Raw genomic sequence first — 121,896 nt, 5'->3', positions numbered from 1 at the left:
GGAACTGAGGGGTAATAAATGATACCTACTTCCCAGAACATTATAGAAGTCTCTCCCAAGTCTACCCAGGGCTGACCCTCAGCTTCTGCATCTTCTGAAGGCTGTCCTCATCCAGACAGGAGTGGGTCTCCCCTCCCCCGGCATGTCTTGTCCCTCTGCTTCTCAGCTACTTGCAGCTGTTTCCTCTACTAGGTAGCAAGCTGAGACCTCAGAAATCCTGACAGCTATGTCCTCCCCATCACTGCACCCCCCCCCACCTCCAATGGTAGTTTGGTGTAGAAGCCATACTTGATTTTACTGCAGACCTATTTATATATCCAATACCATAGGAGCTCCATACATGTTCTTTAGAGTGCGTTCAGCCTGGTCATGTAATGAATGCTCTCTTCAAAGAACCATTTTAAGTTAGTTTTATTTCCTAGTAATTTCATCTGAATTTTATTTTTCATGGTACTGGGGATTGAAGAGTTGAACTTGGGACCTTGAATGTGCTTAGTAAGTACTCTACCTCTGGGCTCTATGACCAATGTTTCAAAAAAGTTTTTGAGATGGTCTTAGTGTGTTGCTTAGGTTGTTCTTGAACTTGAGACCTCAGCCTCCTGAGCTGGGAGTACAGTTGTGTAATGCCCCTGACTGAAAATTATGAATTAGCAGCTAGACCACAGTTATTAATCCCTACCTGTGAGCTATACAGTGTTTCCTTTATTAATTAATTAATTTTGAGACAGGGTTTCACTATGTGGCTCTGGCTTTCTTAGAACTCACTCTGTAGATCAGGCTGGCCTTGAACTCACAGAGATCCACCTGCCCCTGCCTCTAGAGTGCTGGGATTAGAGGCGTGCGCCACTATGCCTGACTTTAGCGTTTCGTTTTGAGACAGGGTTTTATGTAGCCCAGGCTGGTTTTAAACTTATCTGCCTTGTCCTGCTGATCCTCCTGCCTTCACCTCTCGGTGCTAGGATTGTAGGTGTCTGCTGCCGTGCCACTATACTAGGTTCGCTGTGGATTCAAGGTTGCCCTTGAGGGAGCTTCTTTCTAATGGTGGATGTCATTAGCCTGATGCTTAGCTCCCTTCCCAGTCACAGCAAATGTGCCCAAACCCTTCCAGTGTCACTGGGGCTCTCAGGACTTTGGTGGGGTGAAATCTACCGTAAGCCGCACCCTGCAGACTTGCCATGAGTAACCACAAGGCCTTCCCGATTAGGCCAGGGCTGGGTTACCATAGCCAACTTTGAGCATGAAACAGTTTCCAGTATCCATCCCAGAGAGCTGCCCGTGTGTGCTGAATCCCTGTCCTCTGCTGGGCTGTCTGTCATGTCACTTGCCTGGGAGCTCAGCTCAGCACAGGCCACCCACAGCGGCTTTGCTCACCAGGTGATGTCCTGGATCAGAGTCCCAGGGACCATGGCCCTTGCCCCTTAGGTGAGGCTTTGTTCCCTCTACAGTGAAAGCACTGCCGTGGCCAGTCTTGGACATTTCTGTTTACGAATAAACGGATTCAGAAAGGTAGAATTAAGAAAAAGGAGAGAGTGTTAAGGGTGAAGGTTGAGGAGGTACAGGTGGGCCTGATTCATCTGCCTTTTGTCGATTAGTTGGTCTAGGGGTAGACAGGGGACATGATGGGATGGGAGCCCTGGGACTGTCTGCCTCAGTCCAGAGGTTGTGACTGGAGCAGTTAAACATCATAGCACAGGTGTCAGTTTCCAAAAACACACCTGCCTGCTGATGCCAGCTTCCCACGGCAGCACTCTGCTGAGATTTGCCAGTGTTGGAGAGGAGACCAGCTGAGTCCTCTTGTTTTTTGTTTGTTTGTTTGTTTTTCAACAGCCCTGGCAGTCCTGGAACTCACTTTATTCACTAGACTGGCCTCGAACTCACAGAGATCTGCCTGCCTCTGCCCCTTGAGTGCTGGGATTAAAGGTGTGCGCCATCACTCCTGTCTTGATAACATGTTTTTTTCTTTTTCTCTCTCTCTCTTTCTCTCTTTCTTTCTTTCTTTCTTTCTTTCTTTCTTTCTTTCTTTCTTTCTTTCGTTTTTCGAGACAGGGTTTCTCAGTAGCAATGGAATTAGTCCTGGAACTCGCTCTGTAGACCAGGCTGGCCTCGAACTCACAGAGATCCGCCTGCCTCTGCCTCCCGAGTGCTGGGATTAAAGGTGTGTGCTACCATTACCCAGTGATAACATGCTTTTGTGTGTGGGTTGGTCCATTCTCCTTTCTCCAGTGACCTCAATCATAAGGGCAGCTACTGATACTCTGTTAGAGGGAAATGAACTTCTAGGTTCGGGGGTTTAGTTTCACTGTTTGACCTTTGACCCCCAATTTAGCTCTTCTGGAGCTGGGGAGATGGCATTCCTGGATTGAGTCTTGATTTTGCTGTGGAGAATGGTGCTACCACCCTCTTCTGGCCTTCTTGGGCACCTATGTGCACATACACATAGACACACACATACACATGCATGCACGTTCACACACACGAAAGAATCTGAAGAAACATCCAAATACTTTGTAAGTTGTTAGTTGGGGCTGTGGAAAGGGAACGGCACGGGAATAGAGTTGGGATGCTTTGGGGAAGAGTTAACCTCTCTAGAAGAGAAGCCAGCGTGCGTGTGTGGGAGGGGTGACATTGAAGGCCCCGCCTGGAGAAACTGGCCAAAGATGGGGTGGGTGCTGCTGGTGAGGGGAGAGGGCCCCACTACCATAACACCTAGATGTTCTAGCGAGTGAGGCTAGGAAGTCCTTGGGAGAGAGGTGGCCACACAATGGAGAAGACTGTGCCCAACATTTAGATAGAAGTAGACACCCACCTCCCTTTCCTCTTTAAAGCAGAATTTGGCCTTGCTCTGTCACAAAATGGAATGTCTGTTGGTTGTTTTTAAACACCTTTTAGAAAATTTTCTTAAATATATTTCTGACAGTAAAGGTTGTACTGCACAGGGGAGCAGATGGCTTTGAGGTGTCCATTTCTGTCTCAACAAAAAGGGCTAAGGCATAAATTACTCTGCTGGGCACCTGGCATGCCCCTTGTCATCAGGGCTTGTTCATAGAGCTGGCAGGTGAGAGAGCTGTCTGCCTCTGAGGTTTAAGGTTCTGAGGGGCCTTGCATGGGCTTTGTTCAGTGCATGCCAAAGAGGGCCCCTCCACAGTGCCCCTCCAGGAGCCCTTCTCCCACACATTCGTGGGTGGGAGGTGTATGCACGTGCGCCTGTGTGTACGTGTGCATGCGTGTGTGTGTGTGTGCGCGTGCGCGCGTCTGTGTATGTGTGTGTGTCGGGGGCTGATGCAAGGAACAGAGGCTCCCCACCTCAGTGCATCTGCGCCAGGACAAGCTGCAGCTGTAAGACAAGTGGGTGTGGAGAGCCATGGACTGATATCCTCCACAGGCTCCCCGGGAGTTGCCTAGCAACCAAAGGAGCTGGCAGGAGCTTCAGGGAGGCAGGAGGGCAGGAGTGTGTGGGTGGTAGTCACTGCTGGAGAGCTCCGCTGCTGCCTTCTGATGTTTGGAAGGTACCCAGCATCCTGGCTCCCACCTACTCATCTGGCACAGTCCTCAAATGTCTGCTTTCACCACTGGCCTGCAGTTGCCACATCAAGCCACACAACTCTGGAGAACTTTGGGGTCTGGAGAAGGGATGGCAGTGGCTTGGGAACCACATGGTGAGAGGGAGGTTATGCTGCCAGGCTATGGAGTCCTGAAACTAGAGGTCCAGCTGGGGCGTGCACAGTGGGCTTGTATTTGCCGCTTTTCCCTTTGGGTTTCTTCAGAGGTGGGCATGATAACAGAGCCCTAGCACCTTAGTGTTTGGGGCAGCAGATTCCCTCCACAAAGCCCGGGTCTTGGAGCGGTCCCTTTAAGTCCTTAGGGATCAGTACTCAACCTCTTGGAGAGACGTTGCTGCGAACATGGGCTTGCGGTTCATCCCACAGGGATCAGGCACCATCTCTCCAGAGATGAGCTCAACACAAAGTCCACAGGCATCCTCTTTGCCCCAGCTCTGTGGGGCCACAGGCCTGGGCCTGCAGCTCCTGGACCGGTGCCTGGCCCCCATCAATGCGAAGCCTCCAATAGATCCTCACTCCAGCCCTTTGGGGACAGGGCCCAGTCCAGGCTCCCTCTTGCGCTTGGCACTTTTAAAGAAACCGAGCTGTGGGGAGGCAAAGGTGGAAAGTCTCAGGGGTGGACAGACTAGAGGACGTTTGTGTCACCTTCTGCTGGTCCTCCACTAGCCCCCTCATATTTGCTCCCTAAGAGGACACCTCTAAATACCCCAGCTCATTCTTGGTACCCCTACTCCCAAACTGAGTGTGTGGATTAAAGCCAGGTGGATGGAGCCCTGGGCAGGAGACTAGAAGTCATGCTGTGTCACGCAGCCCTAGTTAACATCCCTCTCTGGGCCCCCTCACTATCTGTAGCAGGAGCTTAAACTCCAAGTTCTCAACCAGAGCTTCTGAGATGGAGGGAATATGTAGTTTCATTGCCCGTTCTGTTTATTTGTTTTCTGCTAAGAGGAACCCCACAGACCTGGAACTATAGTTGAAGTCGCCTCTGTGGGCCCTGACCAGTCTTGCCTGCTGTGGAAGGGGCTTGGTGTCCTAGGAACAGGCAAGCAGTTGGGGGAGGCGGGGCAGCGCCAGCTTCCAGGGATAGGAACCTTACCTGCCACAGTGCCAGGACTAGCAGGGCCAGCAGCAAGAGGCCCCCCAGAGTGCTGCCCACGATGATCCAGATGGGGACCTGCCAATCTTCTTGCTTGGAAATCTCAAATGTGACCTGCAAGGGGAGGGAGCCAGGGCAATACTGTCACAACTGCAGGGCTTGGGCAGCCCAGGGGCAGAAGGTGGCACACTTGCAGAAAGGAGCTGCATCTGTTCTTTTGGGAGATGTAGGGAGGGACAGGTTCTGCAGCTGGCCATGGTCTCGGAACAGCCAGCTCTGCGCAGTATACGTGTAACTGGGAGAACGGTCTCAGTGAGCCATGCTCCGTGAGCCATCTGCTCCCGCTGGTTCTTTTACATACTCTTCATTAGTCCTCCTGGCGATTCCTCGTTTCCCAGTGATGGTCTGTTGCATGTGTGGTTTCTGAGCCCCCAGGGTCACGTGGGGAACTCAGGGTTGTGTACAGGCAGCCTGGGAAGCTGTTCCAATTATCTCTTCCTCCCTCCCTCCCTCCCTCCCTCCCTCCCTCCCTCCCTCCCTCCCTTCCCCCTCCCTCCCTCCCCCCCCCCCCCCCCCCCCCCCGACAAAAGGTGTCATCCTCAGTCTCTACACCTGAACAGTTTTGGAGACAGGTCTCTCACTGGCCTGCTTTGGCTAGACTGCAGGGCCAGCAAACCTCATGGAGTCTCCCTCCCTGACCTCCCAGCTGTGGATTTCCATTGCCCCGCCCTGAGTGCTGCTTGACATGGGAACTGAACTCTGGTCTCTGTGCTTGTGTGGCAAACACCTTACAAACCAAGGCATCTCCCTAGCCCCAGACCTTGAATTCTTGATCCTTCTGTCTCTACCTTCCAGGGGTTGGCATTACAGGTGTGTGCCATCACCACTCCTGGTTTGTGTGATCCTGAGGACTGAAGTCAAGGGTTTGTGTACACTAGGCAAGTATTCCACTAACTGAGCTACACAGCAAACCCTTAGTTGTTTCTAAACTTAGATGAAGGGGAAAAAAAAAAAGAATCTGGGTCTGGTGATGGTGCATGCCTTTACCCCAGCACTTGGGAGGCTTAGGCAGGTAGGTAGATCTCTGTGAGTTAAATGCCATTATGGTGCTTACATATTAAGTTCCAGGACAAGGACAACATAGAACCTGTCTCAAAAAAAAAAAAAAAAAAAAAAAAAAAAAAAAAAAAAAAAAAAAAAAAAAAAAAAAAAAAAAAAAAAAAAAAAGAAAAGAAAAAGAAAGAAAGAAAGAAAGAACCCAAATTTGGTTCCTAACACCCCACCTTGGGCAGGTCACAGCCACTTGTAACTCTAGATCCAGGATATCTGATGCTGCTTTCTAGCTTCTGCAAGCACTTTTACACATGAGTGCATACATGTATACACACACATAACACACGCGTGCGCCTTTTTTTTTTCTTTCTTTTTTCCCCCAAGACAGGGTTTCTCTGTGTAGCTCAGCTTTCCTGGAACTTTCTCTGTAGAACAGGTTGGCTTCAAACTTGCAGAGATCTTTCTACTTCTGCTTCTGGAGTTCTGGGATTAAGGAGGTGCACCACCATTGCCCAACACACAATATATTTTTAAACACTAAAATAGATGTTTAAAAAAATAAACAGTTTATCCTGGATTGTTTCCATCTGTTGTCAGACCAAAAGTTATAAAGAAATAATTACTTTTTTTCAAATGAAGAAGGACCTTCAAGGGTACCATTGGTGCCATGGGAACCACTATGAGCTGGTGAACTTGCCCAGCTGGGTGGCATTCACTATGCTTGTGACCTTGGTCTCCCTTCTGTCTTCCTCTGCACTCTGGACATATCTGGCTGCCTACCTGACTGCGACTCCCTCGCCTCCAGATCTGTTTCCATCACGTCTTTGTTAGCGGTCAGTGGTAGCACTCTTCCTACCCGCTTGTCATTGACACCCAATGGGCCATCAGCAAACCTTCTCACTCCAGCTCTGAAACACCCAGCATGTGGCGGCCCCTGCTGTCTCCCGGCTCTCCTCCTCTCCTCTTCTCCCGGAGTCTGCAGCAACCTCTCCACCTCAGTCTCACCCCTGCTGCCTTTCCTCAGCTGGCAGTGTAGTATGAGGGACACTTGCACTTGGGTGACAATGGCCTCTACTCAGCACCTCACAGCTTCTCATCTCATCTAGGGGAAGTGGTCCTTGTCCCATCTCGATGACCTCACTCTGTCCCAGCCCTCTACCCATGGCCTCCTCACGCCTGTCCATGCTGCTATGGCGCTGTTTCCTCTGGTCTTGAGTGACTGACCCCCAGATATCGACACACGCTTCCATGTCCCCGTGGTGCTGGGCTACCGTCTCTGCAGGGAGGAGCTTTCCCTAGCTTCCCATGTAAACCAGTCTGGATTTCACTCTGGCGTGTGGGTTTCTTTCTTTCTTTCTTTTCTGGGAAGGAAGCCAGAAAACAGGCGGCAGCACTGCCAAGGTGGCCTGGGTGGGACCTCCTCATCTTTGCCCTCTGACCTGTCCTCAGAGCCTGGAGTGAGGCAGAGACTTAGCCACAGCAGCTAACTGGGCGGTAGGGTGCTCGCCTCCTGTCACTGCTCATCCCCAGCCTCACACAGCCGCAGCGTTCGCATCTGAGACGGGAGGGGATGGGCCTTAAATGGGGGGTGGGTCTGCATGCACGTGCACACGGATTGACCCCTAAGTGCCTTTGTTTCATCCCTGAAGGATGCATGGGCCTTTGTGTGGCTTCCCTCGTTTTGTGGACCTGGCCACCCTGGGCACTACATGACCTGCTATGGGCTTGCTGGTTTTCTATGGGTGAGACACTCGGTGCAGTAGGATTTTTTTTGGGGGGGCGGGGGGAACATGCTGGGCTAGGAAGTCCACTAGCCAGGTAGTAGTGGTACACGTCTTTGATTCCAGGAGGAAGAGGCAGGCAGATTTCTGAGTTCGCGGCCAGACTGGTCTACAGATTGAGTTCCAGGACAGCCAGAGCTACACAAAGAAATTCTGTTTCAAAAACAAAAACAAAACAAAAAAAGAAAAAACAAAGAAGAAATACCTACTCACATTGGGGAGAGGCATGGGTAATGGGGGGGCTTGGAAAATTGACATGACGTTGAAGATTAACTTCACAGGACCATCTCTAGAAAGCTCTCCCTGGACACTCTGTTCCTCTCCTGCCCTCAGTGCTGTGGTGTTCCCTGGACTGTTGCCATGATTGGTATTACTGTGCTCAACTCCCTAAGCCGTATCTGAATCTGCTTGCCCAGTCTGTGAGGGAAGAGGGAGGGATGGGTCCCCATCAGATGCAGAGGGATGGGTCCCCATCAGATGCAGAGGGACGGGTCCCCATCAGATGCAGAATGAATGAACACATGGACCCAAAGGTCTGCTCCCTCAGAGAGGCAGAGGTGTCAGGGGACACAGGGCCTAGGTTGGAGCCCCAGGGTGGGTCAGACTACCAGGATGTGGCACTAACCTGACCCTGAAGGCCTCAGTTTCCACAGCTTCTCCCGTTCCTTAGGAGGGTCTTGAGCACAGCCTTCGGGCTTTGGCCCCTGCTGGCCTGTGTCTGGAAGGCTGCACCTTATTGAGACTGAGCCTGATGGTGTCCCTTTGCCAAGGCTGTTTCCCTCCCTCCCCCACCCCTGTAACCTTGCCGGTTTGTAAGCTAGCCTCTCCTGGGGTGTGTAGCTGAGGGGACGCTAGGCTACAGTTTAGAACAGCATTTCTGAGACATGGCCAGTGGGGGGCAGCAGAGGCCTATGCCTAGCTGCTCTGTTTCCAGAGACTGATTTTTCTCTTAAGACTCAACTTGTTTACAACAGTGGCTGTCTCCCAGAGTCTCACCTCTTTTTCTCTACCTTGAAATCGTGGTCATCCAGGCTTACGTGGTTTTTGTCTGGTTATAAAGGAGCACTAAAGCCTCTCAATCTCCACCCCACTCCCACCACACACCCATTGCTGCTTGCACTTCTTTAGAGCAGAGGCTCCAGGCTAGGTGGGATGCGAGAGGCTCCACCATGCCCCAGACAGCCTCACTGTGGCGCAGCCCATGAGAGAGCTACCCTTAGGTACATGTGTGTGGGCGTCTGGTCTCACTGTTCCCTCTTATCTTCCCCATGGCACAAAGCACAGAGCCTGGTGTGCCAAGGCAGTGTGTCTGTCCTCTGCCAGTCGGGCGTGTGTGGGCGCGCGTGCACGTGTGTGTGTGTGTGCATGCATGCATGCGTGCATGTGCGCGTGCGCTTTTTGAGGCAGTCTCTCACTGGTCTGGAGCTAAGCTGACTGGTGACCAAGCTCAAGGACCTGTCTCCATCTCTAGAATCTCTAGAATGCTGGGATTACACACAGCCGCCCCTGGATTGTTTCTGCAGGTTTTGAATGTGAAACTCAGGTCCTCAGGCTTGTATAGCAAGTACTTTACTGGCTGAGCCATTTCCCCAGCCCCTACCTTGGGTCCCCCTTCCCCTCTCAGAGTGAAGGACTCCCCGGGGCTCACCTGGCGGCTGGGGTCCTCCTCTCGGAAGATGAAGGGGCTGTGGAACTGCCGCTGCAAGGCTGCATTGACTGTGATCTTCAGAGATCTGTACTTGAGCTGCACAAACAGGGCTTCCTCAGAGGTGGCTCTGGGAGCCTTTGTTCCTGTCCCTCTCAGCTGGGAGATCCCCCACAACCACTTCTTCCTTTCCTTCCGGCCCTGCTGAAGGGGTCTAACTTACTGCTTTCAGAGACCTCAGCCACAGGTTCCCTATCAAGTAGAATCTGATTTCCTGGTTGGGGGTCAGCTTCACGTTGCAGGTGATGGAGACCACGTCGGAGTTGCTGTGGTTCTGGAAGAGAGTTGTTGGGGGTGAGCAGGGCGCTGTGGGGACAGGGCCCGTGGCCTGGAATGTGAGCAGGAGCATGGATCATCAGACAGACCCAAGGCTGGACCCACTGGGAGAGGGAAGCAGATGGCAGGGATGAGGATAGAGATGCGTGTGGGAACAGAAGGGACAACTGGGGACAAACCACAGCCTTGTATTTGGAGTTCCTTTTGAAGTTGTGCATAATGACCAGTGTCCCAGGAACAGAACCTCTGCTCAACATTAAGGAGTTGGCATAATCACCATATAAACAGCTTAAAAGAGAAATGAAACTGTAGCAGATAACCACAATAGATGGAGAAAAGTATTGCAGGGAGCTGAACTTCCTGATGCAAACCTCCAGAGAGTGTCTTAATCATCAATCAATCAGTCAGTCAATCTGTCCATATGTACACACCTGCACACACCCGGAGCATGTATCACACACAGGATCAAGACTCTCCCCACAACCCTGCCATCACTCCCGTTCCCACTGCTCTTGTGGTCGGAGCCGGAGCGATACGACAAGAAAAGTCTTTTGTAAGGATCACTTGGAAAAAGTAATGGATGGAAAATGCAAAGATCTTCATCTTGGAGCAATTGAACTTTGTTAGGGTAAAGCTATTTCTGAGGTGGCGCTGGACCCTCCCAACTCTGCCCAAGGTTAGATCATGGTGAAGTGCAGCAGGCTTCCAAAGGTTGCTCGGTGGGCAAAGGTATGCAGCCAGGATGCCACCAAATCCTGAGTCTGAACCCTGGGACCCATATGGTGGAAAGGGAGAAGTGACTCCTGCAAGTTGTCCTCTGACCTCCACATGGGTGCCATAGCACATATCCTCACACACACACACACACACACACACACACACACACACACACACACACACAGGTCTGTATTCTGTCAATTGTATTTTAAATAAATGCTGATTGGCCAGTGGCCAGGCAGGAAGTATAGGCGGATGACCAGGTAGGAAGTAGAGGCGGGGCAAGGAGAACATGAGAATTCTGGGAAACGGAAAGAGTCAATCTGCAGTCGTCCGTCACCCAGACACAGAGGAAGCCAGACACGGAGCAAGCAAGGTGTGATTGCCTCACTGAAAAAGGTACCAATCCACGTGGCTAACACAGACAAAAATTATGGGTTAATATAAGTTATAAGAGTTAATAAGAAGCCTGATCTGCTAGGCCAGTCTGTTTATGATTAATGTAGACCTCTGTGTGTTTATTTGGGACTAAACGGCTGTGGGACCTGGTGGGACAGAAACCCCTGTCAATTCTTGGCTCTCAGTGTGGAGACACTCACCCTGTGTGGGGCACGGCTCAAGTCTTCCTCAGTTGGGGCACTCTGGTACTCTGTGCTGTTCCCCCAGATGTTACAGGACGTGTTGACCTGCGTGGAGGGCACACACACATACACAATTCTGAACCTCACCCAGGCTCCCCCTTTTCTTCCTCCACCTGGAGAGGCTAAGTGCCCTGGGAGCACCCAGATGGTGGGGGAGTTGCTTAGGAGTGTGCCCGTTTCCTTTTCTCTCTCCCAAGTTGGCCCCTGAGGAACACAGCTACCTGGTCGGTGAAGAAGTCCCTCAGCATCAGCAGGCGGTTCCCACCCCTGGTGGCGATGGGCACAGTGATCTTCATCATCACCCCGTGGATAGGGAAAAAGCCCAGATTCTGCACCTGCAACCAGAGGAGAGTCAGCACATGCGCAGTTGAGGGATGGGGACAGAGATCCTATGGGGACCAGTCAGCCCTAAAGACAGGCCTCAGCAGGCCCTGGCTATTAGCACTATGGAAGCAAGATGGTACTGACAGGATGGGTTCCGGGATCTTAGAGTATGCTCAGTGGGCCGATCCTGGAGATCACCGACCTCCCCTACCACAGAGTCCTCTAGAGCAGGAGGGACTCCATGGAGACAAGAGTGGAGATATTGGGGTCACTCAATCAGGAGAGGATATCAAACTGAGTGTGTGTTGTTTCCCTGGCGGGAACACATTCAGGAGACTTCAAGCTGGGCTTTAGGGACTGAGAGGCTGATAGATGGCTCCGGACTTCCCCTGGATCGGCTGTGTGACCTTGAGCAACACAAGCCGTGTGGGTATTGGGTGCAGCCCAGTGTTCAGCCGTCAACCCACTCCAGCCCTCACACAACTTCAGAGGAGCTGACACTCATGTGCAGGGTGAGGGAACCCTGGGTCCTTTGTGGCAGAGGCTGCTCGGCTGCTCCCTGTTCTCCTTCCTCACTTAGTGACAAAATCAAAAGCCACCCTTCCCACTTCCCTCATAGCTAAACACCGTGTTATGGACATAAGCGGTAACTGCAGATATGGGATACAGCTGATTCTTCTGTTTTTGGTTTTTCGAGACACGGTTTCTCTGTGTAACCTTGGCTGTCCTGGAACTCACTCACTCTGTAGAAGGCTGGCCTCGAACTCACAGAAATCCCCCTGCCTCTGTCTCCTGAGTGCTGGGATTAAAGTCCACCGCCCAGCTTAAGGACACTTTTTACCAGGAAGGGACGTGCTTCTCTCCTTTCCCCTGCCGCCTGGGCCTGAACTGTGACAACAGATGAAGCCGATCATCTATCTCATGTCTAGGATGTTCTTAAATTCCTCAATGACTGCAAAGCCATCAACTCTAAACAGCAAGGTTTTTTTTTTTATTCCTTTTCTGCAGGAAAGTAAACCTTAGTGTGTTTAAACTGCTGTTCTGTATGTTTAAAATCTTTTCTGTACACCCTAATAACTCCCCCAGGCCAGCCTGGGGGTCTTTCAGATGAGGGTGAAGCCCAGAGAGGGGAAGTAACTGTTTCTACAAGCTGTACATTGAACCAGAGGCAGAGCTGAGAACGAGCCCCAGGGCCTGCAAGGATTCTTCCCCTCCAACTGGGCTGTGGGGTTTTCAGTTCAGCCCCTTCACTCCAAGGTGCCCTTCAGCCTTACCTTGAAAACACAGTTGAAGGGAGGCCCAATGCCATCATATTTCTCCAGAGAGCTGTTGGCCTTGACCTCATAGTGGCTCAGGCTGCTGCTCCTGCATAGATAAAGGGAAAACCGTGTGTGGGAAGAGTCAGATAAACAGGTAGCAGGAGAGAGGCAGGCACGTGCCCATTTCCTGGGACACCCCCCCCCCGTGTCTTATGTGGCCGCTAGGGGGCGCTGTGTTGAGACGGAGTCATAGGCTTGGTAGATGGGGTACCCTGAACGTCTGATCCTCCTGCCTCTACCTCTGGTATGCTGGGATTATGGTATGTCTGGTTTATATGGTGCTGTAGGTGGAATGGGGGCTCATGGGCATATCTGACTTACATGGTACCATAGTTGGAATGGGGATTTACACACACTTGGCCAGCCCTCTACTAGCTAAACTACAAGCCCAGACCGACTCTGTGTCTCTTGTTTCTGCTGCTGTACTGTATACTCCAGGCTAGCTAGCCCTGAGCTTTCTGGATGACTCTCTTGTCTCTGCCTCTAGGAACTGAGCTCGGGTTGAGCCGGGGTTGCTTGGCTTATGCAGTACCTTTACCCAACGAGCCATTTCACTGGCCCCACACAGACTGACTTTAAAAGATTTCTTTTGTTTGGAGTTATGTGTACCTAGGTGTCTGTGTGTAGGTCTGTGAATGCAGTGCCTACAGGATTCAGAAGAGGTGTCAGATATCCTGGGACCAGAGTGACCAATGTGGTTGAGAGCCATGTGATATGGGTGCTGGGAACCGAACCCAGGTCCTCTGGAAGTCATCTCACTGGCCCACCGCACTGACTTGGAAGAGTTCTGTCTTTCACTTCTCCTCCAGCCTTGTGTGCTGGGGGGATCTCCTCCCATACTTGTCCCTGCTAGCTCAGGCCCCCTTTCCCTCTTCCGGTTGAATATCCAACTCACCTGGTAAAGAGGACGTCTGCTTCGTATTTGAGGTGGAAGCGAAGGAGGGCCATGTTGTCATCGGTGGTGCTCTCCTGCTCGTGACTGTCACTACAAGGGGAGGGGGTGGGATCAGAGAGGACACTGGCACAAAAATTATAGAAGGTGGAAGGGAGGATGTGCTGGCTTTTCAGGCTGCTGGGTATGATCAGGCCATCAAGGAAAGCCGAGGTGTTTCCTGGAGGGTGGGCCGGGGGCAGGAATGGATGCCAGCCCTCTCTGTAGCCAGGCAGTCAGGGAGGACTTTGGGTAGCTCATGGCCACCCCCTGCCTGTGCCATCTTCTTGATGAACTTCCCCAGCTGCTGGGCTGAAGATGAGGAGGGACTTGGGACTGGGAGAAGGACGAGCCTTGAGCAAAGCCACCTAGTCTGCCCTGGGAAGAATAGTGGGGTTTACTGTGGAGGAGCTCACCGATTCCTGTTCCCACAGGGTGCAGCTCCCTAAGATAATAGGTGACTTTGCCAGGAGAAGCCAAAGGAACCCTTGGAGGGGGCATGGTCTAAGGTACTTTCACCTAACAGTCAGTACTCAAACACCAGGGCAGGTACCCACAAAGGTTAAACCCCCAGATTTCAGCTTGTACATAAGCTAAGTTCTACTCTTCAGGCTAGGGGGTGGGGCAAGGAAAGGGGTCCTCAGAGTACACTGCTGTCTCTGTCCCTTCTGTCCATTCCTGGTTGACAAACGCCCATGCATGTTGCTGTGCCAGTGTGCCCACTCTGTGAGAAGAGGACCTTTTGGCCCAGGGAGGAGCCAGGAGGCCCCAGCATACGAAGACACTTTGCAGACTCAGTCCTGAGTCCACTGAGGGTTCTGTGGACATGTGGGGGTTTGTTTACGCATAGCTGGTGACCAGCACAGACTGGTGATGGGTGTCCCCAGCCTGCCTGTGACCGGGTAAAGCTACTGATGTTTGGTTTGCTGGAGGCTTTCTTCTTAGCTAAGGATTTTGGCTGGGGACAGAAGCCAGCCTGTCCTCACTTCTTTCCTCCCTCCATCTCACACAGAGGTGACTCTATGAGAAAGGAAACAGTTTCTCACTGGCCTAGGGAGGTTCACTGGTCAGCCTGGAGCAAGCTACCTTCAGGAAGCCAGAAGGACAGACAGACAGACAGACAGACAAACCCTCACAGAAGAAGAAAAGTTCTCTTAAAAATGGATAAATGCAAAAAAATAAAAATAAATAAAAAAAAAAAGGATAAATGCCCAAGGAGGGCATGATGGTTTGTACTGAAAGTCAACCAGCCAGGGTGGAGAGTTACCCTGCTCCTGGCTGTGAGGGGTTGTCTAGGCTGGCTTAACTGAGGTAGAAAGAGCCGCCCTGCATGTGGGCAGCACCATTCCCTGGGCTGGACTTTCGGATTGAATCAAAAGGAGAATTTGATCTGAGCACAGCATTCACTTTTGCTCCCCGGATGCAGAAGCGCTGTGCACGGGCTGCCCCAAGTACCAGCCGCCATGCCTTCCCCACCATGATGGATTGTGTCCTCAAATTATGAACCCAAACAAACCCCTCTTCCCTTCGGTTCCTTGTGCCAAGCATTTTGTTACTGCAATGAGAAAAGTAACTAAAACCGAGAGAGGTAACCAGGACTGCAGGGGCACCAGATGAGCTGTGGATCCAAGTGTCCAGATCCCAGCTGTCCTGTTTACATGCGATATTGTTGGAAGTCCCCACAACCTCACTAATTATGAGGGGCTGCTGTGTGAACTGACTGATGGACCCGAAGAGGTTCTAATGGCCATTGTGACTTGTAGCTTAGTGGTGCAGGAGAATTGTCTGTATTCTGTCAATCATGTTTTAAATAAATGCTGATTGGCCAGGCAGGAAGTATAGGTGAGTCAACCAGACAGGAAGTAGAGGAGGGGCAAGGAGAACAGGAGAATTCTGGGAAGGAGGAAGCCCATTCCTCCCAGTCCGGCTCAGATCACCGAAGAAGCAGGATGTGACCTGCCCTGCTGAAAAAGGTACTGAGCCATGTGGCTAACATAGATAAGAATAACGGGTTGTTATAAGAGTTAGCAAGAAGCCTGAGCTAATGGGCCAATCAGTTTATCATTAATATAGACCTCTGTGTGATTTTCTTTGGGGCTTACTGGCTGTGGGAACTGGGCAGGTCAGAAACCCTCAACAAGCCCGGCCCTCATGTTACAGCTGAGCTGTAGGCTAGTAGGCGTGCAGCCCCCCACCCCTCCTCCCTGCACCTGCTCAGCTTGGGTCAGGGAACAGGTTTGACAATGGGGCACTGTGGGCATAGGAGAGCAGAGGGTGAGGGCAGAGCTGCTGGGGGTCAGGGAGGGGTGGGCCTGACCTGCCAGCACCCAGCTGGATCTGAAGATGGTGCAGGAACACAGACTTGCTGAACTCGAAGTCCAGACGGAAAGCCACCTGTGGAGAAGCGGGCCTGAGTGGGGGGCCCTGGAGGTGTGCTGGCTCATACCTACCTCTGACTACCCTCAGAACCCCACAGAGAATGGCTGGAGGAGGAGTGGGGCTGTGGAATAGTGAGCTGGGGCCACTATGGGTGCAAAGGCAGCAGCTCCCCATGGGGGAGCTCCCCTCTTTTTTGAGTGTCATGTAGCCCATGCTGGCCTCACACTTGCTGTGTAGCAGATGGACTTTAACCCCTAGCCTCTGTCTCCACCTCATGAGTGCTGGGGTGACAGGGTGCCCCAGGGCTTCATGCATGCTAGGCAAGCCCTCTACCAACTGAGCTACAGCCCCAGCAGGAAACTATATTTAGAACCCCGCCCCCCCAGAAGCAAATAGGTCTCTGTTTGCTCTCTGCTCTCTAGGTCCCAGTTTCTGTCCATCCCTGTTGGACCCCCACACTCTACCTTGGCCTTGGCTCTGAAGAAGGGGTAGCTGACATTGCAGACTTTCTTGTGCAGCCGCCTCTCCTCGTTGACACACTCAATGCTGTTGTCTGAGTCATCCTGGGATGGGAAGGGCAGTGATCAGGCCCCAGTCCTGAGTCTGGAGCTCATGCTTGCTACAGCAGCCCCTCAATCCACCCCGGAGATCACCCTGCCACTGGCCATGGGAATTGGACACCTGGAATGTAGTTCTGGCTACCTGAACTACAGAGGCCCCCCCCCCCCCAGACTGAGGCCAGGTATAGCTGGGTCAGACTAAAGGCATGAGGTGACACTGGGGTGGGTCTTAATGTCCAGGTTGGTAGACAGGCATTCAGGTGTATGCTGATTCTCCCCTTGTGTCTGGGAACTGGCTAGCTGCAGGTGGGACTCTGAAGTCTAGACCTCACTCAGGATGTGGACAGTGACTAGGCTGCTGCTGACACTTGGTTCACTTAAAGGTCGAAAGCCACTCCCCAGGCTCTGACCTCCCTGCCTGCTCAGGCGCTGAGGCCCTCTGAATAATCATGTAGCTCACCCTTCCTTCCTTCCTTCCTTCCTTCCTTCCTTCCTTCCTTCCTTCCTTCCTTCCTTCCTTCCTTCCTCCTTCCTTCCTTCCTCCTTCCTTCCTTCCTCCCTCCCTCCCTCCCTCCCTCCCTCCCTCCCTCCCTCCCTTCCTCCCTCCCTCCCTTCCTTCCTTTCCTAATGGAAGAGAGACCCTGGAGCCACACAGTTATATTGCCTGGTCTCCAGTGACTTTGTGTGGACAGCACTGTTCCATATCTGGAGTCCTGGACTGGATAAAAATGGAGAAAGCAAGCTGAAGCCTAGCATTCATTTTCCCTGCTTCCTTGTGCACACAAGAAGATGAGCTGCCCTGCCCTCCTGCCGTGATGGACTGTATTCTCCCCGACCATGCTATACTTCCTCCCAATGATTCTGTGTAGAACACATCTTTAGTGTCAACATGAAGCAGGGGATTGTGAGAGAGGCACACAAGCAGAGGTAATTCCAGGCAGGCCCACAAAGTAAGCAGAGGACCCAGGTGTCAACAAACAGGGCATACCGGGAGGCAGTGGTGATGGGTGCGGGGGCACATCAGGGTACCGGGGTTAGAGAAAAATCAGGTGGGGCCTTGAATGTGACAATAAGTTATTTGAGATCCTGCAGTCTCCCTGGTAACCATGGTCCCCAGCTCTGGCTGCTGAGGGAGCTCTCAAAGCTACCTGCATATAGACCCCCCCCCCCACTGAGGACCCCCAGAGGAGGGCAGAACACAGCTCTGTCAGCACCACCACCGTTACTCCTGTGCCCTTGGCCGTGGTCCGCTGGGCGAGCAGCGCGGTCCTACCTTCTGGATCAGGCTGGCAAACTGCAGGTTTTCTGACTGGGAGATGTTGAGGACGGTGCTGTAGGCATTCTCTCCTCTGTTCTCCAGCGTGGCCTCCACGGCCACCCGGCGACGCGTGCTCTCTATGATGAAGACAGTGGTGTCGAAGGACAGCGTGTAGGTGGAGCAGTCCTGTGCAGTCTTCCTCAGCACCCGTTGGCAGTACTCCCTGTGGGAAGAGGCTGCGTGTATCAGGCAGGCGAGCTCGGGGATGAGGGCTGGAGCGGAGTCTCAGGACTGACAGAGATTCAGGAATGGGGGCACCTGGCCAGCCTCTGCCTGTGGGAACAGCGCTGAGAGGAGGAGGTGGATGGTGGGCCTACCAAGAGCTCATGCTTCCAGCCGGCCACCTGCCCCAAAGCCCCCTCTTTTCCAGTCACAGGCCGAACCTGCCTCTGAACTCAGCTCTCTCATTTGACCTCCTAGTCACATATGACCTTTCTGCTTCCCTTTTGGCTTTGGCTACCAGGAAGCTCAGCACTAAATCTTGATTACTTTACCTAGACAGGTAGAGTATTCCTTTATCCTTTTAGCCTGTCCGGAGGTGCTATTTCTACTGGCTGTCTGTATCCTGGCATTTACATTTTATCTCAGTGCATAAAAGTTAAACAAAAATTATTGCTGGGCGGTGGTGGTGCACACCTTTAATCCCAGCACTCGGGAGGCAGAGGCAGGCGGATCGCTGTGAGTTCGAGACCAGCCTGGTCTACAAGAGCTAGTTCCAGGACAGGCCCCAAAGCCACAGAGAAACCCCGTCTCAAAAAACAACAACAACAACAACAAAAAAAAAAAAACCCAAACCCTAAGGTTTGTTCTGTCAGTTAAAAATGATCTCATGGGCTGGATGGTGGTGGCCCACACCTCATATCCCAGCACTTGGGAGGCAGAGACAGGTGGATCTCTGTGAGTTCAAGGCCAGCCTGGTCTACAGAGCAAGTTTTAGGACAGCCTTGGCTGCACAGAAAAATTCTGTTTTGAAAAGCATTCATGAGAGGCAGGTGGATCTCTGTGAGTTCGAGACCAGCCTGGTCTACAGAGCTAGTTCCAGGACAGGCTCCAAAGCCGCAGAGAAACCTGTCTCGAAAAACCAAAAAAAAAAAAAAAAAAAAAAAAGAGAAAAAGAAAAGCATTCATGAGCATTGCACCCTGGTTTACTTTGTGCGCTAGTCTGCTTCCTCCAGGGGATTGTGGGTACTGTGTTTGGCCATGTCATGTGGAGGGCAAAGGACAATTTGTGAGCGCCGGGTTTCTCCTTTTACCATGTAGGGCCAGGGATCAGACTCAAGCTATTGGAAAAAGCAGATTTACCCACTGAGCTACCTCACCAGTACCCCTTAGACTCTTAGAGAGACTGACAAGCCCTAGTGGTCAGCTAGAGGACCCTACGCATGACCCAGGGTCTGGGCTTAGAGGTCAAGGCCCAGAACTCTGGTTCATCTGTCATCACCTTCTTTATCTTTTTGTTGTTGCTCTTTGCTTGTTTGTTTGTAAATTTACTTATTTCATGTGCATGTGTATTTCTCCTGCACATCTATCTGTGTTCCATAGGCATGCCTAATGCCCATAGATACCAGAAGATGGCATCATAACCCTTGGAACTGGAGTCACAGATGTTTGAACTGAGTCCTCTGAAAGAACAGCCAGTTAGTTCTCTTAACCACTGAGCCATCTGTTCAGCCCTTTTTTTTTTTTTTTTTTTTTTTTTTTTTGACAAGGTCTCTTCTCATTCTGGCTGGCTTGGAACTCACAGATACCTGCCTGTCTCTGCCTCTCAAGTGCTGGAATTAAGGTGTGTGCTACCACACCTGAGCTCCCCTCCCCACTCTTTGAGGGGTCTCCTGTAGCCCAGACTGACCTGAGCTCACTAAGTAGCCAAGAGCGCCTTGAATTTCTGACCACTTCCCTGAGTGCTGTCACCTTGCATGGGCCACCACATGGACTTTATGCTGTGCTTGGGCTCGAACCTAGGGCTTTGTGCATGCTAGGCAAGCACTCTATTCACTGAGCTACATCCCTAGCTCCCTGGTTCCAGTCCTATCTGTTTAGCAGCTTGGGCACAAATGGAGGTATTCCATCCTCAAAGAAGCTGGAGAGGTTAAAGCAGCTGCAGGGGACAATCCAGCCCTGAGGAGCTCCAGGCCACCATCAGAGAGGGGTCAAAGAAGCAAGGAGCCACTCACGTGGCAGTGGGCAGATCACTCCGAGCATCCAGGACAAGGTCAGGGACACAGTGTTCATCCTCATTACAGCCATTCCAAAAGGGCACCTGTAGAGAGAACCAGTGTGACTGACCGGAGAGGGGACCATGGCCTCCAACCCTGGATTCTAGAGCCCCCAGCCTTTGTCTCTACACACCAGATGGGGCTCTGCCTGCCTCACAATCCCCCAACACATCCCCTTGCCTATTCCTCCACCCCTGCGCTAAGAGAAAGCGCTTAGCCAGGCAGGCAGCACAGGCTCCCTCACCCAGCAGCACAGTTCCAGGCAACAGGAACTGCCCATCTGTTGTGTATAAGATGCTTAATCCTGGAGATGGAGACTGAGAACGACGCAGCATCTGCTCTGGGATGGCAGGGATGACTGACATGTGAACAAACAGCTCAGTGTGAAATGTGTGGAAAAGCAGAAGCACGAGGACCAGAAGAGGCAGAGGGAGCACTGGCTTTTGGGCCTGTAGGTGTTCAGGGACATTTCCAAGGTGGGGACAGTGGGTCAGAGCTCTGAAGCACGGCCACATGAGCTGGATGCACCAGGGGAGCAGAAAGCCAGAGAACAAGCTAGACGTCCTGCAGAGATGTGAGTGCAGGAAATGACTCCATAGTTCAGCGCTGTGTAGAGCAAGGCCAGGCAGAGGAGAGGAAGAAACAAACAGCCATCATAAATAAACGTAGAAATAAATATAGCCTTCCTATAAGGCCTTGGGTCATCCCTTCTATATGACAGAGTCAGCAAGCACTCTGGCGTGGGAGGGCCCTGCTGGACAAGCATGCTGAGGGAGGTGGGAGGATGGGCTGGGAGGAGCCAGGCTAGAGGCCCAGAGGCCTGGGGAAGTAGCTGTAACACCCCGGAGGGATGGAGATAGCATAGGCTTGCCCAAGGTCTCAGAGGTGGGGTCACTAGGACCTAGAAGCTCTTGGGGCTGAGGGAGGGGCCCAGAGTGTTACCCTATTCTTTTTCACCTTCTGCGCGCCAGACAGCATCAACTCTTCAGAACCCTAAGATATATCCAGGAGATTGGCTTGGGGGGTGCCCCGTGGCTCATCCACAGCACAGTTCAGTAGAGGCTGGGTGCTGAAGCCTGGCTCAGTGACAGTCATGGCCATGGATGCAGTCTTGACTGGGGGTGGGGTAGAGGTGGGGGACAGGAGACCTGGTCTCATTAGCTCCTTTCAAAAGGTCTGGACTATTCCTTTACGCTGTGTGAATGGATGTTACTGTGATTGGTTTAATAAAGAAGTTGACTGACCTATAGCTAGACAGGGCGAAGTTCCAGACTAAGACAATGCTGGGAAGAAGGAGGAGTCTTTTGAGTCGTGAGCCTGACTCAGAAGACACAACATGGGAAGTTCATAGATGTTGTAAACGAGCCTTGGGGCAGCACCTAGATTAATAGGAGTGAGCTAATTTAAGTTGTGAGAGCTGACTCAGACATGCCTGAGCTTTCGGCTGAGCATTTGTAATTAGTATTAAGTCTCTGTGTGGTTATTTGGGGAGTGGCTGGCAGGACAGAAAAGCCTGCCTACAGACTGGGCCCCCGGTTTGGACACATTGTTAGAGGTACCCAGTCTACAAAGATACTGTACACACTTCACTAAACCTGGGCTAGGGTCTTGGTGGCTCAAGTCTTCAGCCAGCCATTCAAGAAGCTCGCAGAAGACAGCCAGTCCTTAGAAGTTCCAGCCAGGTGATGGAGAGAGATGGTTACTGAACTCAGTGTCACAAACTGGCTTAACCCAGGCTCTCCTGTAGTCTAGGCTGGCATTGAGTTTGCTGCATAGCTGACAATGACCTTGAACTCCTCTGATCGTTCACCTCCTGAATGCTGGGATTGCAGGCATGTGCTACTACAGCTGGTTTATGCCATGCTGGAGAGGAAGGCCAGGGTACCTACCGAGCATGCTAACCAAGCCCTCTATCAGCTAAGCCACATCCCCAGCCCCTCAGCGCCCCATAAACTGGTGGCGCACACACGTAACCCCAGAGCTCAGGTGGTGCAGACACAACAGGCGACTCTGGCTCTGTCTCTCATCTTCCCCCCACCTTCTCCCACTCACTCACTCGGGAGACATAGCCGGCTTTCTTGGCTAGAAAGCAGGTTCTCTCCTGCTCTGAGCTCCGAGTCCAAACTCCTTCAAAGCCAAGCCCCAAGCTGCCTCCTGCAGGAAGTTCCCTGTCCCCTATCTGGAGTGGCTCACGTCCTGCATCTCTACCTGGGATCAGGATCCTGGGGGCATCAGGGTCCTGGCATGGGTGACTGCGTGGGAAGGAGGGAATCTGCTTCCTCGCAGGCTTCATGAGTGAGCAGTGTGCGCTCATCCATTCCCTCGCTGTACGTACTGGCTTTGTAATGATGGTGTTAGGAAAGCCGGTGGCTAGAAGCAGCTAGCTGTCTTCCCCTGCCAGTCCAGTGACTCACAAGGGAGAGCAGACGGGCTGGGTGGGAGTCTGGGAGGGGCTGAGGGAAGATGCCTGCTGTGGGGAGGGTTGGAAGGGGATACTGTAGAGGATAGGGGGAGGCTGTGGGAGTGTGGACAGTGAGACACTGTGATCCCGGCCCAACAGTCCCATCACAGCGCTGGAGGAATCCGAGCAAGCACTCGGGTGACTTTGGGGCTGCAGGCTAGACTTTGCTTGAGTGCCTGAACCTCAGAAGCTCCAGGTTTCTCAGTGTTGTGACGTGATTAAGCCTTTGCCTATTGCTTAGAGTCCAATATCGCCTTCTGTAAATCCTGCCTGCTCTCCCAGCCCACATAGAATTGGGGAGAACTTCTTGAGAGGGACTTTCCAGGGAGCAAGCACCCTAAGCTATTAACAGAGGATCCAGGTGCCCTTAGTCTAGAAAATGCTGAGAGGCAGGGTCTCTGCCACTGGCAAGGAGAAAGCTTTCCTTTGGGATCCTTAGTAGCAGGTAGGGAGAGTCCATCACTGCGTTAGTCAATCAACAAACACAAGAGCAAAGTCAGGGTGACAGAGTCCTCTTCTGCAAACGCAGGAGTGAGAGCCAGAGGTCATGGATCTCCTCTGGGCCTCTGCACTTCCCAAGGGACAACTCAGTGTTCCCTGCACATGGGACACAGAGGAGGCTTGTCCTGCTGGTGCTAGCTGTGGGTCTCTGAGGACGGGAGGCTGGAGGGTGAGGGACGGGCGGGTGTGTGGCAGAGGGGCAGGACGCACCGACACTCTGAGTGTAGTGGGCCAGCCATTGTCTAGCATGGGGCCAAAGTCAGGGTCCTCGAGGGAGTACTCCACGGAGAACGTCACTGGCTTCACGTAGTCCGCAGTGTCCTGTGGGGAGAGGAGGGCGGAGTTCAGCGAGGAGAGGGTACCATTTCCTGGGCCACAACTCTAGACACAGAGCTCCCACCCCTCTAGGCTAAGAGGACAGTGGCCTTTGGCCCTCAGGAGAAGTCGCCAGGTGGACAATGGTTTCTGTCAAGGTCTACAGGTGAGAAGTGAGTGCCAGGTAGAAAAGTGATGCCAGTTTGGTGTCCCGAAGTTTTTACTACACTCCTGCTCTTCCTTCAAAGCCTCGGCTCTCATGGCTCAGATACCTTGGTCCTTCAGAAAGCCTGGCAGGCCCCTCCCTCCTACTCCAGATTTGTTTCATCAGCTTCTCCCACAGCATCGAAGCTGCTTCACTGTTCTGTCCTCCTCGTTTTTTTTTTGTTTTGCTATTTAGCCCAGGCTGGCCCCTGATAGTCTTCCTGCCCCATCTCCTGAGTACTGGGATTACAGGCATGTTGTACTATGCTCAGCTAAAAGATCTACCTGTGTGCCTGCTCTCTTCCCTGGCATGGAATAGTCTAGAAACCTCTGAGTGTGGCCCAAGCACTGTGTGATACGGCCTTGTGATGTTGAATGGGTGAGGGAAGGGACGCAGGTGAACATGTGAACAAGGAGGTTCAGTTTGTCCTGAGAGGGGTGACAGATGACCGGGGCACTCCAAGCTCCCTGAAAGCCCATGCCCTAGAGCTGTGCTCATCACACTTGGTGTTTCTGTATGGAAGCAAACCTCTTTCTCACTCAGTGATGAGCACCGGGCCACCGCCTTTCTTGGGATGCCACTGGTCAGCATGCCCATGCCTCTGCCTGCCTTACCCGATCTTCCTCTCCAGCCCACCCTGCTGTTCTGACTTTCTAGCCTCGGGTGGTGGCCACTCGTTCCCTCATCTTCTCAGATGAACTCACTGCCTCGATTTCATTCCTTCTAGGCGTGAACATCTGGGAAGGCGGGTATGGTGGGTGGTATAGCCATGAGGGCTCTTATCTGGGACCCGAGGAAGGGTATCAATCAGGGTTGGCCACACTGTTCTCTGGCTACCCACTGAGGGCTCGGAACTGGCCTGGCACCGTGGGACTTCCTATAGAAGTTCCTCTACTCTGGACCCTTCTTGTAGGGCTGAGGGCCTGTTTGTGGGTTGCTGGGCTCACCAGGACATGGAAGTTGATCTTTTGGCAGTGTTCCTGGCCTGAGGAGAGTACGACAGCCCTGTTGGTGAACTGGTCTGCACCCTCGTCCAGATGTGCCCGTGGCATGTACCGCCTCTCGTCCATGGTGGCATTGTACCTGATGCCTGGAAGAGAGAAGATCAAGACCAAGCTGGCGCTTCATCCCCATCCTAGACTGTTCACCTGCTTAGCCTCTGGCTCATCCCTCACGGGCAGCTGGAAGCTTCCATATTGGGAGCAAATATGGTGAGGAGGAAGGAGCTGAAGAGGAGGAGGAGGAAAAAACAAGAGAACAGCAGGAGGGAGGGAGGAAGGGAGGGAGGGAGGGAGGGAGGGAGGGAGGGAGAAGTGAGTCTTGCAAAAAGGAGAGGGACGGGCAGGCTAATGTTGCTCAGCACTGCTGACCGATGACCTCCTCAGCCCCTCCCTCTAACACCCTGTCTCACATCATGGCTCCGTGCCTTTAGGAGCTCCTCCTAGGGCTTTCTCATGCTAGGGGGGCTCCTTGGACCCATGTCTGTATTCTGTGGCTTGAGGCCCATAGACTTTCTCCTGTTAGCCTACAAAAATCTGAAAGCCAGGACTGACACAGTGTCTTCTGTCCCCTAGGCAGTTCTATAGTGGCTGTATCCTTTGTCTTATCATAGATGGAACTTGCAAGAAAAGTGCCCAGCCACCAGGCCTGGATGTGTCCTCATCTCCCCCTTTCTTCTTTGTCTGGTTTTGTCCTCATCACTGGAAGGGACACTACCTGTGGTCTCCATTGTATCTGTCACTTCCAGGGCTGCAGGGTCCAGGAAGCAGGTACCTGAATCTAATCTGAGGTAAAAGGAGAGGACCCTTCCCAGGCCCATGGCCCTGCTGGATGGCAGTTGTGGCTCACATGCCCAGCCCCTGGTCCCTAGCTCCCCAAGGATGGCTTCAGGTTGGCTTCCTGAGTCTGCCTGACTCCTGGCCTCCTCTCTATAGTATACTGCCTGCCTTTTACATCTGGTTCAAAATACAACCAAGGGACATTCTTCTGTCCCTGGTCTGTCCCATCAGTTCTGCCCATACCACTCTTGCCCTTCCAGGGGTCCCTTGAAAGGAGAGCCTTAGAGGAGAATCTAGCAGGCATTGAAGGTGCTCAGGGTGTGGCCTGGTACCTAGAACCCATTTCGGGAAAGGCCCAGGCTGGGAACCAGAACAATCACAAAGCCCACAGAGAAACCAGAGCTTGGCTGGTGGCCCAAGGAGGCTGGTTTACCGACGGTTGCTGTTTGGAAGTGGGGTGCCAGGAAGACAGGCACGAAGCAGAGGAAGGCAGCCAGACAGGTGGCATCCCTGCCGTTGCGCTTGCAGTCCTTGTGGAAAATGTTGATCTTGGGTGGCTCAAAGTGGAGACTGGCGTTGATCTGCACCACGGGGCGGGCCCTGGAGAAGACAGACAGGTCAGCTAGGATGGGGCTGGAGTTCTGCCTCGCTGGGACCCAGGGGCAGAGGTACAGACCCAGATGTGGAGTCTGTAAAACCCCCTAGAGGGTGTGGTGTGGTGGAAGGGGCAGAGAGACCTGAGGAGGCTATGGGATTGATTGGCCAAAGAGAGAGGGCGGGAGGCTCAGCGACTTTAGGGCTCCGGGACAGCCCATCCTCCTTTTCCTCCGGTTGCTCTTGTCAAGGACTACTGGTTTCCCCCCACCCGGCATATCCAGCCCGACACACATTTGAATTAACTGGGGAGAGAGGGCCTGGGGAGATGGCTCAGGGCTCAAGAGGACTGGCTGCACTTTCAGAGGACACATGTTTGATTCCCAGCACCAACACATGTGGCAGCTCACAACCACGTGCAACTACAGTCCCAGGGGAATCTGACTCCTGCTTCTGGCCTGTATGGGCAGCAGCGTGCACATGGTGCACAGACATAGAGACAAAACATTTATCAGATATAAATGAAAAAGGAGAAAGGATTGTGAGCTGAACCGATCCAAGGCTGTCTCAAAGGCCCTTACGAAATGACAAAAGGAATCTAGCTCCATGTACTGGCTCAGGAGCAGGCTTGGCAAGGACAGTCTGTGGCTGAGGCTGGAGATTTGCTGTTACTAGGAACTTGGCTTTTCCCCTAAGAGACTGGAGCTATCAGTTCCACTCTTGAGGTACCCTGTGCTCCCTTGGGGCCACACTGCTTGATTAGATTCCTGCTGACTGCATCCCATTGTATAGTAGTTTCCGCTGACAACGCCCCATTTCTCCCCTGGAAATAGTATATAAAATACCATGCTTCTAAATAAGCTTGCTTGGCATAAGACATAAGCCTGTGTAAGACCTCCTCATCCCAGACTTATCTGTCCCCTCACCTTCTGATTCCCTGGTCCTCTCTCTCAGGACCTGTCACTGAAGAACAACCTGTTGGCTCAGCTCAGGAAGGAACAGTGGAGCAAAGCAAAGAAAAAAGAAAGGGTGGGGGGAGGAGGAAAAGAAAACCCATGTCAGGAACAGAGGATGTGGCTCAGTTGGCAGTGCTCTGGCCCAGCATGCATGAAGCTCTGGGTTTGATTCCCAGCATCATAAACAAGGTGTGGTGAGACAGAGTCAGAAAGCTCAGAAATCCAAAGTCATCCCCGACTTCCCAGTGAGTCTACAACCCAACCAACCAACAAGAAATCCCACGCCAAGGCTGCACCCCGGGTCACACTAACTGGAGACATGAGCTTGTCTTAAGACTGTCTCTCAAGTTCTAATCTGCATGCACCACTGCCTCCTGCAGACTTCTTGCAGCCCAGATCAGCTGCTGTCCATTGGCACAGACTCTGCACGTCTAATAGGCTCAGGAGTGAGGCCGAGTGGCTGGTGTTTGGAGCACAAGTGAGGGAAAAGACTGGAAGTACAGTCAGATGCTGCAGATGTCAGTGTCAAGATGATGGAAAGTTGGCTGACTTTTTTTTTCTTCAAATTTTAAGTTAGTGCAGAAAATCCTAAATGATGAAATTTATCTCATCCATGTATATGTAAAAAGCTCCAATCAGCCAGGCATGATGATATAATACCTTTAACCTTAGCAGAGACAGGTGGATCTCTGTGAGCTTGAGACCAGCCTGGTCTACATAGAAAATTCCAGGCTAACCATGGATACATTTTAAAAGTATCAGTACACAAGACAATGCATGGGCTTTTCTAAAACATTGATGTGGAAACACACACACACACACACACACACACACACACAGGAAATAAAGTCAGGGGGGTTGGAAGAAAGAAACCCCTATATTTCACATCCACTCTGTGCTGGAGGGGAGGAAAATGCCTTCTAGAGGAGGCTCAGTGCTCCCTCTGTGTAACCTGGGGGAGCAGCAGAGGAAGAGATGCTGCAGGGGCCAGAGTGTGGGGAAAGTTTTGGGGGTGAGGGACAGATTTTGGACCTGATAGTGGCCAAAGGTTCTAGAATTCTGTTGGGAATACATATCAGGACTCCAAGATCACATGAGATGGGAGAGGTTCAGGATTCATTTGGATGACAGTAGCTAAAACCAAGAGGCGAGGACCCAGAAGCAGGTTTTTGAAGCACTCTAGTCTGGTAACCCTCAGGGAAGTCCTGTAGTTGGGGGAAACAGGAACAGACCACAAAATCACAGCGTTGCCCAGGGCGCCCACTGCTAGGTCCACAAGCCCATCCTCATTGAGGTCCAGTTGTCCGTGGATGCTGCAGCCGAAATGCTGTAGGCCAGGAGCCAGCTCTGAGGCTGCGATTCTCTGCAGGGAGAAGAGAGAAAGGGTGTGTGTACCGTGAGTCCCAGTTAGCTCTAGGGTGACGGACAATTCTGAGCTCTGAGACCTGGCAGCTGCCTTACCAGAGAAACCCCCGCCTTTAAAGTCACTGTTTACGTCTCAAAATATTCCCTAACAAGTTTGGTGGCTCACACTTACAATCTCAGCACTTGAGAGGTGGAAATAGGCTTAGAAATTCAAGACCAGCATGGGCTCTCTCTCTCTCTCTATATATATATATATATCAAGACCTTGCCTCAAAAACTCAAGGACTGAAGGTGTAATTCAGTGGTAGAGTGCTCACCTGGAAGGTACAAGGCCCTAAGTTTGATCCTGAGCACCACAAAATATAAAGTACTTGGTGAATGTCAGTGTAATTACCTGGAAGATAACAAATCCACTGGCATTTCTACTTTGCCGTATTTATTTGACTGTCTTACTAATAAATTATTTAGGCAGATTCTCTACACTCAATACAACTGTTTAGATCATTAACCCACAGCTGTAGTTATGTGCGCTGGGCTCAATCAACAGTCAGTCAGGGAAAGGGGAGGGGCTCACGGGGGACCCTACCCTTTACCCCTGATCCATTATTTATTGATAGATTCTGGGAAAGAAGGACTCATTATTTTTGTTGTTGTTGTTGTGTTCCTGCTATTGAACCACCAGGCTCCAGCATATAGCTCTCATGGTCACACAGATGGTGCTGGTAAGTCTTCACTGAGGTTCCCAAAACAAAATGAATAGATACGTATAAGTGAGATAAGTGTGTGTGTATGTGTGTGTGTGTGTCGGGGGGAGATGGATAGAGGTTATAGGGAGGTGAGAACGGTCAGTATACATGGTACACATATGTGAAATTATGAATAGAATGGGTGGGCCAGAGTAGTAGCACACGCCTTCAACACCAGCCTGAGAGGCAGAGGTAGGTGAATCTCTGTGAGTTTGAGGTCAGCCAGGGCCACATAGGTCAACCCTTAAAAAAAAAAAAAGAAAAAAGGAAAAAGAAAAAGAGAGAAAGAAAAGTAAAAATGGGGTTTGGAGAGATGACCTAGTGGTTAAGAGTACTTGTTGCTCTTACAAAGGACCTAGGTTGATTGCCAGCACCCACGTGTTGGTTCACTGCTATCTCTAACTCCAGTTCCAGGGAATCAAACATATTCTTCTGACCTCCATGGGTACCAGGCATGCATGTGGTATACATACATATCTGCAGGTACCACTCATACACAAAATAAATTAATATTAAAAAACCAACCCTGGCTACCCTTGCAGAGGACCTGGATTTTGTTCCTAGCACCCAAATGCCAGCTCATGATGGTCTGTAACTCTAGTTCCAGGGGATCCAATGCCTTCTTCTGGCCTCCTTGGGCACTGTAAACACATACATGCAGGCAAAACATCCATGCACATGAAATAAAAAAGAATTATTTTAAAAAAGAGAAAAAAAGAGTGGGCAAAATTCTGATGGCTTTGAGGCTGAAGAAGGTCAAATTTGAGCTGGGTTTGGTCTGTTTGTAGTGAAAATGGAACCCAGCCGGAAGTGTCCCAGTCACAGGGTTCCTGTTGGGGCAGTGATATTTGGTGCCTGAGATTTTCATTGGACTGATGTTGTTGAGAGGATAAAGGTGTATATGGGGATAGATGGGGGACATTCTGAACATCACTGTGCCCATGTCAATCCCTCCACTAGAGGTAGGCACAGCTAGAACAGACAGGATCCTTCCTGCAAGAGGGCATGCACGGAAACTGAGCCGCAGGAATACATGGGTGCAGCCCACACTGCCCACTCTCTGCTCTACCTAGTCTCCCCAAGCCCCACCTGTATGGGCTTCTTCAGGATGCTGCTTTGGAAGCCATGGAAGATGTAGATGGCCCCTCTGTGGCTGTCCTCTAGAGGGGCCCCCACCACTACATCATTGTAGGAGTCTTGGTTGAGGTCTTGAACTGAAGCAATGCAGGACCCAAACCGGGCGTTCTGGTAGCTGTGGGAATCCTTCAGAGTGCCATTATAAACAAACCGGTTCTGCAAAACCAAGGCCGGGAAGAGGCTCAGGGAACTGGGCAGAGGCTCTGGGATCTCGACTCCTTTTGCCAAGTGACTTCTCTTCATTCCATTCCCAGGACCCCTCCCAGTGACAGGAGCCCAGGGCAGAGAGGCTCCCGTCCTTCCCAGCTGGCTCTTGCAGGCAGTACCGGGCCTCCTGGGAACCTGGGTTCCCTCAAGGTTGACCAAGTCAGTGTAGGACTCTGATGCCCTGCAGAGCTGCCCGGCCCCTCCTGACCGCAGTACCTGTCTCAGATTGTAGACATACACCTTGCCTCGCTCTCGGCCCTCGCTGAAGTACATGGGGGCGCCCACCAGCAAGACATCGGTCACTCTGTCGTCATTGATGTCCACTGAGGTGATCTCACTCCCAAAGTAGGAGCCTATCTGCGGCACATGGATGGGAGAAAGATCAAGCTGGGTCCCCAGGTCTCACACTGACAGCCCTGGCCAAGAACCTGGGTCATCTTTTGACCTGGAATGTTTGGGGTCCTGGCAGACCCTCCCTTCTCATGCCTACCTTCCCCTCCTCTCCCCTGGGCAGACTTACCTGCTTTCAGGGTATCCTTCTTTCTTTCCCTATCTCAATTGGCAGCTCCTTCCCACCCTCCTGTATTTTCATTACTTAACTTTAACTATGGTTATTTATTCCTCGGGACTGTGATATATTATAATGACAAAAATCAAAATAATATAATGGCAAAAAAAGAAACTACATAAAATTTTTGAAGACAAAAACGAGTTACCCATAGTCTCAACACTGAGGCACAGCCAGCGTGAGTGTTGTTCTGTATTTCCCCCACTCTGTTCTATGGTCTTTACATTACCAGTTCTTATATATAAAGAAGCTTTTCTCATCACAACGAGACTGCTCTTCATCTCTCCTGATTATTAGATATAACAATGTATCCAGAACCTTTCTTCAGGACATTTTTTTCTTTCTCATAAAGGCCCCATTTAAAAACATTTATTCTTTGAGAATTTTCAGACATGTATATAATAAAGCCCAGTCCTGCCCACTCTCCAGTTTGCCCCTCCAACTTCCTCCAGGTCCCCCTTAGTCATCTTCTCTCAACATTATTTCTTCTCCCTTTAAAAAACAACGGACTAAAGCCACTTAGCATTGCCCGTGTGTGTACTAGTGGCCACACCCCTAAGGAAACGGACTCTCCTTCGTTCAGCAGCTATCAATTGCTAATAGGTCATCAGTTAGGGGTGGGGCCTCATGAGCTCCTCCCCATCTAGGCTTGTGCAGGTAACCTTAGCTGCTGTGAACTCATGAGTGCAATAGCCAACCGTGACGGGTTGGTTCTTTGTGACTTGATTGCTGCTGATTCAGAGTGAGCTATGTCCCCTAATGGTTTAATCAAGCCACAATAGTTCATTTCCAAGTGTCATGGAGCACACTGGCATTCCCACTGTCGATGGTGACTGACACGTGCCTGTCCGAGGGCTCACTCTCTCTTTATCTCTGTCCTTCATTGAGTGTAGCGATCCCCACGTGAGCCGGGGCACCGTTCACCTTCCATTAGAGACTGAGGAACCCCTGTCTCTACTTCCATCTCTATCACATGCAGCCTGGTATTGGCCAGCATCTCGTTGTTGCCTGACTGCTCCTCCTCTATGCTTGGCTCCCACCTCGTCCTTGTGATGGCCACCTGGCCTCTAACCCCCAGCCATATACAGCCTGGTGTTTGGGATAAAGCCTACGTTCTTTAGCATGACCCTGTAGGATCTGCCTCCCTTCCCAGTCTCTGCTCTGCTGCCCCTGGCTCCCAACACTGAGCCTCCTCCACCTGCCCCTTCCTGCCGTACATCAGTGATTTCTCTTTTCTAAGACCTGCTTCCCTCTCACAAGCTTTCCTCTTCCTTACATTGCCTCCCCGCTCCCCTGCCTCCTGCAGAAACTCAGCCTTCAGCTGATGCTTCGCTTCCTTTGAGAAGGTGTCTCTGACCTCTCAACCCCACTGTTCGTGACAAGGGTGCCTTCTCCCACCAGGGTCTGCTTTCTCTTTGGGAGCCTCTTGAGGGTAGGCCCTTGTAGGCTTGGGGGTCATGCCTGGCACACAGGATGGGCTCAGTAAATGCTTAGAAGAGGGAACAGATCCTGCCTGTGATGGGGCCCCATGTGAGACACTAAAACCTTGGGTTAGCTTGTGGTGCACCATGCTGTTAGGAGGCAGTGTTAAACCCAGGCCCTGGTACGTGCCAGGCAAGAGCTCTGCCGCTGAGCTTACACCTCAGCCTGCCCCCCCTTTTTTTTCTTCCCATTTTGCATGGGTTACTTGAAACCAAGAGGAGTCCAGTTGCCTGGCCAGGTCAGAAGCCTGATGATTGCTGGGCTAAGCCACTCTGACACAGGAAGCCTAATGTTCCTTCTGCCATGACCTCCAGGCATAAAACCATATGTCTTTGGCCGTCCTGGAACTTGCTATGTAGACCAGGCTGGTCTTGAACTCACAGAGATCTGCCTGCCTCAGCCTCCCAAGTGCTGGAACTAAAGGAGTGCACCATCACATCATGCTTGGCTCAGTAGCCTGTTCTAAAGACTTTGCACGGGCTAGGGATGTGGCTCAGTTGGCAGAGTGCTTGTCTAGGATGCTGCAGCCCTGGGGTTGAGCCTCAGCACCGCATAAACCAGATGTGGTGCTGCTTGCCTATAATCCTAACATGGGAGGTGGAGGCAGGAGGATTGGGAATTCAAGGCAATCCTACACAGTATAGTGAGTTTAAGGTCTTCCTGGGCTACATTAGACCCTGTCTCAAAACAAAACAAAAAAGCCTTTAAGAAGGAAGATAAATATACAGACAGAAGAAAAAGACAAGAGCCTGAGCCAGGTGGGGAAGGAAGAGAGGTGTCAACATAAAGCAATTATATATAAAGCAGACAGGAAAAGTCAACTAAATCTATGGTTTCAGCTCTGTGGGTCACAGTGATCTGTCTTCAGCTTTACAGTTTCTTATTTTGATGCTGGAGGTGGAGCTGATCAGGAAAGAGTCTTGAGTTATCAGCATATTACCTGTAGTTCCCAGGTCTAGCCTTTCCCTTCCTGAAGGTGCTAGCCTTGAGTGGGCTGAATCGTGGGGATAGGGGGCAGGTGGAGTGGGCTGGTACGGGCTGGAGCAGGTGGAGCTGGATGAAGCAGGGTGGAGCCGGTGGAGTGGGCTGGACCATGGTGGTGGTGGGGCGGGTGGAGTGGGCTGGTGCGGGCTGGATCATGGTGGAGCTGGTGGAGTGGGATGGACCATGGTGGGGCGGGGTGGAGAGAGGGCTGGTGTGGGGTGGAGTGGGATGGGGCAGAGTTTGCCAGTCTGAACATGAGGTGCATACCAGTGCGCCATTGGCCTAGAAGAGGAGTCAGAGAATTGTGACCCTCTGTAGCCTGTGCTCAGGTTGATAGGAGAGGCGTGTGTCCTGGTAACACAGGGCAGGAGAAGCTATAGAATGGGGCTCTTCTCAGGCTCCAAGTAATGAGAGAAGGCAGGTCGGGGGCCTGGGTGGGGCTTAGCTGGGGTCCAGGGTACCAGAGGATGCTGTCAGTCAGGAGATGTCAAGGCCTGGTCTAGGTAGGGGCTGTTGGGAGTCAAGAGGTGACGTCACGGAAGAGCCTGAGTTCTTAGCATGACCTGGTCAGGAACCTAGTGTACAATCCTGGAGAAGCTGTGTTGCTTCCTGGGCTGCTGCTGTGATGCATTTTGTTCCTGCCACCAGTGCTTGCTCACCAGAGCTTTCTAATCGGTGTCCTAACCGCCTGACACAGCCTGTCACACAGTCTGATTGTCAGCACATCCCAAGAGGGACAGTGGCATTAGCAGTGAGCTTTACTGCCAGGAAAAAGGAAGAAGCTGCTGTCCTTGTGGGTCTTGTTGTGTGTGTGTGGGGGGGGGCAGGGAATGATATAACTGGTCGGAAGCGTCACCTCAGCTCCCTGCACCCCTTTAAACAAAGAGTCTGGATTGTTTAGTTGGGGGCTTCACCCCAGCCCCCTGGCATCCATTTTTAGAATGTTGGGCAAAAATTTTCATTTCTGCTCCATCCCTTGGGAGTTGCCTCAGTCCAAACTCGACCTCTGAGAAAGCCCACCAGTGACCTCCTCCCCAGGAAGGGTCAAGATCACTCCCACAGGCTATTTAAACTGCCCCCCACCTCCGAGAATGAACACATGGTCTCCCCTTTTCCCTCTCCGGAGGTTATTCAGGTTCTCCTTCTCCCCCTCCATGTTTTCCCGGGGGGCCACCCAGGAGCACTGGCAGCCATTAAACCTGGTCATCTTCTAATTCGGACTGATTTGGTCTGATTGGGATTATTGTGTCGGCGGAGAGGTTTGTGGGTCGGAAAATACTTAAAAATAACAAGACAGCTCAAGGAGTGTGGCTGTCCTTTCAGAATACCCCAGGGCTAGGAGACGCCCAGGCCAGGTAGCTAGACACTGATGCTGCCTGGAGCGGCTACTCCTGAGCACACCAGGCAGGGTAGCAGCAGAGGTCACCCTGCACTCTAGAGGCAAGAGGCCCATAAGACGGAGGGAAGAAGCTGCCCCAGGCTCTCATTAGGAGCCAACTGGACTTTGAGGGGAGGGGACAGTGCAGGTTCTGTGGCTGTTTAGTGGGAAACTGTTTTTGCAGGCACCTTCAGTCAGAGAGAACTGGACCTGTGCCCCCAGCACAGGGGGATACTTGTGGGTGTGGGACCTTCTTGTTGAGAGGGAGGAGCCCTTTGGCTCACTCTGCCTAGGTCAGACCCTCACCCTTGCCCAGAGCCTGCCCCCTGTTCTCCGTTACCTGCTCGCCCCGAAGAGCCTGGTGGATGGTGAGGCTGCGGTTGTTGTGCATGGTGAACAGAATGACCTTGCCCGTGTGGTTGAACCTGGGGGCTCCGGCCACATACACCCGCCCCTGCTTGGAGGACACGACCGATGTCACTGTGTAGCCTGCCAGAGGAAGAAACAAGACTGGTCTCTGATGCTGTGTGCTCAGTACAGCTTGCCGGGTTTTGGTATGGGGAGCAACCAGGCCTGAGGAGGAAGAGTGAGCCCTGTTTCCCTTGAGTGCGAGGATTAACGGAAAGACCCTGGAGACGTAGCGCTTGATCCCCAGCCCCCAAACCAAACAGAATTATTTAATAAAAGGGAGAACGGCTGTTGACAAGACTTGCGCTTTGTTCTAGGGGAGGCAGGCCCAGGGTGACGTAGCTCCAGTCCAGACCTAAAGCTTTAAGGACCCTGGCAACTGACCGAAAGTTTAGAAGCTTCCATGGAAGCTTACGTATACTGTGGGGAACTTGCTGTCATTTATTCTATACGGTCAGACGCTGGCATGGGGTGTGGGATGTAGCTAGGGAGAAACCAGCCTTGTAGCTAGAATTGCCAACAGGTACAGATGGGCCTCTCAATCTGGGGCCCTCCTTACCCTCTGTCACCAGCCACCCTCCTAGGGCCTCACCTAGGTATGCGGCATGGTTCTTCAGCTCCTCCGGGAACTCCTTACGGTAGGACTCCCGGTAGGGAATCACCTTGCCCGCACTTGTCTCCTTCAGCACTGCCCCGTTCCAGTCGTAGGCTCCCACGGCTCCCAGCAGGATCCCGTCCTGGCACCAGGGGAGAATGTGGCATCAGACCCGGTTTCTAGGGACCTCTTGCTGAAAGCACCCAGGTCCTTGCCAACTCTAATGCACCATAGTCGTCTGGGGGGGGGGTACCTTTGCCGGGATGGTGACTTAGAAACTCAGCTTCCAACTGGGGCTCTTCACTTATAATCAAGCCTCAGAGACCAATGGTGCCCTGTCTCATCCTTAGCACCAAATGGGTCAAGCTGATCTCAAGGGTGCGACTTTAAAAACAGATAAAGGGACATTCTAGAAATACACTCTGAACCCAGGACAAGCCTTCCACATTTCCTTGGACTTTTAAAACCACTCAGCTTCCTTGTTACCTACCCAGCCCAACACCCCTTCAAGCCCCTTCAAGCCTGCCTTGGGAGCGACTGAGCAAAGGCCCCAGTCAGGGAGAAGGCAGCTTTGCTTTCTAGGAACTGCGAATTGTAGAGCGGAAGCAGAGTGGATGAGACAGGTTGGGCAGACAAGGCAGGGCCATGGAGCTCGTTTCTTCACTGACTTGGAGGGTGTCCCTTGCCCTGCCCACTACTGCAGAACAAGTGCATGCCACCGTGCCTGGGTATGAAGGCAGGAGGTGTCATTTCCTGAGAACTGGGTCCCTGGACCCTCCCCACCCCTAGAGTGAACAAACCACATGACTGGGCATAGGAAGGCAAACAGCAAGCCCTGAAGGAGGAGGAATGGTACCTGGACCGCAGTGCAGGAAGGAGGAGGTGAGACTAGTAGCCCCACCCCCCAGATTCAGGGGAGGGGCGGTTACCCTGTATCTTAGCTTTGGGCTTTAATTTTCTTTTGCAAATAGGGGCTGGGAAGATGTCTCAGTCAGTGAAGTGATTGCTTTGCAAGTACAGTGACCTGCGTTCAGTCCTTAGGACTCATGGGAAAAGCAGCTGAGCATGGTGGCATGTGCCATAGACTCAGTGCTGGACATGCATGTGGCCCCACTTGCTGACCAGCCAACCCAGCCTATTTGGTGAGCTTCAGGCTAGTGGTGGACTCCTCCTCAAAATAAACAAAGAAAAAAAACATAGAAACCTGAGGTTCTTCCTGGCTTCAATGTACCTGGGATGTGGCTCAGTGGTAGAGTGGTTGCCAGGCACAGGAAAAGCCATGGGTTCCATTCTCCACACCATATAAACTGGGCATGATGGGTGTATGCCTATAATCCCAGCACTGGGGTGGTGGAAGTAGAGGGATCAAAATCAAAGTTATCCTTGGCTACATAGTGACTTTGAGGCTAGACTAGGCTTTATGAGATCCTTACTCATTGTGTGTGTGTGTGTGTGTGTGTGTGTGTATGTGTGCACGCACGCGTGTGTGCTAAGATAGAACACAGGGTCTGTCCTGTGCTAGCCAAGCACTGTGCCAGCAGCAGCTTTGGCCTTTTACAGTTTCGGCAGGTAAGTCCCTCCCCTCCCCATAACCCCATGCTCCAGCCCTCCATGAGCCCAGCTGGCTGGTTCTGGCTGGGTTCAAAGATCTCCTGCCATTTTAAAGAGGCAAGTTGATCTTATCCAAGAGTTGAAAAGGCCAGTTCTCTGGAGGGAGAACTTCCCCTGTGGAATGTTTTTGCAACTATAAATAAGCTGTCTTGGGGAGTGCCTGGTGCTCTGTCATGTTCAAAGTCCAATGTTCTAATTAGCTCCCTGCTCCACTCAGCTGGGAAGCACTGACAGTGGGCTGGGCCAAGACTGAGGTCCGGAACCCAAATTCCTGTTGTCCATGGTCACTGCCAACATTCCTCGATTTTGGAGTATGCTCCTTCTTGGTGGGGCACTTTCTCATCCAATCCTCTCCCGTGGGAGCCCACAGGGGCCCTGGGAGGGGGCAGACTCCTTATCTGCACTTGGGGTTCGAAGAGAGGCAGAAGCGTTCCCAAAATCACACAGCAAGTCTGGGCGGGGCTGGGTCTTTGGCCAGAGGGTAGATGGGGCAGCAAGAAAAGCCCCCACTGGTTTTCCCAAGCCCCACATGGCTCCTGCTTCCGGTTTTCTACCTGAGCCCTTCCAGAAGGTGGGCCACCCTTTCTTCATGTCTGTTTGCTGAGTCCAAGTTTGTGACTGCATGCTAGACTTCTTGATGTCTGGAGAGGGTTTTGAAGAGGTGTTGTGGCCTTGCTGACAGCGGGGACCTCTGGTGTGCTGAGAAAGGCCTGCTCCACCCAGGTGCCTGGCCCTGCTGGGAGGGCCTTTTCCATCCTCCCTGTGTAGGGTTTGAGAACTGCCCTGGACCTCAGGAGCGAGGGGCAAGGCGAGTTCTCATTTCACCTATGCCATTGTATCTTGGCCACAGATAGACCTTGGGTCCCCAAAATGGATTTGTTGGGGACAGGCGTAGTAGGAAGTGTGTTCATGAAGGCCATCAAAACAAATCTCCCAAGTCACAGTCTTCCCAGCTGAGGGCCCCAGACATCCGAAATCTGGGGGAAAAAAAATCTAGAACATCCTGGGAAAAAGGCCAGAACTTTGGTGGGGGACGCCAGGCGTGTGGCCCAGCTGGGAAATGGCGTGAATCATCTGGGAAAGACTGGCATCTGGCATCCAGTGTTTCCTCATGGGCCTGTCTGGATTCCCTGACTTATGGCCTTCAGGCCACCCTAGATTTATGGGGCCACTGAGCTTCCATGACACAGCCCCAGGGTATAGCTACCTGGGTGGCCTTCACTGCAGGGACAGTCATGTGTTGCCCCCCCCCCCCCCCCCCCCCCCGCCATGACACCTGGCCATATCCTTGGCCATCTCAGTTCAGGGTGGTAGCAGAGTGTTCTTCCTCCCATGGAGGAGTTCTCTGGGGCCTCCCACAAGTGGGCGTCAACTGTTTATAATTTCCTCCTAGGCCTTGGAGCTCTAGACTTGGTTTCCTGGGAGGCAGCTACGGCTCCCCGCTCTCCGCCTCCTGCTCTCCATGCTGTTTTGGCAGTTTGTGAGCTGATGTTGGGTGGCAAGGCTCACTGCTGATTCCTTTTGGTACTTCAGTTGCATCTTAATCAATGCTCCCTGCTCTTCATGAAGTTGTATTTTCTTGCTGTGTTCGCCCTCCCTCCCTCCCCATTGCCCTTTCTGTGTGGCGGGTGCATGCGTGTGCGTATGCAGGAGGGCATGCCCATGCCCATGCCTGTGCCTTTGGAGGCCAGAGCGGAATATCAGATGTCTTCCTCTGTCACTGCTGACATTTCTGCCTTGAGACAGCGGTCTCTCACTGAACTGGAAGCCTATCAGGTGGCTAGGAACGCTGGCCAGTGAGCTCTTATGGTCTACCCATCTCTCTCTTCCAATGCTGGAATTATGGGTATAGGCAGCCATGCTGGGTATTTAAAATCAGATCCTCATTCTTGCCCTGTCCCCAGAGGGACAGTATTGATAGTACTGAGCGGGGATTGGCTGCCTGACCTCATGTAAATGTAAGCTCCTGTCTCCTGGTGGCCCAGCTCCACCTCTGCTCCTCCTGAATCCCAGCCATAAGAAGCACTTAGAAGACCAGTGGGCCCAGCCACCTAAATCAGGATGACTGTCCCCACTTGCAGACCTCACAGGGCTCTTTTGAGCATGAAATGAGGTGCAGGGACCCCTGGGGAAAGTTTACAGGGCTGTGCACCTGGCCAGGGGCTGCTGGGATGGTGGGAAATCTATGCTCGTATCTTGCTGTATCCACCTCAGTGGACTTGATACTCTACAGATGGAGCCTGGCAAAAATCTGTGCACAGGCCGCATATCCAAACATCTGCCTGCCGCTTGGCATGCATGAGCCGCTCTCTCCAGTCTGGGATCTCTTACTCAGAGCTCCTGGGAGCCCCTCTCGGAGCAGCTGCCGACTGCAGAGGGAAGAGCTCACGCAGTCCTTGCTCACGTCACTTTAGCCCCAGCTTGCCTGACCTCATGAATCCGTTCTTAACCTGCAGGATGGGAACCAGGAATCCTGCCCTGCCCACATCCCAGAAGGGTTCAGAGGATGTGTGGGGACGACGGAGGGATGTGTAATCATTGTGGGCCTGCAGACCTTTCCTGAACACGGAGAGTACACACACGCGCACAACCAAGACACCTGTTGTCTGAAGCACACATACCTGGAGGAGGAGCATGTACTGGTATACTCTCGGGGCTGACATGCTTCCCACATGGAGCCCCCAGGACGTGACAGTTTATAAAATGTTTCCCAAAACACTGACTTTGCTCCTCTGTGAGGGCCCAGGCTCCCTTAGGTTAAGCCTCAGGGGAACATGGCCCCTGACACCGTGTGTTGTTAGTGACACCTGCAGCCTGTCCTTCATGGGCAAGGCACACCTGGGGCTGTTGCAGTCCAATGCAGAGTCTGAACAGAGATGGGTTTTGCAGCCTCCTGGTTGTGTTGTTAGTGACACCTGCAGCCTGTCCTTCATGGGCAAGGCACACCTGGGGCTGTTGCAGTCCAATGCAGAGTCTGAACAGAGATGGGTTTTGCAGCCTCCTGGTGGAGCTGGGAGCTATAGACACCTTCCCGACATGAGTACATGCCCTGGCCGAGCTGGCACGGGTCACCTCAGACTCTGATGCTATCAGGTACTTGCTGTTTGGTTTTGTTATTTGACCTGATTGCGTGGGTTTCTATGGACTGAATGAGACGTTAGGCCCTGGGAGGTACCCACCCCCACACAGCCACTCTGCTTCTTGCCTCTCTCTCTCTCTCTCTCTCTCTCTCTCTCTCTCTCTCTCTCTCTCTCTCTCTCTCTCTGTGTGTGTAACATGTATAGTGAGCTGTCTTCTGAAGCAGGCAGAAGACACTAGAAATAAGTTGAAGACCTTAACTTCCCCATTCCAGGCTTTAGAAAATTCTAGGAGGCAGAGACACTGAAAAAACACGGGAGAGCCATAAAAGGTGGGGCAGCAGACAGACCTGGATGAGTAAGGAGAGAGGGAGGAGGAGGGTCCTGTACCTCTACCACATGCGAGGAAAAGCCAGTCTGTGACATCTCCAGTCCAAAAGAGGTTTCATTCTTGTTGGTGCCTAAAACAACAGCGAGAAGATGTTAGCTCTGTGCATCACTGGTTAGTCCAGGGTCCTGTGTCCTGGGGCATCATGGGAACTGGGGCTCTTTTCTGAGCGGGTCCTGAGGTGAGGCCTGTGCTGCCTCATCATCACCCTGTTTTGGGGTATTATAGTCCTTGGGCAGAGGTGTAAGACCATGAGTCGGTCACCTTCCAAGCTGAAGATCCTGTCCCCGAGGGCATCGACAATGTCCTTCAGGGCCGCCTCATCTGTGACGTTGAAGAAGTGCTTGTCATCAGGGTCGCTCGCGATGTATTTGATTTCGTTTAGAAAAGTTTCTGGATTGATCCCCCTGCGGTTGTAGTAGCCCAAGACCTGCCAGGGAATAGGGGCAGGGACGACAAACCAGGACATAGTACTGACTTCTCCACACACCCACAACCCCAGACCCCAAGGACCTGGAGGCGGGCTATAGCTTGAGCCTTTCTCAAGGTACCACTGGCATTTGAAAACAGGTACTCTTTGGGGGTACCAGCTAAGACCCTTGAGATTAGCTGGGGTTCTGGAATCTGGGAGGACTGGGGGTCCTTTTTTTTTTCTTTAGACTCCCTGTAAAAAGGAGAAAAATGGAATCCCATACACGTCTGTGGAAACCTACACATGTCTGCGTACACACATGCAATGTTAAGAGTCAACTTAGAAATAAAAGTAGTCCCAGCAGACTGGATGAAAACTTGTCCTACAGCCAAGGGTGACCTTGAATTTCTGCTCTTCCTGCCTTGCTTCTCTAGTGCTGGGATTGCAGGTGTGCACCACATCTGGTTTTAAACATTGCTGGGAATGGAACCCAGGGCCTCTCGCACACTCCACTTGTTCTTCAGAGGAGGATACAGCTTGTTGTGCCTTTGCTAGGGAGGCAGCTCCTGGGAATCCCTGAGGGTTTGAGGGCAGAGCCTCTGAGAGTAACCAACTGCTCCCCGCCCCCTCCTTGGGGTAGAACTTACGGCCACTGCATATCTGGTCACATTATCCTTCTCGCTCTGCCGGATCACCTTCTCCAGGTCTGGGCTGTCATGGGATTCCCCATCTGTGATGACAATCATCACCTTCTTGGCCCCTTTCCTTCCACCCTTCTGGAAAGCCTCTGAACTGGAACCAGATGCAGGGGATTGGTCAGAAGAGGGATATGGAAACAGGGCAGCCTGATGTCCTCTAGGGGGCAGCCGTGGAAGCTGCAACTGTGGGCACCCCAGCAGCTCAAGGTCTGCATCACAATGCTCTTGCACCAGTTGGTCAGCTGGGTCTTGGATATTCACATGTATGTGTGTGCATGTCCAGTGCTTGTGTGTGGACATTTGCGTGTAGAAACTAAAGGTTGACACTGGATATCTCTGTCATTCCCTATCATATCTTTTTGAGACAGGGTCTTTTGTTGAACACAGTAGCTTCTAGAATCCACCTGTCTCTGTTTCCCAAACACTGGGACTACAGGTGTGTGCAGCCAGTGCTGTGGGTGCTGACGAGCTCAGCGGAAGTCCTCATGCTCGGGTTGCAAACACTTTACCAACTGAGTCATTTCCCCAGCTCTGGATCCGTTGCTTTTAAAAAGTGCACAGCCCTCTTGGAGTCCCAATCCTGCTGTATGGTAGGCAGAGGGGTAGGGAGGAGGGGAGACCATGGGGCAGCAAACCTGACTGGGTTAAGTCAGCAACTCAGAGACCCAGCTGCGTGTCAGAATCTTTTGGTGGGAGGTTTAAACATTTTTTAATGCTTGGGTCCTATCCATACCCAGACACTTTAGGGGGTATGGCCTGGACATCAACGTCTTTCCTTCTTTATTCCTTCTTTCCTTCCTCCTCTTTTGTATTTTTTCTATGTGGGGTATGGAATCATATGTGTGTGTTCAACATGTGTGAGTGCATGTATGCGTGTACACCAGAGATTGACATCAGAGTCTTTCTCCATCACTCTCTACCTTAGATATGGAGGCCGGGTCTTTGACTTGTCTAGCTAGCCAGCTTGCATTAGGAACCCCTCATCTCTGCCTCCCATTGGGATTACAGGTAGGCCCCCAGGTCCACCCGGCATTTGTATGAGTTCTGGGGACCTGAATTCGAGTCCTCATACTTATACAGCAGGCCACTTTGCCTGCTGAGCATCTAGCTATTCTGTTGGTTTTGTGTGTCAACTTGACACAAGCTAGAGTCATTAGAGAGGAAGGGGCCTCAGTCGAGGAAAGGCCTCCATGTACTCCAGCTGTAAGAAAGCAGACTGAGCAAGCCAGGGGAAGCAAGCTCCCCTCCAAGGCCTCTGCAGCACCTCCTGCCTCCAGGTTCCTGCTCTGCTTGAGTTTCTGTTCTGACTTCCTCCAATGATCTATGATCTAGAAGTGTAAGTCAGACAAACTCTTTCCTCCTCAGCTTGAAATTGGTCATGGTGTTTAGTCACAGCCTAGAAACCCTAAGACTGACATTGGTACCAGCATAGTGGGGATATTGCTATGACAGACCCAATCATGTTTAGGGGAGGACTGGAAGGATTTGGAATTTTGGACTGAAGAGCTGTTGAGTGTTAAGAACTTTCGGGATGTTCTGTGGGAGCTTGGAAGGTAAGAATGTTGAGAGCAATGCAGAAGATGGAGGCCTGGCTTGTGACGTTTCAGAGGGGGTTTAAAGACTCTATCGGGGTCATTTGTTATTTTGAATTAAGCTTTTGTGGTTCTGGTTAGCAAGAATCAGCTGTGATTAATAAGATCCCAGAAACACAAACGTGAAACCTTTACATTACCGAGACAACTGATGCTGGCTAGCTGGAGCTAAGAAATTAGCAGTGATGAAGAAGAGACCAGCATCACTGAGGTGGCTATGGTTATACCTCGTGTTGGCGGCTGGACTTGGTCATGTGTAAGCGTCCCCTAGGTGGTACTGGTTTTGAAAGCATAAAGGGGTCATGGAGAGCAGCTGGGACTTGGCTCTGTGAGAGGCCACTGGTGACGGTGCAGCCTCAGTGGCAGCTGAAGACCCAGGACTGAAGGGGTCATGCAGAGAAGCTGAGGCTAGGCACTGTAAAGATAGCCCATGAGAGGCTATTGGTTAAGTGCAGCCCAGTTGTAGTTAGGGAGCCCAGCATTTTGAAGATGCCAGTACCATGGGAAGACAATCAAGAACAGTAGCAGTAGTAGAGTCGGGCCAGCTGGAGCCCAGAAGACAAACTGTGCTGCAGAGGGCAGAGCTGGAGAAGCGACCCAAGCCCTTTGCCGGAGTCCAGAAATAGTGGGTGAATCCCAGATAACTGGACATTGAGTTATTTACACTGTTGGAGTTGGGTTTTGCTTGGTTCAAATTGTGATTGTGTCCTGGTTCTTCTCTCTTAAAGAAGACATTTAATTTAATTTTGATATTTAAGGGAGCCTACAGATGAAAGAGTTGAACTTTTAAAAGAGATTGGATATTTTAAAGAGACAGGAATTTTACTGTGTTTGAATTTGTAAAGACCATGGGACTTTTAAAATTATAATTTTAATGTGAGATCTTGGGAATGAATAAGAAAGGGAGGCTTGTGGATTAATAGTACTGTATTTGTGTTGGCCCAGCCCTGGGCATGTGCTGAGCCTCAGAGCTGCCTACTCAACCCATGATGCCCTCTTGCACTCCCTTGGTGGGTCAGCACCCTCAGTTCCGCTCAAGGTCACTCTCTGGCGTCCACCCTGCCTCCTTATTGACAGGTCTCCCTGGTGGAGGTCATGCCTCTCGAACTTGAGTTAAGATTAGCGCTAACGCCTGTCAGAGCTCGGTGCTGGCTGGGAACCACCAAGTGCAGGAACCACAAATCTCTACCTTTGTGACCCCTTGACCCTGTGGCTTAGATCTTGGCCTGATAGTAGTTTCACAGAAAAAAAAAAGCAAACAGACATAAAACAAAACCAAAGGCACAACAGAATGAATTGGAGACAACTGAGTAAAGAGAGAAAAATGTTCACCTTAAAAAGCTTGTGAGTACCTGGTAGCACAAACCTTTAACTGTAGCTACTTGGGGGCTTGAGGCTAGCCTGGACTATGTAGCAAGACCTTTTATCAAGAATTACAATTAAGACTGTAAATACAACTCAGTTGCAGAACACTTGTATAGAAAAACAAGGTCATGGTTCCATCTTAAGATCTGCAAATCCATCCATCCATCCATCCATCCATCCATCCATCCATCCATCATCATGGCTATAATTTGGAACCTAAACATGGCAGGTCCCAAAGCTAGAATTCAAACTTTACTGGAGGTGGAGATTGCAACCTCAGTAGCAATCATGAGTTCTGAGTGGCTCAAATTGTCCCGTGAGTCACATGTATGTCATGGACTTGAGGCTGGTTGGCTGCAAGATGAACCCAAATCAGTGAGCTTTATTCCCACACTATTCATTTAGTTTCACAGTAAGGAAGTGACAGCCCCTCATGGTCACTGGCTTCTGTCATTGTCATCAGAAGGGCCTGTGGTCATAGTTGTCATTCCAGTGATGGCCAAAGAGCAAAGTGGCCAGTTCTTTGAGAGGAAGAATAGAGAGCCATCTTTGAGTGGAGAACTGCTTGCTTAGGCAGAGCCTGGGCAAGTGTTCACAAACAGAAGCACAGGAACTGACTGATGACGTCACCAGAGGAGTCATGGGGTTGGAAAAATCGTGATCTTCTGACCACGTGAAATCATGTTCCAATTTAGACATATTCAACTAAAGTGATTTTCACCTTGTCAATGCAGGCCTTGGATCATAAAACCTTTAATTTTGGCTGATTTTATTGGGGGTAAACAGAGGGCATTCAGCAGTGACATCAGTAGAATAAGCTTGTGAACTCTAATGTGGCCATCGTGAGGTGACAGACATTGAGTGTGTTCTGGAGTGAGTTGTAAGGAATCAGTCTCTTTACCACCTCAGGGGTTAGATTTAACCGTGTTCTTTATATGCCACCAATGACACACACTATATAGACAGACTCTGTGCTCAGAACCAGCATGCTTTTCTTATACCTTCTTTCCTTCCTTTCTTCATTCCTTTCTCCTCCCTCCCTTCCCCCTCCCTTCCTCCTGCTCTTCCTCCTCCCTTCCTCCCGCTCTTCCCCCTCCCTCCTTTCTTCCTGCAGTCCTCAGAATTGAAGCCAGGACTTTACCCATATTAGGCAAACTCCAGCCTGGTGTTACAGGCTTCCACTACCAAGTCTAGTTAATGTAGTGGGGATCGAACTTAGGGCTTCATGCACACTAGGCAAGTACTCTCCAGCTGAGCTACATCCCCAAACCCTCGTCTTTCCATAGTCTACAGACTATGACAGAACACTTTCTAAAGTTGGCTGCATGCTACCGTCCTCTCCAAATGCCTTTCTTCCATTTGGCCTGGCCGTTCCTCCATCAAGAGGCAGAATCATACCTTTGGGTAGGGCCTGGCCTTTGGTAACTTGCTTGGGTAATGGAATATATTGAAAGTCACAATCTGAGGCCCCTTAGTTAGGTCATAGGCAGTCTCCCAGTTCCTGCTGGGTCTCTTGTGAACTCCCCAATGCCCTGGTATTAGGACCAAGTAGGCAAAGGAGTTAGCTTTGGAGTAACTGAGGAAGACTGTGGCTGGGTTTAGGCAGTTGTCTACACTGAGGGTCAGAATACCCCTTTATGGTAAACTATCCTTGAAGCTGCAGTTAGGCAGAAACTAAGGTTCAGGTCATTGACCCACACATGTGCACCACTGTAGGGTCCTCACTACAATATCACTTGCATTGTGATTTTGACACCTGTCCCCCTTCTATGAGACTCATGGGAAGAAATACCCTGAAAGGGAGATCTGATCTGTGGTGGTTTAAATAAGAATGGCCCCCATAGGTTCATATATTTGTATGCCTAGGGAGTGGCACTGTTTGAAAGGATTAGGAGGTTTATCCTTGTTAGAGACACACAGCACTGTGTGTGGGCATTGAGGTTTCAAAAGGCCAAGCCAGTGGCTCTCTTTATGCGCTGTGGATCCAGATGTAGAACTCTCAATTACTTCTCCAGCACTATGTCTGTCTGTGTGCCACCATGCTCTCCCGCCGTGATAACCATGGACTAAACCTCTGAAACTGTAAGACAGCCTCAAGTAAATGCTTTCCTTAGCCCACTTCAGCCTCGCTTCGGGGTGCTTGCCTTGCTTTGCTAAGTAAACTTTTGTTTAAACTGTGTATGTATCTTGATCAAATTCTCTCCTTCAAGAAGACAAGAGTCCACTGTGAGAGTGTTGGAAAACCAAGCCAGATGGCCACAGTTGGTGACTTAGATCACCAGTCCCCCTGTGCTCTTATTGATGGCAACATAAATGTGCCGACTGGTATTTTTAGCTTAGGTGAACTTTCGGGTGACAGCCATTCTAGCAGGCACCAGAACATAACCAAGTGAGAGGACCCAAGAGAGAACTAAGCAACTAAGCCCAGCCCGCCATCAGAACTTGGCTGTTTGAAAGCACCAAATGGTGGGAACATAGCAGGAGTAGTCCAAACAGTATCTGAGATTTGCATACATATATATGCACACACACACACTTTTTTTTTTTTACCGTGCAAATTCAATGCCAAATGCTGTGCGGGTCTCTGTCCCTCCTCTCTGCTCAATGTGACTGGCGGCTTCCACCACGTCCTTTACAGATTTGTAGTCATTAAGGTGGAACTCATGTACCGCATCTTCTCCATACTGAACTATTCCGACCTGCAAACCAAAGCAGAGGGTAGCAGAACCATGACGCTCAGACTTCCATTTGTGAGGGTCCCCTCTCCCAGGAGTCCTTACCAGAGGAAACCACCGCCCGAGGGAAACAGGCTGTTCTGGGGATGAACGGATGGCTTGATAGAACAAATCAGGGCCACAGAGAGAAAGGGACTTGGTGATGAGAGGGAAAGCTCATCGGGTTGAACATCTTCCTTAAGAAGATGGAGAATGAACACAGACTAGAAGTCTAGAGCATCAGGAGCTGGGTCTGGGGAGAGCTCCAGTTGATACTACAGTTGATACTGTACTAGCTTGACGTGCTAGTACAGTTTAGACTCTCAGTGCCTGTTTAAAAGCTGTGTGTGGTGGTATCTGCAAGGCAGAAACTGGCGGATCCCTGGAGTTCTCTGGCCAGTCAGCCCAGCCAAACCGGTGAGCTACAGGTTCAATGAGAAACCCAGCCTCAAAAATGGACACCTGGCATCAACTTCTGGCTTACACACACACATGCGTGTGCACGCGCACACACACACTTGCATGTTTATATGCACATATGTACATGAACACATACACATACATTCCTACACCCCAGGCCCCACTTCCAACCCCAACCCAAGTTCCCACTCCCCAGAATTTTTCAGGAGAAGTGTATGGGTTTATCAGAATTTACCAGGACCATACGGCTGTTGACCAAGCTCTATAACAAAGAGTCCCTGAAACTTGGATGAGAAGAGGTCTGACATTTTCAAAGTGGATAATGTTTCAGCACTATTAATAGTTTCAAAATAAACACCAAGCTATAGAGACTGGTTTCAGGGACTTGGTGATAGTGTTACTGTTGAGTGGGCCCACCAAGTTTATTGGGTCCAAGAACCCTTTGAATGCTGGCTGCTTACCCCAGGTCATCAAAGACCATCTTCTGGTCTGAGGGGGCTTGTCACTGTAGGACTTGGCTCCCTTTTATCAACACTGTTAGCTACCAGGTTTCTTAAGAAGACCTTTGTGTGTGTGTTGAGTGTGTTGTATGTGGGTGTGAGTGTGTATTTTATGTGTGTGCAATGTGTTTGGCATATGTGTGTGTTGTATGCGGGTATGTATGTGTGTGTGCATGTAGTGTGTGGTACATGTGTGTGAGGTTATGTGTATGTGTGTGGGCTGTGTATGTGTTTGCATGTGTGATATTAGGGAAGCTGGAGGAAACTCTCAGGTGTCATCTTCAGTACTTCCACCCACCTCTTTTGAGACAGGGTATCTCATTGACTTGGGGCTCACCAATTAGGCCAGACTGCCTGGCCTCTGCCTTCCCGGCACTGGGATTATAAACACACCACCATGCCTAGCGTGGATTCTTTCTGGATATCAGGTTACTCTTCTGGCATAGAAAGAATTTCTTAGAATTGACACCTGCTACTTTGGCACTTCTGTCTCTTAGTCCTCATCCAGACAAAATACTGGGAAATAAACGTAGCCCTTATCCATCAATGTTTCCCAGATGTGCTGGTGGCTAGTCTACTCCAAGTCCATTCTTCCCAGCACCCCCATGCCTGATGTCCCCCAGCGTCTCTACACAACCTTTCTATGCCTCCCCACCTCTCCTGACTTCTGGTCATCTTCATAAGTGGATTCATCCCCTGAAAGGCATCCTCATTGTGCCCACCAGAAACGGGCACGTGAGGCAGCAAGTCTCAGGGCTGGCTGGGCTTACCAGCTCCTACCCTTTCATGGGAAGATGCTGCCCAGTGCTGTGGGGTCACTCAGGCCATGGATTTTCGGGGACCTTGCTCAGCAGAGGCGAGCCCTGGAGACACTCACCTGGATCTGGCCAGGGCCAATGTAGAACTTTTTCAGGATATTGATGAGGAAGTGTTGGACCTCCACCCAGGGGTAGATGCTGTTGGAGCCGTCCAGGACAATGACGATGTCCATGTAGGTTTGGCACCCTGGAGGCAGGGATACAATCAGGACCATCAGGGAACCAGCGTCCATAAATCTCCAACATTCTTACTCACTTAAGAAACCTTTTTGTGTGTGTATGTGTTGGTGTGTGTGTGTGTATGTATGTGTGTATAGAGGTCAGAGGTCAGTCTCAAGTGTGGTTCTCAGGAGCCATTCTCCTTATTTCTTTTTTACAGGGTCTGTCCTATTTTTGTTACTGTGAGCTTGGGGGGCTGGCAGTAAGCCCCGGGCGTCTGTCCGTCTCGGCTTCCTCAGTGCTGGGATTGAATAGCATCATCATGTCTGGCTTTCTACACGGGGGCCCAGGCCTCATGCTCGCAGGGCGAGCACTCCACCAGCTGAGCTATGTCCCCAGGCCCAAATCTCTTATGTTCTGAATGATCTTTTAGAGACCAACGGAAGAATGATTGCTGATATCTGTCATCTCCTGCACGGAGAGTTGTCCTCAGGCCGGACATTTATTTGAGTCATATAAGCAAGGCAGCTAAGATGTCCTGGTTCCATGTCACTACCCATGGGCTGTTTGAACAGAGCTGAAATGGAGCCTGATCTCTTTGCTCCACGTCAGAGACTGATGGTTATTGACTGATCCAGTGCTTCCCCGGCCACTGCCATTGCCGGAATCAGGGTCTTGGGCTGTTTCCTTTACTGCTGTGGGCAGGTGGTATCTTCCACTAGCAACCTGGATGAATGGATTTCGTGTTTTACGAAGGAATCATCAAGGAAAGACTGGGAATGTGCTGTCTGGTGTCAGCTCTAGGCCTTGCCACTCACCCGCCGTGTGGGCTGCGGGCAGTCACTTTCAGGTTTCTGTGCTGGAGGAGCAGCATGATCACTGAACTAAGAGTTGTCGTTAAGGGTTGATGGGAAGACATTTCTAAAGACAAGAGCTCACTAAGCCTTAGATGATCCTATTTATACTCCCTTTCTTAAAGGTAAGATCTCAGGTAGTCTAGGCTGGCCTGGAAATAGCTCTTTAGCTGAGGTTACCTTGGACTCCTAATCCTCCTACCCTACCTCCTCAGTGCTGGGATTACAGATCCTGACACTGTGCCCAGTTTGTTCTCTTGTCTCTGTCTCTGTTTCTCTCTCCCTCTCAACCTGGGTATCCTTCCTTCTCAACAGTCACGCACTTTGGGTTTTGAAATAGTCTCTCACTGAGACATGAAATTTATTATTTTGATTCTCTTTTAATTTCATTGTTTTTAAAAGGACAGCTTGTGTAGTGGAGCTGGAGAGATGCTTGAGAGTGCTTAAGAGTACTTGTTGCTGTTGCAAAGGATCTGGGTTTAGTTCCAAGAACCCACATATTAGCTTTACCGTCTGTAACTCCAGGTCTAGGGCATTCAATGCCATTTTCTGGCCTCTATGGGCACCGGGCATGCACATTGTATACATACCTGCATGCAGGCAAAATATTCATACATATGTAATAAAAATAAATCTGTTTTTTGTTTTTGTTTTCCGAGACAGGGTTTCTCTGTAGCTTTGGTGCCTGTCCTGGAACTAGCTCTTGTAGACCAGGCTGTAAAAATAAATCTTGCTGGGTGTGGTGGCACAAGCCTTTAATTCCAGTACTTGGGAGGCAGAGGCAGATGGATCTCTGTGGGTTCAAGATCAGTGAATTCTAGAACAGTCAGGGGAATATAGAGACCCTGTCTCAAAAAATCAAAACCAAAACCCAAACCAACCATACAAACCAAAACAAACAAGAAGAAAAAAATCAATCAACCGATCAGTCTAATAAATAAGTACTTAAAATATACCTTAAAATTCTTAAAAATAAACAGAAAAGAACCTGTTTACAGGTCTGAGGGCTTTTGGTGTGTGTGTGTGTGTGTGTGTGTGTGTGTGTGTGTGTGTGTGCGCACATGTGTATGGGTGTGTGTTGATATCAGCTGTCTTTTTCAATCTCTCTCCACCTTATCTTTTTGAGGCAGGGTCTCTCACTGAACTGGCAGCTCTCTGAGTTTGCTAGGCTGACTTGGCCAGCCAGCCCCAGGGTGCCTCCTCTGTGCTGGGGTGACAGCTTTTGATGTGGTGATGAGGATGGAACTCAGGACATCACATTTGTACAGTAGGCACTTTGCTGGCTGAGCCATCTCCCCAGTCTTACTTAGGTCTGTGGTCCGTAAACACGACAGACCCCTCCTCAGCCTTTCCCAAGCCCCTCTTTGTTAGAAACTACATAAAGGGCACCTTGGAATCTACATTTGCCAAGTCCCAGGAGATTGATGCCCCAGACCAGGGCAGGATGGCTCTGCCAGTAGCAGTCAGCAATGTCAGGGCTGTGATGCTCCACCCCCTGAGAAACTCAGTGCCTGGACCATCCGCTGTGCCCTGGAACTGTCTGGAAGGCTGTGTGAACGGACCCCATGCCTCCCCACCCCACAGATGACAGCTGACTAGGCAATGTTCCTCCTCCCTGTCCCCCAGCAATGGGTGTTGAGGGGAGGCTGCCTGAGCCAGAGGTGCTAATCCCCTCGCCCTCTATAAACAAGCAACAGCTGCTTTCTGAGGGTGTTTAGCCCAGAGGAAATGGTGAGGCTCAGAGCCAAGAAGTCTAGGCTTCTAGCTCCCCAAGTTTACTTGGGAGGGAGGGGGAGGTTTTGCATCCACGAGGCTCTGGGCAAGCTGCCCGGGAGCGCTGACTTGGTGGAACTGTCACCCAGGTTATTTTTGTTCTCCTTGGCTCTCCGCTCATGGGCTTCTGCCCTGCAGGATGTCAAGGACCAGCATTCATACTGCAGTCTAAGTGAACGATACCCTAGCCTGGCTTGTTAGACATGGTGGCCTGGCAACCTCCTCCATGTTCAAAATTCTACAGGGAGTTTCTATGGATGCCAGGATGGTTTTCATAAATTCAGCTAATTTGTTACCATCACACTGTGGGGGAGGACAGCCTGGGATGAGAACCTTAGAGTGGCCCAGCTAGAGGGGACTCCTCTGCCACGTTAGGAGAAGTGACTCCCTCCTTTCGGATCATCCAGCGGGCTGAAGCAGTCCCAGAGCCCGCATGCTGCTCTATAGGTACAAGGTAGCCATGAGTAGAGCCCTGTGCCTCCTCCCTGGACTGCCCCCGTGAAGGTACTCACTTTGAAGCGCTGGGGCCACTGTCTTGGAGAACCTGAAGTTGGAGTTGACTCGTGAGCACATGCCAGTGGTATAGTAGGAGCTTCCACACTCATGAGACCAGAGAGGGCTGCAGGCCTGCGAAGCAGCACAGCACAGTCATAGGACTTCGGCTAGGGCCTGGCTTCAACCTCCAGGGCCCAAGACAGCTTTCCTAGTGTGAGGGGTCTCCGAGTCTCACTGAACTCTCTCTTGCTGCTGGGCCCTTGGCTTCAGGTAGAGTGGGTGACAGTGGAGGTTGGATCCTTGTCCCATACTCCACCCTATAATCTGGGGTGGTGGCTCTTCCTTCATCTACTGGCCCACTCCATATACACCCCATGGGGTCCGAGGAAGCCCTTCATTTGCAGGAGTGGGTCTTCTAAGAGTCGCTAGGCCAGCTCTCGTCTGCAAAGGCCCTTACTGGGCCAATTTCCAGGGCTGGGGTCCAAGGACACTTTACTAAGAGGAGAAGACAAAGAATGCTTCTGCTCTGTGGAGTTGCCAAAACCACTGTGTCAGGCTCTTGGCCAAGGGCCAAAGATGAGTTTCCTTAGGAGGCAAGGCCACCAAGAAGGAGAGTCCAGCTCCTGTGTCACTTATCCAGGGATGGACACAGAAAGGCCCAATCCTTTTACCTTTCTGGACTGTTCACTGAAACGAAGGGCCCAGTCAATAGAAAGACCCATGGCCATGTAGGATCTGCCTGTGTTGTTGAGTAGGGTTGGGCCATCTGGGGGGGTGAAAGAGACACGCATGCAAGGAGTATGCAGGGCCTGCTTAGCTAGGTCTCCCCACACCCTGTGCAGCGGGTCTGTGCAGGGGGGAAGGCTGGGGTCAGCAGTGGGATGATAATCTTACCAGGAAGCTGTTGTCCTTGGGGTTGGTGGTAAGGCTCAGGCCGAGACGCATGTTGTCCTTCCTCTCAGACACATTGGACAGAGTGACCCTGCCTGGAGCAGAGGAGAGATACTCAACCTACAGCCACTTCTGCTTGTCTGCTGCCCAGGGCCTGCTGCAGTAGGTCACCTGAGGTGAGCCCATGGCCCTTGTTCGCCCGGAGGACAGCACGGATCTTCCTCATATGTATCCTTCGTCCTTCCTCACTTTCTGGTAGATGAACACACTGACTCTCACAGAGTCCTAGAAACTGCACAAGGCTACACTGCAAACCACAGCACCACCTTCACCTCCTCATCCAGAACTCTGCCTTCTCCAGCCGACTAACTGCACCTCAGGCATAGCACAGTGCCCGCAGAGGTGGCCTTCTCTGTACAGGGACCCACCCACTCACCCCTTCCTGCAGCACTTACCATCTGAAGTTAGTCCTCCAGCACCCCTTTTACACCCACCTGTCCGCCCATCATGTGCTGAAGGTGCAGCCCCCTGCAGCTGGTGGCCTCAGCCAGCTGTGGTAGGGACAGGTAGTTCTGTGGCAGTACAGAAACCACAGGACAAGCACATAATGAAAGGCCTCTAGAGTATCCTTTCAGAACACAGAAGGGATGGAAAAGAGCTTGGAGTCCTTAGAAGCAAAGTGTGTGTGTGTGCATGTGTGTGTGCACATGTCTATGTGTGTGTGCCTGTATATGTGCAGGTGTATATGTGTGTAGATGCATGTGTGCATGTGGTTATGTGTGCATGTACGTGTGCACACATCTATGTGTGTGCATGCATGTGTGCACGTGCCTATGTGTATGCCCATGTGTGTGCACATGTATATGTGTGTGCACATGTCTATGTGTGTGCGCTTGTCTATGTGTGTGTGCTTGTCTATGTGTGTGGGTGGGTGTGTAGACATACTTAGGAGACAAGGAGTGGGAAAGGCTGGAACCTGTCAGTTCTAAGCCCATGTCCCCTGATGTGGCCTTTGAGAGTCTGCAGTCCCCGAGAGTCTGCACTGTGTTGTGTTGGAGACTGCTGGGGGCAGGCCAGGGCCAGAACAAAAGAGGTGACTATGACAGCTATACTGCAGCACAGACTGTCCTGGAGAGGAGGCAGAGCTGCTGTCAGGTCCCTTTTTCCCTCTTGCTTCTCTCAGGTGTTTTTTTTTTTTTTTTTTTTTTTTTTTTTTTTTTTTTTTTTTTTTTTTTGGATAGGTTCTGATATAGCCCGGGTTGGCTTAGAAATCACTGTGCAGCCAAGGACGGTCCTGCACCTCTGGTCCTTGTGTCTGTGTCTCACAAGGGCTAAGATTACAGCTCCAACGCCTCGGCTGTTAGATGCTGGAGATGTGCACCCTATGCAAGCACTCTGCAAATGGCCACATTCCAGCCAGCTATTCAGTGCTCTTTACGGTGCAGAACAGATCTAGAATAGGTTCTAGGGTCCATCAAGTCTACCTCTTTACACCTGAGGAAACGGAGGCACAGAGATTAATGCGAAGCTTCCCAAGGACACACTGGGAACTGTCCAGCTGGGAGGGGAAGCCCTCTGAGGTCAGTCCTTCTTCGCCTGTGTCTCAGGAAGGGGATGATGGGAGCACTGAAGCCACCAACCAGACTCCCTTCTGCTGTGTTTTCACTGAAGCTTAGGCCCCTGCAGGTGCTGGGGTTTCACTCCGGGGGTTCCTGGGAGCCTGCAGCATCATGTGACAGACAACTGGAAACCCCAGGCATCCAAGCTCTTTGAGATTTCTCTTGGATGGTGGCCTTGCCCTCCATCTGTTTATCTCTAGAGCTACAACTATCTCTTCTTGTGGGCCGACTGCCCTGCTGGGGCCCTCCTACTTGGATCCTTGTGTGAGTTTCTAGGGCAAGAGGCACCCTGCTGGAGGAGGGAAAAAAATGCTTGAGAAGGCCAGTCTTCCAGGAAAGGCCCTAGAATTGTGGCTTTGTGGCCCATGTAGGGTTTTGTCTCTTTTGTGGGCAGAGCAAGCTCAACCACTATCTGTCTGCCCTTAGAGCAAGATGGAAGTTTTTAGTGGAGTGGTGTGTGTGTGTGTGTGTATGTATGTATGTATGTATGTGTATGTGTGTCCAGCATGTCTCCAGCTCTAGCACAGGCTGGAGAGTACTTCCAGGAGGAAAAGCTTCCATTTGGGCACGCAGCTGCGTGGTGAGTGCAGGGTGGCTATGCTGAGGGGCTTGGAATCCTAGCATGCTGCTTACAAGCCAGGTGGCCCTGGGCCTGTCCCCTTGCCTCCTCATCCTGTCACTTCCTCATCTGTTGGATGGTTCAATCTCACTCTGTGTGGTGGGAACTGAGTGAGCAGAAATGTCTAGGAGGGTGTGGCCAGGCCTACCCCCAGGCGCACTTGGTGTGCTGTTGACGACACACGGGCACAGATCTAGCTGCTGACACTCCTGTTTCAAGATCAGAAACACGAACACATTTGTTATGCGGGAACTGAAAGTCCTGAGCACGTGGGCGGCAGGTGGGTTTAGAAGATGCAGAGTGTGACACTGGAGGCCTGTGTCCTGTACAACGGTTGCAGGGTGGCCATAAACCTGCGCCGGCTCCCGTAGAATGGCGAGCTAAGTGACTGAGTGAAAGATGCCCTGTCTCTTAGGCCTCAGGTTCCTCCTCTGTCTCGCTCTGTCTCTGTCTCCCTCTTTCTCTGTGTATGTGTGTATGTGGCAGTCAGAGCGTAGCCTTCAGTGTCTTCCCTGGGGCACTGCCTATTTTTGTTTGAAACAGGTCTTTCACTGGCCTGGAACTTTCCACACATGCTAGGCTGGCTAGCCAATGAGTTCCAAGAATATACCTATCTCAGCCTACCTGTCCCCCCCCCCCCCCGTCACTGGGATTACAAATGAGCACCACCGTGCCTGGCTTTCTCTTTAAATGTAGGTCTTAGAGTTTGAACTCAGGTCCTCCTATGTGCAAGGCAAGTGCTTTATTGTCTGAGCCATCTGCTCGTTTGCAGTGTGAGCCCAGTGATGCACCTCACAAAACAGTGAGACGGGGACAGGTGACTGTCAGTGTAGATGTTTGTCAGTGTCGGTTCTGTGTGGAACATGGACTGAGAGGAACCATGTGACTACAGACATGGGTGTGTGCCAAACCCTGCTCTGTACCTGAGTGGCCGTCAAGAAGAAGCCAGTGGCTGCTTACCCAGGTTGAGCTTGGTGCAGTTGCCTTGCGTTACTGGACACTTGTACACATCTCCCGTCTTCTGGTGGCCATTGGTTTCCAGTGGAGCACCCACAACCAACCTGTGAAGAAAGAGGAGAGAAGCCAAGTGGTTGGGGGACATTCTTTCCTCTAAGGCTGGCCTTGGTGGTGGCTGGGGAGGAGGAATGGGGTGGAGGACTTTCCTGATGAGGGAAGCTGGGCTCTCAGTACCAAGCTGGGGAGTCTGGTGCCAGGTCTGGGGATTCAGAGGTGAAGGCCTGCAGCGTCCATAGGAGGGGTGGTGGAGGGGAGAAGCTGAGGGCCTGATGGTGGTCTCAGTGCAGGGGAGCTGCAGGAGCCTCGTTCCATCCCATGGGGAAGCCCTTCGGCTGCTCAGCGTGGCTGAGGGGCATTGCTCAGGGCTCATTAAGGCAGAAGGAGGAAGGGACCGGGGAAACCACCTGTGCTTGTCTGATGTTATGCGGAGGGAGGTCCTTTGCAGATGGACTTAAGGCAAAGCTCCAGCTTGAGACAGTCCCAGTGGCCCTATTACCCATGCAGGGGCTTTATGAAGGACACACAGAGAAGAGGCACGGGGAGAAGAGGAGGCTAGGCCATCAAAGATGCTATTGCCACACTGGGGAACACCAGGTGCCCCTGGTGTCTAGAAGGATCAAGGAACAAGTCTGCCCCAGAGCCAGGAAGGAGGCAGACGTGCCTCCATGTCTGTGGGAGAACCTGCTGTGGAAGCCACTTCATTTGTGAGTCTCTGCAGCCTCCCACCCCACAGGAAGAGAACACCTTGCTCACAAACACACATTCCTAGGGAAATGAGCCACACACAGTGCAGAGAGGGACAGCTTGTGGTGTTGGGGACACATATATACAATAGCGTCCCCCGTGGATGGTGAATTCCACCGGCACATGATGGCTCTGAGGGTGCCCACATGCGCATTCTTGGCTTATATAGCTCATTCCTAACCTCCATGGAGCAATATTATCCCAGGAGGCCACAGGAGCCTGTGTCCTGAGATGAAGCCTACATGGCCACCTGCCACCTATCAGAGTGTGGATTTCAGTACACCTGGAGCCCTCTGGGCCTTGGGCATCAGCACAACTCTCTGCACAAAGGTTTACAGCTAAGATGAGCTAAGAATGGTGGCCTCTGAGCTGGGGAGATGGCCCGCCCAGTTGGTAAAGGGCTTACTGCTCAAGGATGAGGACCCAGGTTTGAGTCCTGGAACTTACATTTAAAAGTCAGGAATGGCAGTGTATTCTTATAACCTCAGCATTGGATGGGGCGGTGGAGAGGAGTGGACCTCAGGGACTCAGTGGTCAGGGAGTCTGGCCTAATTAGTAAGCTCCAGGCCAGGGAGAGACTGCCTTCAAAGAGCAATGTACGTGGTGCCTGGAAAAAGCACCAGGGTTGATCTCTGACCTTTACATATATGCATGAATGCTCTAGTACCCGCACATAGTACACACACACACACACACACACACACACACACACACTCACATATGCACAAGTGCTCAAGTACCCACACATAGTGTACACACACAACTCACATACACACATACAGTCACATATGCATGAGTGCTCAAGTACCCGCACATAGTGTACACACACACACACACACACACACACACACACACCGTCTCTTGATCTCTGGCCTCTACACATATGCACGGGTGCTCAAACACATGTATATAGGAGTGTATACACATACACACATGCACAATTGCTCAAATACCTGCACATAGGTCTGTACACACACAAACACAGGACTGTACACACACACACCCTTTCTAGGGATAGTGTGTTGTCATGGGATGGATGCCCCAGCTCACCACAGCGAAGCTGTCAGACCCTGAGCATTGCAGAATAGACAAGACTGGGACAGAGGAGGCAGGCAGGGGCCCTCCTGACCCTGCTCTTACAGTAGCTGCCCACCACACTGCCGCTGGGGCTGTGACTACACAGGACAGCAGCGCCTCCTCATGGCCGGATGTTCCAGCTCCAGGCTGTCAGAAAAGGATGCCGGGCTGCAGGGGGCGTGGCAGAGCTTCCTTAGAAAGGAAATGTCTGTGAAATGAGAGCTGAGGTTTCTCTCCAGGGAGCCAGATAATGACAGCCTCTAAATATAGCCCCTTATTAGGTGTGCCTGAGTCTGACGGGCAGGGGTTAATTGGGCCTATAAAATCTCTTTGTCTAGACAACTTTTGGCGACTTAATTCTGGGACAGATCCCGTAGGCAGTGCTGCTCCGTTCTCCCAGGGAGAGGGAGGAGGGTAGGGTTCTTCGATGAGCGCCAACACCCCAAGGAGGACCCGCTACAGCGTGCTGGCATGCTCTAGATTGGGACAGCCACCACATCTCCTAGGACCTCTGTCTCCATATGTCTTCCAGATCTCACTCCCAGCCTGCCCTGGGTGAACCCCTCACTGCACTTCCCACTTCCAAGTGGAACCCTGAGGTCCAGGGCTACTTGGAGGGGCCTGGTAAGAGATGAGAACTTAGTTGAGAATCCCAAAGCTGGGTCTCCATCCTTGTCCTGTCGCCAGCTTACTGCATGGTCTAGAGAAATTTGACCAGCCAAGCCTCAGTTTTCCTAGCTGTGAAACGGGGCTAACCGCTGCCATGCTGCCAACCTCTCACCATCTCACCAGCGCTAAGAGACACTGACTACAGAAGGGGGACTGGGAAAGCTGCCTATAAAGACTGACGACCACTAGCAGCTGCTCATGTGTCCTGGCAGTGGCAAAGATGGAGCAAAATGGCAGTAAATTCTTAAGTCCTCACGAAGAAATCTGCAGCAAGACTGGCTTTGGGCTTCTCAAAGAACAAGAGTGATTCCCTATGTCCCATCTCCAGTCCTCCCAGAGCTCATTTCTCTGGGGGTTCCTGGCACTTTCTGGGGAGCAGGGCAGGCTTTACTGTCCCCACAATACAGATGCAGAAGTGGAGGCCCCGAGAGAGAAGCTGACTGGGCACTCAGTTTGTGGCAGGACTGGGACTAGCGGGCTCATGGGATAACTTCCTCTGCGGTATTCCAAACATCTCTACCAGAGAGGGGAGACTGGGCCACCTTCTCTCCCTCTGGAGTCTGGGCATGACGTGTGCCTGGTGGGGTTGAGGTTTGGAGGGAATGATTCAGGCTTGCTCCGAGGGGCTAACTGCTGAAGCTTTGGGGAAAGGTCCACGTCATCGCCAAGAACAGCCAAATTGCTCCTGGGGTCTGGCAGCCCCGCCACCCCCTGTGGCCTCGGCTTTATATAGCTATATGCAACTTCAGAGCCCGAGGGGCCCTTTGGGCTGGATACTCAAGACCTTCTGGTGTGGGTATCAGACAGCACGGGAAACCAAAAGGTTGTGGCAAATGTGGGCCTTCCATGGCTGAGGGCTGTGCGTCAGCAGTGTGGGCTCCCAGCATTCTTCCCAGGGATGTGATGGCCGGAGAGCTTTGGCTGGAGGGAAGCTGCCGTCCAGATTGTAGCTGTGGGCCTGTAGGAGCCCCTTCCCCTGGCGGGTGCCTATAAGGAGGGCTGTGCCAAGGGAGGAGTCCTCCTGTGGACAGTTGGGGCTCCTGGGCTCCCAGGAGGAGTGTGTGTGTGTGTGTGTGTGTGTGTGTGTGTGTGTGTCTGTCTGTCTGTCTGTCTGTCTGGCCTCATAGCCTCTCCTGTGAGACTCCACGGGATGCATCCTCACATCCACTTAGCACAGGCTGGGATGTGACTTACATCTCAGAGCACTTGTCTTGCAGGCAGCGATCACCTGATCGTGGTCCCTAGGAACTCCCAAGCACACCCCACCCCGCCCCGTCAGAAAGAAAGGCATGGTGGTATGTGTCTGTGACCCCAGTTAGTACTTGGAAGTCAGAGGCAGGCGGATGGATTCTTGGAGATCACCCGTCAGTCCATCCTAGCCTGTCTGGCAAAAAAAAAAAAAAAAAAAAAAAAAAAAAAAAAAAAAAACCCAGGATGGATGGTGGTTGAGGAACAATAGCTGAGGTTGTCTTCTGGCTTTCACATGCATGAGCACCTGCATACATGCATACATGCACACCCTCTACCACATCACGGTGCTGTGAGAAACACGGCAATGAGGAGGAGGTTCCTGTTCCCAGTTCAGGTGGTGGGCAGACCATTAACAGCATGTACATTATTCCTTCTCTCTCTCTGTCGCTCTCTCCCCCCCCCCCCCATGTGTGTATGCCGCAGTGCATGTGTGGAGGTTGGAGGACAGAGGACAGCTTGCAGAGTTGGATTTCTCCTCTAATCATGTGGTTCCCAGGGATCAAGCTCAGGTTGTCAGACTTTGTGGCAAGCACTCTTACCTTCTGAGCCTCTCACCTGCCCCTTTCTGTTGTTTAACGGAACACCCGGAACCATCCCCCAGCTAGTCTTTTGTAGTATGTATGTCCTACTTACAACAGCCCCTTGAGAGGGAACCCTGCACTCCAGGTTGTTTCTAGGTACCTGGTAACGGGTGTGTAGACCACAAGAGCTGGAGGAAAGCGTCTCTGCAGTCTTGAGCAAGGACAGGCAGAGAAAAAGCTGTGTTACGACCCAGTGTCCTGCCTCTGAGCTTCACCCAAGTCGAAGAGGGTAGAAAGCGGGTGGGCAGGGACCAGGCTCTAAATGCAGCCAGTTCTTTTATTGCCTGTGTCTGCCAAGGCAGGTGTGAGCAGCTCAGCTTCCACACAGATGGTGGGAGCCAGAGCCCATGAACATTAGAGACTATTGCCTGTCCAGGAAGCCAGAAGAGAAATTCCAATTGAGAGGCTGGCCTCTGCAGGGGATTCCAAGTCCAGGGCTGGTAAGAACTACTTAAGAAGGGCAGACCTGGGCTCAGTTCCCTCCGTGGGCATGGTCGTGCCTCTCAGCAATGCTTACATGTTATATCTCTCATACATATCACTGTGTATGCAGTCTATGGACACATGGTTTTGATTATGAAGTCAGTCGTACACATTAGAGCCTGTCTAGGGGCAGTTTCAGAGCCAGGACTTCAGGTTCAGTGTTTCTTCCCCACTGTGAAAACTTTAAGATTCAGTATGGGGACAGGGCTGCCCTCTGTAAGGCCAATGGTCCCATTTCTCCAAGGGCCTTGGCTTCTCTCCTCTCTGGACTCATCCCTTCATCATATGGTCTTTTCTCCACTACCTCGGACCTCAAAATCACACTTGGCCATCTGTGCATCCGTCTCTCCTTTTTTTCTTGCTCCTTCTGACATCAGACAAAGGCATGGTGTGTGTAGGAGCTCACCAATCTGCGGAATGAAAGAGAGTCCTCCTTCATTGAGGCACTCCCCCTTCACCCGCTTCATGGAAAATGTAATCTCCTCCAGCCAGTGTGAGCCTGGTGGCTAATGTGTTCAAGATGGGGCTGGGGAAATGCTGAGCACAGCAGGCAAACCGCCTGTGGCATAGGGGCTCAGGGCTTCAGGGCTCTCGTGTGTGTGTGTGTGTGTGTATGTGTGCGTGCGTGAGTGTGTGTGCGCGTGCGCGCGTGTGCGCTTGTGCGCGCGCGCGTGCGTGCGTGCGTGCGTGCGTGCGTGTGTGTGTGTGTGTGTGTGTGTGTGTGTGTGTGTAGAGCCCACCCTGGGCTGCCAGAAGAGCACAGCCATCACTGGGGTTCTCCTGGGGCTAGCAGCAGGAGTTTGTGCCCACCTTGGCCCAGACACCTGGCAAAGGCTGGACTCCCAGCAGCTGGGAAAATGAATGAGTTCACCCTTTGCTAGCACTTCCCTTATTCTCCCTGACTCCAGAAACCTCTCATGAGAGATCAGAGTCCTCTGTGCATGTCTACTGTGAGAGTTAATGTTACGTGTCGGTGTGACTGGCACAGGGAGCCCATATATTTGGTCACACACTGCCCAGGTGTTCCTGTTCATGATAAACAAATCTGCAGACGGAGTAGAGCAGACTGTCTTCTAGGATGTAGGTGGGCTCTGTTCAATCTGGAGAAGGCCCGATAGGAGTGAAAGGGTGGCCCACTGAAAGAATTCATTCTGCTAGACTGCCTTTGAACTTGGGCACCAGAGTCCTCTGTCCTCAGATATGAGCAGAAACACCAGCTTTCTTTGGCTCTTGAGTTTGCGAGTCTCTAGACTGGAAGGCTACCCCATCTGCTCTCTTGGTTTCTAGTTTGCCCACTCTCCTCACTGGGCTTAGAACCGGCTAGCCTCCTAATCACACAAGCCAACTTCTCGCTCTCAATCTCCCTCCCTCTTCTCTCCCTCCCCCTGCGCTTCCCACCCACCTTCCCGTGCATGTGTGTGTTGCCCAATCTCTCTCCCTCTCTCCCCTTCCCCCACCCCCTCTGTACACGTGTGCTTCCCACTGTTCTGTTTCTAGAGACCACTAAAAGGTTAAGAAATATACACAGGGTGCAGCAAGATGGCACAGAGGGCAAAGGTGCCTGCTTCCAAACCTGACACCCTCAGTTCAGCCCTGGGTCCCATGCGGGGAAAGGAGAAAGCCCATCCTGCCAGATTGTTCTCTAACCTACACACACTCTAAGCAAAATTGTAATAGGAATAAGAGAGTGTCTAGGATGTTCCGAGGACTTTATGCGCTTACTTCCCTGTGACCAGCAGTTCATGCCCTCATTCATTCGGCAGCATCAGCATCGTCTGACCTCCCGCTGATGCGCCAAATTGAAGGTGTCTTTAAGAGGCCTCTGGTTTGAAAGAAGGGATGGGCCAGACAGCAGGCAGTGGCCACTCGGTAGTGGCTGTAAACTGTGCCCTAGACCCAAAGTAGAATGAATCTCCTCAGGGACTCTTTGGGATATGAAGCATCTTGGGTCCAAGCCCAGAGAGCTGAGGAGTCAGACACTGGAGGTGAGGCCCAGCCTGCATGTTTTCCCAGCCTTTTGAGGTGCTAATGTGCCTTTGAATCCGAGGACTGCTATACATTTACTTGGGATCGGAGAGTTCATGGCTTCACTGGGTGCAAAGGCCTGAGTCTCCGCTCCCCTCCATCCTCTGCCCCAGCCTCTGAGGCTCCCCAGTGCTGCTGGCCTGTGTGCCTCATCCCCTTGGTCTTCATTTAGGGTCTTCTCCCAGGCCGTCTTCCCCGCTTCTTCCTCTTCCTCGTGCTTTGTATGAACTGGCAAACTTCATTTCTTTGGAAGCGGAATTGTTATATAGGCCAGGCTGGCCGGGAGCTTGTGATGCTCTGGTCTCAGCGTGGATTACATGTGCGCGCCGTTTTCCTTATATACTTCTTTGTTGTCTCTATCACCTTGTAGATGATGCCCTTCATTGTCCAACAGCTTGGACAGACAGTTTGCTAGCACAGGTCAGAGGGTGATTTGGAGTCAGTACTCCCCTCTACCATGTCAGTTCCAGGGACGGAACTCAAGGTGTCCGTATGGTGCCCCCTGAGCCAGCTCACTCCTGCACCCCAATCCCTCTTCAGCTAGCCAGAACAGTACTAATTTATGTTTAAAAGATTATACTCCACTTAGATTCCAAAAGGAATCCGCGTTTATTGAGCAGAGTTTGTACCTCAAATTCTGTGGGAAGTGAAACTAGAAAGGCTCTGGCTTCCTTTTGAACCCAGGCTGTTCCAGAAGGCGTCATCCGCAGAGTCTGTCCGGGGATGTGCAGAGGGTGGGAAACCCGGAATCCATTCACCTATGTGGCTCCCTTTCCGCTTGGGAACTTTACATATGGACCCTGTCCCACATCAGTTTATGTCAGTGATCCCGTTACGCTCTGAGCCTGGGCCTTGCTCCAGCCCTTCCGGGGTATGCTCTTTCCTTTGGAGTAAGGAGTCCTACAGTGATGGGGACAGGACCCAGAGTTCATGTCTCCTGTCAACGTTCTCTGAGAGCTTGGACCTCCTCTCTGGGAGGTTCTGCGTGTGTGTACAGAAGCCAGAGGTCAACTTCCAGGCACCATACACTTTGTTCTATGAGACAGGGTCCCTCACTGGTACCCGAGGCTTTCAATTAGGCCAGACTGGCTAGCCAGGGACCCTCTGGTGTCCACCTATCTCTCCTTCTCCAGCACTGAGATTGCAAACGTGTATCACAATGACCCAGATCTAAGGATCAAACACAGGTCCTCACAGCGGGGACTTTACCAACTGATCCTTCTCCACCCCACTATCCCTGAATCTTTCTGATGAAGTACCATACCACTGATGTTGGCAGCTAAGCAGTTTGCCAGGGTGTGGTCAGAGGGTGTGTGTGGCCCCTGGAGACCCACTGGAGAAGACGGGTAGGAGGGGAGAAATGGTGTTAGCTGAGGTCAAAATCTTCCTTTGCCACTCTGTTAGTGGTCTGTCAGTCTTCACAGGAGCATCTGATGTGGATAAGGAATATGGTCCAGCCAAGTTCTTCAGGGGAGCATCCGATGTGGATGGGGAATATGGTCCAGCCATATTCATGGTGGTAAGCCACTGTTATATTTTCATACTGGTGCTGCCTCTGCTGATAGATGCTCAAGGAGATTTGATAGATGCTCAAGGACATCAAATGCAGGGGCTTTGACGTCCCAGTAATATGGGTGGACATGACTCCAATAGATGTGAGGTCACTCTGAGAGATGGCTATGGAGGTGGCCCTTTGCCTCTCGGTGTCTGGCCTTAACACCTCCACCTCCCCTTCTGCTGACCTCAGGGGTCTGGCTTCTTGCCTGGGAGTTGCCTCTATTTGTGCATTTTGTTTTTTTCTCCCTAGATCACAGAAGCTCTTAGAAGAGAAGAGGGAGTGAGTGAGGGGAGGAAACTGGAAGGGACGGAAGGGACCTTCTCAGCCCAGCTGAAGGGAAAATGAGAAGCAGCCTGCTGGCTGTCTGCTTTGTGCCACAGCAGAAGGGCATCAGCCTCTCGGCACCTCATCCTCTCACACCCGTGCCAGGCACGTGTCCGTCACACAGCACATCCCCCAAACCCCCGACTGCCCCAATTCCATCCACTCCCAACGCCCCTTCCTCAGGAAGCCTTCCATGATCTATCTATCAGCCGAAAGTCATCTTAATTCTCATGACGCTTTGCTTGCACCTCTAATGTGTCTCTTCTCTCCTGTGGGTATCGGGCCTCCAGGAAGCAGAGACTTCCACCCACTTTTGGAAGGCCCAGAGTTGCTCAAGGCACTTTGAGCGGTCCAAGCTTGGTGACCGCTGAATGAATGGATGGATAGGCGGAGAGGCACTCACACTGTCGTGCCGAGCTGAGTCCTCTTGGTTGTTGGGATAAATCCTCCTGATGAGCATGGCTGAGCTCTCTTGGGTTGGGCTCTGCACAGACTCCTGCCTCGAGCATCTTTTGGGTGCCCCAGGTCCTGTTTTCCCCCTCGGAAAGCCTGAACACCATATGTAAAAACCCTTCCGTCTCTTTCCAGAAGGCTTGATAAGTCCGGGCTATTTTTGTCCAAGCCACACTTGGAGAATTTTTTCCCTTTCTGTTTTGTAACAATTCTTTTCTTTTGAAATGAAGCCTAGGCACTGAGGCTGTTCAGACAGATGTTTCTCAGTGGGACGGGCAGCTCTAATTTCTTGATGTGTGTGGGTCTGATGACTCCCCTGTTACTGCCTGGGTGTCAGCTAGGGCCGGCCCCTCTGAAGTTCCTGCTGCCCTTCGTGCAGGTGATCACTCCTAAGAGCAGTGTACAGTGCACCCCAACAGCCCCTTTCAGGGTGTTCTTGGCCAGGGAGATGGCCAGACAAAGAAGGAAGCAAGCTTACAAATGTCAAACCTCTCCCAAACCACACAGCTGACAGAGCACTATGGGATACTCATTGTCCTCGGGGTGGGGGCTGGGGTCTAGCACTCTTTCCTCCAGCACACAGATCTGGGAAAGGGGAAAGGGTTTGAAGGCTAAAGGACGAATATCCTGTTGCTTCTGGGCCCAGCAGAATGCTTGCAGCTAATGCTGGTCTATCCCTCCCTCTCCCGGCCTCCATTCCTCGTCTGTAAAGTGAGGGCCTTGGAAAGGCTTCGGTCTGAGCAGTAGCAAGTGAGCAGGTTCTATGTTCAGGATGCTGTGAGCTTGAACAGAGGGGAGTGGACGATCATGAAGTGACAGGCCTAGGCAGGGGCACTGGGGACAGCTCTTGTTTGGCCGTTTGAGAATTCGTCCCTGGACAGCCCCTGGTGGGGGCTTGCATCATGAATTTTGTCACCTGGGGATGGGGTTCTGGGCCCATGGGGAAGAGTGGAGTGACTCCCAGGTCAGGCTACAAGTGCCTATCTGTGTGATTCCTAGTGTCTCTCCTGGTAAAGGCTGTGCCAGGATGAGCCGGAGAGACTGAGACATCCCTGCCTCCCACAGAGCCGAGGCAATCATACCGATTCTTCCTGACCCTCCTCAGCCTACCTCGCTGACAGTCCCATCCATCCCTGCTCCCTTCACAAGTCCACACCCAGCTGTGCCCAGACTTTAGGTCTTGTGAAATGCCACTGTCATCTGCAAAGTTGGCTTTCACGATCAGCACAACCAGATCACAAAACAAGACAAAGACTCTCCGTGTTTTAATTAAGCTTATGATTTTGTGTTGGGTCTCATTCATAGCTAGCCTCTGCCTGCATGGACTGACAGGTGCCACGCTGCCCCCTGATTGGACTGTCCCCTTGTGCTTTCAGGGGACCAGAATCCCCATAAATCAGTCATATACTTGGATTCAGACACCAAGTGTGCCTACCAAGTTAGATTCTGACACTATAGACCTCTCACCAAGGTGGAGATTGGTGACCTTAAGACTCGCCTTGGGGGCTGGAGAGATGGCTCAGAGGTTAAGAGCATTTCCTGCTCTTCCAAAGGTCCTGAGTTCAATTCCCAGCAACCACATGGTGGCTCACAACCATCTGTAATGGGGTCTGGTGCCCTCTTCTGGCCTGCAGGCATACAGACAGAATATTGTATACATAACAAACAAACAAACAAACAAACAAATAAATAAATAGACTCGCCTTGGGATGGTTAAAAGCAGAAATCCCAGGCACCCCCTCTAGCGAGCCTTCCCTGGTGATTGGCTGAGAAACCCAAGTGTTGGTTCCTTTCAGTTGGTGATTCTGTCTGGCAGCTGGCTCTAGGAGCCCTTGGCCTGGATTAACTGGTGCTCACCAGGCTTGGAAATGATGAGAATCATATCACCTGGGCATAGAGGGCAGGATGGCCAATCAAGAAATCATTAACACGCTGGGGGTGGGGATGCCCCATGATGGGGCACTTGCTTAGCATAAGCAAGGCCCAGGGTTCATCTCTAGCACTGTCCCTGTCTCCAAAGGAACAAAAACCAGGGCTCATGCTCATCTGTTTTCAACTAAGGGCAGTTTTCACCTAAGGCCAAGTGATTGGGTCATTGGAGTCCCACCCACTCACCTATCCATCCCTCCTTCTCTCCCTCCCTCTCTCCATCCATCCGTCTTTCCCTCCATCCTCAGAGCCCTCCACAGGAAGAAGCCATAGGGGGTGGTTGTATGAGTGGATCCTTGGTGAGAGTTAGTTTTCTAGTAGGGATTATGCTAAGGGATCCCCTGAGGTTCACTTAGTCCTCATAAAGTTCCATGTCACTTCTTTTTGAGACCGAGTCTCATGTAGCCCAGGCTAGCCTTGAACTGCCTGTGTTAGCTTAATCTTAATGTACCACCATGCCCAGTTTATGTGATTCTAGAGATCAAACCCAGGGCGTCCTGACCGCTGAGCTTCATCCCTAGCTCACAATGACCCCACAGAAGAGAGAGAGATGGCATTCTACTTTTGGAGTTTCAGAAATTACCAGATGAAAGCTGGTGAAGACTCGACTCTTAGGTCTCCCCCTTTTCCTTGGTCCCTCCTTGAGAGGCAGAGGGGTACAGCCAGCTGCCAGCCCAGTGCAATGTCATGGCATCCTTTCAAACATTTTCTGTTTGGCTCAAAAACTCAGATTCTTTTCATTTTCTCCCACTGCATCATGCCAAATATTCCTTATAAAAAATTATTTTATGTATAAGAGTGTGCTTGCATCTGTGCTTCCCCACTTGAGGTCTTTGTAGCCACAGAGGATAGGGACAGGCATTGGATCCCCTGGAGCTGCAGTGATAGATGGGTTGTGAGCTGTCACATAGGTCCTAGGGAACAAACCTAGATCTTCTGCAAGAACAAGTGCTCTTAACCACTGAGCCATCTCTCCATCCCATCCCTGATCTTACAGAATAGTTCTTATGCTGAGAAGCCCTAAAGAATCAAAAAGGCTGCAGGCTCACTTGAGCTACTGGTGAGTTAAGTCTGTCATTACATTTTTGAAAATGCCCCCATCTTGCATTCCAGAGCCATGAGCTCTGCAGTTGGGAAGAGGGAGCTGCAGCCACAGGCTGTGCTGCCTGGTGTGGGCCAGGCTGCTGCCCTTTCTAACCTACCTGCTTGCCTGGCTCCACTGTGGCTCACCCTTCTCTACTTGGCTGGGAGAAAGGGTCTCTGTATCTCCTACACAGGGATCGTGGCCCCAGGATTCCACCCAACAACATGTCTACTAGCTTCATGCTTCCCTGAGATTTGGTATGAATCTTACTCAGAGTTCTAGGACTTCCTTCTCCCTTCTTATTCTGTTCTTTGGGTCCGTGTCTCCCCTTGAAGCTGCAAAGACTAGGGCGAGGTGAGCCCTACTCTGGGGCTCACAGTTGCCCTGCTATACACCCCAACTTTCTGTCTCCTTTCCCCCTTTCCTTTTCCCAGCTCTCCTAATTGGTTTTTCTTACAACACTCTTTCCAGGTGGCTCCGTGCTACTGGTCCAGACTGACTCATGGCAGCTGAATCAGGAGGAAAATGTTCTAGAGATCAGGGATAGATTTAAGAATTCAAGAGAAAACCACAGAGACATCACCACAACCAGCTCAGTTCAGAACAAACATGGCAGCACTGGCCGTGTGTGGAAGCAGGCTTTGGGGGCAGGGTGCATCTGAAAGGGCTTGAAATCCTAAGGTCTTGGTTGTGTTGCAGCCAGGGATAGTTAGAAGGAAGCATTCTCTCGAAGCCTGTGGAAAACCCTGGTTAGGTTAATGGGGGTTATCACAGCTAAGATTATTGAGAAAGACATTTATAGCGCACTGTTGTGTTTTTCCAATTGCATACAACCACTGAAAATGCGGCTGCACTCTGATTGTCAAGGCAAGGTCAGGCTCTGTTGGTTTGTTTTCCATTAGTGTAGACTGCCTATGGGAGAAGCTGCTGCTGCTGGGCTCTCACACCCATGGCAAACCCGCAGAGATGGGTAGAGGAACCAACCATGTGTGGGCCAACCTGCGCCCTCTAGTGCCAGGTAGGATAGATGCAGCTAAAGTTGTTTGATGCCCTAAAAACTGACTGTGAGGTACGGGCATGATGGCTCACACCTTTAATCCCAGCACTTGGGAGGCAGAGGCAGGTGGATTGTGATTTCCAGGCCAGCCAGGGCTACACAGTGAGACCCTGTTTCCAAAGCAACCTCCTCCACAAACTGACGATAGTCATCCCTTAGTGTTCATGGGAAATTGGTCCAGGAACTTCATAGACATCAAAATCAGCAGCTGCTCAAATTGGTACATAAAACAGCACAAGACGGGGCCTGGCAAGATGGCCCCGTGGTCAGAGTGCTGCATGAGCATTGGGTGGACCTGAATGAAAATGGGGCATGGCCACGTGTCCCTATAACCCTAGTGCTATGCGGGGAGAAAGCAGAGACAGGAGAGTTGCCCAAGCTTGCTGGCTGCTAGGCTAGCTCCAGGCACAAGGAGAGGCCCTGTCTCAACAGAATAAGCTAGAAAGGGAAAGAACAGGAGCCCAGTATCTTCTGTCTTTTCAAGGCATGCTCAGGGGCATGCACATCCCTAACACATATCCGTGTTTTTAACACACTCCCACCCTCACACGCACAAAATGGCTTAGCATTGGCATAGAACCCACACACATCACCTCTAATCCAATACAAATAGCTATTTAAATGGTTACTGTGATATATTATTTAGAGACTAATGATAAGAAAGTAAACTGGACATGCTCAGTACAGATGCATTTTTATAGAATATGTCCAACCTATAATTTCTTGGAATCTGTGGATTCAGAACTCACAGACACGAAGGGCCGAGGGTACCAGCCTTAAAATCATAGGAATCTGCTGTGAAGATGGTGCGGGTTTCGGTCTGAGTTTATTTACTCCCTTCTGTATGACACCCCCATTGCTTCTCTTGCACTGGACTTAGGAAGGATGTAGGAAGTCACAGGATGGATGGTGATGGCTTTGGAGAAGGGGTTGGGCGAGGAGGCTGCAGGCCACTGTGCAGGGGTGGGAAGAGAGGGCAGAGGATGGGAAGAGGCGGCCCAAGAAGATGCTGAGTTGGCAGATCTCCCTGACTTCCCTGAACTGGTCAAACCCAGCTTATTTTTCTTTCCTGAGGATTAGTAACCAGGAGGCTTTCTTTCAGCATTCCCACTCTCATGACTGTGTGTCTTCTTACCCATAAAGCATACTGTTTGACCCGCTGCCTTTCGGCGCTCAGAACTAGAGTATTCTCTGGCTGTAAGGCGTGCCCTGGGCTCCAGCCTTGCTGCTGTCTCTGTGTGTGAGGCGTTACCTGGGCCATCGCTCACACACTCTCCAAGTCCTGACACTTTCCTGTGTTGATTTGGAATTAAAACCACAAATAAATAGAAGGAGAGCAGGGAAGGAAATGATGTGGGAGCCTTAAGGAGCCTTGAAAACTGCCTCTCACATCTGGCTGCCGCTCGCATCTGGCTGCCTCTCACATCTGCACACTGCTCCAGAGTTTGCACTGGGTTCTGAGGCTGGCAGTCTCCCTTCTCCCTCCCACCTCCCCATGGTTCCTCTCAGGCTGTTCTGTGCCATTTGGGGGCCTAAGGTGCTCCCAGCCCCATCAATGAAAACAAATGCCTGGCTTTCTACTCCCCTCTGTGAGCCTCCCACAGCCCCTCTCGCCTCGCCTGCCTGCCTGCCGTGCCAGGGCCTGCCCAGTGGCTTGGCCTGGGGCCTAAGACAGCATTTCCCTAGAATATGGTTTCCCCCTTCTCTCTGGCCCTCATGCAGCGGGTGTCATCCTACCCACCGGCTTTGCCTCTGTCGTGATTTATTCTCTAACCAGAATGAGTCAGGGTGTGGATTTTTTATTTGTTCCAAGGAAAAATCATATAGGGCAGTGGGGTTGGGAGCCTGCTCTGGGGGCCTGAACTGGGAACAAAGCAGAGCATGTTCCTCGGTGACTTCTACAGCGATGAGGGCCAAGGCTGCTCCAGGCCTGTCACCAAGGGATGGGCCAGAATAAAAATCTATCATTTCGCCCAAGCAGCCATTCAAGTGCCCTTTCCTTGAGGTTTCTTTTCCTCCAGGGAAGGACTGTGATCAACACTCCATGTTATCTCCTCCTCCTTCCTCGTAAGGATGCTCTGGGGTTTGTATCTCTGGGCCCTTTGGTTGGATGAAGAGACTGTGGTACAGAAAACAACTGTGATGTGTTCAGATCTCATGACTTGGGAAGGGCCGAGCTGGGAAGGCACAGCACTTCATATGGCCTGAGCTGTCCTTGAACTTGCTGTGTAGCCAGGAATGATCTTTTGATCCTTCTGCCTTCACTTCCTGAGTGCAGGGATTACAGGAGTGAGCCATCATGCCAGGTTTATGCTGCTCTGGGACTTGAACCCAGGACCTTGTGCATGCTGGGCAAACACTCTTATCAATTGAGCTTGCATCCCCAGCCTTGTTGTGTGATTTGGAGTTAGATTTTGCCAGCGGTGAGGCAGGTGTCTTGAGCTGTTCACCTTTAGTGAGCCCCTGGATGTAGATGTGGAGAACCCTAGGGCAATATGAGCTTTCTGGTAAAGGGAGGCCGATGCAGAGCACCCCAGGAAAGAGCCAGTGCCTTGTTCTGGATGCACACCAATAAGGACATCTTGTGATCTGGGATCCAGCATGGTAAGTGACCTGACTTAGCACCTCTCACCTAGGTGCTCATTAGTCCAGGTAGAGCAGTCATAGCGGATAGACAGATGCTGCCCCGAGCTGGCACTGAGATGAGTTTCAGCCCCGGCTCTCCCACTCCTTGCCGTGGGACTTGCTTTAGCTGTCATTCTACCTCTGTACCTTGGCTTCCTCATCTGTGACGTAAGGGGGTTAGGAGAACCTCTCAGGCCACCCTCCCTGTAAGGTGGACCTGGCACGGGGCACAGCAGCTCTGAAGGTCCTACCCATGGTACTGAGTGGCCCATCTGGGCCTCCTGGGGCTGCTTCCAGCCCTGGACCACCCCATCCCACCTCTGCCTCTGAACTGTGTTCCATGGAAGGCTTCGGCAATGGTGGTCCTCCTTTCAGGACAAGGGGTTCCCGTTCTGCCTGGCGTCACCATAGCACAGACGCCATTCCTGATAGGACTCTGGGGAGAGACTAGGGTGTATTCTACTTCAAATAGGGCACTGGGCAGAGACCAGGGTACGATCTGCTTTATCCCTGTCACTGTGATAAACACTCTGACCTAAAGCAACTTGGTGGGCAAAGGGTTTATTTGGCTTTAGCTTCCAGGTCCCAATCCTTGACTGAGGGGAGTTAGGGCAGACACTTAAAACAGGGACTTGAGGTAGGATCCATGGAGGGATACCGCTTACTAGCTCACTTGTCCGCCTTGCTCAGCTGGTTTTCTTCTACGGCCCAGGACCACATGCCTGGGAGTGGCACTGCTCAGAGCAGTACGAGCACTCCTGAATCAGCCCTCGAGTCAGCGCCCCATTGATGTGCCCACAAGCAAATCAGACCTAGGCACTCCTTCAGTTGAGGCTCCCTCCTCCGAGGCGACTCTAGGCTGTGTCAATTTTATTTGGACTTATTTAATATTTTGATATATGAGGCTACACAAGCTTATGTGTACCATATACATGCATGTGCCAGTGGAGAGACTAGAGGGTGGCAGATCTCTTGGAACTGGAGTTACAGTTGGTTGTGAGCTCCCTGATATGTGTGCTGGGAACCTGGTCCTCAGCAAGAATAAGAAGCATTCTTAACCACGGAGCCATTTCTACAGCCCTAGCTGTGCCAAGTTGGCCATAAAAACTAAGCAGAAGAGATTAGCGACCTGTGCCAGACATGAGTGTTCCAGACCTTGTCATGTCAAGACTGCCGTGTGATGCCATGCTCCTGGTGGAGGGGATAGTGAGAATCTATACCTCACCATGGGGGAGTGTTTGCTTCCTAACTTTGCCGGTGTCTGGGTCCCTCACCTCCCTTCTCAATCCACCTGTAGGACACACAGTCACATGACAATCGAAGCCTCTAGGCACATAGCCTGGTTAAATGGTTGGCATAGCACCCTGATCAGAAGGGAAAGTGAGGGAGGAGGAGGAGGAGGAGGAGGAGGAGGAGGAGGAGGAGGGGAGGAGAGCAGAAAGATGTTTTGACATCAAAATCTCACCTTTACCATCCTCTCGGATTCCTCTACCATCCTCCCCTGCCATGTTGGAAACCGATTCCCTCACATGTCCCCAGACCCTTGTGGGCATCCCTCTCTCTGCCCCTGTGAGCTGGAATCTGTGTTCTGTGAGCATGCCTGTCTCTTCCTAGCTGGCCTTGGCCCCTGTTCTTCTGTACACGGGCATGCGCCTTTCTTAGTACAGGAGTCCCCAGCCCTGGCTCTCCCAAAGCCAGAAGTGAGCTGGGGATAGACAGGACAGCAGAGGACTGGAAGGCTTGGGCTCCATTCAGTGGAACTGCTTCTGTTGTATTCCTTTGGGCCTAGGCAAAACCCTGCCTGTAGAGTTCTGGGCTCCAGCCACATTGTAATATTTACAATGTCCTTTCTTAGAGTCTCAGGTGACTCTCCTGTAAAATGGGGACAAGCTTATTTCACTTTCAGGTAGCCTGCTTCTCTCTAAACCTGCACTGTGCCGCCGTGACTGTTAACCTTGTCTGTCAACCTAATGAGATTCAGAGTCACAAGGGAAACAAATCTCTTGATGTGTCTATGAGAATGCTTGCAGAAGGTTTTGCCTGAGGAGGAAAGCCCCACCCTGACTGTGGGCAGTACCAGTCCATGGGCTGGGGGCTCAGACTGAATATGAAGTATAAGGTGAGCTGAGCATCAACGTTCGTCTCTGTCTATTCCCTGACTGCAGATGACATGTGACCAGCTGCCCCAACCCTCTGTCACCAAGCCTTCTGTACTGGGATGGACTCCCCCTCTGACTGGGAGCCAGAATAAGCCCTTCGGTCCTCGATTGCTCTGCAGGCGTTTTGTCCTGACACTGAAGATGTAGCTAATACATGCACCAGGCAGTTTACCACGGCCCGGTGTCACCAAAGTCCACATAGCCCCGCGAGTGTCTCCTGGAACAGACTATTCTGCCTCGCAGAGAGCTGATGTTTCTCCAGCCAGGGGCCGAGCTTCAAGAACGAACCGGGACCTTATGGGGCCCAGCTCCCTTTCTTCCCAGCACCAGGAGGTTTCCTGCTCCAGAGGATGCAGGCAGGGGCTTCTGCAGGCCGGCACTAGAGCTTGGGGACATCAAATGGGCTTAATCACTTCAATGTAAACGCGCTCAAGGCATGTGGATTGAATTTCTCTGAAAATACACAAGGGGCAGAGAACACTCAGTCCTGGAGGAATTTGTTTTCTCTTTCCTTTATGTGTGTCTGTGAGTGTTGTTATTGTTGCTGAGACTGGAGCATGTCAGAAACGGTTCAAGATGCCTACAGCATCCCTGGATGCTCGGCAGAGCCCACTGAGGGTTCTGAATTGGGCATGGTGGGCAGAAGGTGAAGGACTAAGAATAAAGCCCACTGGCTGCCCCATCAGGCCTGTCCCCCATCCTCTTAGTGTGGCTACTGATGTCCCACAGGCTTTGGCATGATGGCCAGGGCCCCCCTGTGCGTTCCTGTGGTAGATGGCAGTGGACCAGTCCTTCTCTGGGATACTCTGGGTCTGGGAGTGATACTTTCCCGAGTCTGGTGGTGCCCTCTTGTTTTATATTCCCGATGTGGTGTAGATGGTGACTCTCTGCTGGAGACTCCTGGGGAGCAATTTGGGTAGCGCAGATCTCCTGGGTTGCAGGTGTGAGCTCTGCCCAGGGCTGGGTGCACAGAAGCCCCTCAGCCCTCAGCCACTGCCTTGGTTTCAGGTTTCCCTGCTTCCAGCTGCAAGCCACTCACCTGTCGCTTCCTGCTTTGCTGGTTATAAAACCCATGTATAGGAAGAGTGCTCTTAACTTTGCCTAACTCTCTCAGAGTGGGGAAGGGTCTAGTCTCTTTTGACATTTGAGTAAATAGAGGTTCAGAAAGGCGGGGTCTTCCAAGGTCTGTCTCCAAGTGACAGAGCTCCGTGCTCCCAATCCTCTCTTGTCCCTCCTTTGAGGCACCCGCTGGCATCTAGCCACATCAACAGTAGCCGCCGAGGCCATGCAGAATGATCAGCCAGTGACACGGGCATCAGCCTTTCACCCCCAGGCAGCACCCACGGCTCCTCTCTGGGACTGAAACTCCCAGAAAGCTGCTGGCGGGAAAAGCGGGGCGAGCGCAAGAGGCCGAGAAGGGATTTGAGCCTCAGTCACGACTGCCACCTTGATAAGGTTTGGAATCGCCATGGGAACACATCTCTGGGCATGTCTAGGAGAGATTATCTAGCTTAGGCAAGACCCACCTTAAATGTGGGTGGCAGCATTCCATAGGCTGCCCCCCCAAACCCGCTTTAAAAACAGAAAGAGAGCTGCAGTCTAGTCAGTCTGCTTCCTGAGTAGATGTGGTGGACCAGCAGCCTCTGTGGCCATGCCTCCCCTGCATGCTGGACTGTGCCTGCAAGCCTCGAGCCGAAAGAAATGTTCTAGTCCTTCTTTTTTTTTTTTTTGATTTTCGAGACAGGGTTTCTCCGTAGCTTTTGGTTCCTGTCCTGGAACTAGCTCTTGTAGACCAGGCTGGCCTCGAACTCACAGAGATCCGCCTGCCTCTGCCTCCCGAGTGCTGGGATTATAGGCGTGCGCCACCACAGCCTGGCATTCTAGTCCTTCTTTAAGTTGCTTTTCTCGGGCTTTTTTTTTTTTTTTTTTTAAATCACAGTAGGAAGACAAGTAACCAATACGGGGAATAATTAAACGTGATAATGAATAAGGTTCCTGTCACTGGGGATAGGACTCCCTGAAACAGGCAGTGCAGCTCTGGGAGTCCCCAAGGCTGCTCCCTCTCTCTGCTTCTCTCAGTCAATAGTGGCCTTAGTAAGCTCAGGTCTAGGGACTCCAATGGGTGTGGCCCTGCCCATTCACCCGAGGCATTAGCTCCTTCCCACAAGGCTCTGGGCCATGCTTGGATCAGCAAAAGAGCCTAAGAAGTCAAGATTGTGACCTCCCCAGACCCATCTCCTTTTCAAAGGCCTCCCAGAGACCCTGGCCAAGGATCCCTGCTTTTAAAATCTGACTGAATTTCTGTCTTGAGCAAGGTGCTGTGCCGGCTCTCTGGTTGCAAGGATGAGACGCCGGTGTTTCATGAGAGGTTCCCTTGTTACCCTGGAAGCGATATGTCAGAGGGAAGGCCTAGGGATGGAAAGGCCATTCCAGGACAGGAAAAGACTCCAGAGAGCCCTCATGGAGAAACGGAGAAAGTGACCCCACAAAGACAGCTATAAACGCTAGCAGGTCCTTTTTGTCTTTTTTTTTTTTTTTTTTTTTTTTTTTTAAAATCTTTGAGTCATGGCCTCCTCAGTGGGTCTAAGACTTACTCCTGAGTGAAACCATGTTTTTAGCATTCCAGGACTGTGAGCTTAGTAACAGATGTTTAACAAATATTGGTCAAAATAAGTCCTATCTTGAAAAAGTCCATTCAGCCTTATTTTTTTTTAGATATGTTTTATGTGCCCCAGGCTGGCCTCATTATGTCACTCATTCTGTCAAGGATGAACTTGAACTTCTGATCCTCTTGCCTCCACCTCTTGAGATTTACGTGTGTGCCACTATATACTCTATATACTGTTTATGCAATGCTAGAGCTTGAACCCAGGACTTTGTGCTTTACCAACTGAGCTACATCCAGCCCCTCAACCTAATCTCTCTCATCTCATCTCTCTCTCTCTCTCTCTCTCTCTCTCTCTCTCTCTCTCTCTCTCTCTCTCTCTCTGTGTGTGTGTGTGATATCGCGAGTGTACAAAGGCATGTGTAGTTGTACATGCATATGGTGAGTGTGTGTGTTCGTGTGTGCATGCAGAGACCAGAGGTTGATGTGTAGTACTTACCCCCCTTTTTGGTCTTTTATACCTTATAAAGAATATGCATACTGAGCAGCTGAAGAGATAGCTCAGTGGTTAAGAATGCTTACTGCCCTTCTAGAGGATATGAGTTCGGTTCCTAACATACATATCAGGTGACTTTCGGCTCCCCACAAACCCAGCTCCAAGGGGATCCAACACTCTGGCTATCATGGACATACACACACACATGTACCATTAAAATGATAAAGATAAATTAAAAAAAAGAATGCACATACTGGGGCTAGGATCATAGCTCAGTTGTGTAGTGTCTGCTTAGCATCGTGAATCCTTAGCATTACAGAAATAAATCTCGAGGAAAAGAATATGGGTGGCCTGCATCCTATGTAGCGAATGGAGAGAAGCTTACGTCTCCGACTTTGAGCCCCTAATGAATGCCAGTCATTCTGCCCCTGACTCCACAAAGAATTATGACTCTACTTGAGAGAAAAAAAAATGCTATGAAAAGGAAATACAGACTTCTGTGGGGACAGCTACTCTAGGGAAAGGAAGGTCACAGACGGCTTTTCTGGGAAAAAGACACAGAAGATCGCACAGAATGGTGTAAAGGAGGCTTTTCACTTCGGCTGTGAACTACTAGGAAAAATGGACAAAACGTTTGAAACAGCCATTTGCAGGCAGTAGACAGCAGGCAGCAACCAAAGCAGAGCCTGCTACTAAAGGAAGGCCCGGCAGCATCTAGTCCACACTCACCCGGCTTCCCTCTGAGGGCTTTTCCTACTGAAGCCCAGCACATACAAATTGCAGAGCCTCACGGAAGGCAGCGATCTTGCAAATCTGATGTGATTTACCAATGATAGATTCAAGGAGCTTGGAAAACCCGAGGCAGAGAAAATGCAAAAAGAAGAGCCCAGAGACAAACTAAATTCAGACTCCTGACACTAGACACAGACAAAAAAGCAGCCACAGGGAAGTGACACACCATATTCAAAAGACAAATGACATCTCCCCAGGTGCTGTGAAGTCAGAACATCATGGGCTATCACTTGAAATGGTAGGGCCATCGAAATGGCTCTGTGAGTAAAGGTGCTTGCTGCTAAGCCTGTTGAGTAAAGGTGCTTGCTGCTAAGCCTGTTGACCCGAGTCAACACACGGAAGGATAGGCAACACACTCTTCTCCAGGTTGCTTTTGGTTAGAGTGTTTTATCATGGCAACAGAGCGGAAACAGTATACTAGGCTGTAGTGCTAAATTGGTCCACCTAATAGCAATTTATATACTTAACCAACAATGTCAAGATATATAAAGTAAAGCTGACAGAACTAAATGATAATTCCCAATAATCTCTGGAGACTTTAATAAACACATCTCAGAAACTGATGAATAAGCAGACCAAAAGACTCCCCAACCACCCCAAAACCCACCAGACTAAAAACAGTGAAGTTGTAGACATTTGAACACCACAGCCCTGTTAATATAACTGACATGCAGAAAAAGACCCAATAAAAACATAACAGACTGATCGAGTGACATGGGAATTTACTAAAATTGACAATATCTGGATTTATACAAGGTGAGGCTGGAAAGGTGGTTCAGCAGTTAAGAGCACTGGCTGTTCTCCCAGAGGACTTGGGTTCAATTCCCAGCACACACATGACAGTTCATAGTTGTCTATAACTCCAGTTCCAGGGCATCTGTCACCTTCACACAGGCATGCATGCAGATAGAACACCAATGCAATGAAATAAAAATAAATAAATCTTAAAAACAAGCCCCCCATCAATCCTTATAAAACTCCAATAAATTGATACACACATGTGACAAAGGGTGACAGCATTAGCTGCCATTGAGAAGCATGAAAATGAGGACATGCCATAGAACTTAAAGACTCTGAAAATCGAAACAGGAGGGCAATGGTTGATATTTTGTTAGTAAAACTTGAATGAAGAGGAGGGATTTCTGGAGAAATGCTATCAACACTACCACGAGCAACTGGAAAGCTGCACTGCCCATTATCTTCAGGAAGTTGGAGCACTCAGTCCTGAATGGGATGTCCTCATCAAGCCCCTCTCCCAAGCCGGGGTGCCCCCCCTCCCGCAGAGGTTCACGCCACACAGAGTCGGAAAAGGGGAAGAAGCGGATGCAAAGTCCCATCTCTAACTAAGGAGTTATTTACACTTGATACTGGTCGGGAAAGGGAAAATGGGTTTTCTCCAATGGAGTATCTCTGGTTTATTAGCCATACTCCAGGGTAGGCTCCATGCCCAGGAGCAGCTGGCCAATACAAAACAAATTTTGTGGTTTTTGTGTGTGCTTTGGCATTTTTTGTCTTATTAGCTTTTTGTTTATTTTGATTTTTTTTGAGAGGTGTGTGTGTATGAGAGGAGAGAGGGAGAGAGAGAATGAAAGTTGGGTGGGTAAGAAGGTGGAGAGGGTCTGGGAGGAGTTGGGGGAGGGGAAACATCACTAAAATGCATTATATGAAAATTTTTTTTTCATTAAACAGAAAGAAAGTCTATCCACAAAGAAAACCCAAATGCCCCCTCGAGGACTCCTGAGAGTCTGAGGAGTAGAACTGAGAATACCTTTCAGCATATTTCTGGAGTCTGAATGACGGAGATGCCATATAATATATGCTAGACAATATAGACAAGAAAGTAAACAAGACGAGCTACTTCATGAGGCAAAACAGAAACAAACTTCCTAAACATAGAGCTGGAAAGTCTTATAGTGAACAAATTCAGTGTTAGCCCAACGGAACAAGCTTGAATTCAAATTATAAAAAAAGAGAAAAATAAAACGAAAGAAAGAAATAAGGAAGGAAGGAAGGAAGGAAGGAAGGAAGGAAGGAAGGAAGGAAAGAAAAGACAAGGGCCAAAACAAGAAATCTCAAGTTAAAAAATCTCAACCCATCAGTCAAAATACTAACACTACACACACACACACACACACACACACACACACACACACACACGGCAAAAGACTTGACCAGAGACTTCATTAAGTACAATGTCCACCCACTTTATGAACAGTTGTTCAATACCGTTAGTAAACAGAGAAAAGCAAACCCGGTCTCCAATGAACCAGCACTATGTGCAGCTGGAATGCCTAAAATTAAAGGATATTGTCCCATGGTAGTGAGTATGTGGGATGACTGGGACTCTCTTACTTCACTAGAGAGATTAAATAGCGAAGCACTTCGGGGAAAAATGAAATGCTTGGCAGATCCTCCTCACGCCAATCATGTACCTGCCCTTCATCTCTAACCATGCGTGCATGCCCAGCACCAAGGATCACACTTCTTTCTCAAAAGACACACCTAGCAGCAGAAGGACAAAAGCAACGGCTCCAACAGAGCAGCGCAGATTGGAAACAGTTCTAGTATCCATCAGCAGCAGAATAAACCAAGAATGACATAGCAATACAACAGAATTCCTCAAGCAATGAAACGGCAGACAGTGAGCTTCTCGGGACAATGTGGCCAACCTCACAGGCAGGGTTGAATTTAAAAGGCCTGGTGGAAATGAAAACCTGTAGAATGATGTCGTCAACACACGCACATGTGTGCACACACACACACACACAAACCCGGCTTAATGAATCTATGGTGACAGGAATCAGAATCATGCCTACCTGGGGGGGGTACTGACTGGTGAGGGGCACAAAAGAGCCTTTTGGGTACTTGAGTGGTCTACATCTATATTGGGAGCTGATTGTTTATGCAGATGTATGGGAAATTTCTTTGGGCTGTATACCCAAGATAATCACACCAGGATGTAAGCTAGACCTAAACAGACAGAAAATCAAGGCGAAGAAAGAAGAAGAAATGAGGATGTAGGGACTGAGAATAGAGGGAGGAAGAAGAGGAGGAGGAGGGGAAGAGGTATGGAGGTAGAGAAGTAGGATGAGGACTGGGAGGAGGAAGAGGAAGGAGAAGGAAGAGACAGCGGAGGAGAAAGAGCGGGAAGAATAGGAGGGGAATGAAGAGGAGGAGGAGGAAGAGGTAGCAGTGGAGGGGGAGGAAGAAAAGAGGGAGGAGGGTTGTTTGGTTAGGGGTAGGGGTGCAGGAGAGGGCACCACGGGAGGATGGAGAGTCTACAGGTAGGTCCAGAGAATTATGGAGCCAATTGGAGAGAGTGCTGAGCAGAGGAAGGGGAGGGGAGTAGAAAGGTCAGAGAGGTGAGTCAGGCAGGGGTTCGACTGAGCAGAGCAGGGTGGGAGGCACCTGTGGCCAGCATTCGCTGGGAAGGCTCTGAGAATGTGGAGAAGTGCTAAGCCCTTGTCTACCTGCTGAAAACCCGCCAGGGAGAAAAGCCCAGTTGAACTGTGCAGGTGTGTGCGGATTGTGTTTGGGGAAGATGGAAATGTCCTAATCCTGGCTTGTGGGGATGGTCAGGAAACCTAGCAAACTTACTAAAATCACCATTGATTTATACACTTGGCATGATTAGATCAAATGATCGAATAAGCTGTTTCATAGTAAAGTTATCTAAAACTTAGAGGTTGAAGCTTCCCTCTTTATTGCCCCACCTGGTGGTCCTGGGCTATTGCTGGCTTTCTCTCCATTCCCACTCACAGCCTCATTTTGCCCCCACCCCTACTACCTCTGCCTCTCATGAGCAACCTCACACCCACCCCCAGACACCCCAACCACTCTCAGGTACGGTTTCACGGTTGAGACACCGAGTTCTGAGAACGCATTACCAGTGAGTAGCTCCTAGTCCTGCTCCCTTTGGTCATTGAACCTGGAAAAGGGGTTTGGCCTCCCCCCATTTCACATATGAGACAAAGAAGAGCCCATGACATTGGATGTTCAAGGTCTCAGAGACATAGCCTACCAGATTTTGACCTGCTGGGATGGAGAGTCAATTCCCAGGAATCAGGAAGCCCGGGAGAACCAGTCCAGGCAGCTGGCAGGCCAAAGGTAGGAAGGAGGGCGCTGAATATGAACAGCCCTGGTTAGGGGGTCTCAGGGCCCACTCACCACTTCTTGCCACTGATGTCATGCTGCTGGACTGTGTAGCCAAAGAAGGCAGAACTGGGACCAGCGATGACCCGGGGATTCCTGGTATCCATGTTAAAGGTGTCTGTGAATCCTGAATGAGAGCAGAAAAGAGAAACGGTGAGACTGGGGGTGCAGGCTGCCTGGGGGTGTGTCTGGGCCTTCTGGCTGCTCTTCTGCCTCAGAGAGGCTGGACTGTGAGGCGGGCAGGTGGGTGACCTTGTCTTTGAGAAGCCCCTGTGTGAGATGTTTGGGAGGATCCATAGTCTGATGGTATAGGAATGGCCTCAAGGTAGGAGGCAAAGACCCTACTTTGGGAAGATATAGTTTGAACAGAGGACCGTCTTTCGCTGCAGGTGCCCCAGTGCCTGGAGTCAAGGTCTTGTTTATGCATAGTGTGGACCAGTAGAGACCAGGATGCTAGCAACAGCTATTACTTTTACACCGAGCACCTAGATCTCACACCAGCCCTGTGAGACGGAAGTCTTGCACTTCTGTGAGGTTAATTTGCTCAGCAGGTGAGCTGTTAAGGAGATCAAAGAGCTTGGGGAGCTGGGACAGGATCACCCTCTTTAGGGTCCAGATGGAGGGCTCAGGAACGAAAAGGCTCTTTGCAGAGATGGGGGGGGGTCTCTCTCTCTCTCTCTTGACTTCAGGTCAGAGCAGTGTCCGTCATGGAGTTCAGTCTAGAACTGGCCAGACCTCCATCTTACCCACACCCAGTCTCCCAGAGGAAGAGAGGAATAAAGCCTGGCTACAGAAAAGAGACATTTAAGTTCCCAGAATCCAGTTACTGCATGCATCAACCCAATCTAAGCAGAGGGTGGATTTCCTAAAGGAGAGGAGCCTGTCCCTCTGACCTTGGCTCTCACCAATCTCTGGTTTTTCTGAAATCCCTGGCTTTCTTTCTCTGGTGATGATGTGGGGGTGGGTATAACCCTCCTCAGGGATTATTGATCTCAGATACAAACAAAACAAGAAGTTGTTTTTGATGAGAATTATCAGGCTGACTGCAGAGATGCCAGGAGGCTGGCTGGGCCATGGGCCACTCTTCTGCCCCAAGCTGGTGACAGAGGGGAATTCACAGTTCCTTGACGGCTCTCACTCTGTGGCTGATGGCAGCCCTGCTCTGTCTCGGGTTCTTACTTGGCTTTGAAAATGACCAGTTGGTCCCAAGAGATCAGAGTCGCAGACTTGAACATCAGTGGGAGATCAGTTCTCAAACTCAGCTGGTGATGGCTCACGTGGAACCAAGGCTTCCCATCAGGACTGAGGGACATGGCCTAATGTAACCTTAGCTACTGTCAACCCAGTGCTTCATGACAGCTTATGGCATGCGTGTTGAGTGTCCACACTGTGAGGGACACTCAACTGTTCTCACAACACCCCCCCCACTTTCCTAAAAAGCTTCCTAAAGATCTTAGGAGAGAGCGACCAAAATCTCCCACGAGAGCCAAGGGATTGGCTCAGTTGGTAAAGTGCTTGCTGCACAAGGCTCAGCAGCAGAGGCTGATGCTGACAAGAAGGGCAAGGAGCAGTCCCCATTCCTCGTGGTGGATCTAAGCCACTTCTGCAGAACGCAGGATTCTTGGAAAGCACTCTCTGGGCCCTTCTTATGGGTTTAAGACCCTTGTTACAAGTGAGCTAAGTAGGCACAGAGAAGGTGGGATTTCTCCAAAGTTGCCAGCCTTTCTTCATGCCCTTTTTAATTTTGTATGTATGTAAGTATGCATGTATGCATGCATGTATGTATGTATATATGTGCATACATGTACACGTCAATGCATGCACGTCTATAGGTGTGATTGCCTGTGGGTGGTCATGTGTTGTTTCTCAGTTGCCTTTACCTTTGGTTTGAGGGGGAGTCTCTCACTGACTCGAAGCTTCACCAGGGAGGCTAGGGCAGCTAGCCAGTGAGCTCCGTGTACCAGCCTGTCTCTACCTCCCATCTCACTATTTCTGGGATTACAAACACACACCACCACACCTGGCTTCTTACATGGCTTCTGGGGATTCAAACTCAGGTCCTCATGCTTGTGAGACAAATGCCGAGCCAACTCTCCTACTTAATCTCTGCCACTTCTTCAGTGTGATTTTCTCTACAGACCTTCACTTTAGAAAAATGTCTGCTTGGTGTCTATTCTGGGAGGTAGGACTGCTTGCCTGGATGAGACACAAAGCCGTCAGGGTCCTCAGTCATGCTGAGTGGGCCGACAGACTTGTTTGTAAGTCAGTGGAGTCTGAAGCGATGCCAGGGGAAGTGAGGATAGGGTGGGGCGACCTGAGTTCTAATCTCAGCGTTGTCATCATTTGGCTGTGTGTCCGTGGAGAATATGTCTGCTTCTCTGTGACCCAGGTTGCATGGTATGAGAGGCTTCAGTCTCACATCATAGGCACTCACCCACACATGTGAGAGGCTTCAATCCCACATCGTAGGTACTCATCCACACACGTGAGTAGTTCTCTGGGGACACGCGCACGCGCGCGTACACACACACACACTCACACATACACACAGCTGACTTCCAGTTGTCAGCACACAAGCATCTGCCTTGAATCTCTGCAAACAACTGGGACTTGGAGACCAGGCGGCAGAAAGAATGCAAACTCATCTGAGTGTTGGCCAAACACATCTGGGAGGGGAAATCTCCAGGCAAGAGTGATAATATTTTACATTCCCAAGCCAAGGGGAAAAATTAGGAAAACCATCAGCTCATATTCTGCATTATTCCGGCTTGGCGCTCCCTCTGCTTGTTTGTGCCGTAGAGACTTGGCAACAGGCTGGAGGAGCTTCTGGACACATCAGACATCAGAAAGATGGAGGCTTTGGTGGCTGACCAGGGAACGTGGTCATCCTCCTGTATAAAGCCTAGCTTCACCCCCAGACCTGGGTGGTGCCACTAAAACCTCAATGAGTTCTGGAGCAAGAGAGCATGCATGGCACCACTGTGAACTGATTGCCAACTGGAAAGAATCTAGAATCACCTTGGAGACAAATCTCTGGATATAAGGAATTATCATAGTTATGAGACTTGAGGTAGGAAGATCCACTCTAAACGTGGGACACCATGTGACCAGCTGGGGGAAGATGCCACCATGATGGGACTCCAAGCTCCTGCCACCATAATGAAACTGTACCCTCACACTGTGAGCTAAGATAAACCCTCCCTTTCTCAAGCTGCTTTTCTTGAGTATTTTGTTGCAGCAACAAGTCACTATTTCACAGTCCCCACCAGAACGCTCAGCATTTTAAAGCTGCCCACTATGACCCCTCAGGACACGGCTGTGTGGTGCTGGAGTGGCTAAGGAATCCCTTCTCTGGCATCTCCTTGGGATGCGAGCACCTAGAAAGGATAGGGTGGGACACAGGGATGACTGGAGAGCAATGCCAAGGTCAAAGTCTCAGGGGTGGACTGTGAAGCAGCTCATTATAGGGCAGCAAGAAGAGTGTGTGGGTACAGGATGGGTCCTTCTTAAGAGCTGATGCTATGGTAAGACCCAGGCTGGTTGTTAGGATACCTGGTCTCTTCCCTGCTTCCACTGCTCACTGGCTGTGTGGTCTTGAACAAGGTCTGGGCGCCAGAACCCGTCAGGCTAGCCATTGCCAGTCCTGATGTCCTGAGTGTGTGTGTGCTCCTCCGTCACCAGTTCCTACTCCTCATCAGAGATTAGGAGCCTTCAGACCAGCCCTGGGAGCACTCCATGGACTGGTTTTCCCCCAGAAGTTTCCAGGGGTGTTCCTTTCCTTCCTGCTAGCACAAATGTCCCCCAGCTTTAGGGTTCCTGTGAAGGTGAACTGCACCCCCACCTCTCTGAGGACTCAGCACCTAGCTTGGCCTGCCTGCTGATAGTCAGAGGGTACAATGGAGTCAGGTAGGGAGGGTGACGGCTTTGCAGCAGCAGGCCCGGTTTTACCACAGGCCTTCTGCTCTGTAGAGTAAACTCGCCTACACTTGGGTCTTCTCAAGAGAGAGACTTGAGCCCTTGCTTAAGCTGGTACCATGCTCTCCTAGGAAGTGGGCTGTGTGCGCATGTGTGAGCACAGTCAAGGGACTGGAACAAGATGGGGGCACGCTACACAGAGGAAGAAATGGCTTCTTCCATTAACTTCTGGGAAAGGGGTGGGTCTTAAGGGAGGCCCGTGTCTGGGTGGGTGTTGGGGGTGGTCAGAGTAGAGAGGAAGAGGGGGTTAAGCCTGCAGGGGGCGGGGGAGGCTTCCTTGGAAAGGCGGTGCCTCTCTGCACCTTGTGTGAGCGCACCCCTGGCTCTAAAGGAGTCTCACAGGGACATTATCTCATTTGGGGAACAGCAGGTCCCCCAGGCCACACCCTCTGCTGCCTCTGGCAGCCAGCTGCTCTGAGCAAGCCAGAAGGCAGGAGGAGCAAAGCCTGGTCCCTGGAAGGCTGAGGCCTTGGTGGCATCTCCCCTGGCTTTCTATGGACCTGTCTCTGTATGTGATCCAATGTGGTAAAGACACGCCAGGTGTCTGAACATTCCCTCGTGGGGATAATGAGAGGGCTGGGCATACTCGCTCCAGAGGAGAGGGCCCACTTTGAGAGTCCAGAAGACTTTGAGGCCCTGATGGGCTCCGGAACCAGTGAAGAGCTAGCATACCTTCAGGGCCTCACCTGGCCCATTCACTTCAGGAAGTTTCTGAGAAGGGTCACAAGAGGGTTCCTTTCCTGTCGTCCCCCCAAGCCCAGTGACCCCAGCCCTCTGACGATGAGACCTCCCACCTTGAGCCAGGTCTGCTGTGGCTAGCCTATCTCTCTCCTTCCTCAGTTTCCCATCTGAGCAGAGGTTCAATTCCAGTCTGCCCATCCTCTTGGGGCCACAGCGTGTGCTAGCTCAGCTGCTTGCTACAGTTAGTATGAGCTCTATCAACTTTCCAGAGCACTTACAAAGCTTCACGGGGGAAAAACTTCCTGAATGGGAACCAGCCAGGTGGGAGCTGGGCAGCCCGTGTGGTATCCATGTGGTACTGAGGTAACTTCATCTGGACCATGGAGAACAGGCATTTGAGGGCCAGGTGGCCCAGCCCCTTAAGTAGAGGTGCAGGGAGAAGCACCCAGAGAAGCAGCGGAGAGGAAGGAGGAAGTGCCAGGAAGAATCATGGTGGCCCTTTCCATTTGGGGCAAATCAGGAGTCTGCCAAAGTGCTAGTTAAGCAGATGTCAAACCCATAGAGAACAGGCCTGGAAACTGAACACAGCAAATAGCACACTGGAGTTGGCTGTAATTATCATAGTTTTCCCTCCCAGCCCCAGAGAACTGTCCGATGCCTGCAGAGGACGCACGCATGACTTCCTTCAGGAGTAAGAGCCGTAGCAGGATGAAGGCCAGTGCATCTTCCTCTCTTAATACCTTTTCTCCTCTTTCCTAGGTATGGAAATTGTTCCCAACAGAACTCCATCTCCAAGCCTTCAAGAGCACCTTGGTAACTCCAGGCTATTCTCCTCCCACAGTCTGAGTGGTTTAAAACAAAACAAAACGCCCGATTGGATCTAGTACTTTCTTGTTCAAAACCTCCTGGAGCTCCCACCCCTACTGACCACACACACACACACACACACACACACACACACACACACACACACACACACGCCCCTGCATTCCTCCTGAATCATAATCTTTATCACTTACTGCCCTCCAGGCAGAGTCCTTCCTTAGGACGCTCACACTCCATCTCCTTCCACTTTCTCTGAGAGCTCTCTATGTCTCTGTCTCTGTCTTTCTCTGTGTGGTACATGTGTGTGCTTGAGTGTGTATAAAGGCTAGAGGACAGCCTTAGTGTCTTTCCTCAGGATGTTGTACACCTTGTTTCCTGAGACAGGATCTCACTTAGAGCTCACCAAGTAGGCTTGGCCGCTGGCAGGCAAGCCCTGGGGATCCACCTGCCACCGACTCTCCAGAACTGGGGTTACACGTGTGTACCCCCACCACTGATTTTTTCACATGGGTTGTAGAAATAAAACTGAAGCTTTCATAGTCATGAGGTAACATTTCACTAACTGAGCTCCCCTCCCGCTTCCCCCACCCAAACAAGCCCTTCACTAACTGAGCCATGCTCCTAGCAAGCCCTTCACTAACTGAGCCATGCTCCTAGCAAGCTCTTCACTAACTGAGCCATGCTCCTAGCAAGCTCTTCACTAACTGAGACACCCCCAGTCCTTGTCTATAAGATATTTACTCAGCTGGTGGCTCCTTCTCAGTGTTGTGGTTAAATGGCAAGCCCATTTTCCTCTCTCACGGAATCTTCTTTACTTCCTTCATAGTCAAAACTAATTGCAGGTGGTTTAAGTCATACAAGGGGAATGGACCAGTATGCACCAGAGCCTTCTCACACAAGAGTTGACAGTATTCAAACTCAAACTGTGGTGGGAAGATTTACACCAGGAAATTGGCAGAATAAGGATCCTCTCCACTCCAGGGCTGGGGAGATGGCTCAGTCTGTAGAGCATTTGTGTCATAAGCATGAGTGCCTGAGTTCAGACCCACAAAACTCATGTAAAAGGCCAGGTACGTGCTGCTCACCTGCTGTTATGCAAGGCAGAGGCAGGAGGATCCCTGCAAGCTTGTAGGTCAGCTTGCTGGGTTCCAGACAACGAGAGACTCTGTCTCAAAGAAGGTGGAGGGTGTCTGAGGACTGACATTCAAGGTTGCCTTTCACATGACTCCACACATGTGCCATGCGTGTATATATACCCCATGGACTCCCACATCCGTACACACACACACACACACACACACACACACACACACACACACACACACATCTCTCCACTTCATCAGAGACAAATCTATTGATAGACATTTCACAGCACAGCACTGGGAGGGATTTTGTCTTTTCTTCTATATCCTTACCACCTAGGACAATGCTTAACACACCACAGGTGACCATGGTGCATTCGTGAAAGACAGAAAGAAAGAACACAAGTGTGGGACACTAGCCTGCAATAGAGGTTAAAGGGACTATGAGAGCCGTAGGTTCAGGGGATAGAGAGGCTTGGTGTGGTGAATTTGGCCCCAGACGTCTTAGCTCCAACCCCAGTGGGGCTTCTAGCTTGTATTGCAACTGTGGACCAATCTCTTCTTCTTCCTGGCTCTCAGTTCCTTTTCTGGAAAAGGTATATGCTGGACTAGGTACCCAATCTCTGAGTCTTAGTGTAGGGTTTAAATAAATCCATGTATGTTTGCTTCATCCCTTCACTTCTGGGTTCACCGTACGGCCCTGATGCCCAGATGTAAGTGGTACAGTATCTAGCCTCAACAGCTGCCCTGTGTCCCCATCTTCCCTGACATACTAACCAGCTCAAAGAGCTTGGTTTGGTTTCCAGGGCCCGGGCTTGGGTCTCATTTGCCTCGGGTGTGTAAATAAAGGTTTGTGTGCATCCAAGATTAGCCTCAGTCAGGGAAGTGGGCAAAGAGGCAAACAGCAGGGCAAAGCTAGCGATGTGCAATTTGTGGCAGGGCTCTCCCTGAGACAGGAGGAAGGAGGCTAATGAGGGCCCAGAGAATGGCCGGGCCACCCTGTTTCAGTTCTTTGAACGTCAACTAAAAAAAGGACCTGTGGGGCCCTTCCCTTTCAAGCCAGAAGTCTTGCCCAGCCGTGGATGCCCACACCCATCTAGAAGGTTCTCTGGCTTCACAGGACTAGACATAGATCCACTAGATGCCACTGGCTCAACTTGCTGGGGAAGAATGGGACACTTTGAGGAAGAGAAGGTTTGGCTCCCTGAAGCTCACGTGGAAGTCCTTCTGGGTTTGGTTATAGGTCAGGGTTTTTGTTTGTGTGTTTGTTTTTGTTTTTCTCTGTATAACAACCCTGGATGCCCTGGAACTTGCTTTGTAGATCAGGCTGGTCTCAAACTCACAACTGGGTACCTGCTAGCCTCTCTGCAGACCCTGTGATCCCCAAGACGGCAACTGTTTCCCAAGGGAACGTCAACAAACACACATGGGGACAGCCACAGCAGCCAAGAAGTCACACTGCAGTAATGGAGAACTAGGTCCATCTGGGTCCATCTCATAAAAAGTTTCCCAATAAAATTGGGTACCCCATAGCTTCTAAGTTCTTGGGAGCAGAGGCTGAAGGAGATCTGTCCTCACTGGGGACCACATGACTGCACTTTGTTGTGGTGGCTGAGACGAGACTAGGTGAAACACACAGAGATTAACCAAAGTTGGGTGAATGAAAAAGCAAAAGAAAGAAGCTGAAGACAGGACTCAGTTTGTAGAATGTTTGCCCAGTAAGTGTGAAGCCCCCAGGTTTGATCTTAGTGCTGTGTAAGCTGGATGTGGTGAACACGCGTGTGGTCCCAGAACTTGGGAGGTAGAGGCAGGAGGCTCAGAAGCTCAAGGTTATCTTTGGCTACATAGTGAATTCAAGCCTAGCCTGGGCTACATGAGACCCTGAAAAGGGAGGAAAGAGAAGGAGAAATAATGGAATGGATGGAAAGAAATAAAAGGCAGAACAAAAACAAGAAGAAAGGTTCCCAAGATGGTCAAACTGTGCTGAGCTGGCGTCTGTTTCTCTTGACTGACAACAGTGGTCTGGCCTTGGGAAAGCCCTTCCTAAACCCCCTTAGGATCAGTCTGAGGAGTTTGGCTGCATGAGTTCAAACCCAGACTGTAGTTTTATCACCTGGGTGGTCTTGACTAGGTGATTTCATGTCTACAGTAGCAATTATTGCCATTGCTACTAGGATTTTCTGGATACCCAGTATTCCGTTGGGCATGGTAGTGTTTCTGATTTCTCACACCAGTCCCATAGGGTGAGCACTGCAGTTCCCATTGCACACCCAAAAGAGAGAGCTTGTCGGGGCAGGCGCTGAGACCTCACGTCTGAGGGTCATGCTCCTGGCAGGGATTTGGTTGGGTGCAGACTCAGACTTTCCACCTGTGGCCCAGGCTTCCCATAAGCCATCAGGGACTATTCAGATCCCATGGCTCCCAGAGAGTGAGTGCTAACCTGGGGTCTATGCTCATCCTCCTCATCTTCTCTGGGTGCCCCAAATCTTTCTCAGGTGGCACGTGACATGGCTGCATTCTGCACTGAGTGATTGACACATGATGTTGGCATTTTAAAGTTCTCCTCTGCTGTCCCCTCTTGCCTGGGTGTTCCTATTACATACTTGCATGTCCACCATGTGACAGCAAGGTCTTTTCTGTGTTCCCTGCTGCCTCTCAGAGAGTGATAGTGAACAAGTGTGGGCCATCTGGGCCAGCCTGTGGTACCTCTGACCTAGCCTGGGGTGTACCCATTCGTCTTTCCTTCAAGGAACTTTCATGCCCTTCAGCAGGCTTCTTTGCCATGTTTCTCTGTGACCATTGACTGCCACCAAACTCTTCTAGCCTGGAGAGATTCCGTTACTAACGCTCGGGGAAACAACACGGCAGTCAGTGTCTTAGGACGAGTGAGCAGCTTATAGTAGAGGGACAATGGGTCAGCCAAAGGGATTGGGAGTTCTATAAACTCCTGGGTGGAATTCCATCCATCCATTGGTTCATTTCTGCAACTATTGCTTGTCTATTCTGGTTGGATCCAGTGCCAGAGCCTAAGATATCTAAGTAACATAATAGAGAAAAATCTTGTTCTCGTTAGACTGCATCGTGTTAGGGCCTGCAGCATGCAATATGAATAAAGGAGGCAGCCATATGTTAGATGGCATTCAGTCCTCCCAGGGGCCAAAGCAGAGAAGAGGCAGGAGAGTATCTGTTTTTGTGTCTGTAGAGAAGGGTGCAGTCTTAGTGGGCAGTAACTATAACTAGGGACTTGGTGAGATGGGGTCCTGAAAAGAAGTGATAGAGGGTCCCCAGGGGGAGCATTCAAAATGTGGTGGTTTGAATAAGTAATGTCCCTTATCAGGTCAGGCGTTTGCAGCCTTTGAATACTTGGTCTCCAGTTGGTGGCGCTTTGTGGAGAAGTGCAGCCTGGGAGGAAGTATGGCACTGGTGGGCCTCTCTTAAGGCCTCACCCTGCTTCCTGTTCTCTCTCTCTCTCTCTCTCTCTCTCTCTCTCTCTCTCTCTCTCTCTCTCTCTCTCCTTTGCTTGCTGTTAAAAGATGTGATCTCTCAGTTTCCTGCGTCTGTGGCCATGCCTACCAATTGTTGCCATGCCTACTGGTTGTTGCCATGCCCGGCCCAGTTATTATGGGCTCTCATTCCTCTGGAGCATAAGCCAGAGTAAACTCTTCCTTAAGTTGTCTTTGGTCACAGTGTGTTTTTAAATCACAGCATCAGAGTAACCAATAAAAAGGAACTAATACACATGGCTTCTGAGGCTGGGGGTCCTAGGCTTAGCTGAAGACAGGGTCAGAAACAGGGGGTCTTCTCAGGTCAGAAAAGACGGGGATCAGAAAAGAGGGGGAACCCTGAAGGGTTTACAGCATGGTCTAAGCTGACTTATCAGTATCCTCCTGGTTGTAAGGCAGCCTTCAGAGACAAGGAAAAAGTTGTGCTAGACACTTAATAACACAAGACCTCCTTGTGGCAGACTCTGCCTGCCTCCTGGCCTTAGTCCTATGGGTTGACCAGAGAATGAAGACTTGAAGACAGACTTTAGGTCCAGGGTGATAAGGGACCAGGCTCCAGTGCAGAAGTGGGGTGAGCGGCTAGGTTTAAGATGCACGGGACAAAACTCAGGCAAGTCCAGACTGAAAAGACCAGAGAACATCTGGGTGACAATTTTGTCCTGTTTGGGATAATGGGCAGGGCCTGTTTCGGGGCCTGCCAGGGCCTCTGCTCCTGGCTGGCTTCACCGTCAGCAGCAAGCACATTCCACGGCTGATGACTGGCTTGCGGTCTGGCCTGGCTCTTTCGCTAGTTTCTTCTGCTCTTTAAAAACCAGAGTTGGAGTTCTCTTTAAGTTTAGGGCATGAATCACTGCTCGTGGCCTGGGAGGGGGATGGAGGGACAGAGCCTCTATGCTCTTGGGTGCTAGCACTTACTCGTGTGTGTAGATCCCTGGGGCCAGCTGTGTGATGGGGTCCCAGTTCACACACCGGTCCTACCAGCTTCAGAGAGTCTAGCTAACGTGGTCCTGAGGGCCCCTCCATCCACCTTGCAAGCCCACCAGGTTCAGAACTGACTCAAGGTCCCCTGTTTGCTTCTCACTTCTCTTTCTTTTCAGGCCAGCAGCCCTGGCCCTTTGCCTCCTGCACAGTTTCCCCTCTTAGGACCCAAGGACCCAGCCCTATAGACTTCACCTCCTCACCTCACTTCTCTTTCATCTCACCCACGCTCATCCCAGGCTTTGGGTTCTCTTGCCTAGGTCACTGTGGTGATCACCCTCTCCTTCTACCTGCTTGTCATTGTCCTATGATAGTGGCTTTCCCCAGTCTCCCCGGGAAGCTTCTCTCTACCCTCCCTTGGATACCTTCAGTGGCTCTCATCAACCGAACCCAAATGTTCTAGTTGGCATTGAGGTCCTGTCTCAGTGGCCTTAGCTGGCTGCCCCATGCCTACAGTCTCTCACAGCACATCCCCCAGCATCCTGCTGACGAGCATCAGAGAGTTTGCGCAGGCATGCTCTCTAGCCCCCCCCCCCTTTCCTGCTGCCAGATTGGTCCTCATCCACAGTCTGCCTCTTACCTCTGAAACCTGAGTCCTCTATCTGAAGCACCCTTACAGCCTTTCTTACATCTTCCCCTGTAGCATAGTCATTTATCCCAAACTCCGCCCACTCCTACAAAACCATAAGCTCCTCCCATAAGAGCATCTCATCCACACCACAGCACCTGATACAGCATCCAGCTCCCACAGGCTATTGTGTTAGGATGTCCGGAAGTGATAGGCAAAGCCAGCCACCTGTCCTGTCTTGTCCTCAGATAGCTCTCAATTTTTCCTTCACTCTGCCTGCATTGGCTGCCTGCTGTGGTAGCACCGTGTAAAGGGTGGGGATGCGGGTGATCAGAGATGTCCCCTCTGCCCTTGCAGTATTCCCAAGGCCGCAGGAGAAGATGAGCAGGCAGTTGGGACGGTGCGAGGTGAGGAAGGACTAGCCTTGGGCTCACACAAGTGGGGCCCCCAGACTGTATCTTTAGGGGTCCAGTGAAGCTTTCAAGGAAGACTGAGACTAAGCAGGAGGCGGCCAGGAGTGAAGGGACAGGAAACCCCAGCACGGAGGCTGAAGGCAGTTGGTGTGCTGTGGGGCTCTGAGACACCCATGCATGTGTGTCTGCTAGTGCTGAGTCCCGAGTGCAGGCCGGAGCTGATCGTGTAGCATCTGGCTGGCTTTGACAGTCTGGGTACAACCTAACAGCAGTAGAAAACCAGGGAAGGCTTAAAGCTCAGAACCAGACAGGCTCAGCTTTCTCTCTCTCTCTCTCTCTCTCTCTCTCTCTCTCTCTCTCTCTCTCTCTCTCTCTCTCTCTCTCCTGTTGTTCAGAGAGTCTGGATGGATGGGGGTAAAAGGGACAATGAAGTCTGAACTCGAGGAACTGGGGAGATGGCTGAATGGATAAAGTACAGGAGGATCCCTGGAACTTGCTGGCTAGCCAGTCTAACCAAATTGAGAAGCCCTAGGCTCCCTGTCTAAAACATAAAAAAAAGGTACATGGGCTGAGAAAATGGCTCAGTGGATAAAGCGCTTGTGTGAGCATGAGGACCTACAGGTCAGAGCTCTAGAAGCAACATCAAAGCCAGGCAGGTATAGCAGTTGCTCAGGGGGCAGAGACAGGATCCCTAGGGCCAGCTGCATAGCTAGACTAGGTAGATCAGTGAGCTCCAGATTCTCCAGTGAGAGACCCCGCCTAGACAGATAAAGGTGGAGAGCAATCAAAGAAGACACCTGTGTAAACTTTGAACCTCCACATACATGCACATACCTGCACACTGTGCCACACACATGTGAACATGCGTAGACACACATGCATACCACATAGTTGAAAAAAGGTGGAAAGATTGAGGAAGACACCTGATGTTGAACTTTGGCCTCCCACTCTCCCTTCCCCACCATGAGCACACAAATGCACACAAATGCACACATACACACACACACAAAGCTGAAGGTAACCTGGGACTTCAATGTCCTGGGGCCCCTCTGTTCTATCCCCTAGAATATTGCCTCTTCTTGAGGGAGCATTCTTTTCTCAGCCAGTTTGACCTTGGCTTTGCCAGTGCCATTATCCCAAGTCAGAGTTTCTTCACTGGGACACTCGACCCCAGCAGTGCCTGCAATCAGAGAGGGAATGGCCTTCACTGGCTTTGCACGCCACCTCAACTTGTGCTGGCCACTTCCTGGTGCTCAATCCCTGTGCCGCTACAGCAGCTCTGCCTGGGATCAGCTGACAAATTCAGTCTTCCCACGGCCCCCTTTGGTTTCCTTGGTTTTCCCACCTAGTAGCTACCTAGCAATCAAGTAGGTTATCTGTGTCACCAGAGGACACAGATAACACGTCATCATCGTATAGCTCCTCAGCTCCTACCCCAAATTCCAAGCTACTGGCTGAAGTGAGAGCATGGGAATGCTTCTTGCCAGAGGACAGGCCCGAGGAAGCAAGGCTGGTCTGCTGGGTATGTGATTGCAGTGGCTTAGGGAATTGCCCTATTTCTTGAAATTTTTGATAGTTTTGAAATAGGTGGCCTTGAGTTTGATTTTTCACCAAGTCCCACAGTTTGTATGAAACAGTCCTTCAGGTATGGTGAGTGGAGTGACTCAACTGGCATTAGCTTTGCCTACATATTATTTATGAGTTTTATAATATCCACCTATTACTATGAGAGGCTGTGATTTCTGGGAAAAGAGAAATTCCAGAAGGAGGAGAGGAAATAAAGAAGATTTTATGGCTCCTTTTCTGGAAGGAAGAAAGTGAGGGGCCTGGGAATGTGCCAGACAGAGAAAGGGGTGATAAAGACTAAGAAATGTCTATAGAGTCCCCCTGTGGGCTACAGAGAACCCTCAATAGCTTGCAGAGATCCACCAGTGATCTACAGAGACTCCCCAATAGTCTAGAGAGAGCCTTCAGCAGCCTACAGAGAACCCTCAGAAATCTACAGAGAACCCCCAGCAGCCTATGGAGAAATTCCCAGCAGTTTACAGAGTGCCCCCAATGATCTACAGAGAACCACCAGCGGTCTATAGAGAATCCCCAGTGATCGACAGAGAATCCCCTGGCCTATGGAGAACCTTCAGTGGTCTACAGAGAACCCTCAATAGCTTGTAGAGAACCACCAGTGATCTACAGAGACTCCCCAATAGTCTAGAGAGAACCCCCAGTGATTACAGAGACTCTTCAGTGATCTACAGAGACCTCCCCCAGAAGTCTACAGAGATCCCCTGCCCAGCAGTCTATAGAGAACCTCTCAGTATTATACAGAGAATCCACAGTGGTCTACAGAAAACCCCTCAGCAGTATACAGAGAAATCCACCCCCATGATCTACAGAGAACCCTCAGTGGTCTGTAGAGAACCTCCACAGTGGTCTACAGAGACCCTCAACTGTCTACAGAGAGCCCCTGTCTGCCACAGTGTAGAAAACCTACCAAACATTGTTCCTTAGGATGAAGTATTATTCTTTGTTAAGTTCCCCTGGTGGGTGTAGCCAATCAGGTTCTAAATCTCACCCCCAGCTAGGAGACCTGGCCTTGGTTCCTGGGGAAATGGTGGGAATCACTCAACCATTGCCTCTCAGTTCCCCATCCATTTAAGATACATCACATCTCTGGTCCCTTCTCACGCACAATAGAAACATTGAATGTTCCTTTCAGACTGTTGAGAGTGGGGCTTGCTAGTCCATTTGTGACCTTCTGGCAAAGAGCAGGTGGGCCCTGGGAGTCGCTGTCAGGAGTCCCGGAAGCCTGGCTCAGTTGGGTGATGCTGGGGGAAGAGGGCTAGCTGTCAGCCTCTAATGAAGAGGCATAAATACCATCTCTGTGTCATTCTGTTTGGCATCCTGGGGTGTGTTGCTATGGTCACTCACTCACTTGCCCCACATTCCATAAGGAAAAATCTCTGTCTACTTTTGACCAGCATCACTCAAGCTCCAGGCTGGGTTTTCCCTCCCTATTACAGCACCAGACTGTCCAGAGGTAGTAGCTAGGGAGGGGCCTCTCAAACAAGGAGGCTGAGGGGATGGACCATGGCTTCACCTTAGGTCCACCACTAGCCCTTAGTTCTTTTGGCTCAAGGCACCAATGGGTTAAAATGCAAGTGCCTTTGGGTAGGACAGATCAAGTTATCCTCACTCATCTGTGATGTTCAGCATCAATTAGCTTATTAGGTCTGGAACTCTGGGCATTCCGAGTTTTGGGTACTTGGAGGCAGGTGATAAAACCCCTGGTGGTGGGTTGACTCTGATGAACCACTATCTGGGGACCACTTCTCACTGTCCTGCCTTGAGGAGTCTTTCTATAGCTAAGAATGGAGGGGAGGCTGCCCTGCTCCTGGGATCTGCATTCTGATCCCATGTCTCCTGAACGGTCCACAAAAGCATCGTGTTGTTTCTCTATGACCGCAAGGCTCACTTTCTAAAGAGAACATCATGCATGAATTAAGAGCAGAGGCTTGTGAGCCAGGAGATCCAGCTCAGTGCTTGCTTAGCATGCAAGAGGTCCTGAGTTCAATACCACCCCCATCCTGGAAAAAAAAAAAAAAAAAAAAAAAACAAAAGACGAGGTTTTGAGGGTCAGAGAGATCCTGACACCACCTTAGGCTCTATAGCTGTGACCTTGACTTAGCTATTTGACTTCTCTCATGGAACCCGGCAATCAAAGCTGTGACTCTATGAGGACTACATGCAATGTGAGAAAGAGCTTACCGCAGCCCCTGTCATAACCCAAGTAAGACGTGATGAGGTGCTGGAGAGATGATTCAGTAGTTAAGAGCACTTGCTGCTCTTCCAGAGGACCTGAGTTTGGTTCCCATCATGCTCTGGTGGTTCGCAAACACTTGTAAGTCCAGCTCCAAGGGATCTGATATCCTCTTCTGGCTTTTACAGGCACTGTCCCCCCCCCCCAACATACACACACGGCATGTGAATGCACACACGAAATGATGAGAATAGCATTACCAGCTCCTGCAGACAGTCTGCCAGGGACCATTTGGTAGAGTGAGCATGGATGAATCACCTATGGGCCATTAACCAGAGCATCAGCCTGAGAAGTGGTTATTCTCATTTTTCAGTTCGGGAAACGAGCCCCCCCCCGGGGGTGCTGCCCAGGCTCACCCACCTAGAAGGGGTCTTCCCAGCCACGACTGATCAGTAAGCAGTTAATGTTCAAGGGAAAGAGATGAGGGACAGCAGGGAGGACTTAAGTCACAAGGACTGCTGCCTCTAGGTGAGATTTTAGACATATTATAACCTAGGTATTAAGGACACCATATGAAAACTTCCCGCGGAGGTTTAATTATAGATGACTCCAGTCTCTATTTTTACTAACAAACCTCTGGGCATTCGGCTGAGAACAGGATCAATGAGGATTGAGGATATTGGGGTTGGGACTGTTCCTACTTTAATCACTGCTTCCTGTAGCAGGCACTCCATGAGGAGGGTGTGTGGGTGTCTCTGGAGCTCACGATCTCTTTGGGGGAATGTAATTTCACAAGGCTGTGGCTCCTTGGTGACAATCTTCAGTGTAGGGGTAGAGAGGGTAGGAATGGACTGGACATTAAGTGGGCAGGAAAGATGTCATGTTTGAGATGTAATGTGTGTGTGTGTTGCGTGTAAGTGTTCCTGTGTGGGTGTATGTACGTACATGTGTATGAGGTCAAGGTTGATATCACTTAATTACACTTTACCTTCCTTTCTGAGGCTGAGTCTCACTGAGCCTGAAGCTCTCTGGTTCAGTTCACACCAGTGATATTCTATCAGACTCCCCAGTACTGAGATAGCAGGCATGGGTTTTTCCATGAGTTCTGAGGGATTGAACGCAGATCCCCGACTTGCATGGCAAGCACTTTCCTGCCTCTTCCCGGCTCTCAGATGTGAGTTTTGACCATGGTGACGATACCTTCTCTTTACAGCTACACTGCAGTGGTCAACTTTGACTCCAGAAAGAACTTGAAGCTTGCGGAGAGGCAGTAATACCCCAAATTGGGCATTGTGGAGAGGAAGGAGAGTTCCTCAAATTCCCCAAGTGAACTCCCATCCACACAGCAAGAGCCAAGTCTATCAGCTCAGAACATAGTTTTAGTCCAAGCAACAGGGACAGGACACACTGGGGCAGTGTTTGGGGCTGGGGGATGAATATGGGGGCTTCTCTAACTGTTGCAGGAGGAAGAAGTTTCTACTCCTGGAGGGGAAGAGAACGCGATTCAGAGAGGGCAAGTGGGAGGGGAGAGCTGAGTGAGCTCTCTGAGGGCCCCCAGTCCTGAGGCTGGGACCCATGAGAAGGCCGTGGTTTGCATCACCTCTTTGAGGAGTTGGGGGACATGGGTATGGTAACTAAGCAGTCTTATTTCCTCAAGAACCAGCTCGTGGTGACTGAGGGGCTTGGACAAGGGCGCCTCCCAGACTCAGCCCTTCCCAGCTAGAGAGCAGGTGGGGAGCCTTTTCAGTCTCACATTCCACCTGGTTTTCCTGTTGAGAGGGACCTCCACCCAGAAGGATACACTAGAGGTGTATTGGTCCTTCCCCTCCCTAACACCAAATTCTCACCTGTGCCAAGATCAAATTGGTATGAGGACAGCTTTGGTGCCAAAATATGAAGTCTTATAGATTGTTCTGGTTTGTTTGGGATCCAGGCACAACTATGTCTCTGCGCCTCCTGTATACCTCCCTAGACTTCTCCTGTGGTCTTGGGCTTGGGAGGGGTGGTTCTGAGCAGCTTTAGGTCCTTCATCATTAGACCCTTCACCTATGATGCGGCTGGCAAGGAAGATGGCTCGGTATGGCGGCACTCACCATGAACTAGGTGAACTGCTCATTGGGTCTTTGCAATAACTTTACAAATTCTGTTACTATCCCTGCCTTGTAGAAGAGGAACCTGAGGCACAGGTAGTAATTTGGCAGGGGCAGTGAGGCCTAAATGCAGAGTCCAGGTCAATTCCAGACAGCAAGACTCTGGGCCTTCATTCCCACACCACCTGATTTTGCTTGATCCTGGGGCCTCCCTTTGGACCCATATGTCTCACAGATAAGGGGGTCAAAATCGATTCTGCCCTAGGGTCAGGAAAATGCCGCAGTGATCCCTCAAACCCTTCCTGTACACAGAGTCCAGACCAGCCAGACACCTTTATGGTTTTAAAATGAAAACTGGTGTTGTGGCATGCATTCTCAACCCCAGTGCTGGGGAGGTTGGGATAGACAGATCTCTGGGGCTCATCCACCAGCTAGCTCAGTCAGCTTGCAAGTCCCAGATCAGGAAGGGCCAGTCTCAGCAGGATCACACTGATGAACAACACCTGAAGCAAGTCTAATGTTTCACACTTATCTACACATACATATAAGCACCCACACATCCAACCACACCCACTCACACACACACTTGAGCGCCCACACACAAATTGTCGCCCTCTAGTTCTTGAGTTCCTAGAAATATAAACGATGTCATTTTAAGTCCCACTCACTCTATGCTTTGGGGGGGGGTGTCCAGTTCCTCATCCAGGAAGCTCCCCTGACTTACCTAGTGGACGTTGAATCTTTCCTGTCTGAACACATGCACATAGACCCTAGTTCCTCTGCTCTGTCCACTCCCTACACCTCTGCTTAGCCTTCTTAGCCCTTGCTTTACCCTGAGCCACAGCAGGGCCCAATTGGCAAGGGCATGTGAGCCCTACTTTCTTCTTGCAAGCAGATCCCCTCCTAGCACTGACAAATATGTCTAATGAATCCTGTGTTTCAAAACCCCAAACTGACCAGACACAACGCACAAGTGGTTTTCTCCATATAAAGGGAGCAATGGGTCACAGATTCTGTCCTGAGAGGTCCTTTAACACCCCCCTCTCTCACTGCTCCGCCCCCTTCAGTGGCACTAGAGCCCTACTGAGCACCCAGCCTCAACCCAATCAGACGGCTTTGACAACTCAGAATTCTGCCTCTGTTGTCCCCCACGAGAAAAACTTCTGAGAGCTCACAAAGTCCTGAGGAGTTAGATTCCAAACTCTCCCTCTTGGCTTTGGGGTGTTTGTACTGTCCCCATTTTCTGGGGACACCTGTCTGGAGCCACCCAGGAGCATGCCTGTCCTTCCTGTGGCTGGATCGCTAGTGACTGGAGACCAGTTTCTCTCCTATCTTAAGGGCACCCCCAGCGGGCTTCTATCCCTGGCGCTTTCTAGAAGCCGCTGCTCTGGCAGCAACGCTTCCCCTGCCCCTCCCCCCAACCCCAAACCATACAGGAATGTTTGTTTCCAACTGTGTCCCTGGGATCAGAACGAAATGCAGCTCGTTTCAAGAGGCTTTTCATCTGCAGGCGCTCCCAGAAGCAACAAAGCAGAGGAGGGCACACTTGTGTTCCCAGAGTGGGAAAAGCGACCACAGCTTGGAGAAAGCCACCAGACTCTACTTGCACTCTTCCAGGGCACCAGTTGTCACCACCTCTGTCCTCTCCTACTGCTCTCTTTTAGGAACAGCGCCACTCAGAAAGAGCGTCAAGGCTGGCCGCTTGTACCCAGCCCATTGGTTCCTTAGGCTCTGGCTCTGGCTGGGGCATTCTGCCACACTGTGAAGGGGCCAAGAAAACTTTCGCTAGCCGCAGCAAAGAGAGCTGCGCTGGGTACTGGCAGTGTGGAGGCCCAAGCCGGGGTAACCCAGGCTTAGATCTCAAAGGCTTGCCTTTCTTCCCTTCCCGCGGGTGCCGAAGTTCCCGCTGCTTGGAGCTCATTAAGCGGTGGCTGGTGTTTCAGTGACAGCGGCTTCCCCCCAATTACTGAATAATTGCATAATTCCGAGCGCAAGCCGAGGACGCTGCTCTGTCCCTAAGCTAGTGTCAAGTATCTTTCCTACCGGTCCTGGACTGAGGGATTGTGACCGCTGCCTGTGGTCGGGCTGAAGAGGGCTTGCCAGCGCCTAGCTGCTGAACTGGAGGGATTTGGGATCTCTTAGAGCTCCTAGTTCTCTGGGGGCCACCACGTCTGGCTCTCCAGACTTCGGGATGCTCAGCCTCGGGTGGCAGGAGTGCAGTCAGGTCATGCTCGCTGGGCGAGATCTGTCTGCCCCCTGCTCCAGCTGGGGCCTTGGACCCTCGGCAATAGAGGGATGCCCTAGTGACTCGGTGGACACGTGAGAACTTGTTCCCACAGCTGCACGGGGGCACCCAAGGTGCTCAGTGGTTCCAACAACTCAAGTCCTTTCTTCTCTTCATAAGCACACCACAGTCCTAGAGAAAATTTCCTCGGCACGCCTCCCTCTTTTGCTGTCTTGGCGGCACAGTTTGACTGCAGCCGGTTCCCGGGCAGACCTGTGTCCCCAAGTAGTGCCAAGGGAGGCGCGTCTCATCTCTCTCCTCACAGTTGGAGCTGAGGTCCAGGAGGACTAGGGAGGGGCTCCCGGAAGAAAAGGGAGACAAGGGGGCCACGTACCTGGCCAGAGGCTGAGGGTCCAGGCCACCAGGAGGCCCCTAGGCAGGTCCATGGCCCGCGACGCGGTGGCAGGATGGTCGTAGGGCTGCGAGCCAGAGCGACAGCCACAGTCTATGCGTGGCGTCCCGAGCCTGCACTGCTCCAGGCTCCCGCTCCCTGACAGAGGCGCAGAGGAAGTGGGAGGGCTCCAGTGGCGGGGAGGGGCTCAGACACGCGGCGGCCCTGGCTCTAGGCCAATATTGGCCCCTCTGCCACCTGGGCTGCTGGCCCCGTGCCCTCTCCATGTCGTCCCCACCCACCCCATCTATGCTCCCGGTCATAATAAATGATGGCTCCCGGGAGTCAGCTACCTCGCCAGTGCAGCACCTGCCTGTTCTCCATCCCCAACCAAATCAGGGTCTGTCCAGAAAAAGCGAGTTGTGGTGTCTATTTTCTAGGGGGAAAGAACTGCATAAAGACCATAGGGGAACCTAAGATGACCTGGGGCCACTCTGCAGCGGTTCTCTTTTGCACAAGTTGGATGGATTCTCCTTCCTCAAACCATTTTGACACACTCCTTCATCTCTCTGTTTCCTGGGGCTTAAATTGTCAAGGCCATAGTGCTTCTTGGTCCCCTGGAACAAAGGCAGACTAACTCCAACTTCCACTGTTCCAGCCGCCACACCTGAAAAATTCCGAAGCGGCCAGGAGGACCAGGGACCACGTTTGATGGTTCAGGAAGCATCTCTTTGGGACCCAGACACTACTCCCTAGCCATAATAATCATGGACAGCTAACTTCAATGCACATTTATTGCCCGAGCTTTTAATTAGGCTTTGAGCCACAGTCTGCAGATGTGAAGGCTGGCCTTCCCAGCAGCGTCGGAGCAGAGGACACCAGCAGGGTAGCCAGCGTGTGGGGAAGCGAGGGTGTGGGGAACCTTCCCACGGCTGCAGATGGATCTGCAGACACATGCTCTTTCTCCAGCTCTCTTCAGTGTGTTTCACAGAGAAACTAAATGGCAATTGATGTACTTGTTTGCTCTCTCTCTCTCTCTCTTTCTCTCTCATCTCCTCAGTTTCTCCTAAGGACACGTAACCAACCCCTAACCCCAACCCTCACCCCCACCTCCACACCCCTTCTTCAGGAGCAGAAGAGCTTAGTGAATGGATGGACAGATGGGTGAGTACGAAGGGTGAGGAGCACAGAGGGAAGGTGTCAGGGAGAGATGAGAAGGACTTTCCAGAGTGGACATTTGGGGAGAATCCTTGAGGATAAGGTGGGTGTTGAGAAGGTCCACCATTTACAAAGACTAAGCAAAGGTGATTTTAATTTTAGGGGGGAAGAGAGAGAGAGAGAGAGAGAGAGAGAGAGAGAGAGAGAGAGAGAGAGAGAGAAGAGAGAGAAGAGAGAAGAGAGGGGAAGAGGAGGGAGGAGGTTCTCAGGTCTTAGGACTCAATCAGTTTTCTCAACCTCAGCGCCAAATTTCAGAAAAGGATGGTGTGATAAAGGGACAGGCTCTCTTACTGTTCTAAAAGAGACCGTAGATCAAAAGAACCGACTTCTATGTCCTCTGCCAGGATAGGAGAGGGGCTGGGGCAGGCCTGGGCTGGAGGAAGCAGGCTTAGCCTTGGGATGAGGCTGACACTGGATGGCCTGACAGGGAAATGTTGGGTGCTTGCTGGTAACAGTTCAATCTTTGTAGCGTCTGGCTTAATGTTTAGGCAGTCATTATTAAATGTTATTTAACAATCTTTTCAGTTTGCTTTGTGGTACTGGAACTGAACCCCGGGTCTCAAGCCTGCTAAACAAGTGGTCTGCCACAGAGCAACACCCCCAACCCTTCACAAGGAAACTTTATTTTTGTATATGTGTGTGCACATTGTGTGTGTGTGTGTGTGTGTGTGCGCACACACACATGTGCAGGCCAGAAGGTAACTTTGGGGATCTTCCTTGATCTATGTCCACTTTTACTTTTATTATTTAAGAAAGTATGTGTGTGTGCACATGACATGCGTATGGGTATGTGAGTGCAAGTGCCCTTGGAGACCAGAGGCATTGGAGCCCCTGAAGCTGGATATAGGCGGTTGTGAGTCACCTGCCATGGAAGCTGGGAACTGAACTCAGATCCTCTGGAAGCACAGTAGGCACTCTTAACTGCTGAGTCATCTCTCCAGCCCCTCTCCACTAGATTTTTTTGAGATAGGCTCTTTCATTAGGTCTGAACCTCACCGATTAGGCTAGATTGGCTGACTAGTCGGCTCCTAGGTCTTCCTGTCTCTGCCTTTCAGGTGCCTGTGGTCACAGCTGTGCTCTGCCATCCCAGCTTTTATATTCGTGTGGGAGATCTAAGCCCTCATGCTTATGTGGCAGACACTACACACCAAGCCACCTCTCCAGCCCCTTAAGTGTTATTTATGACACACGGACCGCAGCAGATGCATAGGAAATTTATGATGTGGATCCCAAGGCTACGAGGAGCTCAGAGAACTGGATGAAGGGCATTATGGGAGCTGGGCTTTGAGCTGATTGACAGCGCCGTGTCGCACCATGGCATCTCCCAACTCTTTACAAGGCTAGCGCTCATAGTCGCCTGTAGTTTTAGTGGAACACATGTCATGAAATCCACCATATAGTTCAACTATATTTGAATAGTCGCAGGATTGTGTCACCGTGACCACTAATTTCACAACGCTGTCATCATCCCCCAAAGAAACCCTGCACCCATGAGCCACTAGTTCCCTCACTCAGCCCCTGGCAACCACTAACCTTTCTATCTCTGTGGATCTGCATGTTCTGGACATTTCATGGAAACGGACTCATCCAGAATGAGGCCTCTGTGTCTGGCTTCTCCCATTTCGTGATGTCTCTAACATTCACGCATGGAATAGTGGTGTCCCCATTTCGTTTCTCTTTGTCATAAACGGCATTCCAATCGGATGGCAGCGCCACAGTGTTTATCCATTCTGCAGGTGATGCTCTTTGGGGTGTTTCCACTTTGGGTTACAGTGAGTAATGCTGCTTGTACAGACATCTGGTACAAGTTCTCATCGGAACATACATCTCGACTTCCCTGGGTAGCATACAGCCACGCGTGGTGTGACGGTGTGACAATGGTCCAGGCTTAGATGGTCCCATGAAGCCTGGCCATCTGGGTCTGTGTAAGGATGCTCCCTGTGATACTGGTGTAGAAATGCCAAGGCCCAGCAGTGCACTTCTGCCATAGTGGCCCTGTCTTTAAGGGATGTGTGGCTGTGTTTAGGAGCAGTGCGGCTGAGCCACAGAGTAATTTTATATTTGAACCCTTGAGGAACTCCCAAACTATTTCCACAGTCTCTGTGCCATTTTGTGTCCTCACCTAGGACTGCAGTAAGCAGTGTTGTTCTCTTTTGAAATCCACCTAATGACAGTGACCTCATTTCACCCTTCCAGTAGCCCTACAAGGGAGTACGTCCATTTTTTTTTTTGTACATAAAAACGTTACATAGGTGAAGAGTCTTCTAGTTGCAAGGGCTAGAAACTCAATACCCACTGAAAGAAGCAGAGAAGCAATGTAAAAATCCTCGTGCAAGAAAGTAAAACACAGGGCTAGCTGCAGGCAGTGGGCTAGCTGCATGCAGTGGACTAGCTGCAGGCAGTGGGCTAGCTTCAGGCAGTGAGCTAGCTGCAGGCAGTGGGCTAGCTGCAGGCACAGAGTTAGCTTCTGGCACTGGGCTAGCTGCAGGCTTGGCAGGATCAAGAGACTCAAACAAATGACCCACTTTTCTTCTCTTAGCTTTGTTTCATTCTGGTCTCTATTTCCACAGGGACGTTTTCTCCACCTTTCTGAAAAGATGGCCGGCAGGCCACTTTCCCAAGCTTTGTCTTCGTTGATTCTAAAGGGACAGAAGCAGTTTTCCCTCCTAGCTCCATCAGAGAAGCCCAGTGTTTGGGGTCACACCCTCCACTGAAGAAATCATAGTGTCTGGAGGACATGATATTATAGCTAGCTCAGTCTGGAAAACACACCCATCCCTGGGGACTTGGGAGGAGATGGCACAGTGATTGACGGCTCTCCCAAGACCACATATTATAGGACAGGAATTCTCTAAGGAACCAGGAAAAGGAGTGCTAAGGCCTGCTGGACACACAGCCCATAATTGCCAATGCCACTACAAAGATTTCTGCTCCAAACAAGAGTAGGGGAGTCACTCAAGTCCCCACAGCACAGGCAGATTGTGAAGAGAGCTCAGGGGTGCTGTCAGCAGATTCAGAACTGGTCACATCTCCTCCAGGAGGAGGAGGTAGGCCTTCCACACCAGGACTGCAGGAACCTGGGCAGCCTGGAGAGAGGTCCCATGGGTGGCTTCTCTAAGAAAGAACTTGTAGTGGGCAGGGACCTATAGTGGGGGCTTGGGTTCTCTAGGACTGTTAAACTTTTCTTCCAGTGAAGTATTTGGGGTAGCCTGGTTTGCCTCTGCTTTGGTGAGGTGTTTCTTTCTGCCCTTTCTCTGTCTTGTTGCCTCTGAGACTGTGATCAATTGTCCGGGTTTGCTTTGAACCGAGGGATTTCCCAGGTTGCTGCATCTTCAGAGTCAAGATTGGGAAGATGACAGAGCGTGATGGTGCAACCCTGCATTCTCAGCGCTTGGAAGCCGGGGGCAAGGGCAAGGGAGTTGCAAGTTTGAAGTCACCCTGAGATGTCCAGTGAGACCCTGTTATCTGTCTGTCTGTCTATCTATCTATCTATCTATCTATCTATCTATCTATCTATCTACCTACCTACCTACCTACCTACCTACCTATATATATTTGGGTTTGAGAGACAGTTTCTTAGTGTTGCTCTGGCTGTCCTGGAATTTGCTCTGCTGGGATTAGAGGTGTACACTACCACTGCTCTGCCTGAGACCCTGTTATAACACACATACACACACACACACACACACACACACACACACACACACTCCATCGCTCATCTATTTCTCCTTCTCCAGAACCTTCTCTGGCTCTTCTCCAAGCCTCTGTTTCAGACTCTCCTGGTTACTTCTCTCCAGCTCCAGGGCCCCCAGTGCAGCCAGTCTCCATATAGACTGGGAGACTCTTTGGAAACACTCCCTGGCTTCTAAGCCACTTTCTGTAATCCAGTCACCTCTTGCAGATACACCTTCCTGTCTCTGTACCATCAGTTGGTTTGTGTTTAGGAAAGGCAGATTCTGTTTTGTTTTTTTAAAAAATAAACTTGAACAAACTTACAGTTCCTGGAATACTCATCTTAGTTGTTTTTTTTTTTTAAAAAAAAGAAAGAAAAAGAAAACATAAAAACGATAAACTCGGAAGCTGATGAACTCCCTAGCCTTCCATGCCCATCCCACCCCACCACCTGCAAAAGAAGTCACATTGCATTTCTTAGCTGCAGTTTAGTGACATGCCACTGCTCTGGGCTAATATTTGTGCAGTGGGAGCTGATTACATTCCGTGGGCACAGCTAGTCCTAGAGTGCCTCTCACCAGGCCTCATCACTAACAACAGAGGGAACAGTCTGGAGATAGGCAGGTGCCCCAGCAGAGCAGGTCACCCAGCCACTTTCTGCTTCAAGGTCTGTTCTGAACTGTCGGGCAGGTGGGGGCCAGCACTCTCCACACTCCTGTTCCTGAGCCCCAGCTGTGTTCCACGGCTGAGGGCAATGACTAAGCCCTGTCCACAGTCTATACTGAACCAGGGAGCTATTCCGAGATTTCTGTTTCTCAAGCCACAAATATGCTCAGCATTTGCAGGAAAGATATCAAAGGAGAGAATTATGTCCCGAGCACAAACAAGACACGCAGGACAGAGGAAGCTCCCTTCAAAGGAAAAGCAAGGCGAAGGGTATGCAGAATACAGACTGCCTGGAAAGCCTTCAGGTGCAAATCAACATCTTGAGAAGCCGCTGCTCTCTTTTATTTCTATGAATGTTTAAAATTTATTCTTTGTCTATTCCACACATGTTCCCAATATATCTTGTTCATAGACACCCCAAATCCTCTTTCTGTTCGCCTTGGATTCTCCCCCTATACTTCCCTCCTCACCTTCATGTTCTTGTATCTTCTTAATAATCTGCTGAGTGAATCCTATCTGTGCTGCCTGTGTGTGCGTTGTGTATAGGGTCACACACCACTGGAGCATGGGGAACCTATCAGTGACCACACCCCCAAAGAAAAAAATTCTTTCTCCAGAAACCCTCAATTTTCAGTATCTCTTCAGCTAGGCATGGGGCCAATGAGTACCCCACCCCAGTCTAGAATGCTAACTGGCTTGATCTTTTGTTTTTCTTGCAGTGGTGGGGGAGGGAATCAAGACAGTGTTTCTCTGTATATCCCAGCCTATCCTAGAGCTCTTTCTATAGACTAGACTGTTCTCAAACTCAGAGATCCACCTGCCTCTGCCTCCCGAGTGCTGGAATTAAAGGTGTGTGCCACCACACCTAGTGAGGCTGGCTTGATCAGGTTTGTGCAGGTAAGCATAGCAGCTGTGAGAACATGCGTGCAATGCCAAGTCATGTGCAAAAGACAGCACAATGCAGCATTTTCCTGCACCTTCTGGCTCTTACCTTCTTTCTGCCTCCCTTTCTAGAATGTTCCCAGATCCTCGAAAGATCTTGATGTAGATGTCCTGTTAAGGGCAGAGCACTGATGAGACTTACAGGAACAAACCTTTTGACAGGTACTATGGTAATATATTCCTGTCAACCTGGGGAGGTGGAGGCAGGAGAACCAGGCATAATCTTTGGCTACTTAGGGAGCTTGAGGTCGGCCCAGGCTACAGGAAACCCTGTCCCAAAAATAAACAAGGAGAAATATTCACCCCAGGAAAACCACCATGGCAATGCCAACACCGTGCAGAGCTACCCTTAGCGGAGTGGTTACCATGGACAAAGTGCTGTCTACACTCCACACTCATTTTCTTAGGGAGGTCTCCAAGACTTCCATACTGGAGTTGAGTTAACTGAGATGTTTGTCAGAAAGCAGCCATAAAAGTTAAGGTCTGTCTGAGCATGCAAAGATAACTATGAACTTTGCAAGGACACTCAGAAAGCAGTTGCGACGTTAATATGAAGAATTCCCATGATACACAGGGTTCATGGCCAGGGCACTGTATGGCTAGAGATCAGCAGCTGAGCCATCCTTTAAATGTGTTTACTGAGCACCATGCTGAGATACAGCGGCAAACCAGATGTGGTTTCCAGCTCCCTCAAAGTCCCAAATCTAGGAAAAGAACAAATATGGACAGTAGTGGCCCAAACGACAGCCACCATTGACTGAGTACTTGTTGATCTAGGCACTTTCCTCATCTCTTTTCCCTTTACTGTGGTTCTTCTATGAGGTAGCTAGTATCGCTTCTAAAGATAAAGAACTTGAAACAAATTTGTACAGGCACAGAGCTTAGAACAGGCAGAGCCAGAATTTGACCCTGGTCTACCTGACTCCAGATTCTGAGCTCCCAGCTTCTAAGCTTCGTTGTTTTCAGCACAGGATGGGCAATGGGACTGTGATGGGGGACTGCGATGGGGGACAAAGACAGGAACATGAATATAGTGCTGGGTGTGTGTGGAGAAGTCAGGGAGGGTGGTCACAGCCGAGTGGGCCTGGCAGTTGGGAACACTTCACGAGAGGAGTAGACATTCTAAGCAGGAGAAGCTACAACATACTAGAGTTTGCAAAACAACCAAGACTCGGTGTGCTAGGGTGGGGAGGTGGAGAGTCTGGGGATGTGGCCCAGTTAGTAGAGTAATTGCCCAGCACATACAAGGCCCCGGGTTCAGTCTGTAGTGCTGTATAAAGCCAGTGAGGGAGTGCAGAACTGGCACCCCAGCGCTTGGCAGGTGGAAGCAAGAGGATCGGGAGTTCAAGGGTATGCTTAACTGTCTGTAAAGGATGAGCGCCTTCTGAGATATTTGCAACCCTGTCTCAAAAACAAGCCAACAAAACAAACACAAAGCATGCCATATGGGACAAGCAGTTAGAGGAGGCAGGTGTGTGGGAACAGGACAAACCTTAGTTCCAGGCTTCTGAGCCATCCAGCTTCCTTCCCTCTTGCTTCCGATGGAGCACCTTGTGAGTGACTTCTTCAGTCTTAAGTCTGTAATTAGCAGGGGAGGACTGTTCAGATCTGCTTCACATGTAGGTCTCAGGAGGCATGGTCAGAACACACATACATACACAGGAATGTGCATGCACACACACACACAGACACGCAGGCACACACCACACCCCACCACACCAGGAATTACACTGCCTATGTCCAGCACAGTTCAAATGGACGTCACAACTGAGAACTCACTCCTAAGGGAGTCTTGCAGGCATCCTCCAGGGAACTTTGTATTATTCCTGAGGGTGGCACTGAGGCTTTCAGCTCTAAAGTGCCAGGGACACTCTGGCTGCACAAAAGGTCACAGGGAAAACTTTTATATTTCCACAGTTTAAAACCAAATTCTAAGGAGGCAAATTTTAGACTTTTGAGGGAGGGTTGATAAAGAGACAAACACGGTGACATCACTTACAGGGACAAATGTGATCTTTCAATAGGTAGGGGAAAAGTTAAAGGGACTGGAGAGACAACTCAGCAGCTAAGAGTCTTTACTGCTCCTGCAGAAGACCTGATTTCCAGTCCCAGTACCCAAGACAAACAGCTCACAACCTCCTGCAGTTCCAGCTGCAAGGGATCTGATGTCCTCTTCTGGCCTCAGAGCACACCGATCCTCATGGCCACACACAATTTTAAAACACAGCATTTTAAAAGACTTTCACAAGTGAGCAGGGGAAAGGGAGGTTTGCACCCTTGACTAGTCAGGGAGATTCGCTGCTAATGGGCCATCTTAGACATCGCTCTCGCTTCCGGGTTGTTGAGTGCTCTGTGCACAATGCTCAAACATCTGTAAAGATGGCGTCTTCCCTCCATGTGGGCTCTGATTATCTTAAGGCCCAGCACCCCAGCCTCCTGCATGCAGACCTGAGTAAGTCCTGCCACCAAGCCCCCCCGAGAAACCAGGCTTCCTCCTGTTTTCTTTGTTTGATTTCCTACCTCACTCCCAAACAAACCATGGGAAGCAAACTCTAGCATACCCCAGAATGTGAACCGAGGGACCAACAGCCATAGCTGGTGCTCACTGACTGCTGACCAGGGTCAGCATGGAGCGCTTTACAGAACTTCATTCACCCCCTCTGCCCGCAAGGAATGCCTTTCCTTCTCAGAACTCTGTTCTCTTGGTATTCTGCACTCCTGTGAGTGCTGAATCTTTCTTCTACAGTGCGGAGCTTTGTCTGCAGTCTGTGAATGCTGGGAATTGATGGGAGAAACCGTCAGTCCATAACCAAGGGGAGCTGCAGGACAAGAGGCCCAGACACCCACTCTCTTGAGAGACGACTCTGAGGAGTGCTTTGGGGAGTTGTCCAGGGGAGCCAGAGTGTCATGCCCCACAGTTCAGCAGGGGCATTCTTCTATGGCCACACCTTGGGCTGCCTTCCATCCTTATTCTAACATTACCTTCGTGTTCCCAGAGAAAACTCCCAACACTCAACCTTTGACTTGCGAGATAACTCAGTCTAAGGCCCATGGTTTATAGAGGTGAAGCAACTTGTCTCAGGTTCCACAGATAGAGAGTGGGAGGGGCAGGATTTGAACCCAAGGATGAGTGTCTCCCATCCACTCCGATTGCACTGCCTTCAGACCCACTCACACCTGGGCAAGTGCCTAGAATGTTGAGGAATGCTGACATCCTGCCTTTTGAGAGTCCAACTCTGGACCCTGAAGAATATACCACACACACACACACACACACACACACAGAGAGAGAGAGAGAGAGAGAGAGAGAGAGAGAGAGAGAGAGAGCATCTGAAACTTTATCAGCCGTTTCTCACAGTGTGAACATACCTGTTACATCCCTTACTTCTTGCAGCTCCCTGAGCAGACACCTTAATAGGGATTTGGGATGTGTTATGGTGCAGGAGCCCCTGGTCAGGAAGAGAAGCAGACCTCTGCAGGTACAACTTGCCAATGTCACAAAAATCATCAGGTCCTGTCTGTCCACTTAGCTGAGAGCCAGCCTGGCTGCTCTCTGAGTTGGTGCTGTCAACCTGGGATGATGTTAAGAGATCATTCAACATACTCAACTGCATAACTAATCTCGGGAGATGAGACCCAAGGTAAATACAAACTCAGACAAACCACAAAAAACATTCGTGACTGCAGGACCAGTAACAAAAGCCACACTCTGATTTCTGACTCCAGCCAGACTTCCTGGCTAACTTCACTAAACTCAGCCTCCAGAAGAGAGAAAAGGACTGGTCCTCTCCTACTTACATTTCTGCCACAGGATTGAGGGGATTTCTTTGTCCCTGAGGAACAAGTGCCTGCCAGGCTGGGGCAGCCACCTCTGGGAGCCTACTTAAAGCTAGCTGGTCCTCCATTCACTTCTGCAAGGGTGGCATCCCACTGTCCTGCGAAGGTCAATCCAGATTGTCCCAGCTGGCTGCTGCTCCTTGCAAGCATGTATCAGAAGTAAACATCCTCCAAGCGGTGTGCAGCTGGGACCGGAGGCCAAGGGGTGATGACTGGAGGTATGCTGAGCAGGATGTTACAGTAGATGCTTGAGTAACAGATGCTTCTGCGAAATTCTTTCTCCCTTTTAGGTGGTAGTGAGAAAAAGACGGGTGCCAGTGTTGGGCCAAAGGTCTCTAGAGAAAAGCCAATGCAAGGAAAAGCGCCGTGAGGGAAACCGGAGACCGTTATCTTCTATCTCGACAGAGTCTCCAAACAGGCTCAGCCCGTGACTGGTGCCTCTGCAGCCGAAAGGTGGTACAGTAGGAATCTACTGATTGTCAACTTCAAGGACCTAGAACAACCTCTGGGAGCGTCCTTGAGCGGGGTTCTTGATTGGCTTAGCTGAGGTGGGAGACCCACCCTAAATGTTGGTGGCACCATCCCATGGGCTGGGGTCCTAGTCTCATCTCTGTTGCTATGACAAAAACAAAAACAACGCCCACCCTTATCTAAGCAACTCAGGGGAGAAAGGGTTCACTTTAGCTTACAACTCCAAGTTATAGTCCATCGTAGCAGGGAAGCAGAGGTGGGAGGAACTGAGAACGACAGGTCGCAACTCATCCAAAGCCAGGAGCAGAGAGAAATGAAGGCACACACACTGCTGTTCAGCTCATTCGCTTCCCTGTTAGACAGGGCAGCATCCAAATCTAGGGAGTGGTGCTGCTCACAGTGGCCTGGGTCTTCCTACAACATTTAATGAAACACAGACGTCTCCCACAGGCAAACTCACAGACTAGCCTGGTCCAGACATTCCTTCGGTGAGCCTCTCTTCCCAGGGTCTAGACCAGCGGTTATTTACATTACGATTCGTAACAGTAGCAACACTACCAGTTATGAAACAGCAACAAAATAGTTTTATGGTTGGGAGTCACCGCAACATGACGACCTGTGTTAAAGGGCTGCGGCAGCAGGAAAGTTGAGAACCCTTGCTCTAGACTATGTCAAGCTGAGACAACCATCACTGCTGAGGACCTGGGCTGCACAGCAAAGAGAAAGCAGGTGAGCAGCAGCTCCCATTCCTCTCTGCTTCCTGTCTGTGGAAGGACCAGCAACCTCACACTCTTGCTTTGATGATCGACGGTACCCTCAAAACTGTGATCCCAAATAAGCCCCTCTTCCTGAAGGTGGTTTTGTCGGATGTTTCTTGCACCAGCAAACTGTAAAGTAGCGAATGCAAGGTCTCAAGGAGCTTGGGCGCCGTGGTGGGAGAGAGCCCTCTACAGCTGGAGGGCTTCTCCTTTACCACCAGCCTTCCACCATCTGTGCGTGGAAAAATGACTCAGCACCAAACTCTCTCACACGGTGCTACCCAGGCGGCAGTCAGAACGCTAAACTAAGCATTTGATCTATTTTAATTTTTATTGATAGCAATAAAATAATAATGTCATTTCCCAAACTATCATTTTTCAAATTAATATTAATAATATTTTTACTACTACTAAGCACAGCCCCGCGAAGCTGGTGCTTTCTTCAACTCTCATTTTACAGGTGAGAAACTGAGGCACAAGGGGGGCTTGCCTGGGACTCTTAGCTGAGCCTGGAGGTGCCCTTAGGCAAACTGGCTGTGCTACTCTCTTTTTTCCCCTTTTCTTTAGATTTATTTATTTATTGTATGTATATGGGTACTTTGTCTACATATACTCTGCACACCAGAAGATGGCATCAGACAGACATGAGCGGTCATGTGGGTACTGAGAATTGAACTCAGGACCTTCAGGAGAGCAGTGAGTGCTCTTAACCACTGAGCCATCTCTCCAGCCCCATGACTGTGTTACTCTTGACCACTGATGCTTCTGCCTCTGCAGTTGCCGTGAGCAACGCACAAAATGTGGCCTAGCAAGCGCTGGGCTTGGTGCCCGCCTCACGGCAAACCCTCACCAAATGTTAGCTTTTATTATCAACAGCACACGAAGCAACACAAAGCAGACCAGTCAAGCTCCCTGCCTCACTTGAGGTTCTTAATGATGCCTGACATTTGTTTAGCTGTGTCGATAATTAAAAAAGCTATCTCAAGGATGTGCCCTATAGTCCTCCCTGAAGTCCATGAAAGCAGCGGATGACTTAGAAGGCAGGAGAAGGTCAGTGGCCTGCAGAAGTTCATTCCACCATCCAGCAAGTCTTTATTGACATCCCAGAGCCCGTGTGAGCTGAGAGGATACTGAAGGCCCCACAGCCCGGGACTTAGAGGATGGCTAACTCAGATTGTGATTACACAAGCCTTCCAACACTGAGCTGTCTGGACTGTGATACAATCCAGTAACTGTTCCGACGCTACTTGTGTGCAGAAGCGATTGGAAGGACGGGATCCCCACACAGGCGCATGTCACAGTCTCACAAGTTCACCCCATCTAAGGACTGAAACTCACTGATCAGATGTCAGATAATAAAACCTTATGTGGAAACCACAGTTTCTAGCTCCTAAACAGCCGCAATTTCATTTTAACCTTGTGACACCCAGGTTTTAAAAGTTAGTAAGAGATTAATGTTAATGACACCAAACGCATTCTAGCCAGAATTATTCTTGACTTTTTTTTTTTTTTTTTTTTTTTGCAAGCTCCACATCTGGCCCCCTCTTGCACTCTGCCCTATACATCTGTGATGGTTGATTTTAGGTGTCAACTTGACTGAGTTAAAGGATTCTCAGAGAGTTTGTAAATAATTATTCCTGGGAAGAATGCCTAGTTTTAAGTCTCAGCTTAGCAATTCTGTGACTTTGGGCAAATGAACTCTCTTAGTATTTCAGAAACCGTATCTAGGAAGTGGAGGCAGCTGCTTCCTGGGCCTCCTGTGAAGATTAAAGGAGCTAACATATGTACAGAGTTTGGAAAAGTGCCTTGCATGTAGCAACTGGCGCTTGTTTATAGGAAATAAAAATACTGTGTAGTTATAGCCTACACATATTGTGGAAATGTATCTCTCCTTAGAGTTTGGTACAGTTTTTGCTTTATAGATTTTTTTTCTAAGGCTAAGTTGTTAGGTGCATACAAAATTAGTATTGTCCTACCTTCTCAGTGACTAGAAATTTAAGTAAATTCTTTAGCAATGCTTTTTGTCTTGCACTCTATCTGGTGTTAACATAATCTTACTGCTTTTCCTGTGGTTCATGCTTGCATGGGTTTTCGCTTTTCACTCTTTGGACTCAATCTCGTTTTAGCTTTGTGTTTTAGGCGTACTCATGGAAGTGGTAGAGAGTTGTTTTAAAATTCAATTTGTTGAACTTGGCTTGAAATTTATGCATGGATAAGTCACTGTTCTGTTACTGTGATAAAATACCATGACCAAAAGCAGCTTAGCCATGAAAGTGTTTCTTTTGGACTACGGTTACAGAAGGGCTATGAGTTCTTCCTGGTGGGAGGGCCCAGCAGCAAGCCCCAGAAACAGGGAGCTGAGGGATAACATCCCAATGCAAAGAGGAAGAAGGGAGGGAGGGAGGGAGGGGGAAGGTGAGGCTGTAAACCCTCAAAGCCCTCACCTTAACCATGTGCTGCCTCCAGCAAGGTTCCACCTCCTAAGTGTTCCATAACCTTCCCAAACAGCATCACCTGCTGGGGACCAAGTGTTCAAACTCATGAGCCTATGGGGAGCATTTCTGAACCAAACCACCAGTGCACTTAGTTCCTTTACATTTAAACCTGAGCATGGCAACAATGAAGCTGAATCTACGGTCTCAGAATCTGCTCCCTTTCCCAGCTCCTTGTTTGGTTTGGAGTGGATACTCTGTCATCATTCTGTTCCCTCTTCTGTTAGGTTAGAAGTAGTAAACATTGGCTATTCTTTAACAGTGCCTGGAGATCCCACCTTGCACATTTGATCTGTGAAACTCCACAATGAGAAACACTTGTAGGTTTTTCTCAGTCAATTCTTCAAGATGTCTGTGTTGCAGTTATCACACTTGCAATGTGATCTAAGTGAAAGAGTTATTTTATCTTTCAGTATGGGTGTGCATGTGTGTCTGTGTAGGGTATGGGAACAGGAGTGCAAAGTGCCTATAGGGGCAGAAGAGGGTACCAGATGCCCCAGAGTCTAGGCGACTGTGAACTGTTACATGCGGGTGGAGGGAAACAAACTTCAGTCCTCTGCAAGGGCAGCATGGACTCTTGAGTGCCAATCCAGTCCTCATTCGATTTTTTATTTGCAGCCAGTCAGTTTTTAAGCTCACCCACACAGTTCCCCTTTTTATTGCTTTTCCAGCTTCTTTGATTTTCCAGATGGGATCATATTACATTTGTTGGGAGAATGCCATTCAAGTCAGGCCTGTGTTGCATGCCTATAATGACTTGGGATACTGAGGCAGGAAGATCACAAGTTCAAGATCTGCTTGGGTTTCAGAGTTCAAGGTTAGCCTGGGCAACTTAGCACCACCCTGCCTCAAAATAAAAAAAAATGAAGGGGAAAACGGGTAGAAGGGCCTGGGCACGTAGCTTGGGTGGTAGGGCATTTGCTTAGAATGGGAAAGGTTTAGTGTTTAGAAGGACTGGAAGAGACAAAAGAGAGAGAATGCCTTTTGGTATTTCCTTTAGGATTGGATTTTATGCCGTCAAATACTCTCATTTATATGAAAATATTATTATTCCATTTTTATTTTTATGTTTTGAGATTTTTTTTAATGTCATGTGTATGAGTGTTTTATCTGCATCTATGTGTGTGCAACACTTGCATGTCTGGTGCCCACAGAGGCCAGAAGAGGATGTTGGATCCACTGGACCTGGAGTTACAGGCGTTTGAGAGCTGCCCTGTGGGGGATCTACAAGTGCTCTTTAACTCCTGAGCTACCTCCCTGACCTCTCGCTCTTATTCTTAAAGGGTGTTTTCTTGTGGTGTAGAGTTCTGGGTTGGTATTGCTCCTTTCCCTCTGATGCACCGAAACTCCCCACCAGCTCCTGATTCTTGTTCTTTCTGTTGAGAAGTCTGTTGTCATGTTAGCTTTATTGCTCCTTTAAATAGGAAATAGGCCTTTTTCTTCTCTATACCTGCCTTTAAGGGTTTTTTTTGATAGTGCTTTGAGAAGCATTGCTTTATTATGACATTTATATTTGAACTTAGACCTTTTCTTGATTTTTGAAGATCTTCAGCCATTGCCTCTTACAAACCTTATGCCCCTCCATTTGCTGTCCTCCACCACTGACGTTCTCAGTGATGGGATCTCTCTCTCTCTCTCTCTCTCTCTCTCTCTCTCTCTCTCTCTCTCTGTGTGTGTGTGTGCTTGTGTGTAACACACATTCTCATGCATGAATGTATATGCACATTTGAATGTCAGAGGACAATCTTGGGTGTCAGTCCTTGCCTCCCACCTTGCTTGAGGCAGGATCACTTGTTCAAAACTATATATGCTAGGCTATCTGGGCCATGAGCCTCTGGGGACTCTGCTGTGGTGAGCTGGGATCACAGACACCCACTGTTGTCTACAAACGTACTTGGGTCCAGGACTCTGAGCGCAGGTCCTCACCCTGGCACAGCAAGCCCTTTACCATCTGAGTCATCTTCCCAGTCTCAAAAACATTCTTTAAATTCTAAATTTTCTGAAATTTCATTTTATAGAAATAATTTATGTAAACAGACTGCACTTTCATTTCCCAGTTGCACAGACCTGAATAATCACACAGAAACTATATTAATTACAACACTGTTTGGCCGATGCCTCAGCATATTTCTAGTTAGCTCTTATATCTTAAATTAATCCACTTCTATTAATTTGTGTATCACCATGAGGCTGTACCAGTAAGGTTCTGGCATCTTTCTCCTTGGGCAGCTACATGTCGTCTGCTTGACTCCACCTTCTTTCCTCCTCTATCTCTGCCTGGATTTCCTGCCTTGCTATAGGCCATAGGCCAAAGCAACTTGTCTATTAACCAATGGTAATAAAACCTATTCATAGCATACAGAGGGGAATACCACATCAAATTTATTTTAACTTTTTATTTTATGTACATTGCTATGAAGGTGTCAGATCTCAGGAAACTAGAGTTACAGACAGTTGTGAGCTGCCATGTGGGTACCAGGAATTGAGCCCAGGTCCTCTGGATGAAAATCTGGTACTTTTAACCACTGAGCCATCTCTCCATACCTGACATCTAGTTTAATAATTTTATTAGATTTTTTATAGTTATCTGTTAAAAAATTGTAATTCTGACTCTTTTCCATTACAACAAACCTTCTAAAGTTCGAGTCGATAAGCTGGAATCTTAAGGTCTTTTTCTATTGCATGTTGCTTCTTCCAGTCTTCATACATGTAAGTCATTATAACTAAAAATTACGAGACTAGATTGAAGACTTACATTTTACTCTGCAGAGAGGATTATCTGTTACTGGATTCCAAAGGTCTCTCAGATCACTTAACATGTTAATTATGTTACAAGGCCTGGAACTCTTTTGGGTACCCAGATGCCTTCTAGGCAGCCAGGGCAGGGTCTATGTAAGGCCTGGCTTTTCCAACAGTTTTTTTCCGTATGCTTGGAATAGCCTTCAGGGCTTGGAAGGTCTTCATCACAAACCACAAGCCACGACATTTTCCTCTATACAAATATCACAGAGTGTTTCCCAGTCTCCCAGCCGCCTCCTCTGGACTTGCAAGTATCGCTAGGGCCACAGCAGGCACCGCGCTCTGCCAGGCTTGCTTCCTTGAAGTTCTTTCCTCTTTCAACTCTTAGCCAGCCAGGTGTTTTTTTTTTTTTTTGCCTTTTGTTTTTCTACCTTAATAATTTTTCCACACTTTCAAGCTGGCTTTTCTGGAAAGTATTTTTCCCAGTTTTTCAAATTCTCCTTAGAGGGAGAATTTGCCTAGATCGCTCAAGCTGTTGAAACCAGAAACATGATCCAAAATATGGCAATGTTGTGGCCTTACAATGACCCTTAATAGCTCATAAAGCTTAACAAGAATCTACTAGAATTCCCTACTTCAATTCAACCACTTCCGGGACAGTCATCTTGGCCAGTCATATCTAAATGATAATTTAAGGAATAGAATATTTTCTTACTCATTCAAGAAATACTTATTGACCATAGGCTGTGTCTCAAGAACTGTAGGCAAAGCTGGTTTCATCACTTCTTTCACACAGAGTAGAGTGATAGGCTGGGTGTGGTGGCATGTGCCTTTAATCCCAGCACTTGGGAGACAGGGCCAGGCATCCTGCTGTGAGTTTGAGGCCAGCCTGGTCTACATAGGAAGTTTCAGGTCGGTCAGGGCTATATATTGAGACCCTTTCCCAAAGAGAAGAGGGCAGGATGGAGTTACAAAGTGTTTCACTTTTTGAAAAGCTTTTCTCAAATGCACTGAGAGACGGAGAGGAGAATTGGTTGAGAACAATCGATTGCGACAGGAAGCGAGGGAGGTGCCAAGTGCTGCCTTCGTTGCATTGCTTTGTTTGCAAGAACCAGAAAATCAGGCCTAAATGGACTTCAGTAATAACTGAATGCATCATCCATCACAAAACAAGAAGACCAGAGGCTTCTCACAGAGGCCATCGCGTCTCTGGCTTCTCCTTGCTCTCCAGTTGATTCACGATGGCAGCTAAAGTTCTACTTATTCTGTGTAACCATGCCAACATGGAATGGAGAAGGCTGTCCAGAATCTTCTAACTGACCTTTCCACTTTTTTTCTCTGGCCAGAACTGGGATCTGTGCTCACGCTGACTCCAGCCACAACTGAGGAAATAAAATTATTGTGATGAAGGCTGGAGACCCAGCTCAGCAGTTACGTGTACAAACTGCCCTTGTTCTTGGAGAGCACCTGAGTTTAGTTCCCAGTGCCCACATCAGGTGGGGCAGAGCCAATTACAACTCCAGCTCCTGGAGCTCTAACATCGTCTTCTGACCACCACAGGCAATTGCTCTCACGTACACAAATCTACACACATACACAATTAAAACAACTGGACTCGCATACACAGATCTACACACATACATTATTAAAAAAATTTAAAAATCTTAAAAAAATTCCCAAATTGTCATGATGGTTTAGACTGATTGTGACCTGATCCTGCCTATATGGGATACCAATTCCTCAACAAAATTGGGAGGCTTGAGCAAAGGGGTGGAAGGAGGAAGAGGAGGAGGAAGGAGATGAATTGGGTTCAGAAAGCAGCCGGTAGTATCCACTGTAGTTAGATGATGGCAGAGGAGAGATAGAGCCAAGAGGCAACCGTTCCGTCCACGATTCCCAGAGTTTCTCACATGTGCGTTCTTCACTCTGACCCTGAAAACTAGCAATAAAAGGCCAGCATGACTGTACACAT

The 121,896-nt window shown here is 50.5% G+C and overlaps 1 protein-coding gene across 1 annotated transcript; it reads right to left on the bottom strand.

Moving 5' to 3' along the window:
- Positions 1 to 434: 434 nt before the first annotated feature.
- On the bottom strand, positions 435 to 103,284 carry Itga11 (integrin subunit alpha 11). Its single transcript, XM_050152015.1, has 30 exons — positions 103,133 to 103,284; positions 82,658 to 82,769; positions 56,522 to 56,622; positions 53,327 to 53,418; positions 52,450 to 52,564; positions 49,211 to 49,338; positions 47,250 to 47,398; positions 41,692 to 41,836; positions 40,897 to 41,062; positions 40,635 to 40,705; positions 35,554 to 35,698; positions 34,894 to 35,042; positions 30,358 to 30,498; positions 29,887 to 30,090; positions 27,919 to 28,049; positions 25,570 to 25,736; positions 24,306 to 24,448; positions 23,049 to 23,159; positions 19,835 to 19,920; positions 17,616 to 17,823; positions 16,247 to 16,345; positions 15,721 to 15,797; positions 13,368 to 13,457; positions 12,428 to 12,518; positions 11,051 to 11,164; positions 10,788 to 10,874; positions 9,359 to 9,469; positions 9,139 to 9,234; positions 4,657 to 4,770; positions 435 to 4,144 (listed from the first exon to the last, which is right to left on the bottom strand). The coding sequence occupies exons 1-30, from the start codon at positions 103,182 to 103,184 to the stop codon at positions 4,073 to 4,075; spliced, it is 3,567 nt and encodes a 1,188-aa protein (XP_050007972.1). The 5' UTR covers positions 103,185 to 103,284; the 3' UTR covers positions 435 to 4,072.
- Positions 103,285 to 121,896: the final 18,612 nt, after the last annotated feature.

The sequence above is a fragment of the Alexandromys fortis genome, unplaced genomic scaffold, assembly GCF_014885135.2.
Source record: "Alexandromys fortis isolate MF-2015 unplaced genomic scaffold, M_Fortis_MF-2015_v1.1 scaffold_70, whole genome shotgun sequence".
NCBI lineage: Eukaryota > Metazoa > Chordata > Mammalia > Rodentia > Cricetidae > Alexandromys > Alexandromys fortis.
This window is presented reverse-complemented; position numbering and strand designations above follow the sequence as displayed.

Coding starts and splice junctions, on each gene's coding strand:
- Itga11 (XM_050152015.1), bottom strand. CDS start 103,184: ATGGACCTGCCTAGGGGCCTCCTGGTGGCCTGGACCCTCAGCCTCTGG. Junction 30,091..30,357: donor ATGTCTACAATCTGAGACAG/GTACTGCGGTCA, acceptor TTGGTTTTGCAG/AACCGGTTTGTTTATAATGG. Junction 13,458..15,720: donor ATCCAGCTGGGTGCTGGCAG/GTCAGGCCCACC, acceptor CTCCCCTTGTAG/TGACAGTCACGAGCAGGAGA.